The sequence below is a fragment of the Xenopus laevis genome, chromosome 9_10S (assembly GCF_017654675.1).
Source record: "Xenopus laevis strain J_2021 chromosome 9_10S, Xenopus_laevis_v10.1, whole genome shotgun sequence".
Classification (NCBI taxonomy): domain Eukaryota; kingdom Metazoa; phylum Chordata; class Amphibia; order Anura; family Pipidae; genus Xenopus; species Xenopus laevis.
The window spans coordinates 116,743,022-116,887,200 of record NC_054388.1 but is presented as its reverse complement, the minus strand read 5'-3'; the positions used below and the strand labels follow the sequence as shown (position 1 = coordinate 116,887,200).

The 144,179-nt window shown below is 42.5% G+C and overlaps 2 protein-coding genes across 4 annotated transcripts; both read right to left on the bottom strand.

Annotated features, from left to right (window-relative positions):
- Positions 1-5,579: 5,579 nt before the first annotated feature.
- On the bottom strand, positions 5,580-12,957 carry LOC108704180. Its single transcript, XM_041577976.1, has 8 exons — positions 12,855-12,957; positions 11,844-12,176; positions 11,025-11,324; positions 10,212-10,496; positions 9,823-9,909; positions 8,874-9,242; positions 8,346-8,678; positions 5,580-8,102 (listed from the first exon to the last, which is right to left on the bottom strand). Exons 1-8 carry the CDS (start codon positions 12,910-12,912, stop codon positions 8,020-8,022), a joined length of 1,848 nt encoding a protein of 615 aa, XP_041433910.1. The 5' UTR covers positions 12,913-12,957; the 3' UTR covers positions 5,580-8,019.
- Positions 12,958-47,659: 34,702 nt separating this feature from the next.
- On the bottom strand, positions 47,660-106,682 carry LOC108704217. 3 transcript variants are annotated; one of them, XM_041578914.1, is made up of 10 exons: positions 106,463-106,682; positions 81,491-81,820; positions 80,973-81,272; positions 62,239-62,523; positions 60,316-60,417; positions 58,245-58,559; positions 52,546-52,896; positions 50,825-51,115; positions 48,431-48,778; positions 47,660-48,160 (listed from the first exon to the last, which is right to left on the bottom strand). In XM_041578914.1, the coding sequence occupies exons 1-10, from the start codon at positions 106,515-106,517 to the stop codon at positions 48,120-48,122; spliced, it is 2,418 nt and encodes an 805-aa protein (XP_041434848.1). In that variant the 5' UTR covers positions 106,518-106,682; the 3' UTR covers positions 47,660-48,119. The 3 variants fall into 3 exon arrangements, with proteins under 3 accessions (XP_041434848.1, XP_041434847.1, XP_041434849.1); XM_041578913.1 differs by having other exon boundaries at positions 47,660-48,172; positions 106,463-106,681; XM_041578915.1 differs by lacking the exon at positions 60,316-60,417 and having other exon boundaries at positions 47,660-48,172.
- Between the last annotated feature and the right edge of the window lie 37,497 nt (positions 106,683-144,179).

Below are 144,179 nucleotides of genomic sequence, written 5' to 3'. Positions count from 1 at the left end.
ACTCAAAGTACAACTCCCAGCATCCCCTGACAGACACACTGAAACTCAGACTACAACTCCCAGCATCCCCTGACAGACACACTGAAACTCAGACTACAACTCCCAGCATCCCCTGACAGACACACTGAAACTCAGACTACAACTCCCAGCATCCCCTGACAGACACACTGAAACTTAAACTACAACTCCCAGCATCCCCTGACAGACACACTGAAACTCAGACTACAACTCCCAGCATCCCCTGACAGACACACTGAAACTCAGACTACAACTCCCAGCATCCCCTGACAGACACACTGAAACTCAAAGTACAACTCCCAGCATCCCCTGACAGACACACTGAAACTCAGACTACAACTCCCAGCATCCCCTGACAGACACACTGAAACTTAAACTACAACTCCCAGCATCCCCTGACAGACACACTGAAACTCAGACTACAACTCCCAGCATCCCCTGACAGACACACTGAAACTCAGACTACAACTCCCAGCATCCCGACAGACACACTGAAACTTAAACTACAACTCCCAGCATCCCCTGACAGACACACTGAAACTCAGACTACAACTCCCAGCATCCCCTGACAGACACACTGAAACTCAAAGTACAACTCCCAGCATCCCCTGACAGACACACTGAAACTCAAAGTACAACTCCCAGCATCCCCAGACAGACACACTGAAACTCAGACTACAACTCCCAGCATCCCCTGACAGACACACTGAAACTCAGACTACAACTCCCAGCATCCCCTGACAGACACACTGAAACTCAGACTACAACTCCCAGCATCCCCTGACAGACATACTGAAACTCAAAGTACAACTCCCAGCATCCCCTGACAGACACACTGAAACTCAAAGTACAACTCCCAGCATCCCCTGACAGACACACTGAAACTTAGACTACAACTCCCAAGATCCCCTGACAGACACACTGAAAATCAGACTACAACTCCCAGCATCCCCTGACAGATACACTGAAACTTAAACTACAACTCCCAGCATCCCCTGACAGACACATTGAAACTCAGACTACAACTCCCAGAATCCCGACAGACACACTGAAACTCAGACTACAACTCCCAGAATCCCCTGACAGACACACTGAAACTCAGACTACAACTCCCAGCATCCCCTGACAGACACACTGAAACTCAGACTACAACTCCCAGCATCCCCTGACAGACACACTGAAACTCAGACTACAACTCCCAGCATCCCCTGACAGACACATTGAAACTCAGACTACAACTCCCAGAATCCCGACAGACACACTGAAACTCAGACTACAACTCCCAGAATCCCCTGACAGACACACTGTAACTCAGACTACAACTCCCAGAATCCCATGACAGACACACTGAAACTCAGACTACAACTCCCAGCATCCCCTGACAGACACACTGAAACTCAGACTACAACTCCCAGCATCCCCTGACAGACACACTGAAACTCAGACTACAACTCCCAGCATCCCCTGACAGACACACTGAAACTCAGACTACAACTCCCAGCATCCCCTGACAGACACACTGAAACTCAGACTACAACTCCCAGCATCCCCTGACAGACACACTGAAACTCAGACTACAACTCCCAGCATCCCCTGACAGACACACTGTAACTCAGACTACAACTCCCAGAATCCCATGACAGACACACTGAAACTCAGACTACAACTCCCAGCATCCCCTGACAGACACACTGAAACTCAGACTACAACTCCCAGCATCCCCTGACAGACACACTGAAACTCAGACTACAACTCCCAGCATCCCCTGACAGACACACTGAAACTCAGACTACAACTCCCAGCATCCCCTGACAGACACACTGAAACTCAAAGTACAACTCCCAGCATCCCCTGACAGACACAATGAAACTCAGACTACAACTCCCAGCATCCCCTGACAGACTGAAAGTAAAACATGGGACCTCTCACACACACAATTATAGACACAGAGCTTCTCATTGACAGACGGGAGTTGTTGGGAGTTAATACGGGAGCCGTTGGCAATTTGCTGGGGGCATTAGGAAAGGTGTCGGCTAATAGTTTGGCTTCAGCAGCAGCTCCATCATGGGACCCGGGGGCCACAGCTATACAAATACACTGCCGGCACCCCCACTCTACTGACCCTGTCTCTATATATAAATATAGTGTTGCTCTTTATCTTCACTGAACGTTTTGTATTGAATTGAGTATCACTAAGCATCATGGGAGTTGTACCTCATTGTGGAAGGCGGGGCTTGATTAGCACTTCCTCCTAACACATACATTTAGTGAGTGGCGTTACACAGGAACACAGGCTTGATGAAGGGCGCTAGCAGAAACGTTGTCTAGTTTGTTGGCACAATAAACTACTATCACAGAGAGATGCAGCGAGTGTTCTTAGGAGTTATATGTGGGTCAGCAGCTCACACCCCATGCTACAACAAGCGGATAGCTATAGTTCAGCATCACACGCGTTCCTAGTTATTGAATGGGTTGTTCACTTTCAAACAACTAGTTGATTTCAGATAAATCACCAGAAATAACGACTTTTTCTAATAACTTTCTAATTATCTATTTTCTATGTGTGAAAATTTTTCTAATATTGAAGTGTAAAGTGTAATTTTTCACCTTCTAAAGCAGCTCTAGGAGGGGGGTCGCCGACCCTTTAAACTGTTCTGAATTGATACATTTCATTGATACATTTCTTATCTTTGTCCCTGCTGAGTAAAATCCCAGAATTTCATTACAGGCAGCTGTTAGATGCTGCTGAGCAATGTATCAACTAATTGTAACACCTAATTGTATCAACTAAAAGTATCAACTAAATGTGTCAACTAAATTTATCAACTAATTATATCAACTAAATGTGTGAACTAAATGTATCAACTAAATGTGTGAACTAAATGTATCAATAAACATATCAACTAACTGATCAATTAAATGTATCAACTAAATGTATCAACTAATTGTATCAACTAAATGTATCAACTAAATGTGTCAACTAAATGTGTCAACTAAATGTGTCAACTAAATGTGTCAACTAATTGTATCAACTAATTGTATCAACCAAATATATCAACTAAATGTGTGAACTAAACGTATCAACTAAACATATCAACTAATTGTATCAACTAAATGTGTCAACTAAATGTATCAACTAAATGTGTAAACTAATTGTATCAACTAAATGTGTCAACTAATTGTATTAACTAAATGTGTCAACTAAATGTGTCAACTAATTGTATTAACTAAATGTATCAACTAATTGTATCAACTAAATGTGTCAACTAAATGTGTCAACTAAATGTATTAACTAAATGTGTGAACTAAACTTATCAACTAAATGTATCAACTAATTGTATCAACTAAATGTGTCAACTAAATGTGTCAACTAAATGTATTAATTAAATGTGTGAACTAAACTTATCAACTAAACGTATCAACTAAATGTATCAACTAAATGTGTCAACTAAATGTGTCAACTAAATGTATCAACTAAATGTATCAACTAAATGTATCAACTAATTGTATCAACTAAATGTGTCAACTAAATGTATCAACTAATTGTATCAACCAAATATATCAACTAAATGTGTGAACTAAACGTATCAACTAAATGTATCAACTAATTGTATCAACTAAATGTGTCAACTAAATGTATCAACTAAATGTGTCAACTAATTGTATCAACTAAATGTGTCAACTAATTGTATCAACTAAATGTGTCAACTAAATGTGTCAACTAATTGTATCAACTAAATGTATCAACTAATTGTATCAACTAAATGTGTCAACTAATTGTATTAACTAAATGTGTCAACTAAATGTGTCAACTAATTGTATCAACTAAATGTATCAACTAATTGTATCAACTAAATGTGTCAACTAAATGTGTCAACTAAATGTGTGAACTAAACTTATCAACTAAACGTATCAACTAATTGTATCAACTAAATGTGTCAACTAAATGTATCAACTAAATGTATCAACTAAATGTGTGAACTAAATGTATCAACTAAACGTATCAACTAATTGTATCAACTAAATGTGTCAACTAAATGTGTCAACTAATTGTATCAACCAAATATATCAACTAAATGTGTGAACTAAACGTATCAACTAAACGTATCAACTAATTGTATTAACTAAATGTGTCAACTAAATGTGTCAACTAATTGTATCAACTAATTGTATCAATCGAATGTATCAACTAAATGTGTCAACTAAATGTGTCAACTAAATGTGTCAACTAATTGTATCAACTAATTGTATCAACTAATTGTATCAACTAAATGTGTCAACTAAATGTGTCAACTAAATGTATCAACTAAATGTGTGAACTAAACTTATCAACTAAACGTATCAACTAAACGTATCAACTAAATGTATCAACTAAATGTGTCAACTAAATGTATCAACTAAACGTGTCAACTAAATGTGTCAACTAAATGTATCAACTAATTGTATCAACTAAATGTGTCAACTAAATGTATAAACTAAATGTGTCAACTAAATGTGTCAACTAAATGTATCAATTAATGTGTCAACTAATTTTATCAACTAATTGTGTCAACTAAATATATCAACTGAACGTATCAACTACATGTGTCAACTAAATGTGTCAACTAAATGTAGCAAAATTGTAACAGATCAGATTTTGCACCTGAATTACTGAGCTGTCAGACTCAAACACCAGCGACATTCAACTTTACACTTAGATTTTGTAAAAACAGAAAATAAATAAATAATGGAAAGTAATTATAGTAAAAGTATATACCACTATATAGATGAGCTGTCTTTCATCTGGCAGGAGATCAGTATCATAAACGTTTGTAAATCGTCTAAATAGTAATCCCTACAATTGTGGTGAGAAAAAGGTGGAGATTTGAGCAAATGTCCAACCTGAGGGATCACTAGGGAACAAACCAGCTGCCTGACCTGAAGGGAATAAGAATGAATATTAAAATATTATTGTGATTGGCCAATGAGAGAGAAGATATAGAGCATACCAGGGGGGAACGCAGAGACAAAGCTGTAGATTTGGAAGGCGCGAGTGGCCTTGTGTTTTGTTTCAGTTAAACTTACTGTGTTATTATTTTGCTAACGTCACAGCTACTAATTGCCCTGGGTCTTCCACTGGGAACCAACATCATGGCTGCAAGTGCCCTAGATGGTACCAACCAATCAATTCTGCCCAGCTCTATAGACTGTTGCTCAAGAATTATTTGTGCTAAAGGAATCCGTGGGAATGAGAAGTAGAACCAACTGGTTCTGGTTATTGTTCTTCCTCCTCAACATGAGCCTCACACCAGACCTTACAGTAAATACAGTCATGTATATTCCTGGTTCCCCACTTCCCCCTAGGGGCCAAATGGAGAGGTACAACTTGAATGGGAGAGAAAAGAGAGAAAAGGGAGATGTGTTGGCACCTGCACCCAACAGAAAACTCTCATTATATGACCAAGACCAGTCTGTAGCAATGGGAATGTGCCAAGATAAGGCCTGAGCTGATACTGTAGGGATCTGGGCATAATGGCTTCAGCACCAGCTCAAAGGGGCAACAAAATAGTGCAGAAATTTCATTTTTTATCATCATATTCACGTTTATTTCTGCAGTCAGAGGAACTTGATAATGAGAGTCACTGGCTAATTCTTTGCTGATATGGAGAGTGAGACCCACGGGCACAGGGTACCCAGTCAGGATGGCACATTCACCAATAGAAAAGGTGTCGTGGCTGGTGGCCTTCTTGGGAAAATATTGTATATCAGTACCAAGTACAACTGTATGAGGATATGCTCTGTATTGGGAGTGATTATGATGTGTTCTATAACAGCATTAAATATGGTACCAAAGTGTTACGGCAACAGAGAAGCATATAGGGGTATGGAGTATGACCCGGCTCAGCTTAATGACAGCAACGTGCAGGGAAAGAGATGAGTTTCTGTTAATCCAGTCATGAAACCAACATATCTGGGGCAAATCATGGCTGCATAGAAGCAATTAGGCAACTACCATAGGCATGGTTATGTTCTGCCCACCACTTTGTCTCATCCCTGGCCCAAAGTCACATGCTGCCACTGATATCACAAATAATGTGGCCCAAGGGCAGATCCTCAGATAAGATGCCTTACATCTTACATATAGTAATTAAAGGCCAACTACTGCCCAGAATGGAAAGCCATTCACTTTAAAAATACCCAATACCCAATACCCTACCAGTGTAGATGTCTAGTAGCTTCCAATACATATTGCTGTAGAATTCATATTGAGTAGCTGCTAAGGGTGTAGATCCCCTTAGCTCTACTGAGTGCCATGTTTAGAGTTAGAGACAGACAGAGAGTTTTAGGGATGTAATGACTATGACGACAGAGTTCTAGATCAGTGATGTGTAAAATAATGGATAAAAACAACATAACCTGAGATAGCTGAAGAATATGGCACTATGTTATGTGGGGCAAAGAAAAGTATGGTCATGTAGAGTAGTAGTACAGATAAGAGTATGACCTGAGTATGACTCTGATAGTTGTAAGACAGGAAAGATTATGGTCATACAAAGAGTAATATGGGGCAGGGAAGAGTATGGCCATGTAGAGTAGTAGTATAGATAAGAGTATGACACTGATAGTTGTAGGAAAGGGTATGACCATACAAAGAGTAATGTGGGGCAGGGAAGAGTATGGCCATGTAGAGTAGTAGTACAGATAAGAATATGACCTGAGTATGACTCTGATAGTTGTAGGAAAGGGTATGACCATACAAAGAGTAATGTGGGTCAGGTAAGAGTATGGCAATTGAGTAGTAGAATAGATAAGAGCAGGCCCCCCCCCAACCTTTCCTACTTGTGAGCCACAGTCAAATGTAAAATGAGTTGGGGAGCAACACACTGACCATAACATTTCTTGGGGTGCCAAATAAGAATTGTGATTGGTTATTTGCCAGCCTCTGATTGGACTGGCAACCTATAGGTGGCTCTGTTTGGAGTACATCTTGCCAGGAATCTAATAAAAAGCACTTGGGCTGGAGCCACTGGGAGCAACATCCAAGGGGTTGGTGAGCAACATGTTACACACGAGCCACTGTTTGGGGACAACTGGATATGGTGTATATGGAGTATGACCAGAGTATGACATTGAGTATAACGTGAGAAGCTGAAGATGAGTGCAGACAGTGTAGTAGAGAAGTACAGTGATGATGTCTATAGCATGACCATTGGCTTAGAGGTTAAGTTTACAGCTTCTGATGTGGAATTTTGTTGAATTTTATTCCACTGGTTTCCATCACACATGGAACCCAAAAATATTCTCACAGTCAGTATTTTCCACTGCTCAGATACAGGAGATAGAGAAATGCCCAACTTGGATCTTCATATGCCCTGCACTGACATTTTCTTAGTCTGTTTTCATTGCTAAGGAAAGTATTGGTGTCTTGGAGGCTTATCATCCATGCTTCTAGCTGTTGTTTTGTAGCCCACAGTGAATTAAAAACAAATGACTCTGGGACATTTGTATTTTTGTTGACCAACTGGTCCTGTTTCCTATGAGTTCCCTTGAGCTTTTATTGGGAATATGAATGACTCTGAGTCCCAGAAAGGCTGATGCCACTTATCAGGCACGAGTTGGCACTTTTGTGGGATGTGTGACTATCTCTCTTACAGCAAGGCTAATTTCCACATGCCAGCCAGTTCTTCTGAGCTTTGGTGATGTACTGTATGGTGAATGTGTTACTGGCCCACTTTTGAGGAAAGGCCAATGATGAGTTGCAACATTGCAGTTCACACGGTGTGGGTTTGGTTCCCAGAGGCACCACATTTGCAGCACATGGAATTATGATGTTGGGGCCACACTGAATCAAACACACAATCCATTCCTATTGGCCCCACATGCTGACATTATCTTCTTTGATGCAGATGGACTATAGATCCTCACAAACATCTTGTTGTATCTCCAGCAGGATGAAAGGTGAATCATAGATGGAACCAGGTAATGAGGAACGGGACCCGCACAACCTTGTAGCGGTGTCTTTCATATTTCAGTGATGCCAGTTTCATCAAATGCCCGGAAACCCCAGTCCTGGTAAGTTTTTGACCAGGTGTTCTCCTTTGGTTCTGTGGAGAGAGAGAGAGAATGCAAGGGAGTAGCTGATAGTCTGATTAACCACAATGACCAAGCTGTTTGGCCAAAACATACCATAGATGGGCAGCATCACATGACACTACTGAAGCCACCACTAGTAGACTCTACCAATGAGTTGTTGCTGCAACTTGTAAACTGTATCTGCCTTCATAGCTTAAACTGTTCCTTTTTTTCCTATGTTTCCTTGTACAAACACACAAGAAAAACAATCTTACCTGTCACTTTCAAGGACATGGAACTGCGTTCTGCCAGGATCCTGCCCTCGTTCTCTGAGAAGGAACAGGAGAAAGATGCCCCAGAATCCATGTTTGAGAGGTTGAATGTGAGGAAGGTTGAGAACATCCCTGCTGATTTATTCTCTGTGATATGGTAGGTCCCATCTTGTTCCTTGGAGATGGGTGTCCTCTCCTCACCCTGGCACCTCTCCCACATTACTCTGATTTCTTGTGGGACATTCCCTTGCATGCAGCAAGTCAGTGTCAGCTTCTCGCCCACATTACATTCCTCGGGGATGCAGATCTCAGATACAGAGTAGAACCCATAATTATCTAATGGGAAAAGAATGGGAGAAATAAAGCAAAAAAGGGCCATTTTACAAATGGGAAAATGAGCCCCTACCACTGCTAATGGCACCCATCATGCACCCCTTAGTGGCACAGCAATGCATTCTCATATGATGGAACTACATTTTTATAATGAGATATGCTTTGGTGATTGGTGTGCCACTGAGGCATATGACTTACCCAGGACATTACCAAAGTAGTGCTTCTCCCCCAGGATATTATTTCTCCTCATGAACCTGCAGATGAATTCAGCCTGGTTGTGCCTGTCCTTTTGCACCTGGAAGCAGAGGACGGAGGAGAGGGACTGGCGCAGGTTGCACACCCAGGTGCTTTTCACTATGTTCCAACAGGTGTAGGAATCCTGTTCTTGTAGCTCCCTGTAATCTCCAACAGGGTGTTGGGATCCTCTCTCCTTTATCTCAAGTTCCTTCTCCCCCTGCCGGACCAGCCATACTGCTGTTATGGACATTGGGTAGAGCCCAGAGATGCTGCACTTTAGCATGGCCGTGCTTCCTTCTGTCCAGTCCTTGCAAACGGCTATGTCAGTCACTGGAGAGAGAGAGAGGAGAAGGGAATAAAGCACCAAAGGTAGGAGAGAATGTAGTGGAAGGAGTGGGAAAGCCATATTAGATGCTGGAGGCCCTTAGTGTGGTGTTGTTCTTTTGTTCTGCCTTATTCCCCTTCTTTTGGGTTATTCTCAACCCCATCATATAATCTTTATTTGGGGTTATTGCCAAAGCTCACTTTTCCTCTAAATTTGAGGACTTTTCGCATATCTCCTTTGCCAGAAGCATTGGCATCTACAATATTGCTCCCCTTATTGCTGTACTACCAATGGCATCACCAAAGCTTGTGCGTCTGCTTGTCCTAAATCAATAATAGCACAATGCTGGGCAGTGACTTACAAAACCCTATACATAATGGTAGGCTTCAACACAACATTTGGGATGTTCCAATAATCTATGGAATACTGGAAATGTGAACTGGGAATGGATACAATGAGCAAAAGTACAATGTAAATGGGACTGGACCATCCAGAATCTCAGAATTAGGGTGAAGGAGATAGGGATCTGACCTTCAACCTTCTTTTTCTACACCAACTAACATGTTAGGGGGGTACAGATCTTACCATGCTTGCACAGGGAGGGCAGTACAAATGCCAACAGGAGCCCTGCAGAAAGAATCATCCAGAATACTTTGGGCACATATTGATCAACTGTAATGAGATAAAGACCTCTGTTAGGATCAACATGTTTGAGGACCTCATGGGAACACAGACCAGTACAAAGGCCATGTGAGATTTATTCTCTTGTTCTATTTTATAAAATGAATATGGAATTCATCCAGTAGGGAATTGTTTTAATGTGACCCCTTGAATGAAACAAGACAGACAACAGAAACCTGCTACAGTGGAAATCTCATACAAGTAACGTTTTCATGACCTCCCTCCACCACCCTTGGATTCTCGTTGGACTCGTTTATCACAATGTCTTTTTTTCCCACCTACTTAGAACTTACCCAAAAAGCATAGTCTTTCTGTGGTCCCTCTGGGAATGGTTGGGTGAGTGACGGTGCATGTGAATTCAATGTTATCATCCTGCATGGTCACATTGAATGGGTAAATAACCGCCAGTGAGAATGTGCCATTTGGATTCACCCACTTTCGGGCATTGTCAGTAAGAACCTGCCCATCTTTCTTCAACGTGACACTGAGTTCATCGGGATAAAAGCCGGACACCAGGCAAACCAGAGAGGAATTCTTCTGCCCTTTGCCCCATAAGAGAAAGAATATGTCCGGGCGAGCTGGAAGACATCAAGGCAAGACGAGTCATGGAGGAGTTACTGCTGGAGAACATTATGCTTCAGATATACAACAAGTCCTCCTTTATCTGTTTGTTACTTAGAAAAAGAAATGAGGTAGGGCCCAAATCTAAGCAAAGGTCACTGATACCATTGGGATTAAGTCCAGCTAATTCATATAACACAGGTGCTTCTACTGGTACCTTGCCTGATCCAATGACCATCTACAATCTAAACCCCAGTCTAATTCTCATTTATGCTGTGGGAGGATTCTTACAATTCTTGCCAATCATGTGGGTATAGGGTTCCCTGGGTGGAACAGTGACCAGTACTAGACAGTTACTAGAATTGGAGCATCTTTTGGTATGTTTTATCCCCATGTTTAGCTGTCAAATCCTCTTCCAAAGTATAGAACGTCATGCTTAGACTTCACTGAAACACTGGCCCTGGTGGCCTTGGACATTGCAGAACCCCCCCCCCCCTCCATATGATGGCAAGAGCATGGCTTGTAGAACAGATAGAGAGACTCACCTCCCAATGTCAGCTGGAAAGTCTTCTTTAGCAGGTGAGGAAAGTTCTTCTGCAGGACCTGGCAGGAGTAATGGGCCCAGGTATCATTAATGGTGGGGGTGAGACAATAGGAACTTTGCACCATAAAGCCTTGATCATCCGTGTTTTCCACAATGTGAGGAGCAGAGGTGCTCAGGACTTGCCCATTTCTCACCCACTCAATCACCACATCAGAGGAGGACAAGTTGCTGGCCCCACACTGGAGCTCATTGGACTGCTCTGCAACAACCATGGTTCCTTCCACCCAAATCTGACGGGTATCTGGAGGGGAACACAGGACCCCAAAACTCTTCTAGTGACATATCAATGTATTCTAATATGTATATAATATTCTGTCTAAATAAGTACAAATATGTCATGAGACATTCTCATGTCTGCTTAATCAGGAACCAGCTCAGCAGGTGAAAATGAAAAGCTATTCAGATTCTGGTGAAGATAATAATAATAATTATAATAATAATAAAATATGTATATGAGTGCAGGAGTGAGAAGCAGCAGTCCAGGGGATGAGTATGTATATGCGAGTAGGAGTGAGAAGCAGCGGTGCAGGGGATGAGTATGTATGTGGGTGCAGGAGTGAGAAGCAGCAGTGCAGGGGATGAGTATGTATGTGGGTGCAGGAGTGAGAAGCAGCAGTGCAGGGGATGAGTATGTATGTGGGTGCAGGAGTGAGAAGCAGCAGTGCAGGGGATGAGTATGTATGTGGGTGCAGGAGTGAGAAGCAGCAGTGCAGGGGATGAGTATGTATGTGGAGAGGGTGCCATTCAGGGTGCCACTTACCCGTGACCAGCAATGTGACAGTTTGTGTGTCCTGCTCAGATGACAGTCGGATGTTGCAGGAGTATCGGCCGGTGTCGGAGTCAGTGACATTGGGGAGGGTGAGGGTGGCATCGCCCTGTGCCAGACGTTCCTCAGAGAGTTGGGCTCCAGGTCTCGGGGTGCTCAGCTCCCCCACATAGGCCAGAACCTTAGTGCCCTCCTTCTTCCACACCACATGCACCTGGGCGGGATCTACTGGCTCCACCCCCAGAGTGAAGGTGCAGGGCAGGGAGGCGGAGCTTCCAAGCTGAGCAACAATGGGGGAGGGGGGAGTGGAAACCTGCAGCTGGGCATCTGGGGCAGAATAATGACAGGGGCAATTATATGCAAATTGCTTCAGCTCTTCAGCACAATGTGTGTGTGTGTGTGTGAGTCACAGTTGTAAACACTGGGGCAGATTAGTAACTGGGCAGTAACCCATGGCAACCAATCCAACGTATTCTCCCATTATTCTACCTACTGTGTGTGTGTGTTATATACAGTATATATATATGTGTGTATTATATGTGTTATATGTGTGTGTGTGTGTGTGTGTGTTATATACAGTATATATATGTGTGTTATATGTGTGTGAGTGTTATATATGTGTGTGTGTGTGTGTGTGTTATATACAGTATATATATGTATGTGTTATATGTGTGTTATTTGTGTCAATGACAGTGTGACGGGTTGTGAGTGATGCAGTGTAACGAGTGTCTGGCACAGACTGATATATATATATACACATTCACTGATACACACACACATATATACACACATACACATATATATACACACACACACATATATATACACACACAGACACACACAGTGTTACACAGGGACAGTCAGAGACACAGACAGGAGGGGGGGTACGACACTGACTATATTCACTGTTTCCCATTCATTAGACTGACAGGATCTGTGCCCCCCCTGTGTGTGTGATGTACCCGCCCCTCCCCCCGCACAATTCCCCCCTCTCCCCCCACTCACAGACAAAGGTCCCCGGCAGCAGCAGCATCAGCACCAACATCATCTGCACCGACTCCATTGTCTCCCCAGCACCCACTGACTCCTCCCCCAATATGCACCAGTCTGAGCCCACCCAACCCTGCTGCACTCTCACTGACTCCTCCCACGGACCCATCCCTCTCTCACCAACTCCTCCCACTGACCCATCCCTCTCTTACAGACCCCTCCCACTATCATTGACTCCTCCATCTCCCACTGACTCCTCCCACTAACTCCTCCCATTGACTTCCCCCTGATATATCTCCTTCATCTACCCCCTACTGTAAATGATAAGGATATTAGAAGTCACTGAGGGGTTGTTCTGTGACCATATAAAGGCACAAGGCTGCAGGCTGAGTTATACAGGGAACTCTGAGTATCACTCATGTATTATAAGGGATAATGTACCCCCTACTGTAAATGATAAGGATATTAGAAGTCACTGAGGGGTTGTTCTGTGACCATATAAAGGCACAAGGCTACAGGCTGAGTTATACAGGGAACTCTGAGTATCACTCATGTATTATAAGGGATAATGTACCCCCTACTGTAAATGATAAGGATATTAGAAGTCACTGAGGGGTTGTTCTGTGACCATATAAAGACACAAGGCTGCAGGCTGAGTTATACAGGGAACTCTGAGTATCACTCATGTATTATAAGGGATAATGTACCCCCTACTGTAAATGATAAGGATATTAGAAGTCACTGAGGGGTTGTTCTGTGACCATATAAAGGCACAAGGCTGCAGGCTGAGTTATACAGGGAACTCTGAGTATCACTCATGTATTATAAGGGATAATGTACCCCCTACTGTAAATGATAAGGATATTAGAAGTCACGGAGGGGTTGTTCTGTGACCATATAAAGGCACAAGGCTGCAGGCTGAGTTATACAGGGAACTCTGAGTATCACTCATGTATTATAAGGGATAATGTACCCCCTACTGTAAATGATAAGGATATTAGAAGTCACTGAGGGGTTGTTCTGTGACCATATAAAGACACAAGGCTGCAGGCTGAGTTATACAGGGAACTCTATCACTCGTGTATTATAAGGGATAATGTACCCCCTACTGTAAATGATAAGGATATTAGAAGTCACTGAGGGGTTGTTCTGTGACCATATAAAGGCACAAGGCTGCAGGCTGAGTTATACAGGGAACTTTGAGTATCACTCATGTATTATAAGGGATAATGTACCCCCTACTGTAAATGATAAGGATATTAGAAGTCACTGAGGGGTTGTTCTGTGACCATATAAAGGCACAAGGCTGCAGGCTGAGTTATACAGGGAACTCTGAGTATCACTCATGTATTATAAGGGATAATGTACCCCCTACTGTAAATGATAAGGATATTAGAAGTCACTGAGGGGTTGTTCTGTGACCATATAAAGGCACAAGGCTGCAGGCTGAGTTATACAGGGAACTTTGAGTATCACTCATGTATTATAAGGGATAATGTACCCCCTACTGTAAATGATAAGGATATTAGCAGTCACTTTGCTTGTTAGTGACCCTAATAATGACAACTATCAGAGTCAATGTCTGTAGTCAGATTCAGTGACCTGCATATAACAGGTCTGTCTATACAAGTCTGTCCTGTGTGACAAAGGTGCCAAATCTGCACAGCGACACATGAAGTCAGTTCGATCTGCAATGGCTAAAGCTGATCATAGGTGTAAAGATTTTTAAAGATCCGATCGTCCTCGTGAGACCACGATTATCTCAAAATGATCCATTTCAAGTGATATTGGCAGGAAAACAAAGGGGAGCTGCCTGGCCCTACAGACACACATACATTGTACTGGGACCAATAAAGATTTTATTACCTGGCCCATCAATTTTCTGACAGATGTCGGCTGAAAAATCGTAAGATGTACGATCATTTGATTCCCACTAACCTCATGTTAATTTCGAAGGATGGGTCGGACTTCACTAAAATCAGTCTAAGGGGACGTCCCTAAGAAAAATGACTTCTCTTTAAACTCATGGGACCGTTATGGGGGCTAATATGGCTGCAGCACCAGGGCTGCCATCAGGGGGCCACAGGGGGGACAGTTGTCCAGGGCCCACAGGGTTTTGTCTCTAAGGGGGGGCGATGCTTCACTTTCAGCCTGCTGCACAGCAGCTCTCTGCACGGAAGCTTTTCGCCTATTAAGATTTCCTGTAACCTCATTGGTCCTTTAAGAATAAGTCCTGGTAAATCTCCATTGGGATTGAATCCCCTCATCCAATCTCTGTACAGCTTTACCGGGACTTATTCTTAAAGGACCACAAGGGTACAGGAAATCTTAATAGGCGAAAAGCTTCCGTGCAGAGAGCTGCTGTGCAGCACACTGAAAGCAGGGGGGTGGGTCCGGCTAATTAAGTAAGTGAAGCACACCCGGGCCCCCCTTAGACACAAAGCCCTGGTGTCACGGCCGGCACCCAATACCAGAACAAGTGCCAAGCACCCTGGTCTCGGCTTCACCAGTAGTGTGACCACCGTTGGGCTTCGGGAGGAGCCCTCAGCTTACTTGGGTGCCACCTGGACCTAACGAGGGGTACAAGGCGAGATGTTCTGGCTGGCGAAGGGGCACGGCTATTAGCAGAGTCTTTAGGCGGAAGGTCACGGTACAAGAGGATTAGGCAGAAGGATGGTCAGACAGGCTGGGCCGAGGCAGGCGGATATCAGAATCAGGCAGGCAAGGGTCAAACCGGGTAGTCAATCAAGGGGTTAAGCAGGAGAGTTGTCGTAGGCAGGCAAGGGTCAGGATACAGATTGTCGGATTGTCAGGAACAGGCTGGAGTCAAACACGGGTAATCAGATCAGAATACAGACGCTCAAGGCTCAGGAAACCACAAGAACAAAGTTCTATCACGGGCAAAGTCTGGAAGCCCTTTCACTCGCGCCTTTAAGAAACAGGGAGGCGCACGCGCCCTTAGAACAGAACCATGTGGCGGGCGTCCCCACCGCACAGGTATTTTTATTACACCTGGAAAGCAATTTTTAAAAAAAATTTGGGGGGGATCTGGCCAATTTTTTTTTACTTGCAGGGGGGCCCTTGATCACCAATGGCTTTTTATAACTTGTGTAGGCCATCAATTTTTTTTTACTTGTAAGGGGGGCCCTGCCACCAATGTTTTTTTTTTAAAAAAAAAACTTTTATGGGGGCCCTGGCGCTAATGGTTTTTTTTTAACTTATAGGGGGGCCCTGACCACCAATTATTTTTTTAACTTGTAGGGGGGCCCTGACCACCAATTTCTATAAAAAAAAATTATGGGGGGCCCTTGCACCACAGTTTATATAGTTTATAAGGGGGCCTGACTATCAATAGCTTTTTATAACTTGTGTGGGGGGGTTAACTTTTTTAGCACTGATGTCTATGTGGTCTTTTAACTGTACTGTGGAGTGGGCGGGATCTGGGGTGGGGCTTGGGGCGGGGGCCCGGTTGGCCCTGAAAATTTTGTTGTACGGGGGCCCGTGATTTCTAATGGCGGCCCTGTGCAGCACTAATCACTTTTATGTTCATTAAAGGCTGAATTAACCAATAAATTCTTTACAGAAACCTGCGGGATGTTAATAAGGAAAAGACTCCGGGAAACTGTTTATGGAACAAGTGTAGTTAATGGGATGACTAGATCCTACTTTACTGACAGAAAGAGTTAAAAATAAGACCGCAGGGTTAGGACTCCAAGAGCTTACAATCTAAAGGGCAATGGCAACAATAAATAGAAGGTGGATTGCAAAAACCAATATATTTAAAAATACAATTTATTATACAATCACTAAAACACTGGCCGGCCAGGAAACACAATATATCATTTATGAATAAATAGTAGTAAAATCAGTAATAAATACAATCCAGGTGGGCAATCACTTTTCCTGTAAGGAAACAATTCAGTTAACTAGTGAGATAGACCACACATTTACACTGACAGTTAAACTGCTTTTTTATTCCACATTTTCTAACTGAAAGAGGCTCCTTTTTAACCCATCAATGTCCACCTGGGAACATCCCTTTTATATCATGTTGGAGAAAATGATTGGGATTATATTGTGGGATTAAATTGTGGGATTATATTGTGGGTTCCCATTTCCATTGAGATCGTTATTCTTTCCTTAAACAACTAGGGGAAATGAGATCTTTAATATACAGATGGAGCCAGAATGGACGGTACATCTGAGCTGTAACATTAGATTAACAGCAGCAAGTGGGTTTGTGCTACATTTCCTCATCACATTCATCCTGTTTACCAGCATGTATTAGCAGTATGTGGCCACTAGATGTCACCAATCATTAGCTAATGCAATCAGTACCTGTACACAGTATATGTGGTGGTTTAGTGGATTAAGTCCCTGCCTGTCATCTCTCTTCTTCCTTTGACTCTCTTCACTCTAATATCTCAGCCATCTCATGTCCTAATGTGGCTACTACTATAGTCCTCTCACCACTGCCCTAAATGAGCTGCTCCTATAAAAACTAAACGTTCTCGACCCAAACCACTTCAACCGTGACATACTGCTCATACAAATGCTCCAAAGACATTCACGTGCACTTGAGCGTCGCTGGTGCAAATCCCGCTCAGAATGAGACTTTTGGAGCTACAAATCTGCCCTGCGCTCCTTTAACACCAGCCTCTTCCAAGCCAAACAAACTTACTTTACTTCACTCATTAACTTCCTTTCTAAAAAACCTGCACAACTTTTCTCCACCTTTAACCCTCTCCTTTCCCCTTCTCCACCCCCTCCATGCACATCTGCTCAACCCCCCTAGACTTCCACCACCCTCCCTCCACACTCCCCAGTCTCTCCTGTGCTCCTTCACCCCTGTCACTGATGAGGAATCTCAAAGCTTCTGGCCTCTTCTCACCTTACCACCTGCCGCTTGATCCAATTCCCTCAAAACTTCTCCGCAATACCAATCCTTGTCTAATCAAAGCCTTAACTCACCTATTTAATCTTTCCCTCTCAACTGGACTGTTTCCTTCTCAACTAAAACATGCTCTTGTCACCCCCATTCTGAAAAAACCCTCTCTTGATCCCTCCAATCTTGACAACCTCCGACCTATCTCTCTGCTACCTTTCGTCTCTAAACTACTTGAGCGCCTAGTCTACAACCGACTTACCTCATTCCTCTCTGACAATAACCTGCTGGACCCCCTACAATCTGGTTTTAAGCCACAACACTCCACGGAAACTGCCCTGACTCGACTAACTAATAACCTTTTAACTGCTAAAGCCAACAATCATTTCTCACTACTAATACTGCTTGATCCTCCTCCTCCTCTACCTCGCCATTCTGTCAATCCCTGCACTGGCTTCCGTTACCTTTCAGAATCAAATTCAAATTAATGAAACTGACTTTCAAAGCACTTCATAACTCTGCCCCACCCTACATCTCTGAACTCATCTCTATATCATACCTCCCAACATTCCAGAACAAGAAAGAGGGACAAAACTGTTCGCCGCGCAAAGCGCGGCAATTTTTTTGGCCACGCCCACTTGGTGGCCACACCCCCTAAAGGCACGCCCATTTATAAAAACAGACACCGAGTTCTCTTAGTTGGCATAGCAGACAAGATTCATTGATCTCATGATAAAAAAAAGATACTTCCCCTTTTATGGAAGGATTTAAAGGGATAGACAGTGCATGTGTGTGTGTGTCTTGTAGCTGTTGTTGTGCGGCCCATACAATAACAGAATGCTATTTACAACACTTTGCTATTTACAGTGGTAACTGCTGTCTAATTCAGCCTTTGCTGGATGAGCCTGAAGTTTTATATTAAAAAAAAAAGTTCTCTGCCCACTGACTATCCTTTCTGCAGCACGCAAGAACTGCTGCTGGACCGGGTCCTACCACAATGGCTGGCCACACACCTCACACACACTCACACACACTAAACACACACACTAAGACTAAACAAACACACACTAAACACACATGCAGCAACTTTAAAGTGTGTTCTGTGCAATTATGTGTAATGGGAATCAATGGCTGGTAGTTACTAGTCGCGTTTGTTTGGGGGCTGGAGCTGGATCCCACTACTTTCTTATCTCACCTCAAATTCCAGTGCAGCTTCCAAAACAGCAGAAGAGGGAGGGGCTGCAACTTGCAGGCAGTATCTTTCTTTCCTCCCAGACGAGACAAGTCACGTGATGGTGTCGAGTAGCCGTGACGTCTCCAACAACACTCAATAGAAATCAATCAGCACACGCACAGTGCAGCCAAGCCAGCCCTGCGACGCCACAGGGAAGGGGGGCGTGCCACCTGAACTTGCCTAAATTGTCTCCCCCAGTCCCAGACAGCAAGGGTGGGGGGAGGACTTGACTTGGCGCATCCACACGTAAGGACACGTGTGCGCATTTGCGCGTAAAGGAGGATGCGCATGCGGAGAAAACCCGGAAGTCGGAAAAAGCTGAAGATCCGAACCGCGGGACATCTTATGTCACTATCCGGGACGGCGGCACAGGCAGGCAAAATCGGGACTGTCCCGCGTAATGCGGGAAAGTTGGGAGGTATGCTATATACTCACCCACTCGCTTACTACTCTCCTCTACTGACCTGCTCCTCCACTCTTCTCTCATTACCTCCTCACATGCTCACATTCAAGACTTTGCAAGGGCTGCACCCCTCCTCTGGAACTCTCTCCCACGCTCTGTCCCACTTTCTCCCAACCTTTCTGCTTTCAAGAAATCTCTGAAAACGCACTTCTTTCGAGAAGCCTACCCTCACTCTGCTTAACTACCAAACGCAACACCACATACAGTACCACATTTCTCACCCACTTAATTCGATCTTGCCCACTCCCACACCTTGTGTATTACTCCCTTCCCTTTAGAGTGTAAGCTCTTTTGCATAGGGCCTTCCTCACCTTTTGTACCTGTATTGATTCTGATGTTATGTAACTCCATATGTTCTATGTATAGAATTCATGTGATTTAGTTGTATAATCACATTTACTTTCCAGTGCTTCGCAATATATTGGCGCTATATAAATACATGTTAATAATAATAATAATCACATACACTGTGCTGGCTGACAATGCAGTCTGGTGATTGGCAAAGGCGGTGGAAATATCAAAACCATAAAGCAGCCGTCAGGGGCTCACGTGGAGCTGCAGAGAAACCCCCCTCTTAACACAGACCCAGGTGTCAGGAGATTTATCATGCAGGGTGTCCCAGGTCCAACAATAGGGGGTCCAGCAGCTTTGGTCAGAGAGCTTTCAGTCAGGCACATGTTACACCTCATCATAATGCTCCTCAAGCTTTTGGAACACAGAGTTGGGACCAGGCTCGGCAGCAAATCCATGTTAACAATCCCTGTTCCCTGTTTCATATGAATATTTGAAACTATTTCTTGAGACAAGTATTGTGTCAGGTGGGGGGGGGGATAAAAAAATGGGACGGGGAGCAGGGAGATGTTTTGGAGGCATTGTAAAATACCTAGGGGTTTGAAGGGTTAATATAAAAACAATGATTGTTAACCCTTTACTCGACTGCATCGTCTCTCTCTCTCTGGCAGGACATCGGGTGCATTTTCTAAAGTGATGTTTATCAGTTATTCTATTGCCTCTGTATATCCCACATCTAATCTATAATAACAGGAAAATATATTTATTTTTGCGCTGTCAGAAATATAAATATTATTATTTTTAATATGAATAAATTAACTGTTAGAATCTTTAATGCAAACACTGTGGAACATTTAACAGTAGGAAGTTTAAAAAATATAAAAAAAACTGCAGGATTTGAACCCAAGCCCTTGTCCTTCATAGGCCATTGACCTAATCACAATGATATGAAGCTTTTTGGATTTGGATCTGCTGAAAACTTTTCTTTAAGGCTAATAGTGAAATAAAATAAAAAATCATTGCCATATTTAGGCTGTTGCCAGGGGTTCTATAAAACCTTATATAGATGTATGCATTTATTTTATGGGGGAAAGTAGTCAAGCCAGTATTTTAATGCAGTACTTTGCAGATTACCAAATCCTAGAACAATGATCACAAGGCCCATTCATTTATTTCCACTGATTTGTCTGTGTCCCCCACTCAATACATTTTTGTACTAAAATAAAAGGTTTGGGGCTGACACCGTTTTTGACACGGAGGATTTTGGCAGCAGTAATGGAGCTGAAATATGAAAACTAGTCCAGGCGCCACCTGGTGTCTGTTACTGGTATTGCCTCTATAGTCATTTAGAATCTAGAATTTCTTAACGTCAGGACATGGCGGTTCCCTGCAGTCAATGCGACGAGTGCATTTAGCTTGATCTGTTACAGCGGCTCCGACGGACAATCCATTCTGGCTGCATCTGTATGGAGCTCTCTTATATTCGGCTTCTTATCTGGAATCTTTCCCAGTACTTTGTCCTCCATGAGGATGTGCCAATGTTTTTGGACAATATTAAAAATCTTCCAACTGTCATTATTATATTTCGTTACTATACATGGGCCTCTTTTCTTCCCTTTTGCTGTCTGTTCTTTTTTCCTTTTAGGGACCAGTAGATGCTTCCTCTCTATTAATCTCACTCTCTCTATATCCTCCAATGATACATTTTCCTTATAACTATAGCACTATAGTAAATTGAGTGCACCTTACTCTACTATAAGCTTCACTCCTAGTACATATGCTCCGGATGAGACCTTAAAACCTTAGAGAGTGAGCCTTCGCATCGAGGTGGAAGCAGGGTGTAGTGCAACTGTAACTGTATTCAGGGTGCAAAGAATTGGGCGCCAGTGGTTCTTATAACTTAACCATAGAACAGATTTATTAAGCACAGTATACACTTCTCATGGGAGTTTACATAGATCAGAACATTGCAGGTTCATACAATACATTGAATAGGCAGTACTCACAACACCTTTGGTCAGTATGATTCTCCTCAGAGATAGGAACAATACAGGCAGCTTTGAGGAGGTACAACCAGCTTTCAGCCTTTTCCCTAAGTGGAACCTGAGGGGAATACTCTACCCTGGGTCTGTACACTTAGTCCCTACTTCTGGGCAATGAGTACCCTGGGATCTTAATCCCACTACAATCCTCGGAGGAGCCTCAATCTGCTCAGATAAATAATCTTACTCCCAGAGTGACCTATAAAGGTGAGTAGCCATTGTCCATCTCCCTCATAGACCTCCAATGAGAAATATTTGGTGGGGTTGTACTTCCCACAGCTTTTGGCAGCATTCTTTAGAATGGTACGGCCGTACCACCACTCTCTTTCAATAGAACGCAGGTACCTCCAATCCTGCTTGCGCCGCACTTCATTTGGGTTGGTGAGACAACTGTGGTGCATTTTCTCTTTCCTCAGGATTTACTCGATGAGCCAATCCTCATAGGAAGCAGCCACTCTCTCATACACCCACACAGGAGCATAAGGCATAAAATATCCCCATTTTCGGTAAACTCAAAAGTTTATCACCCGTTGCACTCAGGAAACAGACCTGAAAACATTGGGATCTGCTCGTCCAGGCAGGACCCAGAAATCTTTCTCTTCCTCTGGACTTATCTTGGGAGGTGCAATGAAGCTGTGAGACATAAACTCTTTGTGAGCAGGTTGATCATCCAACTCTTGGCTCTCCTCCTCGTATTCCTCCTATCCTGGGGCAGTCACCATGGTGGGATCCACTTTAGGTTTAGGGATATTTGCCACCCAGTCCTTTTCACCGGCCAAGGATATCTTTTCGCACTTTCCCCAAGGTGATAAAGTTCAGACACATGGGTGCTTTCCCTGGCTCACTAGGGGTTACTTGCACCATCACTTTGGGGTTGGAAGACTTTACAGGTTCACTAACCACTGATCTCTGACACTCGCACTGAATTTGTGCAGCGTTCTCTGTCTTCCAGTCTTCATCCTCATCCTGGAGGGAATTCAGCTCTTTCTCTACTTGACTCTCAGACAGTGGGGGATCTCTGAACGTTGGGGTCACTGGCAACACAGACCCAATCTGCCCAAATGTGAATTTTTGCCAATCAATATCATGAGTTACAACTGGAGCACAAGTCGGTGTGATAAGGGCAGTGTACGTGGTAAGGGTTAAGTCCACCCAAGGTCCCGAATTCCTCAAACGCATCTCACTGGTTGAGGGGCTCTCTTTGGGGCCTAGCATGGAGGTATCTTCCCGGTCATCATCGGGGCTTTTCTCCTCTGGGACATTAAGTACGACATCTGCAGCATTCACCTCCTGTGAGGTATCCAACTCCACAAGCTCCAACATCACTTCAGGCTGCAGGGTTTCTACATCGGGAAATACAGCAACAGCTTCAAGCCTGAAATCTGCAATAGGCTCTGACACAATTTCACTGTCTGCATCTCCCCCTGGTGCAACCAGCACTGTTGCCATTGAGGGTAAGGGTGTTAATGACGCCATAATGTCACCCCCACTCTCGGGCTTTTCTGGGACAGGGGCAGTGCCTGCATCAACTGTCCAGCCTGACGGGGTCACTTCACTGACCGCATCCTCGGTCTCTAGGGTCTCAACTTCATTCAAAACAACTTGGAGGGGAATGCACATTCCTCGTTCCAGCAGGCCTCACTGTGGGGAATAACTAGATGGGATTCCGGTGCTGGAGTCGCAGCCGCTGACCCCCCCCCCGGGGCCTCCTCTATCTGTTTGTAGATTAGTATAGAGTTACCGATCACCTCATCCTCGGTCTTTCCCACCATTGGAAGCTGGTCAGCCCGATGAAAAGGTCCCATCCATAGTTGAGAGCCGCATTGCAGACTGGCTCCACCGGGATCCTCTAGGGCGTTGGGTGCTTCCAGGTCACATAGGCCGCATACTGGAACCATCATTCCCTGGGCACTGGGTGAGAAAGTCCCTTGATAAACATACTGCTGCTCATGCTCCACAAGGGTAGGAGCGCACGGCACTCGGTTTTCTTCAGGCGCTCGAACCTCCGGTTCAGCAACAGGCTCCGCCATCTGCTTTTTCGCATCCGATAACTCCAGCAGGGTTGAAGCAAGATACAAAATGGCTGCGGTATTATCTTCTAAACTGGGGCACCTCGCCATGACTCTGGAGACTCCTCCTCTGTTTGGTCTGACACGCCTCCTTTGTCTTTTTCGCATGCTCACCAATTTAACCCCTACTGAGTAGGGTAGTGACGGTGAGCATAGCGCAGTACAAAATTCAACACCAGCAACTTCTTCAGAAACTCCCCCTGGTGGATCAGTCTCAGCAGAGGCACATTAGGGCTTTATATTAACACAGGCCACTTCTATGGCAGGAGAGTTTTCCATATTCACTGCACACAACTCTGTCGTTAATAAAGTAGTACTCGAATCCACTTCCAAACTTGGGGACACATTAGCACTGGGCCCAGACTCTTCCTGGGGCAAGGCCACTACATCACTCGCATCTCCCTTGTCAACTGAGGAGAGGGGAATTACAGTTATAGGTGGGCTTTCTTCTTGCAACAGAACTACTGGGCTCTCAGACTCACACGGCCGCTCAGTAGCAAAGGCCTCCTCTGTCGAACAATCCCCTCTATCAGTGGATTCAATTAGTCCTGTACTCTCCCACCCTCCTCCCTCCAGGCAATCCACTCTGTCAACGGACCCAGTAACCCCTACACTCTCTTCATATTCATAAGGCGGGTTACAAAGTTCCACTGCATGGGCATCACTAAGGTTCTGCGGTGTTAAATAGTCCTGATAGACACACGGACAACCTTCTGCAGGGGATCCTATGGGAAACACCCTGGAGGGCCAACTTTCCTTGCGCGGCTCATCAGGGACCCAATATAAGAACCTAACCTTTCCCTTTTCCATTGAGGGTCCCTGGGTGACATATTCAAGCCCGTCGAATAACGGGTTATCCATAAGAGCTTGATGCACACTATCTGGAGGGCAGCACTTGGGTATTTCATTTTTATTTGTTGATAAAGGTCACGGCAATATATGCCAATATTTATATGGCTCAGTTTGAACCAAAACGAAACAAAATATATATATATAGTAACACTCTCCATGCATTTCTATGGGATTTTTAAAAGACTATTTATCAATGGGTGAAAGTGAACGTTCATCCAGGACTGTGTGATCTCTAACTTCACTCTTTGATAAATAAGCCCCATATATGTGTGCGGGGGGTACTTGTGGCACCTTCCTCTGCTCTACATAAAATATTTCTATAGACTGAACAGAAGACTATGCAAAATAAATAATGTATCTAATATAGTTAGTGAGGCAAAAATGTAATGTATAAAGGCTGGAGTGAGTGGATGTGTAACATAATAGCCAGAACACTACTTCCTGCTTTTCAGCTCTCTAACTCTGAGTTAGTCAGTGACTATAAGGGGGGCCACATGGGACATAACTGTTCAGTGAGTTTGTAATTGATCCTCAGCATTCAGCTCAGATTCAAAAGCAACACTTATGTCCCATGTGCCCCCCCTCAAGTCTCCAGCAAATAGATTGGCATATAAATCAACTTGGCCTAAAGGAAAGATACATTTGTGTATATTTTTATAAAATGAAGATTTCATGGGGTTCAGAATAAGAATTACTATTTTTGTGGGGGGCGTGGCGCGCCATGACTGAGTGAGGACGTGTAGCACAGGAGCTCCGTGGCAGAGATAGATTAAATCCTCCTGAAAATTAGCTTCCAAGGCTAGATAATCCTCAACTCAGAATGGTGTGGCGACTTTGACATGGGTAAACGCAAGCCGAAAGACCAGCGGATCACCATGTCTCCGTTCCTGAAGATAGCGCCAAAGGAAAATCAACTGCGTAGCCAAGATGGCGGCGGGACGGCGGTTGCAGTAATGTCCCCAGCTTCTTCACAAGATGAGAGTACTGCTTCATTACAGCGAGAGGCAAGTCAAACTTTTGATATAGCAACACTTCATACAGAAGCCGACTCTGCAGACACCTCAGCAGTCACTGCACAGATATTAGCACTTCAGCTCTCTCACCTTAAGGACGGCCTAACTAATACTCTGATCAGTATCGGACACGGTGGCCGTGGCACTAAAAGATGTGCAGCGGTATCTCAATGATCTAGGTGAGAGGACCGACAAGTTGGAGTATATTACCGATGATTTAACACAACGGTACACTAATATTGAGGAGGACAACACAATGTTAAAGGGAATCTGTCGTAATTTTAAACTTTTTCTTTTTTTTTTGCATTTTTATAAAAAACACACATCCATAAACACTGTGTGGCAAATAAAATGTTAATGCACAAATCCATGCATAAGTTATTTTAGTTTGTATTTAGTCATGGGGGCTTCCATTTGTGCTCATTACACATTCATGCTGTGTCTAACAGCAGGCCCAGCATTACCTGTGTGCTTGGAGGCAGCCACTCTCTAATGAAAAGCCACGTCCCTGCACTACCACATGACAATCTAGCCCCTCCCCTCTCTGCCCATGCCTGTGATGTTTGGAGGAGAGAGGTCACATGGTTTGCAGGGAACCAATTACTTTCACTTTCCAAGGTTCTGCTCTACAGCTGCACTAGCTCCTCCCACAGACACTATCAAAGCTCCTCCCCTTCTGTAAGTTTGTTCTCTCCTTGTTGCCTTCCTAGTTAGTTGTACTGGTTACTAGATGAGCTAAAGGAGCTGTGAGTTCCCTCTGCTCCACCTCACACACACTGCGCTCCTCTCCTGCCTGCAATACTTATCTCTTCATTAACTACTTACTGACTCCTTTCTCCTCAGCTATTTAACCCTTCCTAGACTTCCTCCTAAGTTTTCCTGGTTTTCCTCCTTATTTTATCCTTTTTTCTATTCCCTGTCATCAGTCCTGGGAGTGGACTCCTGTGTTTCTGCCATTCATTTTTGTGTAAACAAATATAATAAACTATCTATAGAAAATGAATTGTGTATATATATATATATATTTATGATCACAGGACTATGTTATTTGAGTCCTTCTGAAGTGGTGTCAGTGGGAGCTTATCTTGATTCCTATTGTACAATTGACAGGCTCAGCAGACAAGGCTCTATTTACATTACAGCAGCTGTAGGAGGGAGGGGCAATGACATCACTCCAACTTGCAGCGCAGCAGTAAAGTGTGACTGAAGTTTATCAGAGCACAAGTCACATGACCTGAGGGCAGCTGGGAAATGTCAAAATGTCTAGCCCCATAGCAAATTTTAAAATTAGATATAAAAAAATCCATTTCTTGTTTTGAAAAACGGATTTCAATGCAGGATTCTGCTGTAGTAGCACTATTAACTGATACATTTTGTAAAAAACATTTTTTTCCATGACAGTATCCCTTTAAGGGAAGAATTGCACCAACTGAAAAGTATGTGTGAAGACCTCGAAAATAGATCCCGGAGGCAAAATCTCCGTATACGGGGAGTCCCTGAGGAAATTGGGACACAAAAAGTTCCACAATATTTACAGGGACTTTTTACAAATTATTGCCCAGGACAAATGGGAATTTGAGCGAGCGCACCGCTCTTTGGGGCCTAAACCCCCTTACCCAAACCTCCAAGAGACATTGTTGTGTGTTTCCACCGTTTTGTACAAAAAGTAGCAGTGCTTACTCGAGCGAGATCACTTACATCGCTTGAATATTTAAACCATAAAATCCAAGTGTTTGCAGACATTTCTCCGATTACTTTGGCTAAAAGGAGAGAATTTCGGCCGATTACCCAGCTTTTATGGGATAAAAAAATCTTATATCGCTGGGGCTACCCATTCCGGCTTATCGTGCAGCATCATAGACAGACCTACTATTTGCAAACCCTGGAGAGACAACAGTTTTTACAAGTGTAGGGATGTGAAAATCTTAGACACCCTTACACTTTACAGACAGGCACATCCCTAGTAATATGGACACCTCAGTGGGTCCTTAAGGTTTAGGAACCATGTGTTCTGGGTCCATTGCTTTAGCCCAACCAAGCAGGCTGGAAGGGAATGGGTCGACCCTAGGCGCCTTGGCCCTAGTAATTAGACAGCTATACTCATTTATAGATCACTCTAGGAGTGATAGAGAGGCTATTTAGTTGAGCAGCTCAAGGCTCCGCCGAGGAGATTAGAGGGATTAAGATCCCAGGGTATTACTGACCCAGAGTAATGAACCAAGTGTTGAGATAGGGATGTCAGGAGTTCCCCTAGTCTGCCACTGGAAGATATCCTGAAAACTGGCCAATACCCATCACATGCTGTCAACTTACTCTCTGCTGTATATTCCCTAGCCTGTGGGGATTCAGCCTATACGTGCTGTGAGTATATGCTTCCTTTATGCTGCTGTGTATGTTCTATACTCCATTGTGGATCAATGTGCTAAATGATCTATGTGCTATTGTTCAATAAATACTGTTTTTTGTTCAACCGTTAAAGAACTACTGGCGCCCATCATTGTGCTATTGCACCTGGTTACAGTTACACTACACCCTGCCTCCACCCTGCTGCGAGGGCTTACCCCTGAGAAAGAGAGCTCGTCTGTGGTCTTAGCCCACAAAGGAAAGTAGCTAAAACTGCCCTGGCACAAGTCAGTTTACTATAGCGCTACACAAGCATTGGGCCTTAAAAATGGGTCACAGCTTGAATCACCCAGGCAACCTCCACCACAACCTGGCGTCAGTCCCCAATGGTGAATGGCAACAGGATCATCTTCTTCTCCAAGATTGGCTTTGAGATCCTCTTCGACATCAGGTTCCCCAATGCAGCCCCCCTGAGCTAATTATCAGTAAGATTTTGGTTATCTCTTTTATTACCTTCTGAACATTGCTACACCTTTGGAATAACTTTTGTTACTCTGCTGTCACAGAAGTCCATTGCCACGTTAGCCAGTCTCCAATTTTTTTCTCTTTTCTCTTTATTTTGCTCTTGTCCACAATTTATTTGTTATCCGGTTTGTTATTTATGGATCTGAGCGAAGACCCCCCTGGGAAAGTGGAAATTTCCCATCAAGTTCAATGGCCTGAGTGCTGGACTTGTTTCTACTTTGACTGTGAATTGGTATTATTCACTTTTTGGTTACACAGTTTTCTTGGTTATACTTATAGTTATTTTTGATGCATCTGTTTTTTTTTTATTGGTCGTAACCGTACAAGAATCCTTTCCATGTTTACTGATATTTGCAATGTTCTTGTCTTATTCTTAAGTGGGTTCTCTTATAATGGAATAATGCCTACATTAGCTGACTTTGATTTGACAACATGGTAAATATCATATCTTTAAATTGTAATGGCTTAAACTCAATCACTAAGAGATATTTAGCTATTAAGGAGTTTAGGAATTTAAGGGCAGATATTGCGTTCCTGCAAGAGACCCACTTCTCAAGACTTACCCCTGGCAAATTGTATTCGAAGTATTTCCCGACTGCATATTATACATCCACTGATTCCAAAAAAGCTGGGGTTGCCATTTTAGTTCATAAAGATTGTTCCTTACAAGTAACTAATATGATCTGTGATCACAAAGGTCATTATCTTTTGTTAGAAGGTATGTTAGGAGGTAGATCGATAATAGTTTTCAATAATTTTTATTGGAATTTTTCAAAGACATTACAGTCATATAAATGACATAACTTACATTAATAACATAAATTTACATAATAAAGAACAGTTACATAAGGACCTGTTTAAACATCCTACAGAATAGGTCCACAATATTATGGTACTATAACATTATCCACACTTCTAAAATTATATAACGACAGGTAGTCACATTACATCTACTTGTAGATCTTGTAAAGTAAAATCTTCCAATAGGAGTCTTCTTTCCATAAAACAACAAAACTTAACAAAAGAAAAGGGTCCAACGGGACATGCTGTCATTAACATGGTTATGATATCTGAAGATGGTTCTGTCATTTTCCAGCAGAGTCAGCAAGTCAAACATTATTAGTGAGAGGTGAGAATACAATATATTTAAACATCTGATAGCTTAGACTCCGGATAAATTGAAGGCCATAGACTTGCGCTTTTTTGAAAAGCCTGAAGATCACCACATCTAATAGCCCAAGATCTTTCAGCTTTAAGATCAAAATCCACTTTTTTAAGAATTTCTTCAATTGTTGGTATAACAGAAGATTTCCAATTTTCAACAATAAGCCTTCTAGTAACAATGAATATGTGGTTATAAATGAGTCTCTCCCTAGGGGACAAGTCCATAGTCTTTAGATGCAACAAAGCCATACCTGGGGGTATCTGAGTAAGTGACACGGGTAATTGTCCAAGGAATTTTTTCAATTCTTCCCAAATTTTTTGTATCCTTGGGCAGAGCCAGAAAATGTGCATCAAAGAACCCACTTGATTACAGTTCCTCCAACATAATGGGGATGTTTTATTATCAAATTTGGCTATTTTTTCAGGTGTCATGTACCATTGCCAGGTCATTTTAATGAAATTTTCATGGTGGGAAACACAATGTGTTGTTTTCTTTAATGATTTGAGTGCTAATTCCCAGTCTTCCTGATCAATATCAACCTGCAAGAACTCCTGCCATCTCCTGAGCTGCCATTTAGGGGGTTCATCTTTCAGATTTAACAATGCTCTATAAAATATTGTGGTTCCTTTAGTTTTACTGTACTGGGGATTGAGTAATCTATTTATTTGGGGTGTAAGAGATATAGGGTTAGAAGGATGTTTTGTTAAAAATTTGTGTATTCTGAGATATTTAGGTTTATCAGATTCAGGAATGTTAAATAAAGATACAAGTTCTTCAAAAGGTTTTATTTCTAATCCTACTAATAAGTCATCAATTGTTTTTATACCCTGATCTATCCAATTGTCTAGTGATACATTTTTGAAAGCATTAGATAAGTTAATCAAAGGAATGGGGTTAGAGATTGCTAGTGGATCACCGCTACAAAGTTTAATCATTTCTTTCCAGATTCCTAAGGTATTAGCTGTAATGGGATTTGAGATATTTTGTTGTATTTTCCAGTTCAATCTGGATTCTAAAAATGATCCATAGGCTTTGACAGGGAGTTGTTCTTGTTCAATGCTTACCCACTGCTTTGAAAAATCATGAATCCAGATTGCTCTAGATTGCTCAAGTATTGAGGCCTTATAATACTTTTCTATATCTGGAACTCCCAAACCCAAATCAGATGTATGAGTGGTTAAAATTTTGTTTGAGAATCTTGAAAACTTGTTCATCAAGACAAATTTATTGATCATTCTCTGTATGGTAGTAAAGGACTTTTTGGGGACTTTTATTGGTAGGTTTCTAAACAAATATAGTAATTGGGGTAGTATCATCATTTTGAATGCAGCTGATCTGCCTAACCAGAAAAATTCTAATTTTGATAGGGCTTCTAAGTGAGTTTTAAGTTTAATTATCCAGGGTTCAAAATTTTCTTTGTATAATTGGGATATGGATGGGGTGAGATATATACCCAAATATTTTTTTTTTTTAAAGTTTTATTTGTTACCAGCACACAGTCCAAAACACAGAGTGATACAAACTTGTTGCATAATAATAAAAGGAAAGGTTAAGGACACATTGCGCCAGTGATTTTTCAATAACACCCCGGGGAAACAATAAAGAGACGGGAAGCACGAAGCAAGAGAGAAAGAGAAAGAAGGAAGAAAGTGTAGGCATGGAGGAGGGAGGCCCAAAGTATCACACACATACAACACCTTAGGAATCATATCTAGTCATATGCGGACACAGCAATTACAGAATCTGCCTTTTTGCCCTCAAAGTCCATCAGACATGCCCTGACGAGATCCAGAAACTCAGTCAGAGTTTGGGTCCAGTAACCACTCAAGTGTAAGTTGAGAGGAGTCCGGTTCCCTAGCCGAGTAAGACTCATTTTGGAGTATCCACAATGTCCAGATAGTGTTAAATTTAGCAGGACATCCCCTCGAGTAGTATACTTGTTCCAGAATCGGGAGCGCTTGCTCCACTAGGGTAATCCAGAAAGCAATGGTAGGTGGATGATCATCTTTCCACTTAATAGCAATAGCCTTTTTGGCATAAAAAAGGAGGAAGGTAAGGAGCGTTTTTTCTGTACGGGAGGTAACTGTATCCTCAAGGTAATTGAGTAACAGCACTGTTGGGTGCACTTCTATTGGTAGAGCCATAAGGTGGGAAATGTAGGAAGCAATTTCCGTCCAGAATCCCTCGATTAAGGGGCACTTCCAGGTCAGGTGGAAAAAGTCAGCTTGAGAACCCTTGCAGCGGTTGCAAACATCAGGGAATGCGGGGTTCATCCTGTGAAGCACGGCTGGAGAATAATAGGCTCTGTGTAAGTATTTAAATTGAATCAATCTATCGCGGGCCCGTATCAACGGGGAGAGAGAGTTGGCCAGAATGTCAGTCCATTGCTCCTGAGTTAAATCAGGTATATTTGTAATCCATTTTTGATAGAGCCCAGGCATAGGCAGACTTCCAGATGGGCGAAGAGAAACATAAATGGTAGATAGAGGCTTCAGAAGACTGTCCTTACGGAGAACATCCTCAAGTGAAGAGGTTTTGAATGCGAGGGATGATTGTGCGGAATTGTTGCGTCAGGGCATGACGTAATTGAAAAAACCTAAACAGCATATTGTTGGGAAGAGCAAAAGTGTCCTTGAGCTGTTGGAAAGAGAGCAAGGAGTTATCATCATCAAAGACATCCCCCAGGCATTTTACCCCACAGTGTACCCACAGTTGTGGGTCAGGGACTGAAACCAACTCCTGTAGAGCAGGGTTAAACCATAACGGAGTGTGTGGGGACATAGACCCAGGGCCCTGATGTAATCTAGCCAAACCCCTCTGCCATGCCCTTACTGTGTTATGTATCATAGGGGTAAGGAAAGGAACGCTCGGGGGTTTCCTGTAGACCAGATTTCTTAGCCCTTCCAGTGAACCCACCAACTGTGCCTCAAGTAACGTCACTGGATCCTCCGGATCAGTACCAAGCCAGCGCTTAACTGATGTCAAGTGGGCAGCCAGGAAATATCCTAGCATGTCCGGCGCTGCCAAACCCCCTTCCATAAGTGGAGAGGTCAATACTTTATATTGCACCCTGGGAGCCCCTGGCGACCAATAAAGTCTAGTTAGTTGGCTTTGGAGATCCCTAAAGAACCCGGACGGCATCCATATGGGGGACTGACGGAAGAGGTACAGAAATTTAGGGAGAAATTTCATCTTAAACAAATTTATTCTGCCAATCAGAGATAAGGGGAGTCTGAGCCATTTATCAATCATTTGGACAAGTTGCGCCAGCAACGGATCCAGGTTGAGCTCTTTGAATTTGTCCAGTTGTGGATGAATAACTATGCCCAAATATTTTGACGTTTCCACTGGAACCAAGGGAAGGGACGGGTCCATATTAGTTAGAGCTAGAGGGTCTAATGCCATTATGGATGATTTTGCCCAATTAATTTTAAGGCCTGAAAAGTTGGTATGGGTATCAATTAAGGACAGGGCTGTGTTGAGCGAAGGACCTGAGTCATTCAGATAGAGGAGCGTGTCGTCAGCAAAAAGCGAAATCTTTTCTTTAAGATGTCCTATTTCAAGGCCTCGAATACTTGGCGAGTCTCTAATTAAGCACGCCAACGGTTCCATGGCAAGTGCAAAAAGGCTCGGTGACAACGGACATCCCTGGCGAGTACCCCTATATAATCTGAAAGGGGGAGAGAGCTCTAGGTTGGATAAAATTCTGGCAGTGGGTTGAGTATACAGAGCTTGAATCCAAGTGATAAAATTTTTTCGGCAGCCAAACTGTATCAAAATTTGCCACAGGTAAGCCCATTCGACTGAGTCAAACGCCTTCTCGTTGTCCAAGAAGGCGATGACTCGGGTACCCCTGTTCACGTGAGGTATCACCAAGTTAGTGTACAATCTCCTAATATTTAGCTCCGCAGCCTTATGTGGAATGAAACCAACTTGGTCAGGGGCTATGATTGAAGTTATGACATAGTTAAGCCGACGGGCGAGCACCTTGGCAAAAATTTTAGCGTCCGAGTTAATTAAGGAGATGGGCCTATAAGAAGAGTGCAATTGGGGGTTCTTTCCCGGCTTCAGGATTAGAACTATTGTGGCCTCTCGAAAAGACAACGGAAGGGCTGCCGAATGTGATGCCAGGTTAAAAATATCCGTAAGAAGTGGGGCTAGTTGTTTAACATACTGATGATACCATAAGTTAGGGATGCCGTCCGGGCCCGGGGTCTTCCCTTGAGGCAGTGAAGCTATTGCCTCCATTACTTCCTGCTCCTGAATAGGGGCATCAAGTAAGGTTCTGTGTTCTAGGGACAAGTTGGGGAGATCTAACTGTTGTAAGTAGGCAGCAATCTCAGGGGAGGACTTCTGTAATTTAGAAGTGTACAGGGACTGATAGAATTCCGCCAAGCTTCGGTTGATTTCTAAAGGGTCAGAGATCATCTCAGTATCATTCTTGACAAGAGAGTGAATAGCAGGCCTAGCACACTCCTCTCTAGCGAGGAGGGCTAACAACCTGCCATTCTTGTCCCCCTTCTCATATAAAGCAAATTTGCAATGCATAAGGCTTTTTCGAGCACATTTCCACTGCGCCTGGGCAAAGCGACGTTGCGCCAGAACATGCATGAGCCTAGTATGAGCAGAGGGGTCTTGGATGTATCTCGCCTCCGCCTCACTGAGATCAGCTTCAGTTTTGCCATGTCTTGATTAGCTTTTTTACGAACATGGGAAATTTTGGAAATATATTCGCCTCTAATATACGCCTTCATGGCGTCCCACACTATGGGCAATTCTGCTGTATTTAGGTTAGCCTGAACAAAATGGGTTATAGACTGCTCAATGTCCTTCTGGATGTCAGGATGGGTAATCCAGTACGGATTCAGTCTCCAAATTCTACTGGTCGGAGCAGAATGAGACTGCCAAGTAATTTTTAGAGGAGCATGATCTGAGATTCCTCTAGGAAGGAACTCTGCCTTGGTAATTTTGGAAGACATGGATGGCGAGGCAAAGGCAAGATCAATCCTCGACATCGCCCCTCTAGAGTAACAGGAGAATGCACGATCCTCCGGGTGACACACTCTCCAAACATCAACCAGACCCGCTACTTGTGCCCAGTCCCGCAACGCCCTAGTGCCCGCTCTATAAGTGGACGAAGTCGTTATCCTGTCTATGTCATTATCCATCACAGCATTGAAGTCCCCTAGGACAAGCAGGGGGTCAGGAGGTAAGGAAGTTATAAATGGCAGAAGGTCATAAAGTAAGGAGTCATTGAATGGGGGAGGTATATACACACAAATAATAACATAGGGGAAACCTGCCAATGAGGCATGCAAAAGGGTAAACCTGCCATCAGGGTCGTTCCTAATACTCAGCAAGTGAAAGGGCAAGGATTTACTTATCAAAACAGAAGTCCCTCTAGAGTAATTGGAATAAAGCGAATGGTAGGCATGAGCTATCCAGATTTTTTTAAGTGAAGGGGGATTCGAGGATTTACAGATATGCGTCTCCTGGAGACAAACAATGTGAGGGCGATATTTCCGTAGGAAATTGAATACCAGTGTTTTCTTCAAAGGAGAACTAAGCCCTCGCACGTTCCAGGAGATGGCTATAAGTTCAGCTGACATTTGTAATCCCGAGTTGTGAGTATAGACTCCCTCCTACACAGGCAGATAGAAACAGGAAGAGAGAAGATAGAAAGAGAAGAAAGAACAAGAAGGAAAAGCAAGGAAGAAAAGGAGCAGAAAGACATTCAATCCCAAAAACCCCCACCCTACATCCCCCGACATTGGAGGAATGCCAAACCCTAAACATAGAGTAGCCTAGAGGGGTGTGCCGAAACTGTACAGCACACGCAACCTAAAAAAAGAAAAGGAATACAGTTCACGTAGTAAATAACACTATGAGGGTATAGAGTCAAAACAAATAAACTTCTCAACATGGCTCCCTGGAACCGCTATGCAGGGCAGTAGTCCAAAGCGGGTAATCAAAATAGTCCAATGACAGAACCAAGAGCAAGGCACAAGTGGCAGACTTCTTGTTAAGATCCATATACGTGGGCCTGTAAGAGGGCCTCAAAATAGTAGAGAATATGTGCCATCCTATACTTACAAATAGTAAGAGTCGCATCCTGAGGGTGAAACAGCAATTAGCGTTGGTCTAACCAGTTGGAAGCCTCAGTCGGAGTGAGGAAAAAATGGGCTTTGCCATCTGCCGAGATCCGTAACTTTGCAGGGTACAGCATAGCATACTGTAGACCAACTTCCCTGAGGCGACGCTTGACACCCATAAATTGCTGGCGCTGCTTCCGAAGCTCATTCGAGAAATCTGGATATAAGGATACTTGCGAATTCTCATAGGTAAGCTCACCTTTCTGACGTGCTGCTGCCAAGGCCGCATCCCTGTCCCTGTAATTTAACAGGCGAGCAATGAGGGGCGAGCAGGAGCCCCAGGCGGCGGTGGCCGGGCAGGAATACGGTGTGCTCGCTCAATGACAAAGGCCGATGAGAAAGTATCAGAGCCAAGTTCTTGCTTGAGCCAGGATTCGAGGAATTTCGTGGCGTCCGGACCCTCAGATCTTTCTGGAAAGCCAACAAATCGGATGTTGTTCCTCCTTGACCGATTTTCTAAGTCGTCAGACTTGGCCTCTGCTGCTTCCAATCTGCGGGTGAGGTTAGCAATGCGCTCCGGCAGTGGAGTACACATGTCCTCTAAATCGCTCACCCGGCGTTCTACCTCACCAGTCCTCTCTCGGACCGTCTGGAGATCTTGCCGCAGGATAGCAAAGTCCACCTTGAGTTCCTCCACCTTCGCCATAGTAGCGGCGTGACAAGTCTGGATAGTGGAACGCAAAGTCGCCACCACCTCCGCAAGCGTGAGGTCATCTGTGCCAGGGGATTCCTCAGGAGTGCTGGCGACCGCTGGGTGCGATAAGGTAGGAGATAGTGGAGGAGCTGAGGTAGTCTCCTCCAAAGGTTCCGTCGCCTGAGGGAGCGCTGCAGCTACCCTCGACGGATGTGCGCGTTGCTCCTTAGGCAATTCAGGCCTGCGTGGCTCCGCCATCTTGGAAGGCCGCACCGAGTCACGAAGATGGGGCCGAATATCGGAGGTTTCTGCCACAGGCGGTTTTTTCTTTCCCATCAGGGTACCACTAGTAGTTATCGGCAGAGCTTAAGCAAGTTCAGCCGTAAAAATGTGCAGGATAAAGTCCGGATAAAGCGGTTAAAACCAGGGAGCTATAGGTGCGTGCGTCCGTTCACATAGCTAGTTGGCCACGCCCCTATACCCAAATATTTAATAGATTCGGCAGTCCAGGAGTATGAACAGGAACCCTTGAGATTTTGTACTATTTCTGGACGAACATTACAAGGCATAACCACCGTTTAGTTTTGCTTTCATTGAACTTATAATAGGAAATTTTTGAAAATTCTTTGAGTTCAATATTTAGACTAGGCAATGATACTGTGGGATTTTGCAAATACAATAGGATATCATCTGCGTAGAGACCCAATTTTGTTTCAGAGCTATCCAACTGTATTCCATGTATATTTCTATTGTCTCTAATTTTCTGTGCCAAGGGTTCTAAAGACAATATAAAAATTAATGGGGATAATGGACACCCTTGACGAGTGCCATTAGTGATATCAAAGGAAGAGGACAGTGTGCCTGAGGACAAAACTCTTGCTGAAGGTTGAGAGTCGAATGCCTTCTCCGTGTCTAAAGAGACAAAGAGGGTAGGCGTCCGACAGAGCCTAATCTTGTGCAGCAAGGCAAGTACCTTTCTTGTTACATCGTTTGTTACCCTACCCTTGACAAAACCAACTTGATCAGATTGTATTAATTGTGGAATCAAGGGGGCCAACCTGTTTGCTATTATTCGAGCATAAATTTTCAGATCAGTGTTTAGCAAGGAAATTGGCCTGTAGCTTCCAGGATCAGTTGGGTCTTTACCCTCTTTTGGAATAGTTGTTATAACTGCCGAGAGAGATTCCTTAGGAAAAACACTGAGAGTTGCTATTTCATTGAACATATCAACAAGAGGTTTAGATAAGATGTTAATATATTTCTTATAATAATCGTTTATGAAACCGTCAACTCCCGGTGCCCTATCCTTTTTGAGGGATTTTATTGCAATCTCAACTTCCTGCTGATAGAATGGAACATTAATCTGTTTCTGCTCGAATTCTGAGAGTTTAGGAAGGTTCACACTGTCAAGATAATGATTCGTCTCTTGTTGGGAGGGGATATGTGTTTTGGGGTCTTTACCTAAATTATAAAGATTTTCGTAGTATGATGCCAGAGCATTGACTATATCATTCGGATGGTGAACTATTGTACCTGAGGTGGGATGTTTAATTTTTATGATCCTCTGACTTATTCTCCGGCCTTTCATTTTCTGAGCCATTGCTTTGCCTGCCTTATTTCTATCAGAATACCAGTTCTCCTTTAATATAGTTTGCCATTTATCATACTGATAATATAAACTGTCTGCTAATTCCTGACGTATTTGTTCTAATTTGGGGATAAGATCTACTTTCTTATCAGTAAATACTGCCTGCTCCAGGGATTTTTTTTCCTTAAGCAAAAGATCTATTTTTCCTCTGAACTTCTTTTTTAAAATTGCACTATGCTTCATAAAAATGCCCCGCATGTATGCCTTATGGGCATTCCATAAAGTGGCTCTGGAGACATCTTTTGTATCATTCATTTTAAAGTACTCCTCTAGATTCTTTTTAATTAGGGGGGAAGATTGTTCAGATTGTAAAATTAACTTATTCATTCTCTAAATGTTATTAATAGGAGGGGAGCCCTGTATTTGGATCTTAGCTATTATTGGGGAATGGTCAGACCATATTCTAGTACCTATTGTGATATCTGATATAAGTGGCAGGAAAAATTTATCAGCTAAAATGTAATCTATTCTAGTAAAAGAACGGTGAATAGATGAATAAAAAGTATACTGTTTGTCTTTTGGGTGCAGGCACCTCCAAACATCATATAGTTCAAAGTTGGCTAAAGCAGATTGAATAGCGGCTGGGGTTTTTTTTACGTTTGGTGGTACAGTCATCAGACGGATCTGTCACTGCATTCAAATCCCCTGTTATAATTAGATAGCCTTTTGAAATAGTAGAAATTTTTCTCAATTTTTTATTTAAAAAACTTGTTTGGTGTTCATTAGGGGAGTAGATATTCGCTATCGTATATTCTTGGGAGTTGATTTTACCTGAGACAACCACCAATCTACCACCTTTACAACTAAATGTGTCAGTCACCTCAAAACCTAGTGAATCCCTTACAGCTATGCATACACCACATTTCTTTTTCTCTGGTAATGTAGAATGGAAAACATTAGAGAATTGCTCTAACTTAAATATAGAAGCTCCTCTATCATTCAGATGTGTCTCTTGGAGACATACTATATCCACCTTCTCATCTTTAACCAATTTTTGTAGGAGATAGCGTTTCCAATGCGAATTTAGCCCTCTCACATTTTTGGACAAGACCTTAAATTCTTGTGTCATCAGTCATATCAAACCTGCAATAAGTCATATATATAACAATCAAACCAACTCTGCTATAGTGAGATCCATCACTTACAGTCTCTATGTATATCAGATACCAAAGTCCATGTTTTTTAATCCTGTTATGGAAGAAAGATGTTAATAAAAATAAAATAAACAAAAACAGAAAGAACCTCAGTGAAAGCAGTGACATCAGGATTTTGATGCCATCACTGAAAGAAAAAAGAAAAAAAAAGTTCAGTCAAAGTTAGTTGTTACCGTAGGCCTGTTAGGTCAGGTCCACTGCAGTGGACTATGTATCAGGACAGTTCTCCTCAGGGAAAGGAATAGTGGTACCCTGAGCGGAAAAGTCTTACGGGGTAAAAGTTTGTGGAATGAAACACTGGATTTCACATTTTAACGTCCTCCTGACGCTTCAGAGGATTTTTCACTCTCAGGCCTATCATGAGACCAGTCCATCTGCTGCTGATGAGGAGTGGTCAGTGCAAGTCTCCCTTCTCTTGGGTTCACAATCTGCATGTTCCATTGGGACAATAGAACAAGTCCCTCCTTTACATTCTTTAAAGCAAAAAGTGTTCCTTGTTTGCTGATCAACAATTTGGTGGGAAAGCCCCATCTATAAGGGATTTTGTTGTTCCTCAGGGTTGCAGTAACTGGACCAAACTCTCTCCTAGCTTGTAAGGTCATCTGTGACAAATCCGAGTATAGTGTTAAATCTTGATAAGGATCAGGCAGTTTTTGGCCTCTTCTAGTTGCTGCCAGGAATGCCGGTAGAAGTGTAGCCTGATGATGACATCTCTAGGCACTCTCTCAGGAAGGAAGCTGGGTTTCGGCAGCCTGTGCGCCCGATCTATAACCAGCTCGTTGTCTGCCACACTGGGTAGTGTTGATTTAATAATGTCCCTCACATACAACTTCAGACCATCTGTTGAAACCGATTCTGGGATCCCTCTGATTTTTACATTATTACGTCGGTTGCGATCTTCCGCGTCAACTATTTTCTCCTTTAACCATTTAACATCATCCTGCAACTCCTCGTGTGCGTCTACCAGTTCGTTATGCGCAATTGTTACGTCAGCCATTTTTTGCTCAATTTTAGTAACTCTTGAATTTGTTTCAGTAGCGAACTGGGCCACATGATCTGATAGTAGTTTTATGTCACTGTGAAGAGAGCTTCTAAAGGAGAGCATAAACCCCTTGAAAAAGTTCTGGGAGATCGGCTGATCAGAAGTGGGAAACTGTGTTAGAGGGTCTGAATCAGCTGCAGCTGCTGCCAGTGTGTGTGAATCTTGTCCTACCTGGACTTCCCGGTGCTCTGTGCGCAGCTTCGATTTTGCAGGACTGCGTGATGTTGGTCAGGGCCGGATTTACATAAAGGGCACCCCTAGGCTCACTGCTGTTCATCGCCCCTCTCCCCTCCACTTTATTAGTGCAAATTTTCATAATCAATGGGAAAATTTAAAAAATGATCGTATCTCCAGCGCATCCCCAGTGTTTTTGAACCAATGTGGGTGTGTTTTGGCAACATGCCGCCCCCCTAAAATCCTGCTGCCCTAGGCCCGGGCCTAGGTGGCCTTTCCACAAATCTGGGCCTGATGTTGGTGTGTCTGGGGTGTCATCACTGCTGCCTCTGTGCTGCAAATCAGGAGAATTCAGGCTCTGTGAGGCATATAATGGTGAAAAAGGATTTCTTTGAGGCAAAGGAGCTTGGGATGCTGCATAGTGCTGGTCCTTCTCCTCAGAGCAGTCGCCATCTTGTGCTGGAGTGCTGAACCAGTCAGTCAGCTTCCTTGGTCTGGGGCTATCTTTCTTTGTCTTAGAAATGACTTTCCTGTATTCCATGTTGTTCTAAGAGTGTTCCCCTGCAATTTCGCCACTAAATAAAGCTTTAAACAGGTGCTGTGAGCTGCTTTTCCAGTGTCTCATGCAAAGCTATAGGATCAGACCTCCATACAGCTCCACAGCCAGGCCACGCCCCCAGGTAGATCGATAATACCAGGGAATGTTTACTCTCCAAATAGAGGGCAGGTTAAATTCCTTAAAAAAGTCTTTGCCAAATTGACTGCTTATAGTTCTCCGTATGCGGTCATTGGCGGAGATTTTAATGTCCCTTTTTCGCAACAAGAGGATAGATCACATCCATCCTCTGACTCTTCGGCCCACGTACTATCCAGGGAAGCACGCCAATTATTTAATCAGGTCCCCTTATATGATGTTTGGTGTATAGAACACCCAAGGGCAAGACGATTTAGCTTCTATTCCGCTGTTCATAAGGTGCATGTACGTTTAGATTATTTTTTGGTCTCTCATGAGAGTGAGATAGTGATGTCCTGTATCATGAGCAGCCTGTGCTCCTACAAGGATTGTAATAAGGAGGAGCTCTCCCCAGGCAGGGCTGCCATTTGAAACAACATTTTTGGGGCCACCTGGGCCTTGCCCACCCCAGCCCCCAAGCATCACCCCAGATCCCCCCACACCACAGTTAAAAGACCACAAAGACATCAGCGCTAACGCAAATAAGGGCTGTGATTGGCTATTTGGTAGCCCCTGTGCGGACTGGCAGCCTACAGGAGACTCTACTTGGCAATATACTTAGTTTTTATCCAATTAAAACCTGCTATGAAGTCTGGAATTCGAAAATAATCTCCTGCTTTGAGGATCCTGAGAGCAACATCCAAGGGGTTGAAGAGCCACATGTTACTCACAAGCTACTGGTTGGGGATCGCGTTTGGCTCCATGACTTCAGGTCTTTTTGCGGCTTTGGGACTTCGGCAGTTCGGTTTTTCAGGACTTTCAAAGAGACGCCACCTTTTAGGCACTGCCAAGGTGGGCTATTTCAAATACTGCAGCACAGCCGAGCCCCCCCTTTGGGACCATTACAATTGTACCCCCTTTGTCCCCCTGATGGTGGCCCTGCCCCATGTCTCTGAGTTGCCCAAACTGAAGGGATGACAGTTGGAGAGTGTTGGTAATTTTATTACTCAGACCTCGTTTATAAAAGCAAAACTCAGAGAGAAGGCTATTCAAATAAGTGAGGTTATTTATTAGACAAAGACAAACAAGACAAGAGTTTTGCTTAGGAAGTTGTCACAATCACACCATAGTGTAGTACTAAAGTGTGACAGGAGAACTTCCCAAAGACACTCCTCTTACAATAACCTTTTATTCCTTATTACTGAGTATTTACCATAAGAGCAAAGGGTACAGGGAAATACCATACCTGGTCAAAAGTTCTCCTCCTATATTAGAGGCATGTGAGCTTATTATAGGAAATATTGCAGTATCTGTTACATCATTTTATGATTCCCTGATTCCAACATACACAAACCATAAAATCTATGTCTTCTAGTTTGATATGCTTTATCTGTTATAACATCTAAAACATCCTCCTAGCTATTATAGAGGAGTTTTAAAGCCCTTGTTAAGTGTAACAGCAGAAGGGATAAGTGGGACAGAAAACTGAATTTTCCTGCCCAGAAAACTATTAGTATTCTTCCCTTTAGAACTTGAAAGGCTGTTATAACAGATAAAGCATAAGTGTAAGGAGAAAAATATTTTACTATACACATTAAATACATTTTCAGTTCATGAGAGTGCAGCATATGTGCTTGTGCCGCTGCTGCAGTAGAGAAAGAAAAAATCATCTCTGCTAAATGTGTTACTAGAGGGGATTTGTTAAATGTATTTCCTAGTAATGATTGATCCATATTTGTTCTCTTATAAGAAGGAAACATCACAGGTTGTATTGGACAGTTTACACAATGAAGACACGGTATTCCCCAGTTCATTATCTTGGACAATGGAAGTCATAAAAAGAACCTATTAAACTCTGAGAGACATTTGCAAATGACAGTGATATTAAGTGGAGTTGTGTCTTTGTACCATCCCACTTCCAACAACACAATTAGTGGCAGCATTTGGTTGGATTTACTCCCAGCTGTCCTGTCAATTCTCTGTAACAATCCTATCAGCTGTTGTGGACTCTCTCCATTTGAATTAACCACAAGAAAACAAACGTCCTTCACTCATATCATAAATGTACAACCACTTCTCATTACTGACAGTTTGTACAGCTTCATTAGAACACACTTGGTTACTCAGGTCAGTATTTCGAGAGAGCACTCGATATTGTCACATTTTCTTTTTGTTTCCAGGTTGATGATCTGATTTACAAGCAAAACGACATCAGTAGCTGTTGAGATTATCCATTATATCTCAATCCTTTTTAAATAGAACAGCGATCATTGATCACAGCACACATTGATGGAAACTCTACATACATACAAAGAGCAGTTTGTCATTCATATCAGTGATATTGGATCCATGGACTGATTATGGACTCTTACAACTGTACAAGACTACTGTATTATTTCTTCATATGCCTATCCACAGCCATGATGAACTGATGGACTAATACTGAAGCGGGTTATTTTTAGTTTTAGTTTCATACAGTATTGAATGTGATATAGTTAAATTGTGTGATAATGAAGTGGTTTCTCTGTATGTTTAGTTATAGATCAGTCATAAAAACAACAAAGGTAAAATTGTGTTCATAGCTATGAATATAGAGGTTATCCAAATAAAGAGCCATATAGACAAGGTTTTAGAGATGCAACAATAAGTATAATATTTCTAAAGAAGGGTTTAGTTATTTCAGAGGATTAGATAATATTTACAGCTGGTTAAACAACTTCATTGAAGGTTTCTTTAGGTCTATCCTAATCATCCTAGTATTGGTACTTAGTCTATATTTACTTGTAAGTATTATGCTTTAGGTCATAAGTTACTGTATCTCCTCCCCAGTTTCTGAGCTCATTTGATTTCCATATATAACGTAAAGCTTATATTAGCTGGATATGGGGGAGGATTGAAGAAAAAAAGAAGAAAAAAAGTTTAAAGTTGCATTATGATCTATATTATGCATTATCATTAGAATCATTAGAATCATGTTTTGTTCATATACAAATATTTTAAAGTATCATATGCTTAGAATGATATATATATATATGTTATACATGTTGCACCTATATACTTACATATATATACCCATTATTGTTAGTTTTCCTTGTTACCAACATCACTTGACCAAGACATTTCCTGGAGCAGGAAGTGAAGGCCGACCCCTAGGTCACTGCTCTATTTCATTACCAGTTTTAGCTGCACTTCTGTACTTGTACTGCCAAAGTAAAGAACTATAGCTCACAGGCCACTGTCTTAATTATAACAAGCCTCCCTCGTTCTCAGGGGCCCCCTCTTACCCATATGCTAATATGAGGAGTACAGAGATGCATCGAGAGGGGAATGACAATAAAATAATGATATTAACAATAGAATAATGAGAACACTCTATTCCATGACGGGTAATGGCTGGTATTTAGGACTATTAATATAAATGAAAGATCAAGACCCCTCGTCCTGGTAGTTACAGAGGCCAGACCTAAGGCAGATAAGGGGGGAAGGGAAGGCTAATGATAGGGGTCTCAGGTAATAATCATACAATGACATCAAGAGCAAAGGTGAAGACTCTGCAGACAGAAGTGAAACAACAGTGAGATACACAAGTGTTGCTTCAGAACTGCAAACACCAATCCTGTCTCACACTAGCAGATATAGATTTTATGGTTTGTGTATATTGGAATCAGGGAAACATAAAATCTATGTCTTCTAGTTTGTTACACTACTATAGAGACGCTTAAACTCTAGGCTGGGTCAATAAAATAGAAACTAGAAATATGGCATAAATATAATATATAAAAAGCAATGTTTCATTTGATTCATTCCCATTAAACAGACGATTATTCTTGTGGCTGAAGCTGAAAGTTGTCAGAGCAGAGGCTGCTGGAAGTGTCAGTAAAACAAATGACAACAACGTGGCTGAACTGACAGTCAGAATGGAAAGTGACAATTGATGCAATGAGGAATAACAGGTTGAAATTATTAACCCCTTCTTTGTGTTACATACAAATTTGTATCCTTGAAATGCATGAAATGTGTAATCCTGTAATGCACTGGAATAATTACCATGGATTGGGCCCCCGCAAGGAAAAATTCATAGGCCTGAGTTTCCACTCACCCCACTATTGGCTGTGTGTTTGCCCACCTACTTGTTTGTTTCCAGCGGGGGCAGCAAAGGGCCGAGGGATCCAGGAGAAGGAGATTTCCATTCAGCAGACCCCATGCCTCATTCACGGGGTTACCTGCTCCCCGACTTGGTCACATGACTTCTTCTGGGCCTATTGCACTCAGTCCCCCTGAGCACATCCAGCTGGAATCACATCCAGAGGCAAAAGAGGAAGAGGCCACTCCCTGCACTCACTATATAGGAGTGAGTCAGAGCAGTGTCATCAAATCTCTCAGCCTATCACTGTAAAGGTTATTTTGTAACAGGGATTCTACCCAATAACCCAAGGAAATGGTGAAAAGATTTACTCTATAGGGCCTGTATCCCTATAGGGCCCTACACACACATTATTTTATTTATTTCATTATATGACACTGGAATGAGACATGGGGATAAAGGACAGACTTGTTCAGTGAAACTGGCCTTAATGTTTCCAACTCCAGTTGCAGAACAAACAACATGGAGCCAGAGTTACTCACATCAGCTGCGATTCTCATTGGAGGATTAGTTTGTATTTTACAGCAATATTTCTTAAAGAATACAACACTGATGTTGCTGGACTACAGCTCCCAGCATGCCTCAGCCTTGATAATATGTTACATTATTCTGGGATTTGTAGTCCAGCAACAACTAAAGTAAAGTGTAAAGTGTGAGCAGTGCAGTAGGGTTTACTGTCCCTTTAAATAATGGCTATTGCAAAACATAGCTCAGCAAAAGATAATGACTGGATTGCCACCTGGCTAGTATTTCTCCAGCTGAACCTCTAAAATAGTAGCCAGGGGACGGTGCTATTACAATGTAATGACCAGTGGTTCTGTCCCCAGTCCATCCGAATTCCTCCCCAACCTCACTCTCCTCTCTACCTGCCTACTCCCCCAATCTACCTGTCTATGCCTCAGCCCAGCCCCTTCCATGACACACCCCTCTCCTCCCAGCCCCACCCCTTACATCATTGTCCAGCCCCTTCCATGACACACCCCCTCTCCTCCCAGCCCCACCCCTTACATCATTGTCCAGCCCCTTCCATGACACACCCCTCTCCTCCCAGCCCCACCCCTTACATCATTGTCCAGCCCCTTCCATGACACACACCCTCTCCTCCCAGCCCCACCCCTCACATCATTGTCCAGCCCCTTCCATGACACACCCCTCTCCTCCCAGCCCCACCCCTTACATCATTGTCAAGCCCCTTCCATGACACACAGCCTCTCCTCCCAGCCCCACCCCTTACATCATTGTCCAGCCCCTTCCATGACACACCCCTCTCCTCCCAGCCCCACCCCTTACATCATTGTCCAGCCCCTTACATGACACACACCCTCTCCTCCCAGCTCCACCCCTTACATCATTGTCCAGCCCCTTCCATGACACACACCCTCTCCTCCCAGCCCCACCCCTTACATCATTGTCCAGCCCCTTCCATGACACACCCCCTCTCCTCCCAGCCCCACCCCTTACATCATTGTCCAGCCCCTTCCATGACACACACCCTCTCCTCCCAGCCCCACCCCTTACATCATTGTCCAGCCCCTTCCATGACACACCCCTCTCCTCCCAGCCCCACCCCTTACATCATTGTCCAGCCCCTTCCATGACACACCCCCTCTCCTCCCAGCCCCACCCCTTACATCATTGTCCAGCCCGTAGTTGCACTTATATTCCCCATAGATCCTACTGAGAAATGGACCAACTAATGGATCAGCCAATTGGAACAGTTCAGAATCTCCTCCCTACTGACACAGTTTCCACTTCCTCAGCAAATGTGGATCACTGCTTCTCCTCTACTTGATGATGTTTCCAACCAACTTTTAACTCCTTTAATGCCATGCCCCCCTGCCCCACCAATGAGTTCTCTACCCCATGCCACCCTCTCAGTTGTCCCAGCTGAATCATTTCAATCTTCATAGTGAAGGAGGCCCCCAGCTGAGCACTGAGTTTAATATGAAGAAGGGCAGGGTGTGCCTGAGCATTGTGTACTGAAAGTAAGAAAGTGCCAGTATTGTGCCTGTACTTTATAACTGCCATCTGCTGAGTCTGATTGTCATTCAATTGCCATATGGCTGGTGCCATGAAAATGATGAAACTAGGGGTGTAACTACAGAGAAGCAAGAGGTATAGGGCCCCAAGAGGTACTAACTTATATACAATTTCAATAACTATTAGTAAAACAGTTAAACTTCTTGACATTTTTGGGGCCTGAAAAAGAATTTGCTATGGGGCCTGGTAATATCTAGTTACACCACTGGATGAAACAAAAGAATACCTTGATGGACCCAAATTAATTATGTATATCTCTGAACAACTGGAGAGTAACCACATGACATTTTTCACTTTATTTTGTAAAGACCAAACACATTTTACTATGGAAGTAAGTGAATAAAAAGTCAGTTGTGAAGTGCCACAAAAGTCCATCCACAGTCCCAAGTAAATGATGGCGGAAGAGTAAGTGAAACAGTAGAACTGATGTGCCGGAGACTGGCCTCCGAGCCTCCCTTTGTGGCCCTTTTTATGCCCCTATTGGCCCCACCTCCCAGCAAGTTCCTATTGTTTCCATGAAGAGGCCGAGAAGCTTCACAGACACACATACTGGTGAGTGGAGACTTAGTGGAGCCTGAGTACTGGATTATCTGCCCTGATGCCTCTGACTATTGTTATTATGGAGGTGCAGACTTATTGGGGTATCAGTACTTATTGTCTATATATACCTTGGTGTTTTCCTCAGACCCATCAGAAGTGGCACTGACACAAACTGACCATTCCATTATCTCCTGCCCTCAGTCAATTTCCTCCCATTGTTCCACTGATGGGCTGAGACCTGTTGGATCACCTGGAAACACAGAAATATAAATCAGCCACATGTTATTTGTACTTTCCTCCTATTTCTCTGATAAATCAATTATTCTCTGTTTTGTTCTTTTATTCCTCTTATATTTACTTCCATTATTAATTAAGGGGAACAGGGGTTGTACCTCTCCGTCACCCATTTGTTTCCCAATCAATGATGTAACTCCTCTCTATCTCCTCCCCCAGGCTGGGGTGTGTCTGTAGGTCAGTGGGTGCCAGTGGGTTATTAGGTGCTACTCACCCCTCACATATAATGTCCCTGTTCTCCTCTCTATCTCCTCCCCCAGGCTGGGGTGTTTGACTCTGCAGATAAATTCTGCTCCAAGGTCCATGCCCAGTGATGGAGAGAAAGTCAAACTTGCTGTACAGGTGAGAGTCTGATCCGGTTGGTACTGGGACACAGTGTCAGGTCGGTACCTGATATACAGAGTAACGTCAGTTAATTCCTCACTCTCCTTGTTCTTTATAAACCAGGTGACAGTTAGAGCATCAGGGAAGTAGTTGGAGATGTTACATGTCAGTTGGGTTTCCTCAAGCTCAATCAGTTCTGGTACCAGTATCTCTCCCACCTGTGGGCGCCATGGGAAATCTGCAGAAGAAAGAGAATTTCTATCAGTTCTGATTAATACAGGAAACCTCATGGAAGAAATGAGTCAGTAAATGTAAAATATCTACAACTCTTGAATGGGAAAGTAACAGCCATGAATACAGTTAGTGAAGAACTATATGAATATATATTACAGGGGTGGTTCACCTCTAAGTTATCTTTAATTATGTTATAGAATGGCTAATTCTAACAACTTGTAAACTGGCCTACGTCTTTTTCTTTTTTAAAGGTTTTGAAGTATTTGGTTTCTTCTTCTGACTCCTTCCAGCTTTCAGACAGGGGTCACTGACCCCATCTAAACAAATGGCCTCCCCTATTCATATTCCAGCCTCTGCCCAACATTATTGATTACATTAATGATTCATCTTTCTATTACTGATAATATAAATGTTGCTATTCTACAGTTCCCAGTATGTTTTTGTAGTATGTTGGGGTATAAGTACTGTCCCACACAATGAGCAGGGGCAAATCCAGACAGTTATAAGGGCAGTTTCATTTTTTAAGAACATTATCACACAGCCTAATGATGAGACAAGTGGATTAAATGAGCCAGCACAATATAATAAAAAGTCACTCCTGATTGGCTGATGCCTAAGAAGCCCTTCTCTGTACCCATATACAGTATATATAGGAGCTAGGGGGTGAGCCTTTTGCTCAGGTTCACACACTATTCCATTAATGTATTTCTCTGTTCAAAGGTGCTGGGTGCCATCTTGGGTAGATGACCTTGCAGAGTTAGGGGTGCAGGAATGGGAGCTGTACTGGTCTGGACTGGGATTCACAATAGGCCCTGGCATTCCAAAACACAGAGGCCAAGCAGCCCCCCACCAGCCCAATAAATAGTGACTGCTATTACAACTTACAGCAGCCCCTCTGGCATTTGTCAGCATCCACAAATTGCCAGTTGTATTATAACAGGGTCCCTCCACCAACCCCCAAATAACTGGATCTGTCCTAGACCTGGAGCATGACCTTCTCATTCTGCAGATGTTCCACCAACCACTCTAATGTCTAGATCTCTGATACCAGCTACAACATCTGTCCCTCACCTCAAACCTTCTACATTGATCCACTTTTGAGGAAGAACTTTTTTTTGTTCTCCTTTGTCTTCAGCTGTTCTGTTCCCAACCCAACTGCCAGTATCTCCTGCAGTCCAGACATGTGGCATCACACACTCAACCTCTTCTCTCTCTGTGCCCACCTGGTACCATAACCTCCATGTCCTGCTATTCTACCACTCACCCCAGATTCTCTAACCTTGCAGGCGCCTCCCCAATCCCCTCTCCACTCATCTCTATATGTACATGTATCTTTATCTATACAGCACTGTACTGTTTTAGTGGTAGTTTTAGCTTGATATGATGGATCTTTGTCTAGGTCCTCCTATAACTTTACAGAACAGTTTCATTTTTGTCTCTGGTTGCCATTTTGTACAAGGCTCACCATGGCAGATGGTTGGATCCTTCTGTTTGGCCTGTTGGTGCCTTATCTCAATGCCTTGTAAGTTGGATCACCCTTCTGCTTGCCAGACAGAGACACTAGCATGTCTATCTCATCTGCTCACCATTGTGGCCTTCTGCAAGTTTCTGGGTGCCCTCCAGCACATCCTCTGTTTTGAAAGCTGCAGTTATGGCACAAATTAGTGTTGGTCATTGCTTCTTTCTGCCTGGTGCTACGTAACATGGCACCTAAACCAACTCTATATCTTAATTCTGAAACCCCTGTCAGGAAGGAAACTCCGAAGCCGCTCATCACACTAAATCTCCCTATGTCCATTTCTCTTCCCTTTTGTTGTCATGGCCCATATCCCTCAACTGGCATCTCATTCAGTCTTAAACTATAGCCAGAATTATAAATGACTTAACTTATGTCCTTACAGACTTGGGCTCCCAGAGCTTCATTGACATTATCATATATATATATTATATATACTTGGCCCTTACCTTGTGTTATATCCTTATACAGTGGTGCCCCAGAGTTCATGGACATTACCAGATATATATTATACTGTATATACTTTGTCCTTACCTTGTGTTATGTCCTTACAGGCTGGGGCCCCCAGAGTTTCATGTTGGACAGAGACCTTCAGAGTGTGCAGATAGTTCAGTTGATCCTTCAGGCAGTGACAGGTACTTGTGGCTTTATAGGTCCCATCAGTATTTTCACTAATGCTGAACTCACATGGGAGACTTGTAACTTCCCTTTTATTTCCCTGCGCAACTTCCCAGGAAAATTCAATGTCTCTAGGGAAAAACCCCTCCGCCTCCAAGGAGAGACCCCATTCTCCTGCCATTCTGAACTCACTCACCTTGGGACGAGCTGGAAACAAAGGGAAGAGCCAAAGATGAGCTTTTATGTGTCACTTACTGAAGAGTCACTTGTATACTGGGCCCTTCTGCCATAAAGTGAGGTTAAACCCAAGTCTCAGGTGGCAATAAGCAGCCAGTTACCAGCGACGGCAAAAAGTCTGAGATACTTAAATAAACTTCAACTGATTTGTCAGGTTATGGAGAGTTTGAAGACATTTCTAGGGGTCTTAGGGCTGTGCTTTATGTTTTATTCCAGTTAATAGTTACATTCGTTTTGCTAATAAAGGTGAAATTCCCCTGTAAGCTGTGAGTTTCAGTTTCCCAAGGGACATATTAGATACAATGAAATGTAAGAGCAGGGGCTCAGGGTTAGGGTGCAGGGGGTGACTATGCTCCTCCAAAAGTCTCATCTATCTCATTTAGTTCCAGAAACTTTGCAACTATATTCTGGCTATTCTGCCTGCAATGTGGGATGTTTGAAAATGTCCAAATACGGATTATTTCACAAAAAATAGACACACTTGAGCCTGTACTGGATCTGTAAATGATTTGATCTCTTGTAGCAATTGAGTTGAAAGAGTCCTGGACATAGTCAAGGTGTGACTGCATAGACAATAGCAATGGTGTAGCTTCTGATTCACCCAGTGGCTCCAACAAGTCTGCTCTGTCTGAATAGGAACAATAGACAGAACCAGCAGGGGAGGTCCAGGCACCCCAGTTCCAGTAAGACTTACAGAAGAGACAGAAAGACTGGAAAACAATTCTACAATTTTTTTTTTAATTCAATGTTATAGGTTCTGTAAGGTTATTATCCTGACATTTGGTGGCAGTGGTGGGATAGAAGATGTCTTAAAGGATAACTAAACCCTAAAAATAAATATGAGTATAAATGCTGAATTTTATATGACAGGCCAAAGTTGTGCACAGCAGGACCCCATTTTGTACTTGGAGTGTCAGTGACACTGCACATGCTCAGTGAGACGCTAAGCTTAGGGGTCATTGCTGATAATTCATATGTTATAATGTATATATACAGTTGATAAGTTGTATATATAAGTTGATGAGTGCCTGGGGTTTATTGGCTCAAAGCAAAGACATAAACCAAAATGGCAAAGTGTTGGGCCACACTGGACCATTAATCAAGGCTGATGTTATGTATATTGAACCTCATTGGAGTCACTAATGGAGAGTTTTATGGGCTGTAAGACCTGGGGTTTTGCTGGAAGACAAATACATGAGATAATCAGGGGATGGGAACTTCTATTGGAAGGTCCAATGAATGAAATGTTTCTTGGGATAAAAGCTCATCACAAACAGGGAGCAAAGAACCACCCCGGGGGCCACTAAGCCCATTGGTATAGTAAAGATTCTCACCTACTATTCATGATGTAGCAGCCCTATGCTCCTCTTAGTAACCACACTTCACTGGTGAGTACTCACCCCACACATGTATCAGCCCTGTGCGACTCTCTATCGCCTCCTCCAGGCCAGGATGTTCCACTCTGCAAATAAATTCTGCTCCTTCATCCTCACTCAGTGATGGAGTAAAAGACAAATTTGCCGTACAGGTGAGAGTCCCATCCTTCTCTTTTTGGGGTATAATCTTTGGGATCTCATACCTCCCACTTCTAGTTACTAGAACCAAATCTTCTTTCCCTGCCTCCTTCCTATACCAACTCACAGTCAGAGCATCAGGGAAATAATGAGAGATCTGGAACTGTATCATGGCCTTCTTGTTAGGATAGAAAATGGGTTTGGTTATTTCTCCAATCACTGGCCTCAACACAGCATCTGAAATAAATGTAGATCATTATAGTGCAGATTAAATATGTCTTTCTAAATCCATCATTAGGGCAATAGCTCATGGGGAACTTTGCTGCAAGATGCAAATTGTGCCCTCAAAGCAGCCCGTAAATACCTGTATATGTATGAGGGAAGAGGTTCCACATGAGCAGCACATCTTTATACTGGTCTCAGTTGGACATCTGATCAGTATCTGCCCTTACCGGCCTCTAAAGGGGATGTTCACCTTCCAAAAGCTTTTTGTAGTACCAGATTGTTCCCCAGAAATAATGACTTTTTTCAATTACTTTCCAAGTTTTATATTTGACCATTTACTACATAGTAACATAGTAACATAGTAAGTAAGGTTGAAAAAAGACACATGTCCATCGAGTTCAACCTTTTTTTTTTTTTTTATTAACTACCTATCTGCCAGTTGATCCAGAGGAAGGCAAAAAAACCCATCTGAAGTCTCTCCAATTTGCCTCAGAGGGGGAAAAATTCCTTCCTGATTCCAAAATGGCAATCGGACTAGTCCCTGGATCAACTTGGACTATGAGCTATTTCCCATAACCCTGTATTCCCTTACTTGCTAAAAAGCCATCCAACCCCTTCTTAAAGCTATCTAATGTATCAGCCTGTACAACTGATTCAGGGAGAGAATTCCACATCTTTACAGCTCTCACTGTAAAAAACCCCTTCCGAATATTTAGGCGGAACCTCTTTTCTTCTAATCGGAATGGGTGACCTTGTGTCAGTTGGAAAGACCTACTGGTAAATAAAGCATTAGAGAGATTATTATATGATCCCCTTATATATTTATACATAGTTATCATATCTCCCCTTAAGCGCCTCTTCTCCAGCGTGAACATCTCCAATTTGGCCAGTCTTTCCTCATAGCTAAGATTTTCCCTTTACCAGCTTAGTTGCCCTTCTCTGTCCCCTCTCTAATACAATAATATCCTGTTTGAGTGATGGAGACCAAAACTGTACGGCATATTCTAGATGGGGCCTTACAAGTGCTCTATACAGTGGGACCCCCTCCTCCCGTGACTCTCTGCCCCATTTAATACAAGTCAAGACCTTATTTGCCCTTGATGCTGCTGACTGGCATTACTTGCTACAGACAAGTTTATTATCTACAAGGACTCCAAGCTCCGTCTCCATTATGGATTTGCCTAGTGCAGTCCCATTAAGGGTATAAGTGGATATTGTTACATCCCAGGTGCAGGACTTTACATTTATCAACATTGAATCTCATTTGCCACTTAGCTGCCCAGATTGCCAGTTAGTCAAGATCCTGTTGCAAGTGCCACATCCTGGATGGAATTAATTGGGCTGATAATTTTGTCTCATCTGCAAACACTGATACATTACTTACAACACCCTCCCCTAAGTCATTGATGAACAAGTTAAATAAAAGTGGACCCAATACTGAGCCCTGGGGGACCCCACTAAGAACCTTACTCCAAGTAGAGAATGTCCCATTAACAACCCGATCCTGTAGCCAGTTTCCTATCCATGTGCAAACGACTTCATTAAGCCCAACAGACCTTAGTTTAGAAAGCAGTCGTTTGTGGGGCACAGTATCAAACGCTTTGGCAAAATCCAAATAGATCTACTGCCTCCCCACTGTCCAGCATCTTACTTACCACATCATAAAATGCAATCAAATTCGTCTGACATGACCTATCCTTTATAAAGCCATGCTGATTGTTGCTCATAATGCCATTCATTAGGACAAAATTTTGAATATGATCCCTTAACAAGCCTTCAAATAATTTGCCCACCACAGATGTCAAGCTTACTGGCCTATAATTGCCAGGCTGAGATTGTAATCCCTTTTTAAATATTGGAATAACATCAGCTTTTCTCCAATCCATAGGCACCATACCAGATGACAGTGAATCTGAGAAAATCAGAAATAGGGGCTGGTCTAAAACTGAACTAAGCTCTCTTAGAACCCGGGGGTGTATGCCATCAGGCCCTGGAGCCTTGTTTACATAAATTTTTATTAAAGCTTTTTGAATCATATCCTGAGTCAGCCACTGACTAGATTGAGCTGAACCATTCGTGCAGTTATTAAGCGACCCTGTGAACCCAGACTCCTCTATTGTATACACTGATGAAAAGAACTGATTTAACACATTTGCCCTTTCTGTATCTGTTACAACCATACTGGTACCATTATTTAAAGGAGCAACACTCTCAACCTGCATCTTTTTACTATTAATATATTTAAAAAACTTTTTAGGGTTAGTTTTCACCTCCACCGCAATTAACTCTTCATTTCTTTTCTTAGCCTTCCGGATTGCTGATTTACAACATTTATTACAGTGTTTATATTCATTAAATGCAGCTTCTGTCCCTACAGATTTGTAGTTTTTAAATGCCTTTCTCTTCTTTCCCATTAACTTCTTTACCTCTGTATTAAGCCACACAGGATGATTCTTAGAGCTTCTACGTTTAGTCCTTAAGGGAATAAATTGAGAACAGTAATGATTTAATATCATTTTAAAGGACAACCATTTCTGTTATGTGTTTTTAGCTGAAAACCTAATGCCCCAATCAATACTCTGTAGGGCAGCCCTCAAGGCACTAAAATTAGCTTTTGCAAAATTCCTGGTTTTTGTTGCCCCAGTATATTTTTGTTTTTTGCACCAGACATTAAATGATATAACATTATGGTCACTATTACCCAGGGGTTCAATGACTTGCACATTTGCTATAAGTTCTGGGTCATTTGAGATCACTAAATCCACAATAGCATTTTTTCTGGTTGGCTCCTCAACAACCTGTGCTAGAAAACTGTCGTGCAATAAGTTTATAAACTTGTTCCCATTAACTGATCTAGCAGTACCGTTGCTCCAGTCAATATCTGGGTAATTAAAATCCCCCATTATCATGACTTTACCTAAACTAGCAGCCTTTTCTATTTGCATTAGGAGCTTTGTCTCTTCCTCCTCACTTACATTAGGGGGTCTATAGCATACGCCTACAATTAATTTGCTGGATTCTTTACAATTGGTGAAGAACTCCACCCATACGACTTCTGCCCCCTCATTTTCTAACATAACCTCCTCCTTTATATGAGCTTTTAAATCCTGCCTAACATACAGACATACCCCTCCTCCTTTTCTATTGCCTCTGTCCCTCCGAAACAAAGTATAGCCACTGATATTAACTGCCCAGTCATGTGACTCATTCAGCCATGTTTCGGCCACACCAATCACATCATATTTTCCTTCCATCACCAGCAGCTCCAGTTCTCCCATTTTACCAGTCAGACTTCTTGCATTTGTAAACATACATTTAATACTGGCACCATATTGAACATATGACATGTGCTCCTCCCTGTCCTTAACCCCCAGCCAAATCTCCTCCCCCATTTTCCCTTTCTTTGCCCACTATCTCATCTAACCTGTCTTCCACTGAATCTTTTACTGAACCCTCCCCCCCACACCTAGTTTATAATCTCCTCCAACCCTCTAGCCATCTTCTCTCCCAAAACAGCTGCCCCATCATCATTGAGGTGCAGCCCATCCCTAGCAAAGAGCCTGTAGCCGACTGAAAAATCAGCCCACTTCTCCAAAAACCCAAAACCCTCCTCCCTACACCAATCTTTCAGCCACGCATTAATCTCCCTACGCTCCCGCTGTCTCCTTAGCATTGCTCGTGGCTCAGGTAATATCTCTGAGAAAATTACCTTGGAAGTCCTCGCCCTCAGCTTTGAACCTAGTTTTTTAAAATCATTTTTGAGGACTTCACCACCTCCTCTAACTTTGTCATTGGTACCTATGTGTACCAAGACCGCTGGGTCTTCCCCAGCCCCTCCCAATAATCTGTCCACTCGTTCCACCACATGCAGAACCCTAGCACCAGATAAGCAGCAGACTGTTCGGCATGTAGGGGCCTTGCGACAGATAACCCTATCCACCTTTCTAATAATTGAATCCCCTATAACTAGAACCTGCCTTTCCTTCCTTGCACTCCCCCCACCACCTGTATTAGAGCCACTGCCTCCCGGGGTGCTCCGAGAGTCAGCCTGCTCCATACACGCCAGTTCGGAGTTTTCCTCCCCAGCATCTTCAGCCAAAACGGCGAATTTGCTGTTTTGGACAAACTGTGGACCAGCCCCCCTACTCTTCTGTCCCCTACTTCCCCTCTTGACTGTCACAAACCTTCCTCCCTCATTAGCCTCCACTGCCCCTTCTCCTCCCCCCACTCCACTAGCCCCTGCCAGTGGTTGCTCTGCGAGCCTCCTTTCCTCCCCCTCATTTGCCGATGCTCTCAGTGCTGCAAGTTCACCCCTTAGAGTCTGCAGCTCAGATTCCAAGATGAAAACCCACCGACATCTCTCACATGTAAATACTGCATGGAACTGCTGCTCCAACACCACATACATGTGACAAGACACACACTGAGTAATACCAGCAAACCCACTCATATTTACACTGGATACTTACAGTCTCCCAAATGTAATTCCTCACCAACACCTTTTCAGTTTTAAACGCCTTAAGGTTTTTAACGCTGCTTAACACTTAATTCACATGCAACACTTCGATCACATGCAACACTCGCTAAGCAGCTCCCACACTCGCTTTGCCTTCACAAGTGTAAGGTTTCAACCAGAGCACACAAAGCCTGTTCAGGCTTTGTGTACTATAATTAGAGTTTAAAGCTGAATGTTGGTGTGAGTGTGAGTGGGGCAGCTCAGTGATCCCAGGGCAGATTCTGTTCCAATTGGCTGATCATTAGTTGGTCCATTTCTCAGTAGGATCTATGGGGAATATAAGTGTAACTATTGTATCAAGTCTAACAGTTGCCTTTAATGTCACTCAGGGATTCTGCTCAGCAGGGACAAACACATGTATCAACTCATGGATCAGTTACAGGGTCGCTGACCCCCCTCCCACAGCTGCTTCACAAACACATAAGAAGGGGAAACATGAAACTTTACTCTTTCATTTTAGAGAAATGGTGACAAATAGAAAATAGAAAGTAATTCGCAAAATTCGATATTTCTGGGGAAATGTCTGAAACGAACTGAACTGAAACAAGTGTTTAAAGGTGAACTACCCTTTTAAAGCTCAGTGGCTGAGCATCAATGCAAACCTAGAACATTATTTTTTATTTCTTATATTGTGCTCTTTTCCTATGAAATTGATGTGTAGAAATGATTATTACAGTCAAATAAGATATGTGATTGGGCACTGATTGTACAAACAACTCTATAAAGGACAAATCAATATATTTCTATGGATTTGTTCCCTCTATAAATAAGCACTAATGTTCCACTTGTTTTTACACCACCCCCACTCACAGCTAGAGACAAATTCCACAATAGTTTCACTTACATTTCATATATTCTGTTCCATTCCATTCCTTACAAACTGACTGTTTCAGTTGCAAGTGTGCTACGGTGGCCCGGAGAGAAAATGACTCCTTGGGGTTGATCTGGTCCATCAGGTGCTCACAGGTGCTGGTGACATGGAAGGTGCCATCCTGTTTTTTACTCATGAGAAGAGAAGACTGTAGAGGTTTATAGTCTGGACTCATTGCTGGTTGGGTAACATCCCAAGTGATATTGATAGGTTCAGGGAAGACATTGTCCACTTCCAAGCTGAATTCCCCTTTTTCTGAGCAGATAATGTCTCTCACCTTGGGTTTATCTGCAGGAACAGAAGGAGATGACTACACAGCTCCACCCATATCAGAGTTTGGGTCAACATTGTACTAATGTCTATAGCCAGAGAAATGTAAGAAAAGGTCCAATGTTGCTACTTGAAATACAATAAAGGGGAGGATCTAGCCCTCAGACTGAAACCAAGGTTCAGGAGACACAAGTAATGTTACTATTCAGAGAAGTAAAATAATTTTTATTCTATGACTGCAGGTAAACAATTGAGGGACCACCATATGGGGTTTACCTTGACGTGGTATGGTGACTTATCAACTTTATGATCATAACTTTGTAACTAAAAAAGACCCTGTTTTTGTAAACACATGCACTTGTATATATACTGAATTACTTATGAGACAGGGGACCAGGGAATGTGCATTGATTAATTGGCCAAATCAGTAGCACTTCCATTGTATTTAAACTCATTTTAACTTAGCCTTGGAGTGCACCCACAAACCCCACTTTTTGTATTTTGCAATGTTGCTACTTGTCTAATTACATAAAACAGCCAATCAGCAAGTGGCATTTACCGGTCAATGGTTTAAAGACAAATATATGATTGGTTGTTATGGGTTACTGCACCTGGGCAAACTCTTTGCCTTTCATGTACATGATTGTGTGATTTATAGGTAAACTGGTCCATATCAAACTAATCATATAGACTGGTGTCCCCTCAGCATTCATATTGTTGGCTGACTAGTTGGCACTGATAATGTTTCATGCACTGGAAATATGAGTATTTCATTAGTCCTACTGCTCAAATGAGAAGCTAGACAGTAGCATTGCTTATAGAACCACTGGGAGGGGTGACATATTACATTGGGATTTTTATCAAACGTAAAAAAAACAACACAACCTTCTTGTGTTAAGGTGGCATGAAGTACATGGGAGAAAACTCATTTCACCATCATTACACCTGAAAACTTGTCTCATTGTCATTTCTGTCCAAACTTTAAAAGCTATAAGGAGAACAAAAATGGGATGGGATGTTACCAAGACTCTTGGATCTCGTTTCTTTAAAGGGGAAATATAGAGAGATTTGGAAATATTTATGCAATGTGAGGTTCTACCAGTAGATGGCAGCAACTTTTAGGGTGGGATGTGTCTGTAGAGACAAACCAAGAGATATATGGGGAGTTACTTCTTCCTAACCCATAAAAAGAGGTTGAACTAGAAACATATGCTTTTTTGTTAAGCAAGACCTGGTGACAGCACAGGACCCATAGTAGTAGGTTCTTTCTGTGCATAGGCTGAGTGGGACAAGGCTGGTTAGGTTTGGGCTCTGTAGGGTCGGGTTAGACCTATAATAGGTCACCTCAGAGGTGGGAGGCTGCTAAGTTAAATAAAAAGAGGAGCTACTGGCCCAACAAGTTGGTTAGTGGGAGGGGTAGAACTGCAAGGCAATGGAGCACCAGTTAGAATCATTAGCGATTAGTTTAGTGGGAACCTACAGTAGTTGGGCACAGGAGAAGGACTGAAGAGAAGTAGCACCTCTTTGAGGCATGTGAGTACCTGTGGGTCATGGGAGAGAGAACTAAGGAGAAACACTAGTGAGGGAGGTCAATGCTGGGAGGCTCTTCTATTTACTAAACACTGTGAAGGTTTAACAATTAATGTTCTGTGTTGAGTTCAGTGCGTCTGTGGGAGCAACATGTAAAGTCCGACTGCTGCCACTTTGTAGTGAGTAGAGCAAAGATTGTAACAGGACTAAATGAGATTGAAAAGCTACTTAATTAAGTTCTTACGTTTCTGCTGCTCCATGTGATACAATGTGGCAAAGAGTAAGAGGACATAAACAACGGCTGAAATGACCATCATCATCTTCACCATCATGTTCATTTTCAGAACTGCAGAGACACAAGGACAGAAAGCTCAGTAATGGTGCAGCCTGTGTGTGTGGCTTCATTTCTTCTATAGTCCCAACATTATCTACTTCCACCCTAATCCTATTAATACTTGATACAAATGTAAAATAAACGTACTGTCTAACGGACCCTTAGAAAGTCATGTTATTCCCCAAAAAAGTAAGATTGTCTTGTGTGAATCAGTACAATGAATGTCCTGGAGAGGTGGAGAAGGTGATTCACAAAAAATGGGATCAATAGTGAGTAGAGTAGATTTCCATGTGGTGTGAACGTTACACAATCCCTCATTGATCTCATATAAAAAGCCTTTGGTCTGGGGGTTCTCTTGATTCCAATCTCTCCTTCTCTGACTCCTCCCTCTCCTTCTGTGATTATATTAACTCCTCCCTCTTCTTCTCTCACCATATTAACTCCTCCCTCTTCTTCTCTCACCATATTAACTCCTCCCTCTTCTTCTCTCACCATATTAACTCCTCCCTCTTCTTCTCTCACCATATTGACTCCTCCCTCTTCTTCTCTCACCATATTAACTCCTCCCTCTTCTTCTCTCACCATATTAACTCCTCCATCTTCTTCCCTGATCATATTAACTCCTCCCTCTCCTTCTCTGATCACATTAACTCCTCCCTCTTCTTCCCTGATCACATTAACTCCTCCCTCTTCTTCCCTGATCATATTAACTCCTCCCTCTTCTTCCCTGATCATATTAACTCCTCCCTCTCCTTCTCTGATCACATTAACTCCTCCCTCTCTTTTTCTCACCATATTAACTCCTCCTCTTTCTCTCATCATATTAATGCCTCCCTCTCCTTCTTTGACCATATTAACTCCTTCTTCTTCTTGTCTCACCACATTAAACTCCTCCCTCTTCCCTGATCATATTAACTCCAACCTCTCCTTCTCTGATCATATTAACTCCTCCCTCTCCTTCTCTGATCATATTAACTCCTCCCTCTCTTTCTCTCATCATATTAACTCCTTCCTCTGCTGCTATGATCATATTAACTATTTTAACTACATTTAAAAAATAGGTTTATCTTTACATTAAAGGAGAAGGAAAGCTACAGAGGCATTTTATTGCCAATAGATTAGCTGCAATAGTGCAAGCTAGAATGCTATATTTATTCTGTAGAATGTTTTACCATACCTGAGTAAAAAGCTCTAGAAACTCTCTGTTTGTTTAGGATAGGAGCTGCAGTATTAACATGGTGTGACATCACTTCCTGCCTGAGTCTCTCCCTGCTCTGGGCTCAGATTACAATAGAGAAGGGAGGGGGAGGGGGAAGAGAAGCAAACTGAGCATGCTCAAGCCCAGGGCAATGAGGTTTAAGCTGAAGGGAGGAAGTCTGATACAGAAGCCCATGAGTACACAATTGTTATTAATGATGTATTGATAATACTTGTTTTTTCTTTCCCATTTTCCCAGTGATCTTATTACATGTCCCTCCCTTGTTGTGCCATTGGCTTATTGATTACTAGCCCTAACCACACTCACTGATACAGTCTGGGTATATATTGTAATCAACCTATGAGTAAGAGCTTTGTCAGGAAACACGTAGGGCTATTGTGTATTTTACATATGTTTGAATAAAGGATTACAGTTATATTGTGTATTTGTGTAATTCTGTGAGTGGCAGAAAATGTTGTTGGTCTCCTCCTGAAGCGTCAGCTCTGGGGCATGTGCATTAAGACTGGTGAGTGTTGCTCAATGAGTACACAGTATAAGATTTATTATATTAAGTCTGCAGTATCTGTTGATGTTTCTCCCTCACCCAGTAGAATATTGAATAACACACTTCTCACCTGGGAACTCCACCAGCAGCCTGAGGCTACTCGGTTCCTTTAGGGTTCCATGTTCCACCACACAGAGCAGCTCCATCCCTGTGTCCTTCACCATCGGAGTAAACTGAAAGCTTGACTCCACCTCAGAGCCACTAATTCTGTGAGTCTTAGACTTCTGCACAAATCTTCCGTTCATGAACCAACTGACAACAATGGATTCTGGGTAATACCCCCAGGCTCGGCAGGTCAGTGTCTGCTCCATGTCCTGGTGGAAGGGTTTGTTGGAGATGGACACAGACGGAGCAGCTGGTACAGGAGACAGAATAGTATTTACTCAATTAATCATTTAGAAATACAGTTATAGGAGCTCTTTGCTGCAAAGATTAAAGGCAATGCACCCTAAAATCACCCAATGCCACATCCTAGTGAGTACAGTGTAGCACCAGCCCTTCAGCAATACAGCGAGACTTTCAGATAAATAAGTGGTGTTAATGCTCCGACTCTCAGGGACCCACAGACCACATACAGGTATGGGATCAGTTATCCAGAAACCCATTATCCAGAAATCTCCAAATTACGGAAAGACCAACTCCATTTTATCCAAATAATCAACATTTTAAAAAACGAATTTCCTTTTTCTGTGTAATAATAAAACAGTCGCTTGTAATTGATCCCAACTAAGATATAATTAATCCTTATTGGAAGCAAAACTAGCCTATTGGCTTTATGTCATGTTTATATGATTTTCTAGTAGACTTAAGGTGTGAAGATCCAAATTACAGAAAGATCCGTTATCCAGAAAATGTCAGGTGCCAAGCATTCTGGATAACAGGTCCAATATGCTTTGTGTCCTATTCACTTTTGTTCAGCCGGAGATGTGAGGTTATTCTCTTTATTCCTCAAGCAAATAACTGGATTATGATTTCCTGGATCACTCTTGCAATATATATATATATATCAATACTGGTGGTGTCTGCACTCAATTCCTTATGAGGCTGAGGTACATGATCAATATGGTGAATGCAGAATAATGAAGGATCAGCACACTCATTTGTATCTTGTGAATGAAGTGTTTATTTGTAGCACATCATTGTATCCGATGTTTCGGTCCCACCTGGGGAACTTTATCAAGGATATCCAAATAAACACATTGTATCCAAATAAAACACTTTGTTCACAAGATACAAATGAGTGTGCAGATCCTTCATTATTCTATACATATATATCTACTCAAAGTTCCATCAGTACTCACCAGTCCAAAAGGTTTAGCCGAGTGCTAACCATAAGTATTAATAGTAGTCATCCACAAAAACAATCACGGCAACAGTAGACAAATGTGTTTCAGTGCATCTTTAATATTGCATGGTGCATTGAATATATATATATATATAGAAATGTTAATAATAATCAGAAAAGCGGACAAAAGGGGAGGTATAGTTGTACTAGACTATAAATACTATAAGGAAGAGCTTATGTCCCAATTGAGTGATATCACCAATTATGAAAAATGAACGTATGACCCCACTAATGGCTTTCATGATGAGTTAAAGGAAATACTGAAAGCTGGATTGAATGAAGGCTGGATTTCTAAAACGATGTTTGAATACTTTTTACCCAAATGTCTGTTTGGACCGGTTATTTACACTCTGCCCAAAATACACAAAAACATGCAATTCCCTCCAGGCAGACCGATCATCTCAGCTAATGGTTCCCTTAATGAGAGATTGCTGAATTTGTTGACTATCATCTCCAGCCGTGTGTACAGCAAATAGGCAGCTACTTAAAGGACACTAATGATTTTTTAAAAGTGATAAGAAGTATTGATATACCCGTTACATATTAAAGAGCTGGAGGGTTTAGTGGAACATTTAAACAGTATGGCTAGCCCAGTCAAACTGACAATAAACTATAATGTACATAGCATCGAGTTTGTGGATGTCAAAGTGTATAAGGAAAATGACACTTTGCAGACATGTATATATGTAAAACCCACAGATAGGGATGTAGCGAACGTCGGAAAAAAAGTTCGCGAACATATTCGCGAACTTGCGCAAAAATGCAAGCGGTTCGCGAACGGTTCGCGAACCCCATAGACTTCAATGGGAAGGCGAACTTTAACATCTAAAAAAGACATTTCTGGCCAGAAAAATGATTTTAAAGTTGTTTAAAGGGTGCAACGACCTGGACAGTGGCATGCCAGAGGGGGATCAAGGGCAAAAATGTATCTGAAAAATCTGCCTGTGTGTGCTTGGAAGAGATAGTGTAGGGGGAGAGCTGTTAGTGATTTCAGGGACAGATGATAGTAAGTTTGCTGGCTAGTAATCTGCTTGATACTGCTCTGTATTGGAGGGACAGAAGTCTGCAGGGATTTGAGGGACATTTTAGCTTAGGTAGCTTTGCTGGCTAGTAATCTACTGTTCTCTTTAAACAACTGCCATACGTTGACCTTGTAGGCATTGTTTGCCCAGTTTTTTTGGACGCAGCCACTGAAGCACAGTTGCCAGAAAAAATATGCCATATAAATGCTGAAAATAGTCATTTTTCGCCATACGTTGACCTTGTAGACATTGTTTGCCCAGTTTTTTTGGTTGCAGCCACTGAAGCACAGTTGCCAGAAAAAATATGCCATATAAATGCTGAAAATAGTCATTTTTTGCCATACGTTGACCTTGCAGGCATTGTTTGCCCAGTTTTTTTGGTCGCAGCCACTGAAGCACAGTTGCCAGAAAAAATATGTCATATAAATGCTGAAAATAGTAATTTTTTGCCATATACGTTGAGTCAACGTATGGCAAAAAATGACTATTTTCAGCATTTATATGGCATATTTTTTCTGGCCTCTGTGCTTCAGTGGCTGCGGCCAAAAAAACTGGGCAAACAATGCCTACAAGGTCAACGACGTTGACCTTGTAGGCATTGTTTGCCCAGTTTTTTTGGCCGCAGCCACTGAAGCACAGAGGCCAGAAAAAATATGCCATATAAATGCTGAAAATAGTCATTTTTTGCCATACGTTGACCTTGTAGGCATTGTTTGCCCAGTTTTTTTGGCCGCAGCCACTGAAGCACAGAGGCCAGAAAAAATATGCCATATAAATGCTGAAAATAGTCATTTTTTTGGTCGCAGCCACTGAAGCACAGTTGCCAGAAAAATTATGCCATATAAATGCTGAAAATATAAATTTTTTTGGTTGCAGCCACTGAAGCACAGAGGCCAGAAAAATTATGCCATATAAATGCTGAAAATATAAATTTTTTTGGTTGCAGCCACTGAAGCACAGAGGCCAGAAAAATTATGCCATATAAATGCTGAAAATATAAATTTTTTGGTTGCAGCCACTGAAGCACAGAGGCCAGAAAAATTATGCCATATAAATGCAGAAAATATGCATTTTTTTGGACGCAGCCACTGAAGCACAGTTGCCAGAAAAAATATGCCATATAAATGCTGAAAATAGTCATTTTTTGCCATACGTTGACCTTGTAGACATTGTTTGCCCAGTTTTTTTGGTTGCAGCCACTGAAGCACAGAGGCCAGAAAAAATTAAACCAGTAGGGTTTGCACCCTAGTTTGTAACGGTGGCGGAGGGAGGAGGACGCTAAAGGACAGCTGTGTGTGGAGTCATGAGGCTTGAAGAGAAGGACAGCTGCATAGAAGTCAGAACAAGTCTTCCGGCGTGCAGTAACCCTCCGAGATCCACCCCTCATTCATTTTAATAAAGGTCAGGTAATCGACACTTTTGTGACCTAGGCGAGTTCTCTTCTCAGTTACAATCCCTCCTGCTGCACTGAAGGTCCTTTCTGAGAGCACACTTGAGGCTGGGCAAGACAAGAGGTTCATGGCAAATTGTGACAGCTCTGGCCACAGATCAAGCCTGCACACCCAGTAGTCCAGGGGTTCATCGCTCCTCAGAGTGTCGATATCTGCAGTTAATGCCAGGTAGTCCGCTACCTGCCGGTCGAGGCGTTCTTTGAGGGTGGATCCAGAAGGGTTGTGGCGCTGCCTTGGACAGAAAAACATTTGCATGTCTGACGTTACAGACTGGCCAAAGGGCTTTGTCCTTGCAGGTGTGCTCGTGGCAGGATTACTGGCACCTCTGCCCCTGGAATGTTGATGAGTTCCTGAAGTGACATCACCCTTAAAAGCATTGTACAACATGTTTTGCAGGCTGGTTTGTAAATGCCGCATCTTTTCGGATTTGTGGTATGTTGGTAACATTTCTGACACTTTATGCTTGTACCGAGGGTCTAGTAGCGTTGCGACCCAGTACAGGTCCTTCTCCTTAAGCCTCTTGATACGGGGGTCCTTCAACAGGCATGACAGCATGAAAGACCCCATTCTCACAAGGTTGGATGCAGAGCTATCCATCTCCGCTTCCTCATTATCAAGGACTGCATCATCCACGGTCTCCTCCCCCCAGCCACGTACAAGACCAGGGGTCCCCAAAAGGTCACCACTAGCCCCCTGGGAAGCCTGCTCCTGTTGGTCCTCCTCCTCCTCCTCCACAAAGCCACCTTCCTCCTCTGACTCCACTTCTGGCACCTCTCCCTGCGTTGCAGCAGGTGCCTGGGTTCGTTCTGGTGATTCCGACCAGAAATCGCGCGCTTCCAGCTCCTCGTCACGCTGGTCTACAGCCTCATCTGTCACTCGTCGCACGGCACGCTCCAGGAAGAAAGCGAAGGGTATTAGGTCGCTGATGGTGCCTTCGGTGCGACTGACCATATTTGTCACCTCTTCAAAAGGTCGCATGAGCCTGCAGGCATCGCGCATAAGCACCCAGTAACGGGGGAAAAAAATCCCCAGCTCTGCAGATCCAGTCCTACCACCCAGTTCAAAAAGGTACTCGTTGACGGCCCTTTGTTGTTGCAGCAGACGTTCCAACATAAGGAGCGTTGAATTCCAGCGAGTCTGGCTGTCAGAAATCAAACGCCTGACTGGCATGTTGTAGCGCTGCTGAATGTCAGCAAGGCGTGCCATGGCTGTGTAGGAACGTCTGAAATGGGCCGACACCTTTCTGGACTGGGTGAGAACGTCCTGGAATCCTGGGTACTTGGAGACAAAACGTTGGACTATTAAATTTAACACATGTGCCATGCAGGGCACATGTGTTAAATTGCCCAGTCTCAACGCTGCCAACAGATTGCTTCCATTGTCACACACCACTTTTCCGATCTGCAGTTGGTGTGGGGTCAGCCACCGATCGGCCTGTGACTGCAGAGATGACAGGAGTACAGATCCGGTATGGTTTTTGCTTTCCAGGCACGTCATCCCCAAGACAGCGTGACAACGGCGTACCTGGCACGTCGAATAGCCTAGGGGGAGCTGGGGGTGCACAGGTGTGGAGGAGGAGAAGGAGGACCCAGCAGCAGAGTAAGAAGAAGAAGAGGAAGAAGACGAGGTAGAGAGCGATGGAGGAGTAGAGGTGGTGGCAGAACCGCGTGCAATCCGTGGCGGTGACACCAACTCCACTGTTGTTGTTGAGCTACCCATTCCCTGCTTCCCAGCCATTACCAAGTTCACCCAGTGGGCAGTGTAGGTGACATACCTGCCCTGACCATGCTTGGAGGACCATGCCTCAGTAGTCATATGGACCTTTGGCCCAACACTAAGTGACAGAGATGCGGTAACTTGGCTCTGCACATGTTGGTACAGGTGTGGTATTCCCTTTTTAGAAAAAAAATTGCGGCTGGGTACCTTCCACTGCGGTGTCCCAATTGCTACAAATTTGCGGAAGGCCTCAGAGTCCACCAGCTGGTATGGTAAAAGCTGGCGGGCTAAGAGTGCAGACAAGCCAGCTGTCAGACGCCGGGCAAGGGGGTGACAGTCAGACATTGGCTTCTTACGCTCAAACATGGCCTTCACAGAAACTTGGCTGGTGGCAGATGACTGGGAATGGGAACAGGTGGTCAAGGTGGAAGGCGGAGTGGAGGGTGGTTCAGACGGGTCAAGGAGAGCAGAGGTAGAGCAGTAAGATGCTGGACCAGAAGGAGTGTGGCTTTTAGTTTGCCTGTTGCCTTTGAGGTGTTGCTCCCAAAGTGCTTTGTGCTTGCCGCTCATGTGCCTTCGCATAGAAGTTGTACCTATGTGGCTGTTGGGCTTACCAAGGCTCAGTTTCTGACTGCACTCAATTCAAATTACAATGCTTTTGTCAGAGGCACACACATTAAAAAAATCCCACACTGCTGACTTTTTGGAAGTGTGCGATCTGGCGGTAACAGTAGAAGTTGGCGGCATTGGCGGCAATGGCGGGTGCGTTGGCCGGCTGAACACAGGTGCCGATACATGTTGTTGCCCTACTGATCCCTGCGGGCTGTCCTCCCTGCTTCTTCTAAGTCTTATTCTCCTACTGCCTCTCCGTCTCTCCATCTGAACTACCCTCCTCTTGCTCTCTTCTACTAGGCACCCACAAAACATCAATCTCCTCATCATCATTCTCCTCAGATGCATCAATTTCTTCTGACACATCACAGAAGGAAGCAGCAGCGGGGACCTCCTCCTCATCACTCATTATGTCCATCTCTATCGTGTTCTCTGCCAGAATTAAATCTGGTGTAACGTCCTCATCTCCTTCATCTTCTTCTGGCAATAATGGTTGCGCATTACTCAGTTCAAGAAACTCATGGGAAAATAACTCCTCTGACTCCAGTGAAGAAGGGGCACCGGTGGTGGAGGAAGTGTTACGTGGGGTGGCCATAGCAGTGGAGGATGAGGAGGATGTTGTGGTAAAGTTAGAAACGGTAGAGGATGGGGTGTGCTGTGTAAGCCAGTCAACTACCTCTTCAGCATTTTGGGAGTTCAGGGTCATTGGCTTTTTAAAACTGGGCAATTTGCTAGGGCCACAGGATTGCATAGCAGCACGGCCCCTAGCACGGCCTCTGCGTGGCGGCCTGCCTTTGCCTGGCATTATTTTTAAAAAAACAACAACAACAAAAACTCAGTTGGTTTTTCTGGAAACGATAATACACACAGCTAGATGGCAGTTTGAAGAAAACAGTGTGCAAATAATGCCTACAAGATCAACGTATACACTACTACAGCGGTGGATACGGATTACGTAAAATATATGAATGCTGCTTGAAAAAAAGTAACTCAAGTGGTTTTTCTAGAGACGATAATATTATCAATATTTAGACAAAATGTGAACAAGCTCACACAGCTAGATGGCGGTTTGAAGAAAACACTGTGCAAATACTGCCCACAAGATCAACGTATACACTACTACAGCGGTGGATACGGATTACGTAAAATATATGAATGCTGCTTGAAAAAAGTCACTCCGGTGTTTTTTCTGGAGACGGTAATATTATGGATATTTAGACAGAATGTGAACAAGGTCACACAGCTAGATGGCAGTTGGTTGAATAACACACTGGGCAAAAAATGCCTACAGGGCAAATAATGCCTAAAAGGTCAATTTATACACTAATACAGCGATGGATACGGATTACGTAAAATATATTATGGCTGCTTGAAAAAAGTCACTCCGGTGTTTTTTCTGGAGACGGTAATATTATGGATATTTAGACAGAATGTGAACAAGGTCACACAGCTAGATGGCAGTTGGTTGAATAACACACTGGGCAAAAAATGCCTACAGGGCAAATAATGCCTAAAAGGTCAATTTATACACTAATACAGCGATGGATACGGATTACGTAAAATATATTATGGCTGCTTGAAAAAAGTCACTCCGGTGTTTTTTCTGGAGACGGTAATATTATGGATATTTAGACAGAATGTGAACAAGGTCACACAGCTAGATGGCAGTTGGTTGAATAACACACTGGGCAAAAAATGCCTACAGGGCAAATAATGCCTAAAAGGTCAACTTATACACTACTACAGCGATGGATACCGATTACGTAAAATATATTATGGCTGCTTGAAAAAAGTCACTCCGGTGTTTTTTTCTGGAGACGGTAATATTATGGATATTTAGACAGAATGTGAACAAGGTCACACAGCTAGATGGCAGTTGGTTGAATAACACACTGGGCAAAAAATGCCTACAGGGCAAATAATGCCTAAAAGGTCAACTTATACACTACTACAGCGATGGATACGGATTACGTAAAATATATTATGGCTGCTTGAAAAAAGTCACTCCGGTGTTTTTCTGGAGACGGTAATATTATGGATATTTAGACAGAATGTGAACAAGGTCACACAGCTAGATGGCGGGTTGAAGAAAACACTGTGCAAATAATGCCTACAAGGTCAACGTATACACTACTACAGCGGTGGATACGGATTACGTAAAATATATGAATGCTGCTTGAAAAAAAGTAACTCAAGTGGTTTTTCTAGAGACGATAATATTATCAATATTTAGACAAAATGTGAACAAGCTCACACAGCTAGATGGCGGGTTGAAGAAAACAGTGTGCAAATAATGCCTACAAGGTCAACGTATACACTACTACAGCGGTGGATACGGATTACGTAAAATATATTATGGCTGCTTGAAAAAAGTCACTCCGGTGTTTTTTCTGGAGACGGTAATATTATGGATATTTAGACAGAATGTGAACAAGGTCACACAGCTAGATGGCGGGTTGAAGAAAACAGTGTGCAAATAATGCCTACAGGGCAAATAATGCCTAAAAGGTCAACTTATACACTACTACAGCGGTAGTAAAATAAAAAAAAGTAAAATAAAAAAAAATGAATATTAAAAAAAAAAAATTAAAGTTGGTGCTGCTGAACTACTAGGAGCAGCAGATTAGCACACCAGTCCCACTCCCCAACACTGCTAGACTAATAGCACTGGGCTCTTATAGTAGTAGTAGTAGTAGTAGTAAAACAACAAAAAAATAAATAAAAGCAGTCCTTACAAGGACTACTGTTATTGCAGCAGTCAGCAGATGAGATCAGAAGCAGGACAGCTGCCCACTGCAGCTACATACAGAGCACTGCAGTAGAAGGTAGATTACTAGCCAGCAAAGCTACCTTAGCTAAAATGTCCCTCAAACCCCTGCAGACTTCTGTCCCTCCAATAACAGAGCAGTATCAAAACGATTACTAGCCAGCAAACTTTCAACTGTCCCTGAAATCACTAACAGGCAGCAGCTCTCTCCCTACACTATCTCTTCAGCACACACAGGCAGAGTGAAAAAACGCTGCAGGGCTTCGGTTTTTATAGGGAAGGGGAGTGGTCCAGGGGAGAGCTTCCTGATTGGCTGCCATGTACCTGCTGGTCTGGGGTGAGAGGGCAAAAAAAAGCGCCAACAATGGCGAACCCAAAATGGCGAACGTCGCGCGACGTTCGCGAACTTCCGGCGAGCGCGAACACCCGATGTTCGCGCGAACAAGTTCGCCGGCGAACAGTTCGCGCCATCTCTACCCACAGACAGAACACGTTAGTACATTATCAGAGCAATCACACTAGACTCCTATTAGACTCACTGTTGAGATCACAGTTGTTAAGAGTAATTAGCATTAACAGTGAGGAGAGAACAAGAGTGTTGGATATAGACACTATGTGTGAATAATTCCTGCTTAGGGCTTATCCTTATACTTTAATCAATGATGGTAAAGAATGGGCACTAAGCCTCAATCGAGAAGAAATCCTACTGGAGGAAAACACGGCCTATAAAAAGACGGATGAAAAACATATATATTATGTAAGTCAGTACAGTGAATGCTCAAGCCATATGTGAGAGTGTGTGTTGAAACATTGGGCATTAGTTAAAAGCGATGAGAATATGGCAAAAAAATGACCACACAGGCCCAAGTTTAGTTATCGAAGGGGGAGCTCACTGAAAGGAATTCTAAGCCCCTCAGATCCTATTGATAAATACTCCGATCCACAGGCACAGCATTTGCTATCACCACGACCGGGAGTCTACAGATGCGCAGGTTGCATAATGTGTAGCAGCCTTATATTGGGCACTTCTTACATCCAAACACGGGCAAACTATACGATATGAACCATAGGACGACATGCACAACCACTTTACTTGTATGTATCATTAAATGCCCATGTGGGGTAATCTATTGTGGTAAAACAATTAGGGTGCTGAAAGAACGTGTAGGTTTGCACAGAGCGAGCATTAGGGCTGCCCTAGATCCTCAGAGAGAAGATAAAACAAAGGGTAAGAAACAAGACGTTGCCCAACAATTAGTGGGCAGACATTGGGCGGAAGCTAAACACAGTCCGGCAGCATTCAGGTGCATGCCAATAGAGCACGTGCCGGCCAAAACAAGAGGAGGTCACTGTGATAATGCCCTGTTGTAAAGAGAGACCTTTTGGATCCATGAGCTGGACTGTGTGGCACCTAAAGGACTTAATGGGCAACTAGCACTAAGTTGTTTTCTGACTTAAGAGACGTTTTCACCTTCAACACCGTCCCATGACAGATTTGAAATTATATTAAAGGATAAGTAAACATTTAAACTAAGTGAACACTGGTTTTTATTCCAAGATATTAAGGGATACATGTACTGTTAATATGAATGAATTTTGTTACAACAGCGCCACCTGCTGGTCAGTTTCCCACCAGTCTGACCAGCAAGTAGTCAAGGAAGTTGTCAGGAGAAAGAAAGAGGCTGATGTTCTTCTGCTTAGGAAAAAAAGTAAAAAACATTCTCAAACCTTTCCTAAGCAGAAGAACATCAGCCTCTTTCTTTCTCCTGACAACTTCCTTGACTACTTGCTGGTCAGACTGGTGGGAAACTGACCAGCAGGTGGCGCTGTTGTAACAAAATGTATACATATTAACAGTACATGTATCCTTTAATATCTTGGAATAAAAAATAAATAAATAATGAATGTACATTGCAACATTTCTTAGAACAGCCCCCTCATCAATTTTACATTCACTTATTTTAAAGGTTTACTTATCCTTTAACTAAATTTGATTGAATGTATGTAAGCTGCATTGCTTTAAGCAAGCTATTGATACTGATATATATTGCTCTTTGTAAGCCATTGATGTATATAGCATTTTTATATCTGTCATTACAGCAACAATGTAACGCGTTTGTATAAATTCACAGATTTTAAGGACTTTCCTTGAATGGATACTTGTACATGGACACTTTTATTTCCCTTTATTTGGGCACATCTCCTGCTGACACAACAGTTATTTATATCTATACGAATGTTTGAATTGTTTGCAATGAGGTTATTTTCTTGGCACCAATTCTGAAACGGATTTAAACACTTTATCTGTAGAAATTTCATTTATCCTTGATAAAGGCCCCAGTATGGTTGGAAATGCATTGTGAATAAAGCATGTCAATTTTGTTCACGATAAACAAGGAGTGCGGGTCCATTTGCTATGCTGTATTACAAGATTTGACCTATGCACCCATCTATATATTTCAACTCTGAAAAGAGTGCGTTCACTATATGGACATTATATATATATATATATATCTTGTACAGGACTCCAGGGGTGGGTCCTGGACAGCAGGTATATTTCCCCTTTATTCAGGTACCTGGAGGGGGCACAGCAGGGCTAATTACTGCAGCAGTGCAGGGGTTAAGTGAGCCCTGAGAGTTCAGGAAGGGGGTCGGTAGACACACGTGAGGTCGGCCCCAGAGAAGTCTGTTTGGAAACTGAATGTTTTGCAAGACTACGTGAGCCTGATCCCTGAATGGGAAAATGAACTGTTTCATTTGTCAGTTTTGCTGAGCATGAAATCCAATGTTACTTTATGCTGAAAACTGTGTTCAAACTGCCATTTGTACCTGCTGAAGATCCAGCCTGTTTAAGTTTGACTATGAAATAAAAGGACATTTATACTACTATTGTGTTGTGGCCATAGTACATGGGCGACCCCTCTCCCCCTGAACTTTACAAGTGGTGCTCGGATGTGGGCATTTGCACTACAGAATAGGCCAAAAAGGAAAATTTGCCATTTAAAAATTTAAAGGGCCAGGCTCCTGTTTATCATGGAGGAGTTGCTACGGCAATTGGCCATGGCAACAGTGCAGTTGCAGCAAAGCATGGCAGCTCAGCAGAAAGCCACAGAAGTGCAACTGGCTCAGGGAAGCTACTACAGCTCAAGCCACTGCCCTGCGGGATTCTACAGAGGCACAGTCCAAAATGCTGGCTGAGGCAGTACAACAGTTAGCTCTTGGGCGAGAAACAGCAGTGGTTAACTCTAACAGCCAGACAATAATAAGGACAAGCCATTTCCTGCAAAAGATGATGCCCACAGATGATGTGGAAGCCTTTCTGATGACCTTTGAAAGGACTGCAGAGCGGGAAGGATGGCCCCGAGACAAATGGGCTGGTCTCCTTGCCCCATTCCTGACTGGGGATCCGCAGAAAGCTTACTATGACCTGACCCCTGCAGACGCCATCCACTATGACTGGCTCAAGGCAGAGATCCTTGCCCGTCTGGGAGTGACCACAGCAGTCAGGGCACAGAGGGTGTACAGCTGGAAGTATCGGAAAAATATTCCACCGAGGTCACAAATGTATGATTAAATACAGCTGGCAACAAAGTGGCTGCAGCCTGAGATACTCACCGGTCCACAGATGGTGGAACGCTTCATGCTAGACCGGTTTCTGAGGTCACTGCCAGTTGAACTACAGCGCTGGGTCAGTCATGGAGACCCTAAAACAGCGGACCGGCTGGTGGAGATGGTGGAGAGATACACCACAGTGGAGGAGCTACTACCCCCGACAAGTCATCTAGATCCCGCTCCAAACCGGGCTGCAAAGTTCACCTCCGCGGGAAAACGTTCTTCGCGGAACCCTGGAACCAGCATAAAGGACAGCGACAAGATATTATCCACTGTCCCTCCTGCAGTACAGCCAGGCCCCCCAACACAACAGAAGTCTGGGGGTGTGCAGTGTTGGCGGTGCCAGGCATGGGGCCACATGTGGGCTCAGTGTCCCCTACAGGTGGAACCAATGCAGTGTGATGTCCTACGGAGAGTATCCTTTTATGCTCAGCCAGTTTGCATTGCAGGTCCTGATTTGCCAGAAGGATGTTTTGAATGTAAAGTGTATGTGAACGGTGTTTCTGGAAAAGCCCTGCTTGATTCAGGGAGTTTGGTTACACTTGTACAAGGGAACGTGTCCAAGAAGATGCGTCAGGAAGCAAAAACTCTCAGTGTCATTTGCATACACGGGGACACTCGGACATATCCACTACTGCCACTGCTTGTGGCACCATTACTCATCAGGTTGGGGTGGTAAAAAAATTGTTGCACCAGGTAATTCTTGGGCGAGACTTTCCATTGTTCTGGAAACTGTGGGGTAATGTAAAAAACTAAAGTGTCTGAACCAATACAGGTTATGAGTGAAAGTGACACTTCCACAGAACCCTTAAAAGAAGGGGATTGTGTGGAACTGCCAGAACAAAAGGTTGTAAATCATGAAATTGCAAAAAGTGTTCCTGAGGGAAAGGTTGGGTCTGAGGACTGAAGTCTGGAGACTAAGGTAACCTCCGAGGAGGGAGGGAATTTTCCCCGTTACAGGTCATGCTTGGGGAGGATGATGAGGAAACATCCTCCCATCCTGTACTTCCAGACTTAGATGTTTCTAGGGGAGCATTTAATACTGCCCAGATGCGAGATCCTACTTTGGTACATGCCAGAGAACAAGTAGTGGTGGTAAATGGGGTTGTCAGGACTTACCCTGGTGGCCTAGTGGGCAGCGGGGTCCACCGCCGCTCCTTCGGCATGGATGCCCGCTGCGCAGCTCCCTCTTCCTCCTATGCTGCTTCCTCTAGGGTGCGCGCGCCGCGCGCATTATTTAAAGGCGCAGTCGCGCTGGCGTGATGACGCCAGCTTGCAATTGGCGCGAATTTCAAATGTATAAAGGGGAATTTGGCTTTCAGGTAATTGCCCGTTGTTAGGTTCAATTTGCCTTGTTCCTGGGTGTTGTATGCTACCTCTTCTGACTGATCTATTGTGTTTTGACCCTTGCCTGCCTGAATTTCTACTCTGAACTCTCCAATCCTGATCCTGCCTGTCTGTGACTATTCTGACCTCTCCAACCTGACCTTTGCCTGGCCATTGACTATTCTTCGCTCTCAATCCTGAGTCTGATCTGTTTGACTATTCTACTGCTTGGGCTGGCCCGGCCTGCCTGTTCCTGTGGCTTCCTATCTTCCAGCATCCTTGTAAAACAGTCGTGCCCCATTGCCTGCCAGAACTTATGCCTTGCACCTCTCGTTAAGTCCAGGTGGCATCTGAGTACGCCGAGGGCTCCTCCCGAGGCCAAAGGCGGTCACTTAACTGGTGAAGTCGAGCCGAGACCAGGGTGCTTGGCATCTGTTCTGGTGTTTTATCCTGGCCTGGGGTTCAGTTACAGTTTCGGCCTTAGTGGATTCGGGGGCTGGGGGAAATTTTTTAGATGCTGCCAGAAACGTATAATATTCCCCTTAATCCCCTCACAACTCCTATGAGAATTTCTGCTATTGATAAAAGCCCACTGGGGTCAGGTTTTTAACCCAAAAATCCAAGGCATTATCTATGTGTGTGAACAATATGCATTGTGAAAAATTAGCTTTTCACGTTCTCGATGGTTCCTCGTCTCCGTTAATTCTGGGGTTACCATGGCTACAGGTACACAACCCCCACATTGATTGGGTAACTGGGGAGGTTATTCAGTGGGGTTCCAAATGCCAAGATTCATGTTTAGCTTCCACTCTAATGGTAGCAGTTACTTCCTTAGAGAAACTCCCTTCTGTTGAGCATAGCTCTAAGTTTCGTTCTGGGATACGTAGTTCCCTATCGGCACTTTCATCCGCTCAAAGAAGAGCAGTAGTTAAGTCCCATAGGAAGGTACCCAAATTTCAGGTTGGGGACTTGGTTTGGTTATCCACAGGAAATATTAAGCTTAAAATTCCAGCACTTAAGTAGGGGCCCAAAGTTATAGGTCCATACCCTATTGTGGAGATCGTGAACCCAACCTCTGTCCGCCTTGAGTTACCTGAGCTATTTCTGTTATCTAACCTGTTTCATGTTTCTGTGTTAAAACCAGCCATTCAGGTCCACCAACAATCATGTCCTACTCCAGTGTTGGTGAAAAGTCTGGTCAAGTCTGATGCCAAGCTAGACCACCTTAGGAGACAGATCCATCCCAGGTCTCCTGGTAAGCTTGAGGGTCCAGTGGCCCCTCCTAGAGGGGGGGTAATGTCAGGACTTACCCTGGTGGTCTAGTGGGCAGCGGGGTCCACCGCCGCTCCTTCAGCGTGGACGCCCGCTGCGCAGCTCCCTCTTCCTCCTATGCCGGTTCCTCTAGGGTGCGCGCATCACAGTCGCACTGGCGTGATGACGCCAGCGCGCAATTGGCGCGAATTTCAAATGTATAAAGGGGAATTTGGCTTTCAGGTAATTGCCCGTTGTTAGGTTCAATTTGCCTTGTTCCTGGGTGTTGTATGCTACCTCTTCTGACTGATCTATTGTGTTTTGACCCTTGCCTGCCTGAATTTCTACTCTGAACTCTCCAATCCTGATCCTGCCTGTCTGTGACTATTCTGACCTCTCCAACCTGACCTTTGCCTGGCCATCGACTATTCTTCGCTCAATCCTGAGTCTGATCTGTTTGACTATTCTACTGCTTGGGCTGGCCCGGCCTGCCTGTTCCTGTGGCTTCCTATCTTCCAGCATCCTTGTAAAACAGTCGTGCCCCATTGCCTGCCAGAACTTATGCCTTGCACCTCTCGTTAAGTCCAGGTGGCATCTGAGTACGCCGAGGGCTCCTCCCGAGGCCAAAGCGGTCACTTAACTGGTGAATTCGAGCCGAGACCAGGGTGCTTGGCATCTGTTCTGGTGTAGGGTGCCGACCGTGACAAGGGGCCCACGAGAGCCTGAGCTTGATAAGCAATTTCCACATTTTGCAGTTAATGGTGACCTCCTGTACCGTGTCACTCAGGTCTGAAATGAGGTGGTTGAGCAGTTACTAGTCCCATTCAGAAGGATGGTACTGGACTTAGCCCATAATGATGTACTAGGGGGGCATTTGGGGGCTGAGAAAACAGAGGCACGTATAGCTGATCAGTTCTTCTGGCCTGGGTTGAAGGCAGAGATAAAAAGATATTGTGCTTCCTGCCCCACATGCCAGTTGACTGCCCCTGGCCCCCACTTTCGAAGTCCTTTAGTACCACTCCCCATTATTGAAGTGCCATTTGAGCGAATTGCTATGGACCTGGTAGGTCCTTTGGTGAAGTCCGCTCGAGGACACCAATACATTTTGGTTATACTTGATTATGCTACCCGGTACCCTGAGGCTATTCCTTTATGGAATTCCTCATCCAAAACCATTGCTCACAAACTATTTCTTATGTTTACAAGGACAAGTTTTCCCAAAGAGGTCCTTACTGACCAAGGAACACCCTTTATGACGAAGGTCATGGCCGACTTATGTAAGCTATTTCAAATTATACAGCTAAGGACCTCTGTCTATCACCCACAAACAGATGGCCTGGTTGAGAGGTTTAATAAAACCCTGAAAACAATGCTAAAGAGGGTAGTACATAAGGATGGGAAGGACTGGGATTGCCTGCTTCCAGCTTTGCTTTTTGCCATTCGAGAAGTACCCCTATCTTCTACGGGATTCTCGCCCATTGAATTGGTGTATGGGCGTTGTCCTCGGGGGTTACTTGATTTGGTAAAAGAAACATGGGAGAGTGAGACCACCCCATATAGAAGTGTTGTAGAGCACATTGCCCAAATGCAGGAGAGAATTGCTAATGTAATGCCAATGGTGAAAGAGCATCTCCAGAAGGCCCAAGAAACCCAAAGTAGGGTGTATAATCGGTCAGCCAAAATAAGACATTTCCAGGTAGGGGACAGAGTGGCTGTACTCATCCCAACAGTAGAGAGTAAGTTCCTAGCTAAGTGGCAAGGACCTTTTGAAGTTGTTGCAAAGGTAGGGGAGGTAGATTACAGGGTGCACCAACCAGGGAAAAGAAAACCCTACCAGATCTACCATGTTAATTTGCTAAAGCCCTGGAGAGATAGGGAAGCAGTGTCTGCTGGGGCTACTGCGAGCTTTGAAAGACAAAATAAGGTAAATACTATAAAAGTAGCTTCTTCCCTGTCAAGGTTTCAGACTCAACAAGTTAAGGAGTTTTTGCAGAGGAACAAAGATGTTTTTCTGAGTTACCTGGGCTTACCAATGTCATAGAGCATGATATAATCACTGAACCCAATGTGAAGGTGTGTGTAAAACCTTATCGCATTCCTGAAGCTCGCAGACAGGCAGTTTCAGAGGAAGTAATGAAAATGTTACAACTTGGTGTCATAGAGGAGTCACAGAGTGAGTGGTCAAGTCCAATTGTCCTAGTCCCCAAGCCCAATGTGGTTTTGTAATGATTACAGGAAGTTGAATGAGGTATCCAAATTCGATGCCTACCCTATGCCTTGGGTTGACAAACTCATTGAGAGGTTAGGACCAGCCATGTATATCACCACCCTTGATCTTACTAAAGGGTTTTGGCAAATAACTCTAACCCAAGAGGCAAGGGAGAAAACTGCCTTCTCTACCCCAGAGGGGCATTTTTAGTACAAAAGAATGCCTTTTGGGCTACAGACTGCCCCAGCTACTTTTCAAAGGGCAATGGACAAATTATTGCGCCCTCATTTTAAGTACACCTCAGTCTACTTAGATGTACTTGTAATTTTCAGCACTGACTGGGAATCCCATCTGTCAAAAGTCCAGGCAGTGCTAGACTCTTTAAAAAAAGGTGGATTCACAGTAAATCCAGAGAAATGTGCCCTAGGGATGGAGGAAGCCCGATACTTAGGGTACATTGTAGGCAGGGGAATTGTAAAACCCCAATTCAATAAAGTAGAGGCAATTCTGAATTGGCCACGGCCACTGACTAAGAGACAAGTAAGAGCCTTCTTGGGCATAGTGGGCTACTACAGACGGTTTGTGCCCAATTTTGCTACCTTGGCTGCCCCTACCAAGAGAGGGGGAATGAGTGATTCATTGGTGGGGAGGAAAGGAGATTTCACCATCAGCATAGGAAGGGGTTCTTTACTGTAAGGACAGTCAGGTTATGGGATTCCCTACCAAGAGAGGGGAATGAGTGATTCATTGGTGGGGAGGAAAGGAGATTTCACCATCAGCATAGGAAGGGGTTCTTTACTGTAAGGACAGTCAGGTTATGGGATTCCCTACCAAGAGAGGGGGAATGAGTGATTCATTGGTGGAGAGGAAACGAGATTTCACCATCAGCATAGAAGGGGTTCTTTACTGTAAGGACAGTCAGGTTATGGGATTCCCTACCAAGAGAGGGGGAATGAGTGATTCATTGGTGGGGAGGAAAGGAGATTTCACCATCAGCATAGGAAGGGGTTCTTTACTGTAAGGACAGTCAGGTTATGGGATTCCCTACCAAGAGAGGGGAATGAGTGATTCATTGGTGGGGAGGAAAGGAGATTTCACCATCAGCATAGGAAGGGGTTCTTTACTGTAAGGACAGTCAGGTTATGGGATTCCCTACCAAGAGAGGGGGAATGAGTGATTCATTGGTGGAGAGGAAACGAGATTTCACCATCAGCATAGAAGGGGTTCTTTACTGTAAGGACAGTCAGGTTATGGGATTCCCTACCAAGAGAGGGGGAATGAGTGATTCATTGGTGGGGAGGAAAGGAGATCTTACCATCAGCATAGGAAGGGGTTCTTTACTGTAAGGACAGTCAGGTTATGGGATTCCCTAACAAAAGAGGGGGAATGAGTGATTCAAGGATGGGGGGGTCTCACCATCAGTATAAGTTACTTTATTGTAATAATAATAGATGCTATTAATGGTACTTTTTGTATAACTAGGCCATCATTACCTCCATATACCAACTTGAATCCTTCCTGGAGAGGGACAGAGAGAGACCCATGTTGGACCCACCAGTAGAAGGTCTGGTTCCGGTTCTCTTTGGTGGGTACAATGGTGAGTGTGCTGTTGACTCGGTATGTACCATCTGCATTTCTCTGGGGGGTGATCACAGTTCCGCCAGGGAGTATCTCCCCCTCTCGGAGCCACTTAACATCAATGTCCACGGGGTAGAAGCCGGTGATGAAGACACTCAGGACGCTCTCCTTATCCTCAATTACAACATTGTCAGTTATATTGATACTGGGGGGCGCTGTAGGGAAAGACAAAGGAAAGATTTCTATCAATGTAACAAATGAATATGTATCATCTGATGTGATTGGAGCAGGAGCAGCAGGAAGTTTTATCATATTAGAAGTTGTTTGTTACAATATATTTAGTTCCTACATCACTTACAGCAAATTTATATAATAAATATATAATTCTCTATAAAATGTGACCAAAGATTTCATAGTAAAACTAAATTCTCACCTTGAATATCGAGTCGGACTTCCTTCTCTTTCCTTTCAGAACCGTAACCCACAGAACATTTGTACAGCCCCCCGTCTGATATCTGCACATTAGTGAGAGACAGGGAGGCGACCCCATCCTTTGTCCTGTCTTTGTTTAGGGACAACCTGGAGTTTGGGGTCCCCTCTGTACCCGGGTACCTGAGAATCTCCTTATCCCGAAAGTACCACAATATTGTGAGAAGTTTGGGGTCCACTGATCGTCTGTCCACAAGGAAAGTGCAGGGGATGGAGGTGTCTGTTCCCACTGTGGCTCTATGGGAGGGAGCGACTGTCAGTTCCAGAGCAGATTCTGTAATAAAGAGAACAGAACCATCAGGGGAGAGGGATCAGACAGTTCACCCGAAATAAAGACTTTTCCCAATGACTTTCTTTTTTTTTGTAAATTCTCTGTTTATTGATTTTCAAACAAAGGGGAGGAAGGTAGGGGTACAGAAAGAAGAGGGGAGGGGAGGAGGGAAATGCAAGCATATATGGTCATGTCACATACAGAATCATCAAGCAAGCAAAGAAAACGAGTCATATCTAGAACAATAATACCCTATACGTGAGTTGTCTTTGGACCAGGAATAAAGGCATGGTCATTCCTTCATCATGGATGTGAGAGTTCGTAAACCGTGAACCGTGAACCAGGATCAGGAGCATTGCCTAGTAGAGTTTAGCAATAGAAAGGGAACCAAACTGTAAATGCAAGGTTACAGAGGAAAGGGAAAGTGGAACTAACTTGATTTGACTAGTTGGTTGAGATCTATTATCCAGGGTGACCAGACTTTCCAATATCTAGAGCTATTATTCTGTATAAGATATGTCAGTTCCTCTAACTTCCTAATCTCCTCAACCCTAGAGACCCATTCTTTAAAAGTGGGGGGAGTGACGTCCTTCCATTTCACTGGTATGAGGGCTTTCGCCGCTTGAAGAAGGTGCAATATTAGAGGGCTGAGAGGTTTAGCCGCCTGATTCTCTGGTAGATTCAGGAGGATCATTGAGCGATTTTCCAGTAAAATTTCCTCTCCTGTTACTCTATTAACAGCTTCCAATATAGCCTTCCAGAACCTTTTCAAAATAGGGCAAGTTAGCCAAATGTGAGAGTGTGACCCTACTTCGGAGTTACATCTCCAGCACAAATCTGAGCTTGATGGAAACATTTTTTTAAGGCGTACTGGTGTATAATGCCACCGAGTTGTCAATTTGTACAAAGCTTCGGGGGCTTTTGAGGCTCTTGACGAATTATGTACAGTTTTAAAAATTTGAGTCCATTGGTGTTCTGAAATTTTCACCTGTAATTCTTTTTCCCAGCCAGAGTGGAAGGCTTGGGCAGTTCTAGGGAATGCATTAAGTAGAAGCTTATAAGTTAAGGAGATCATTCTAGGTTTATCCAAATTGGTTGTAAGTACCTTTTCCCAGGGAGTAAACTGTCTAGTCCAGTCCCCCGAGAGTAAAGGTTTCATGAACCCATACAGTTGATTATAGTTCCATAGATCCCTAGGGTGAGATCCCCAGCACTTTTGTATGTCAGCCAGCGAAATTAATTTATTCCTTTTGATGAAGTCACTTAACCTTGTTTCCCTGCCATCTTTATGACCCCACCTGCTAAAAGCGCCTTTTTCCATCCCAGGAGTAAACATAGGGTTGTTTTGTAGAGGGGCCAACAGATAGGGAGATGCAGTTAAGCAGTATTTCTCTCTATTCCGGTGCCACGTTTTGAGAGTGGCTGAAATCAAGGGATGATTGAGGACATCTCTAGGAACTTCCCTATCAGCTAACCAGAGGAGATTTACTAGGGGGATAGGGGTCGTGGATTGTTCCAAAGTGCACCAGGCCTTCTTGTTCTTATCCCTGGTCCAAGAATATATACGAGTTAGGTGTGTTGCTAAGTAATAAAGATAAGGGTCTGGTAAATTCAGTCCACCTTTATCTTTGGGTAAGATAAGTAGATCATATTTGAGCCTTGGATTTTTCCCTTTCCATACAAATTTTATGATCAATGATTTGAGTGAGGTGAAGAAGGATCTAGGGAGGTATATAGGGAGTACCTGGAATAGGTAAAGAAGTTTAGGGAGGAAAATCATTTTTACGGCCTGTATCCTTCCCAACATTGAAAGTTGAAGCTTACCCCAATTATCCAGCAAAGTTTTGAGAGATCTCATCAAAGGTAAATAGTTATCCTCATATGCTTTGCCTAAATTGGCTTGAATATTCACACCGAGGTATTTAATAAAAGGATTGGCCCACTTGAAAGGAAAACTGTCCTTTAGTCCTTTGATTAAGGGGGTTCTAATATTTATGTTAAGAATCTCCGACTTATTAAGGTTAACTTTAAAGTTTGAAAGTTCACCAAAATTGTTCATTAGACTAACGATGTTAGGGAGAGATATGGTAGGTTTAGTCACACATAGAAGCAAATCGTCAGCGAATGCCACACATTTATATTCAGTCCCAGAAATCAACGGGCCTGATATATCTGGGCATAGTCTTATGTGTGCCAAAAGAGTCTCCATAACCAATACAAACAGAATCGGGGAAAGTGGGCAGCCCTGTCGTGTACCATTAAGAATTTGTACCTTAGGAGAGAGGGTTCCATTAATCTTTATTCTGGCAGAAGGACAATTGTAAAGTGCCATGATTCTATACCTTATTTTTTCTCCGAATCCAAACCCCTCCAAGGTCTTATCTAAGAAGTTCCAAGACACTCTATCGAAGGCTTTCTCAGCGTCTGTAGTGAGTAGTAACCTAGGAATGCCTTTATCTTGTACATGTTTAACTATGGAAACAATTTTGGCCGTATTGTCCTTCCCCTCTCTCCCAGGCACAAACCCTGCTTGGTCTGGATGTATCAAGTTTGGTAAATACTTTTTAATTCTATTACCAAGTATTTTAGCATATATTTTCATATCAATGTTGATCAATGAGATGGGTCTGTAACTAGAACATTGTTGGGGGTCCTTCCCTGGTTTTTGGATTACAGTAATGTGTGCTTCTTGTGCCTGAGGGTAAAACAAATTCTCATTAGAAATGTAATTATAATATTCTAAGAGTAGAGGGGCTAGGTCCTCTTTAAAGGCTTTATTATAGAGGGCGGTGAAGCCATCCGGCCCCGGGCTCTTCCCATTCTTTAAGGACATAATGCCATCTTCAATTTCTTTAATAGTGAACGGGCCGTCTAGGGAGGTGGCCTGCTCTTGTGATAAAGTTGGCAGTTTTGCTTGTGATATAAATTGATCCATTTTCTCCATAAGAGCCTCAGATGGGGGAAGGTTCTTTAATTTGTAAAGGGATTGGTAATAATGTTGGAACGCTTCCGCTATACTCTCTGTGCTGTGCAGAATAGTATTATTCTTGTCTTTTATCGAAAAAATATGGGACTGAGGTTGTAATTTTTTAAGTATTCCTGCAAAGTGCTTATTGCATTTATCATTAAACTCGTGAAACTTTTGTTTACAGCATAAGTAGGCCTTATTCACTCTCGAATCCAGGAAAGTTTTTAGTTGCAACCTTTTTCTGTCCAAGTTATCTAGGGTTTCTATCTCTACTGTAGCTTTATGCTGCTGTTCTAGATCCGTTATTTCTTTAATTAGGCTATTAATCTCCCTATTTCTTTCTTTTTTTTAGTTTACTCCCGAAGGAAATAAGCCTACCCCGGAGAACGCACTTCAAGGTTTCCCAGACTAAGGATGGATTTGACTCAGAGGATTTGTTCAGACCGGTTATCTCTTTGATCCAACCGCTAATAACTTCCTTCCTATCCGCGTTGTGAATGATCGAGTCATTAAATTTCCAATTAAACTCTTGTTTTACGGTGTGTGGAATAAAGAATTTTGTGATAACTGGTGCATGATCGGATAATAAAGCTGTACTAATATATGCATGAGTAAAAAAACTGAATCCAATGATGTGAAATAAAAATATAGTCTATTCTTGAATAAACATTATGTGTTTTAGAGAAATGAGTGAAGTCTCTTTTTGAAGGGTTCAATACTTTCCAAATATCAATGAGGGACATATCTCTTAGTTGTTGCTTCACTTCTTTAAGGCTTACATGTGAAGTATTACTCTTTTTAGAGGATGAGTCAGTGTGAGGATTGAGAGTCAGATTGAAATCACCTCCCAAGATAATCATGCCATCACTGAAATCCTCTAATACCTTCAAAAAACTTCTAATGTACTGGGCCTGACCCGAATTGGGAACATATACGTTGGCTAGGGTACAGGTCTGACTAGCTAGTTTGCATTTTAGGATAATATATCTACCTTCATTATCCACCACAGAGTCTTTGTGGATTAGAGTAATCACTCCAAGTGCTTTTTTGATTGGATTATTACTAAGATATATATGAGGGTATAAACTAAGGTTTAATTTAGGAAGATGGCCTTCCTTAAAGTGAGATTCTTGCAACATAACAATTCTGGCATTGCTTCGTTTACATTCCCTAAGAACTTGTGCCCTCTTCACCGGTTCGTTCATACCGTTAACATTAAATGATAATACAGTACATTCTATATTTGAACTATCTTGCATAGACATTTTGTAGTTCAGATAGTAAGTCCAGTAATAAAATGCTTACACTCGTTGTCAGCTTGCATGGGAAAACAACAGGGGGGTCAGGGCCAAAGTGGGGGGGGTAGTTGTAGGTAGAACTGGGGAAGTACAAATATTTGTGTGGGGAAGAATAAGCCGCAGCAGACTTAAAGGGGTAAAGGCCCCGATGCTGGGTTGGAATCAGAGCGGCTAGGGTGTAAAACACCTGTAACTGGGGGGTAGTTGGCCTGGGGTGGAGAACCATAACGGCAAAAGGTAGTACCCTATAGGTGACCGACTCCGTTTTTGCCGATCCAGCTAAAAGAAAAGGTAAGTTATAAGATATGGTGGAACAGGTTTGAACCTTAATCTTTTACAATAAAAATATCTGATGAGTGAAGAGAGTGGGGAGAGGAGGAAAATGTAGACAAAAGGAGATATATAATTCACACAAACATAAGTTGAACATAGTAAACCTAGAACATTTGGGCCTTTATACAGATCAGGAAATCTATATCCTTGAGCAATAAATAGGGTACTTAGTGGTAACCCAAATTTGAAAAAAGTGTTTTATACTTAGCAAAAGGTAATTCAGTCCAGGAAATAGTCCAGGAATGAGTCCAAAAAGGAGAGCTGTGTAGTGCCCTGCTGTTAGTGCAGAACTTAGCTGTGTTCTTCGGCCATTGCCTGAACGGAAGTGCAGCTCTCAGTCCTGAGTAAATCTTCTTCTCTCTTTAGGGGTTCTCGGTGTTCTTGGTGTTCTCTTAGGATTCGCAGTTTCCGACCATTCCCCTTGTAAGTTGAAGTCTAGTTCGGGGATGTGAATAGGATCAGGAAACCATCCAGGTAAATCCACCGTAGGCAAATGGAACTTTTTGAAAAACAGGTCGATATCAACTGGGTATCGAATGGAGGCCGTATTCCCATCTTTGTTAGCGGTGAGTGAGAAGGGGTAACCCCATCTGTAAGGGATATTTCTCTCTCGGAGCATGTCAGTGAGGGGTTTAAGTGATTTCCGCTTAAACAGGGTTGTTCTGGAGAGGTCTTGAAACAATTTAATGCTTTTGTCCTCATAGGTGAGATTGTTACTCTCCCTTGCCTTTGCCAAAATTTCTTCTTTAATATAGAAGCTATGGAGGCAGCAGAGAATGTCTCTCGGAGCATTAAGCGGGGCGGCCTTGGGTTTTTGAACTCTGTGGGCTCGCTGAATTTTTGTGTCAGTGACGGCGTCTCTGTCTAAGATGCCATTGAAAATCTGTATTAAAGCATGGCGAATTCCCTCTGACTGCACTTCCTCAGGGATCCCTCTCACTCTAATATTATTCCTCCTGCTCCTATTTTCTTGATCTTCAAGTTGTCGCTGGAGCTCACAGATAACTGTATCTTGTTTTTTAATGTGTGAGAAAATTGCTTTCTGATTAGAGGATTGTTTACATACATTAGCTTCAATATCCTCCGTTCGTGAGGCTAAGGCAGATATATCTATTTTAATGTCCTGCAACTCCTCTTTAATAGTAGATGTAACCTCCCTTAACATCTGTTTAATATCGTTTTTGGAGGGTAAATGTGCAATATAAGAGCGTAGGTCTGCCTCACCTTCAATATCGCTGCCTTGCTCTGAAGGTTCAGCATAAGAGTCAGCTTCTTCCTCACAGTCTGCAGCTGCGGGCGCCATCTTGGAATGGGAGCGCTCCGTTTTCCTTTTCAAAAAAAGTGGTGCAATATCGCTAGAACCGGCGGAGGACTTTTTGGCTGGTGTCCTCTCCCTATCCGCTTTCATTTTTTGTAATTTGCCCATGATCCGACCGTGCAAACGTCTGGAACGGTGAGTCTGATCGCAGAGCTCTGCTCTCAAGCAGCCATGCGTCTCCCCGGCAAGCCACGCCCCCCTTCCCAATTACTTTCTATTTATGACGGTTTTTCAAAGAAGTTTTCTCCATCTTATGTTGAAACCTGCAAATTCAAAGTGAGTGTGGGAGCTGCTAAGTGAGTGTCACATGTGAATTAAGTGTTAAGCAGCGTTAAAACCTTAAGGCGTTGGTGTTGCTGTGCATGCTGGGAGTGCTGGGTGCAAGGAGGGAGTAAGTGCAAATAACTGACTGCTGTGTGTTCTGTGAGTATCTGACTGAGACAAACAACTTTTTCTTTTCTCTGTTTGGGGTAAACTCATAGATACATTGAGTTCAATTATTTTCTTTTTGTGTTTTAGCTTTACAGTTTCTAAGGGGGACATTTTTAAAAAATAGTTAATAAGGGGTTGTTATTTTACTGCTGGTAGCAAACAGCATTTTTTTCCAACCCCTTCCTTGTACCTATCTAATGTATCAGCCTGTACCACTGATTCACTTCCCAGCTCTCCCTGTAACACCCCTTTCCCTCCTCTAATCTCATTGGCTCCCTCCTGTCTGCTGGGAGGAGCTACTGGTGAATAAAGCATCCGACCCTTCCTTGTATCTATCTAATGTATCAGCCTGTACCCCTGATTCACTTCCCAGCTCTCCCTGTATCACCCCTTTCCCTCCTCTAATCTCATTGGCTCCCTCCTGTCTGCTGGGAGGAGCTACTGGTGAATAAAGCATCCGACCCTTCCTTGTACCTATCTAATGTATCAGCCTGTACCACTGATTCACTTCCCAGCTCTCCCTGTAACACCCTTTCCCTCCTCTAATCTCATTGGCTCCCTCCTGTCTGCTGGGAGGAGCTACTGGTGAATAAAGCATCCGACCCTTCCTTGTACCTATCTAATGTATCAGCCTGTACCCCTGATTCACTTCCCAGCTCTCCCTGTAACACCCCTTTCCCTCCTCTAATCTCATTGGCTCCCTCCTGTCTGCTGGAGGAGCTACTGGTGAATAAAGCATCCGACCCTTCCTTGTACCTATCTAATGTATCAGCCTGTACCACTGATTCACTTCCCAGCTCTCCCTGTAACACCCCTTTCCCTCCTCTAATCTCATTGGCTCCCTCCTGTCTGCTGGGAGGAGCTACTGGTGAATAAAGCATCCGACCCTTCCTTGTACCTATCTAATGTATCAGCCTGTACCACTGATTCACTTCCCAGCTCTCCCTGTAACACCCCTTTCCCTCCTCTAATCTCATTGGCTCCCTCCTGTCTGCTGGGAGGAGCTACTGGTGAATAAAGCATCCGACCCTTCCTTGTACCTATCTAATGTATCAGCCTGTACCACTGATTCACTTCCCAGCTCTCCCTGTAACACCCCTTTCCCTCCTCTAATCTCATTGGCTCCCTCCTGTCTGCTGGGAGGAGCTACTGGTGAATAAAGCATCCGACTCTTCCTTGTACCTATCTAATGTATCAGCCTGTACCACTGATTCACTTCCCAGCTCTCCCTGTAACACCCCTTTCCCTCCTCTAATCTCATTGGCTCCCTCCTGTCTGCTGGGAGGAGCTACTGGTGAATAAAGCATCCGACCCTTCCTTGTACCTATCTAATGTATCAGCCTGTACCACTGATTCACTTCCCAGCTCTCCCTGTAACACCCCTTTCCCTCCTCTAATCTCATTGGCTCCCTCCTGTCTGCTGGGAGGAGCTACTGGTGAATAAAGCATCTGACCCTTCCTTGTACCTATATAATGCATCAGCCTGTACCACTTATTCACTTCCCATCTCTCCCTGTAACACCCATTTCCCTCTTCTAATCTCATTGGCTCCCTCCTGTCTGCTGGGAGGAGCTACTGGTGAATAAAGCATCCGACCCTTCCTTGTACCTATCTAATGTATCAGCCTGTACCACTGATTCAGGGAGACAATTCCACATCTTCACAGCTCTCACTGTAACAAACCCCTTCCCAATATTTAGCTGGAACTTCTTTTCTTCTAATCAGAATGGGTGACCTTGTGTCAGCTGGAAAGACCTACTGGTAAATAAATCATTAGAGAGATTATTATATGATCCCCTTATATATTTATACATATTTATCATATAGTGCTCTATACAGTGGAAGAATGACCCCCTCCTCCTGTGACTCTCTGCCCCATTTAATACAAGTCAAGACCTTATTTGCCCTTGATGCTGCTGACTGGCATTACTTGCTACAGACAAGTTTATTATCTACAAGGACTCCAAGCTCCGTCTCCATTATGGATTTGCCTAGTGCAGTCCCATTAAGGGTATAAGTGGATATTGTTACATCCCAGGTGCAGGACTTTACATTTATCAACATTGAATCTCATTTGCCACTTAGCTGCCCAGATTGCCAGTTAGTCAAGATCCTGTTGCAAGTGCCACATCCTGGATGGAATTAATTGGGCTGATAGTTTTGTCTCATCTGCAAACACTGATACATTACTTACAACACCCTCCCCTAAGTCATTAATGAACAAGTTAAATAAAAGTGGACCCAATACTGAGCCCTGGGGGACCCCACTAAGAACCTTACTCCAAGTAGAGAATGTCCCATTAACAACCACCCTCTGTACCCGATCCTGTAGCCAGTTTCCTATCCATGTGCAAACGACTTCATTAAGCCCAACAGACCTTAGTTTAAAAAGCAGTCGTTTGTGGGGCACAGTATCAAAATCCAAATAGATCACATCTACTGCCCCCCCCACTGTCCAGCATCTTACTTACCACATCATAAAAAGCAATCAAATTAGTCTGACATGACCTATCCTTCATAAAGCCATGCTGATTGCTGCTCATAATGACATTCATTAGGACAACATTTTGAATGTGATCCCTTAACAAGCCTTCAAATAATTTGCCCACCACAGATGTCAGATTTACTGGCCTATAATTGTCAGGCTGAGATCGTAATCCCTTTTTAAATATTGGAATAACTTCAGCTTTTCTCCAATCCATAGGCACCATACCAGATGAAAGTGAATCTGAGAAAATCAGAAATAAGGGCTGGTCTAAAACTGAACTAAGCTCTCTTTGAACCCTGGGGTGTATGCCATCAGGCCCTGGAGCCTTGTTTAATTTTTATTAAAGGGGACATACTGCATAAATTTTCACAATGCTTCAAACCATTTCAAATAATGTAAAATAGAATAAATCATATTTATTTTAATACCTTTTGCATCAAAAACCGTCTGTATTAGCTTGAAAACTGTTCTCAGCCCCTCCCCTTTGCAACTCCCTGCACCTGAACAATAATTATCCTAGAACAACTGCATTTATTCCCTTGCAACTCCCTGCACCTCCCTATAAATTGTTCCACAACAGCTGCATTTCCCTTTGCAACTCCCTGCACCTGGTCATAAATTGTTCCATAACAGCTGCATTTCCCCTTGCAACTCCCTGCACCTCCCTATAAATTGTCCCATAACAGCTGCATTTCCCCTTGTAACTCCCTGCAGCTCTCTATAAATTGTTCCACAATAGCTGCATTTCCCCTTGCAACTCCCTGCACCTGATCATAAATTGTTACACAACAGCTGCATTTTATCTTGCAACTCCCTGCACCTGATCATAAACTGCTCCACAACCACTGCATTTTACCTTGCAACTCCCTCCACTTGATTATAAATTGTTCCATAACAGCTGCATTTCCCCTTGCAACTCTCTGCACCTGATCATAAATTACCCCAGAACAGATGCATTTATTCCCTTGCAACTCCCTGCACTTCCCTATAAATTGTTCCAGAACAGCTGCATTTCCCCTTGCAACTCCCTGCACCTGATCATAAATTATTGCACAACAGCTGCATTTCCCCTTGCAACTCCCTGCACCTGATCATATATCAATATGAAGGAAAACAAAGCTACAGCTGCTGTTCTGCAATATCATAGCAGTAAATACTAATGGACACTGTTTGTATAAGTGTTATAATGTAATAGAGGCAGGGAGTTGCACAGTGTATAACAATATATTATGGACTATAGATTATGTCCAGTTGGGCAGGTACATTAGTGTTTGATGCCTATTTACTATGGAACACAGGAGCATACTGTAGTACTTTAAATACAAGAAAATATTACTATTAGATTACCATTACAGTTTGTATTAACCTTCACATATATTGCTTTATGTTGAGCATTTAAGGTATATTGATACAAGTGAATGATCAGGCAGCAGCATAAGACAGTTATGTACAGGCTGGAAACACACAGGACAGAGGGTGAGAGGGGAGGGGAGGAGTTTGGCTGCTACAGCTCAGGAGTTCAGCCTGTCAGTCAGTGCTGTGACCACTTCCTGTGAGAGAATGAACAGACACGCCCACTCTTGATTTCAGCCTAGACACTGAACAGAGAGGTTCTCTATGCAGCTCTGTTATAATGAGAGTTCAAGGAGGTAAAATCCTTTCAAAACATTTTTCTTTCTGCATCATTACATGTTTTGAGGAAGGATGAGTAATATATCTGAATATGAAGGTTATATGAAATGTCCTCTTTAAAGCTTTATGAATCATATCCTGAGTCAGCCACTGACTAGATTGAGCTGAGCCATCAGTGTAGCTATGAAGTGAGCCTGGGAACTCACACTCCTCTATTGTATACACTGAAGAAAAGAACTGATTTAACACATTTGCCTTTTCTGTATCTGTTACAACCATACTGGTACCATTATTTAATGGAGCAACACACTCAACCTGCATCTTTTTACTATTAATATATTAAAACAACTTTTTGGGGTTAGCCTTAGCCTCAGCCACAATGTGCTCCTCGTTTCCTTTCTTTGCCTTCGGATTGCTGATTTACAACATTTATTACAGTGTTTATATTTATTAAATGCAGCTTCTGTCCCTACAGATTTGTAGTTTTTAAATGCCTTTCTCTTCTTTCCTATTAACTTCTTTACTTCTGTATTAAGCCACACAGGATGATTCTTAGAGCTTCTACGTTTAGTCCTTAAGGGAATAAATTGAGAACAGTAATGATTTAATATCAGGTTAGATGAGATAGTGGGCAAAGAAAGGGAAAATGGGGGAGGAGATTTGGCTGGGGGTTAAGGATAGGGAGGAGCACATGTCATATGTTCAATATGGTGCCAGTATTAAATGTATGTTTGCAAATGCAACGAGTCTGACTGGTAAAATGGGAGAACTGGAGGTGCTGGTGCTGGAGGGAAAATATGATGTGATTGGCTGAAACATGGCTGAATGAGTCACATGACTGGGCAGTTAATATCAGTGGCTATACTTTGTTTCGGAGGGACAGAGGCAATAGAAAAGGAGGAGGGGTATGTCTGTATGTTAGGCAGGATTTAAATCTAACATAAAGGAGGAGGTTATGTTAGAAAATGAGGGGGCAGAAGTCTTATGGGTGGAGTTCTTCACCAATTGTAAAGAGTCCAGCAAATTAATTGTAGGTGTCGCTATAGACCCCCTAATGTAAGTGACGAGGAGAAGGCAAATGCAAATAGAAAAGGCTGCTAGTTTGGGTAAAGTAATGATAATGGGGGATTTTAATTAGCCAGATATTGACTGGAGCAACAGTACTGCCAGATCAGTTAATGGGAACAAGTTTATAAACTTATTGCACGACAATTTTTTAGCACAGGTTGTTGAGGAGCCAACCAGAAAAAATGCTATTCTGGATCTAGTGATCTCTAATGAGCCAGAACTTATAGCAAATGTGCAAGTCATTGAACCCCTGGGTAATAGTGACCATAATGTTATATCATTTAATGTCTGGTGCAAAAAACTAATATATACTGGGGCAACAAAAACCAGGAATTTTGGAAAAGCTAATTTTAGTGCCTTGAGGGCTGCCCTACAGAGTATTGATTGGGGCATTAGGTTTTCAGCTAAAAACACAGAACAGAAATGGTTGTTAAATCATTACTCTTCTCAATTTATTCCTTTAAGGAGTAAATGTAGAAGTTCTAAGCATCATCCTGTGTGGCTTAATATAAAAGTAAAAAAGTTAATATGAAAGAAGAGAAAGGCATTTAAAAACTACAAATCTGTTGGGACAGAAGCTGCATATTCTGACTCCAATTGCTGTGATAATGGCTGAATCCCTGTGAGACCTCCCTGCTGGGCCTGTATGGAGCTGGAACAACCACTGAGGACAATCTTTAGCAGATACTCACTGAACTCACCAGGGACTTGTAGTCCACAAAGCTGCTTTATTTCTTTCCTAACCCTTAGAGTAGCTCCTCACTCATGGAAGGCAGGAACACAAGAGGATGATGGGAGGAAGTGACATCACACATAAGGAGAAGGGAATGGGAGTGTTTTGCAAACAAGGAACTTAACAGCTTGCAATACAGCCTTGGTCAGTAGGTGGCAGCATAACAATGGGTATGCATATAAACATAAGCAATTAAACATATATATATATTCTAACCCTGATAACTTTAACTGCTGGGGCAGCACACTGCATTTAATGAATATAAAGACTATACTAAATATCGAAATCAGCAATCGGGTAGGCTAAGAAAGGAAATGAAGAGTGCATTGCGGCAGAGGCTAAGACTAACCCCAAAAAGTTTTTTAAATATATTAATAGTAAAAAGATGCAGGTTCAGAGTGTTGATCCATTAAATAATTGCACCAGTATGGTTGTAACAGATACAGAAAAGGCAAATGTGTTAAATCAGTTCTTTTCTTCAGTGTATACAATAGAGGAGTGTGAGTTCCCAGGCTCACTTTATAACTGCACTAATGGCTCAGCTCAATCTAGTCAGTGGCTGACTCAGGATATGATCCATGAAGCTTTAATAACAATTAAACAAGGCTCCAGGGCCTGATGGCATACACCCTCGGGTTCTAAGAGAGCTTAGTTCAGTTTTAGACCAGCCCCTATTTCTGATTTTCTCAGATTCACTGTCATCTGGTATGGTGCCTATGGATTGGAGATAAAGCTGATGTTATTACAATATTTAAAAAGGGATTACGATCTCAGCCTGGCAATTATAGGCCAGTAAGCTTGAAATCTGTGGTGGGCAAGTTATTTGAAGGCTTGTTAAGGGATCACATTCAAAATGTTGTCCTAGTGAATGTCATTATGAGCAGCAATGAGCATGGCTTTATGAAGGATAGGTAAATGGAAGGCAAGATCCCAAGGTTCTGCAGTTCACTCCCTTTGCCGGTATATGACCTGTTCTCCCTCAGATCGACCAAAATGCAAACAACCTTTTCTTCAATTGAAGATATACCAGCGCTAAAAGCTCAGGGTAGACACAAGAAAGAAATGCAAACACAATATAGTGTAGTAGTTTTTAAATCGAATGAAATATATAACCACTTGTGCGGTAGTTAAACGATGTGGTTTTGGGGTCTTCCACCAAGGGGTTAAAAGGCCATTTTTCCGTGCTTTTGATAAATAGTGTGGCCACCTCCTGTGTAGGGCAGTGGGTACTTACAGACGTTTATAAATATCACCCGCATATAATAAAATCCTTTGTCCTATTCTTGGTGAGTATGTGGGGCAGTGGGTACTTACAGACGTTTAAAATTATCACCAGCATGTAATAAAATCCTTTATCCCAGTCTTGGTAAGCTCCAGGTTTCTAAAAAGCATATGCTAAAATCGTGTAAAAACTTCTTTAATAGATTAAAAAGATAAAAACATAAATTGCACTCACATGTGTGTGCTTAATATAAGCATAAAAAGCAGTTAGCATTGGGGTTTCTCAAGTCCTGCGGTCCATTTAGATGTTAAGTTTTGCCTGGCGTTTGTTGGTAAGACACGCTGATCCTGGTCCCCCTCTGATGACGTCACTGCTCAGCCGACGCGTTTCGTCTATTGCGACTTTCTCAAGGCTTGTAGTTTCTTAGTGCGCATATGCGCCTTTTTAAGACGGAGCTTAACCATGGACGCGCATGCGCACCTCTTCTTCATTTGGAACGCACGCGTCTCCATGGCAACCCGCCAATCTACATTACACGATAATGGCATAAGCTATTGGAAAAAGATTAAGATGAAGTTTCTTAGCGATCTAAAAGAATAAATTAGCCTGTCCTTTGGCATATCATTAATTTGGCTTATATGTGGTATAGCAGTCTATGGTTGCCATGGAGATGGTATCACACAGCGCCTTCAGTTGAGGTTAACATGAGCAACCATGGCCAAACTGGAATTCTTGTGTATACATATTTAAAACAGTATATTCATTATAAAAGGCAGTATATTCATTATTACAACATTCCACATCTTGCCTAATTTCATTAATTACATCCCTAATTATATATAAGAGGGCTACTGTTATTATATATATGTAATGTTTTTTTGTTTTTTTCTTTATAGGAATGCTCTTAGATTTATGTCAATATTTAGGCCTTTAGGTACAAACGTTTCCAACATGTGTATCCATTTGATTTTATTACATGCTGGTGATAATTTTAAACGTCTGTAAGTACCCACTGCCCCACATACTCACCAAGAATAGGACAAAGGATTTTATTATATGCGGGTGATATTTATAAACGTCTGTAAGTACCCACTGCCCTACACAGGAGGTGACCACACTATTTATCAAAAGCACGGAAAAATGGCCTTTTAACCCCTTGGTGGAAGACCCCAAAACCACATCGTTTAACTACCGCACAAGTGGTTATATATTTCATTCGATTTAAAAACTACTACACTATATTGTGTTTGCATTTCTTTCTTGTGTCTACCCTGAGCTTTTAGCGCTGGTATATCTTCAATTGAAGAAAAGGTTGTTTGCTTTATGAAGGATAGGTCATGTCAGACTAATTTGATTGCTTTTTATGATGAGGTTTTGCCAAAGCGTTTGATACTGTGCCCCACAAACGACTGCTTTCTAAACTAAGTCTGTTGGGCTTAATGAAGTCGTTTGCACATGGATAGGAAACTGGCTACAGGATCGGGTACAGAGGGTGGTTGTTAATGGGACATTCTCTACTTGGAGTAAGGTTCTTAGTGGGGTCCCTCAGGGCTCAGTATTGGGGCCACTTTTATTTAACTTGTTCATTAATGACTTAGGGGAGGGTGTTGTAAGTAATGTATCAGTGTTTGCAGATGAGACAAAACTATCAGCCCAATTAATTCCATCCAGGATGTGGCACTTGCAACAGGATCTTGACTAACTGGCAATCTGGGCAGCTAAGTGGCAAATGAGATTCAATGTTGATAAATGTAAAGTCCTGCACCTGGGATGTAACAATATCCACTTATACCCTTAATGGGACTGCACTAGGCAAATCCATAATGGAGACGGAGCTTGGAGTCCTTGTAGATAATAAACTTGTCTGTAGCAAGTAATGCCAGTCAGCAGCATCAAGGGCAAATAAGGTCTTGACTTGTATTAAATGGGGCAGAGAGTCACGGGAGGAGGGGGTCCCACTGTATAGAGCACTGGTAAGGCCCCATCTAGAATATGCCCTACAGTTTTGGTCTCCATCACTCAAACAGGACATTATTGTATTAGAGAGGGGACAGAGAAGGGCAACTAAGCTGGTAAAGGGAAAATCTTAGCTATGAGGAAAGACTGGCCAAATTGGGGATGTTCACTCTGGAGAAGAGGCGCTTAAGGGGTGATATGATAACTATGTATAAATATATAAGGGGATCATATAATAATCTCTCTAATGATTTATTTACCAGTAGGACTTTCCAGCTGACACAAGGTCACCCATTCCGATTAGAAGAAAAGAGGTTCCAGCTAAATATTGGGAAGGGGTTTGTTACAGTGAGAGCTGTGAAGATGTGGAATTGTCTCCCTGAATCAGTGGTACAGGCTGATACATTAGATAGGTACAAGGAAGGGTCGGATGCTTTATTCACCAGTAGCTCCTCCCAGCAGACAGGAGGGAGCCAATGAGATTAGAAGAGGGAAATGGGTGTTACAGGGAGAGATGGGAAGTGAATAAGTGGTACAGGCTGATGCATTATATAGGTACAAGGAAGGGTCAGATGCTTTATTCACCAGTAGCTCCTCCCAGCAGACAGGAGGGAGCCAATGAGATTAGAGGAGGGAAAGGGGTGTTACAGAGAGAGCTGGGAAGTGAATCAGTGGTACAGGCTGATACATTAGATAGGTACAAGGAAGGGTCGGATGCTTTATTCACCAGTAGCTCCTCCCAGCAGACAGGAGGGAGCCAATGAGAATAGAGGAGGGAAAGGGGTGTTACAGGGAGAGCTGGGAAGTGAATCAGTGGTACAGGCTGATACATTAGATAAGTATAAGGAAGGGTCAGATGCTTTATTCACCAGTAGCTCCTCCCAGCAGACAGGAGGGAGCCAATGAGATTAGAGGAGGGAAAGGGGTGTTACAGGGAGAGCTGGGAAGTGAATTAGGGGTACAGGCTGATACATTAGATAGGTACAAGGAAGGGTCAGAAGCTTTATTCACCAGTAGCTCCTCCCAGCAGACAGGAGGGAGCCAATTAGATTAGAGGAGGGAAAGGGGTGTTACAGGGAGAGCTGGGAAGTGAATTAGGGGTACAGGCTGATACATTAGATAGGTACAAGGAAGGGTCGGAAGCTTTATTCACCAGTAGCTCCTCCCAGCAGACAGGAGGGAGCCAATGAGATTAGAGGAGGGAAAGGGGTGTTACAGGGAGAGCTGGGAAGTGAATCAGGGGTAGAGGCTGATACATTAGATAAGTATAAGGAAGGGTCAGATGCTTTATTCACCAGTAGCTCCTCCCAGCAGACAGGAGGGAGCCAATGAGATTAGAGGAGGGAAAGGGGTGTTACAGGGAGAGCTGGGAAGTGAATCAGGAGTACAGGCTGATACATTAGATAGGTATAAGGAAGGGTCGGATGCTTTATTCACCAGTAGCTCCTCCCAGCAGACAGGAGGGAGCCAATGAGATTAGAGGAGGGAAAGGGGTGTTACAGGGAGAGCTGGGAAGTGAATCAGGGGTACAGGCTGATACATTAGATAGGTACAAGGAAGGGTCGGATGCTTTATTCACCAGTAGCTCCTCCCAGCAGACAGGAGGAAGCCAATGAGATTAGAGGAGGAAAAGGGGTGTTACAGAGAGAGCTGGGAAGTGAATCAGTGGTACAGGCTGATACATTAGATAGGTACAAGGAAGGGTCGGATGCTTTATTCACCAGTAGCTCCTCCCAGCAGACAGGAGGGAGCCAATGAGATTAGAGGAGGGAAAGGGGTGTTACAGGGAGAGCTGGGAAGTGAATTAGGGGTACAGGCTGATACATTAGATAGGTACAAGGAAGGGTCGGATGCTTTATTCACCAGTAGCTCCTCCCAGCAGACAGGAGGGAGCCAATGAGATTAGAAGTGGGAAAGGGGTGTTACAGGGAGAGCTGGGAAGTGAATCAGGGGTACAAGCTGATACATTAGATAGGTACAAGGAAGGGTCGGATGCTTTATTCACCAGTAGCTCCTCCCAGCAGACAGGAGGGAGCCAATGAGATTAGAGGAGGGAAAGGGGTGAGCTGGGAAGTGAATTAGGGGTACAGGCTGTTACATTAGATAGGTACAAGGAAGGGTCGGATGCTTTATTCACCAGTAGCTCCTCCCAGCAGACAGGAGGGAGCCAATGAGATTAGAGGAGGGAAAGCAGTGTTACAGGGAGAGCTGGGAAGTGAATCAGTGGTACAGGCTGATACATTAGATAGGTACAAGGAAGGGTCGGATGCTTTATTCACCAGTAGCTCCTCCCAGCAGACAGGAGGGAGCCAATGAGATCAGAGGAGGGAAAGGGGTGTTACAGGGAGAGCTGGGAAGTGAATCAGGGGTACAGGCTGATACATTAGATAGGTACAAGGAAGGGTCGGATGCTTTATTCACCAGTAGCTCCTCCCAGCAGACAGGAGGGAGCCAATGAGATTAGAGGAGGGAAAGGGGTGTTACAGGGAGAGCTGGGAAGTGAATCAGTGGTACAGGCTGATACATTAGATAGGTACAAGGAAGGGTCGGATGCTTTATTCACCAGTAGCTCCTCCCAGCAGACAGGAGGGAGCCAATGAGATCAGAGGAGGGAAAGGGGTGTTACAGGGAGAGCTGGGAAGTGAATCAGGAGTACAGGCTGATACATTAGATAGGTATAAGAAGGGTCGGATGCTTTATTCACCAGTAGCTCCTCCCAGCAGACAGGAGGGAGCCAATGAGATTAGAGGAGGGAAAGGGGTGTTACAGGGAGAGCTGGGAAGTGAATCAGGGGTACAGGCTGATACATTAGATAGGTACAAGGAAGGGTTGGATGCTTTATTCACCAGTAGCTCCTCCCAGCAGACAGGAGGGAGCCAATGAGATTAGAGGAGGGAAAGGGGTGTTACAGGGAGAGCTGGGAAGTGAATCAGGGGTACAGGCTGATACATTAGATAGGTACAAGGAAGGGTCGGATGCTTTATTTACCAGTAGCTCCTCCCAGCAGACAGGAGGGAGCCAATGAGATAAGAGGAGGGAAAGGGGTGTTACAGGGAGAGCTGGGAAGTGAATCAGGGGTACAGGCTGATACATTAGATAGGTACAAGGAAGGGTCGGATGCTTTATTCACCAGTAGCTCCTCCCAGCAGACAGGAGGGAGCCAATGAGATTAGAGGAGGGAAAGGGGTGTTACAGGGAGAGCTGGGAAGTGAATCAGGGGTACAGGCTGATACATTAGATAGGTACAAGGAAGGGTCGGATGCTTTATTCACCAGTAGCTCCTCCCAGCAGACAGGAGGGAGCCAATGAGATAAGAGGAGGGAAAGGGGTGTTACAGGGAGAGCTGGGAAGTGAATCAGGGGTACAGGCTGATACATTAGATAGGTACAAGGAAGGGTCGGATGCTTTATTCACCAGTAGCTCCTCCCAGCAGACAGGAGGGAGCCAATGAGATTAGAGGAGGGAAAGGGGTGTTACAGGGAGAGCTGGGAAGTGAATCAGGGGTACAGGCTGATACATTAGATAGGTACAAGGAAGGGTCGGATGCTTTATTCACCAGTAGCTCCTCCCAGCAGACAGGAGGGAGCCAATGAGATTAGAGGAGGGAAAGGGGTGTTACAGGGAGAGCTGGGAAGTGAATCAGGGGTACAGGCTGATACATTAGATAGGTATAAGAAGGGGTTGGATGGTGTTTAGCAAGTGAGGGAATACAGGGATATGGGAGAGAGCTCATAGTACAAGTTGATCCAGGGACTGGTCCCATTGCATTTTGGAGTCAGGAAGGAATTTTTCCCCCTCTGAGGCAAATTGGAGAGGCTTAGTATGGGGTTTTTTCCTTCCTCTGGATCAACTGGCAGTTAGGCAGGTTAAAAATAAAAGGTTGAACTTGATGGACTTGTGTCTTTTTTCAATCTAACTTACTATGTTACTATGAATGTGAAGCAGCTGTGGGAGGGGAAATGGATCAACTAATAGATCAGCCAATTGGAACCTGCCCCTGGATCACTCAGCTGCCTCACTCACACTCACACTCACACACCCAAGACAGGAACTGTAAATCTTAAACTTTAGTTTTATGGAAATTGTAGAAAATAAAAGATGGGAAGGAATTGAAAAAGGTTGTTATTTCTGTGAACAATCTGAAATCAACTCAACTGAAAAAAGTGTTTGGGAGGTGAATATCCCCTTTATTGGGGGAGGCAGTTTGGTCACTCCCAAAAAGACACAGAACCCCCCCCCCCATGTGACAGGGACTGGGGCAATTCAATTAATCTCAGTCTCAGGATATCATATAATTATCATTATTTATAGACCATCTTATTATGATCCATGTAATAAAACATGTCAGAACTGAGATTTAGAATAGTTACTGGTATTCTAAGTACTAATGGCCCAAATAGCTTCTGGTCTGTGGCAACTTACAGTAAACGGATTTCTAGTACTCGAATTGCTTCTACAGGTTATAGTAACCAGGCCCTTTGTGTCTATACAATCAGCCAAGCTGGGCCCAGTAGGACTCAAGGGCTCATATTACATGGGAAATAACAGTCCAGTTTATAATAAGAGTTTCCTACAGTAACAACAGCCCAGAGGTTGGACCGGCACATCCTTCTATTGTTTCCTTCTTGGAATGTGCCTGTTTGACACTGAGAGTCATTATGTGAATGAACAATTGGTTGCAATGAGGGGGATGGGTAGCAAATTAGTGGGGCCCACAGGGTAAGTGCACTTTTGCCCCTCAGTCTATATAAATAGATCCTGTATAAGTGAACAATAAACTGCCCCTCTGTCTCAGCAATAGAAGGGAACTGACATAAAGTGACCCAGCAGAATGAAATAGAGTCTGAACAAGTCCTGCACAGTTTACATACGTCCCAACATTTGAAGGATGTAAAGAGGGACAAAAACATCAGTTGCACGTTGCCCAGTGGATCTTTTTGACCCCGCCTATTTTATGGCCACACCCTCTAATTACCAAGTCCATTTTACTAAATTTGGCAGGTTATGAAAGTTTGAGCTCATTTCTGGGTGTTTTAGGGCCATGTTTTATGTATTATTTTGCTAATGAACAATTTTGCTAAATAAGCTGAAATTGCCCTTTAAGATGTGAGACTTGTTTATCCTAAATAGTTACAGTTGTATCTTTGTTTATCTTAAATAGTTCTGGGCTCTCTGCCAAAAAGCCACTTATTTGAATTAAAGGGATACTGTCATGGAAAATTTTTTTTTTCAAAATGAATCAGTTAATAGAGCTGCTCCAGCAGAATTCTGCACTGAAATCCATTTCTCAAAAGAGCAAACAGATTTTGTTATATTCAATTTTTAAATCTGTCATGGGGCTAGACATATTGTCAATTTCCCAGCTGCCCCAAGTCATGTGACTTGTGCTCTGATAAACTTCAATCACTCTTTACTGTGGAGGATGAGGACAGGGATCAGGATAAGGGCAGTATAAAGACTTACACGGACAATCCCATGTCCACAAGGCACTACAGTGAAATACAGTTAAACCCCCATTGTTTCAGTATATGAAGTATATGAAGTGCAATAGTGGTATTAGTGTAAGTGCAGTTTGTGTTTCAAGTGTTGCATTTTATTTCAGCTGCTGTTGCTTATTCCTTTATTACATGTATAACTTCTGATCATTATCACTTATCAAGTAAAACATGTCCCTGCTACAGTCGCTATTGTGGTATCACTATTATATCAAGTAAAACATGTCCCTGATACAGTCACTATTGTGGTATCACTATTATATCAAGTAAAACATGTCCCTGACACAGTCACTATTGTGGTATCACTATTATATCATGTAAAACATGTCCCTGATACAGTTGCTATTGTGGTATCACTATAATATCAAGTAAAACATGTCCCTGATACAGTCACTATTGGGGTATCACTATTATGTCAAGTAAAACATGTCCCTGATACAGTCACTATTGTGGTATCACTACTATATCAAGTAAAACATGTCCCTGGTACAGTCACTATTGTGGTATCACTATTATATCAAGTAAAACATGTCCCTGATACAGTCACTATTGTGGTATCACTATTATATCAAGTAAAACATGTCCCTGATACAGTCACTATTGTGGTATCACTATTATATCAAGTAAAACATGTCCCTGATACAGTCACTATTGTGGTATCACTATTATATCAAGTAAAACATGTCCCTGCTACAGTCGCTATTGTGGTATCATTATTATATCAAGTAAAACAAGTCCCTGACACAGTCACTATTGTGGTATCACTATTATATCAAGTAAAACATGTCCCTGATACAGTCACTATTGTGGTATTACTATTATATCAAGTAAAACATGTCCCTGATACAGTCACTATTGTGGTATCACTATTATATCAAGTAAAACATGTCCTTGATACAGTCACTATTGTGGTATCACTATTATATCAAGTAAAACATGTCCCTGATACAGTCACTATTGTGGTATCACTATTATATCAAGTAAAACATGTCCCTGCTACAGTCGCTATTGTGGTATCACTATTATATCAAGTAAAACATGTCCCTGATACAGTCACTATTGTGGTTTCATTATTATATCAAGTAAAACAAGTCCCTGACACAGTCACTATTGTGGTATCACTATTATATCAAGTAAAACATGTCCCTGATACAGTCACTATTGTGGTATTACTATTATATCAAGTAAAACATGTCCTTGATACAGTCACTATTATGGTATCACTACTATATCAAGTAAAACATGTCCTTGATACAGTTGCTATTGTGGTATCACTATTATATCAAGTAAAACATGTCCCTGATACAGTCGCTATTATGGTATCACTATTATATTAAGTAAAACATGTCCCTGCTACAGTCGCTATTGTGTTATCACTATTATATCAAGTAAAACATGTCCCTGATACAGTCACTACTGTGGTATCACTATTATATCAAGTAAAACATGTCCCTGATACAGTCACTATTGTGGTATCACTATTATATCAAGTAAAACATGTCCCTGATACAGTCACTATTGTGGTATCACTACTATATCAAGTAAAACATGTCCCTGATACAGTCGCTATTATGGTATCACTATTATATCAAGTAAAACATGTCCTTGATACAGTCGCTATTGTGGTATCACTATTATATCAAGTAAAACATGTCCCTGATACAGTCACTATTGTGGTATCACTATTATATCAAGTAAAACATGTCCCTGCTACAGTCGCTATTGTGGTATCACTATTATATCAAGTAAAACATGTCCCTGCTACAGTCGCTATTGTGGTATCACTATTATATCAAGTAAAACACGTCCCTGACACAGTCACTATTGTGGTATCACTATTATATCAAGTAAAACATGTCCCTGATACAGTCACTATTGTGGTATTACTATTATATCAAGTAAAACATGTCCTTGATACAGTCACTATTATGGTATCACTACTATATCAAGTAAAACATGTCCTTGATACAGTTGCTATTGTGGTATCACTATTATATCAAGTAAAACATGTCCCTGATACAGTCGCTATTATGGTATCACTATTATATTAAGTAAAACATGTCCCTGCTACAGTCGCTATTGTGTTATCACTATTATATCAAGTAAAACATGTCCCTGATACAGTCACTACTGTGGTATCACTATTATATCAAGTAAAACATGTCCCTGATACAGTCACTATTGTGGTATCACTACTATATCAAGTAAAACATGTCCCTGATACAGTCGCTATTATGGTATCACTATTATATCAAGTAAAACATGTCCTTGATACAGTCGCTATTGTGGTATCACTATTATATCAAGTAAAACATGTCCCTGATACAGTCACTATTGTGGTATCACTATTATATCAAGTAAAACATGTCCCTGCTACAGTCGCTATTGTGGTATCACTATTATATCAAGTAAAACATGTCCCTGCTACAGTCGCTATTGTGGTATCACTATTATATCAAGTAAAACACGTCCCTGACACAGTCACTATTGTGGTATCACTATTATATCAAGTAAAACATGTCCCTGATACAGTCACTATTGTGGTATTACTATTATATCAAGTAAAACATGTCCTTGATACAGTCACTATTATGGTATCACTACTATATCAAGTAAAACATGTCCTTGATACAGTTGCTATTGTGGTATCACTATTATATCAAGTAAAACATGTCCCTGATACAGTCGCTATTATGGTATCACTATTATATCAAGTAAAACATGTCCCTGCTACAGTCGCTATTGTGGTATCACTATTATATCAAGTAAAACATGTCCCTGATACAGTCACTATTGTGGTATCACTATTATATCAAGTAAAACATGTCCCTGATACAGTCACTATTGTGGTATCATTATTATATCAAGTAAAACATGTCCCTGCTTCAGTCACTATGGTGGTATCACTATTATATCAAGTAAAACATGTCCCTGATACAGTCACTATTGTGGTATCATTATTATATCAAGTAAAACATGTCCCTGCTTCAGTCACTATGGTGGTATTACTATTATATCAAGTAAAACATGTCCTTGATACAGTCACTATTGTGGTATCACTATTATATCAAGTAAAACATGTCCTTGATACAGTCACTATTGTGGTATCACTATTATATCAAGTAAAACATGTCCTTGATACAGTCACTATTGTGGTATTACTATTATATCAAGTAAAACATGTCCTTGATACAGTCACTATTGTGGTATCACTATTATATCAAGTAAAACATGTCCTTTATACAGTCACTATTGTGGTATCACTATTATATCAAGTAAAACATGTCCTTGATACAGTCACTATTGTGGTATCACCATGAGAGGCAGATGAGGTATTTGGTGCTGTCTGCCCCAGAAGCAGATATTGTGGATATTGTGGATATTGTTACATCATTTGATTGGATCACAGCAAACTCCTGATCCTAAACACTGATAATTGTTTCCCATACAGTTGTGAATATCAAGTCTGTGTAATGGGGGGGGGGAGAGAAACTCTGGGTCATTATGAGAAGTTGGGGAGGGGCAGCAAAAATCACCCCCAGCTCAGTTGTCACCTCTCCCCTTATTAACCCTGTACTGTCTGTGTCTGTCCATAGGATCTCATACAGTAATGGGGTCTGTGACCCTCCGGCAGCAAAATAAATCTATGCCCCCACCCTACATATTGTGCCCCCCAGCTGATAATAAAGAGACGAATGTTACCTGATTGGGGGAGGAATGAGAAGAGGAAAATGAGGAGAATGTGTTGTCGCTCCATGTCCTGCAGCTTCTGCTCAAATCACTTTCACTTTCTATTTCCACTTACTCACTGACATTCCCATAATGAGGGAACATCCCCCCATATAAGCAATAGATCTGTGTGTAATAAAGATCCTGTTTGTTATTAAAGGGTAAGTGATCCTCCTGTACTTACTCACCCCCTCCCCCCAACCTGCACCTCTGAGTAGTGTTAGACTGGGGTGTACAAGTACCATGGGGGACTGATACTTTAAGGACCCACCACCCCAGCCACTGAGACCCTCCAAACTATTATGACCCCCTGCTACCCCCTCCCAAATGCATACTGCCCCCCCTCACCACATGTGCTTCATCTTCCCCCACTGTCACCTCCATAATAAATTCTCTCACAGCACAAGGAGGAAAGAAGAGAATAATGCAACACAGATTTGAAGCTGCTTACCTGTCTATTATACTAACTACCTGCCTACTATACTAGCTACCTGCCTACAATACTAACTACCTGCCTATTATACTAACTACCTGTCTACTATACTAACTACCTGTCTATTATACTAAATACCTGTCTATTATACTAACTACCTGGATGAACCAACCTCACCTCAAACTCAACTTGGCCAAGACTGAGCTCATGCTCTTTCCACCCAAACCGAGCCCTTCTCTTCATTTCACTATTACTATTGATGGCATGACTGTTAACCCAGTTAACTCTACATGCTGCTTAGGGATCATCTATCCTTCTCTAATCATATGAATGATACTGCCAAAACCTGATGTTTCTTCCTCTGCAATATAGCCAAGATACGCCCATTTCTTTCACAAACAACAGCCATGCCCTTATCTTATCCCGTTTAGACTATTGCAATCTCCTCCTAACTGGTCTTCCTGACTCCCATCTCTCTCCCCTCCAATCAATCTTAAACTCTGCTACCAGGATCCTTCTGCTCTCTCCTAAAAGGGAACCTGCTCAACCCCAACTAAAATCCTTAGTGTGGCTGCCTGTTAAGCAAAGGATAACATATAAAACTATTCTACTGACACTCAAAGCCCTTCACTCTTCTGCTCCTCACTACATTTCTTCTCTTGTCTCACTATACGTTCCTGTTCATCTTCTCCGCTCTTCTCAGAGTCACCTTCTCTTCACACCATCCACATCCACTGCCACCTCTCATCTCAAACCCTTCTATCTTGCTGCTCCTTCCCTCTGGAATTCCATCCCTGAATTCCTCCGTAAGAAATCCTCTCTCAATCTCTTCAAGAAAAAACTAAGATCCTACCTTCTGGAGCACTAGAACATTAGCCCAGTCCTGTCCCTACTGACAATGCCTTACCTTGAGCACTTTTTCATCTCCAATTTGTACCTGTATGTTAGCCTCCCATCCACTTAGATTGTAAGATCTACACTGACTCTGCTGATTCCTGGGGGAGGAGCTCATTATCTCTTCCTACACTGACTCTGCTGATTCCTGGGGGAGGAGCTCATTATCTCTTCCTACAATGACTCTGTTGATTCCTGAGGGAGGGGCTCATTATCTCTTCCTACAATGACTCTGTTGATTCCTGAGGGAGGGGCTCATTATCTCTTCCTACACTGACTCTGTTGATTCCTGAGGGAGGAGCTCATTATCTCTTCCTACACTGACTCTGCTGATTCCTGAGGGAGGGGCTCATTATCTCTTCCTACACTGACTCTGCTGATTCCTGAGGGAGGAGCTCATTATCTCTTCCTACACTGACTCTGCTGATTCCTGAGGGAGGAGCTCATTATTCAGAACTCATAATCTCAGGAGAGTAATAGAATTACAAGATTTTTCAAGGTTTTATCAAAAAACAATTGGCCAAACTGCTTGGTGGGCGGGTAAGTTTATCAGATATGTCATATCCTGAACCAGTAGTAGGACTATAGGAAGTACTTCTGGCTGCACAAGTACAGATTATTGCTTAATATTATTGTTACTGCTTTACCAGTAAATGTAATAAGATTTTGGCTTTGGTGGGAGCTCAGGTGATGCCATTGTGTTTCCAAGCTCAGAACTGGGGCAATCGTTATCAGATGGGTCAGATGCTTTTCTCAGCCCAAACCATTATATGGAACCAGTGCATCTGTAATGCCACTTCTAGTTGTACAAGATGCAGCCTTTGGACTGAGAAAATCTAATGAGGAAACAATATGTGGGCCCAAGGGTTCTATGAACTCCAGCTCTGAACTCAATGCAGGTATAATAAACAACCATGTATTTGCAGCTTGTTGCTTTCCCAGTTTATTATACACTGCATTAGGTTCAGAGTTGGAAGGTGCACTTTGGATTCTTTCCAACCAATGGAGCGTTTGCCTCACTGTACTTCTTGGACCCTGATATTGCCGACACTATAATTAAAGGGGCCAGTGCAGCCAATCACATTGAACTTAGTTAATATACCAGCCCACAGTACAAAACCCCTCCAACAGGCTGACCTTATTTCAAGGGATAATGAACCTTACTATAAAATTAACCTTTTTCTATGCCACCCTCCCATGCCCAACCAAGGGGGTTATTTAACCCTGTTGGGTCATGAGTGCCTGAGACCAGTTTTCCAAATATTTATATGTAGCTCACCCGTGGGTGGACTTCAGAAGTAGTGTAGGAAGTGTGACTGGCTGCTAGCATTTCATGGATACTCTTGTGCTGTTGGCAACTCCCTGCAACTCCCAGCTGTGTGCATGTGCCCATTTAAACATATTCCCCTCAGGTGGATCATGTGTGCCTCGTGATGCACAGACAACCAGGGTGAAAGTGACAGCAGTCCAGAGGATTGCTTCAGACAAGTAACTTATTTATTGAAGAATGACAGTGGATCTGTCTCACAGCAGTCAGCCAATTACATCTTCAAAGTCATTCAGTGCAAATAGTGGAAATCCTTCACACATGGTATATTTAGTAGTAGTAACTCTCTCAGGGGTTCAGGGGTAGTACAGTATAGTCTTGGTGATGTTCCCCAGCACTAGGGGTGCCACGGGGTATCTTGTTCCTTGGCACTGCCCTGCACCTCAGCTCACCCACTCATGTCTCTGTTTGGTGGCTTGATCACCCCAAGTGTGCTAACCCCAACTACTCTCCTTGTTGGAGCTAAAAGCTGCTCACTAAATACACTGCCTCTAATGTTTGCTCCTAAAGTGACTATTACACAAACTGCTAAATAACTTTGTCCCTACTGGAGGGAGGTTGAGAGCTCAGTGTCCCTGGTACCAGTGTCATGATGTTCTGGATGGAGAGATGATACAGTACTTGGTGTTGGATATGGATGATATACGGAGAGAGCATAAGAGCTCAGGGTACCAATGTAACATAGTAAGTTAGGCTGAAAAAAGACACACACCCATCAAGTTCAACCTTTTAAGTCTATATATAACCTGCCTAACTGCCAGTTTATCCAGAGGAAGGTGAAAAACCCCATCTGAAGCCTCTCCAATTTGCCTCAGTGGGGGAAAAATTCCTTCCTGACTCCAAAATGCAATGGGATCAATCCCTGGATCAACTTGTACTATGAGCTCTCTCCCATATCCCTGTATTCCCTCACTTGCTAAACACCATCCAACCCCTTCTTATACCTATCTAATGTATCAGCCTGTACCCCTGATTCACTTCCCAGCTCTCCCTGTAACACCCCTTTCCCTCCTCTAATTTCATTGGCTCCCTCCTGTCTGCTGGGAGGAGCTACTGGTGAATAAAGCATCCGACCCTTCCTTGTACCTATCTAATGTATCAGCCTGTACCCCTGATTCACTTCCCAGCTCTCCCTGTAACACCCCTTTCCCTCCTCTAATCTCATTGGCTCCCTCCTGTCTGCTGGGAGGAGCTACTGGTGAATAAAGCATCCAACCCTTCCTTGTACCTATCTAATGTATCAGCCTGTACCCCTGATTCACTTCCCAGCTCTCCCTGTAACACGCCTTTCCCTCCTCTAATCTCATTGGTTCCCTCCTGTCTGCTGGGAGGAGCTACTTGTGAATAAAGCATCCGACCCTTCCTTGTACCTATCTAATGTATCAGCCTGTACCCCTGATTCACTTCCCAGCTCTCCCTGTAACACCCCTTTCTCTCCTCTAATCTCATTGGCTCCCTCCTGTCTGCTGGGAGGAGCTACTGGTGAATAAAGAATCCGACCCTTCCTTGTACCTATCTAATGTATTAGCCGGTACCCCTGATTCACTTCCCAGCTCTCCCTGTAACACCCCTTTCCCTCCTCTAATCTCATTGGCTCCCTCCTGTCTGCTGGGAGGAGCTACTGGTGAATAAAGCATCCGACCCTTCCTTGTACCTATCTAATGTATCAGCCTGTACCACTGATTCAGGGAGACAATTCCACATCTTCTCAGCTCTCACTGTAACAAACCCCTTCCCTCCTTAACATGAAACCTCCTTCCCTCTAATCACATTGGCTCCCTCCTGTCTGATGGGAGGAGCTACTGCTTAATAAATAATTGTATATTCCCATATATATATGTATATATAGTGATCATATCCTCCTTAACTGTCTCTTCTCCAGTGTAACCAATCCTTTCCCCATAACTGATCCCTTACATTCTCTATTTCATTACTGTCCCCCCTTATATATTTATATATAGTGATCATATCCCTCTTATATATTTATATATAGTGATCATATCCCCTTATATATTTATATATAGTGATCATATCCCCTTATATTTTTATATATATATGGTGATCATATTCCCCTTATATATTTATATATAGTGATCATATCCCCTTATATTTTTATATATATATGGTGATCATATTCCCCTTATATATTTATATATAGTGATCATATCCCCCTTATATATTTATATATAGTGATCATATCCCCTTATATATTTATATATAGTGATCATATTCCCCTTATATATTTATATATAGTGATCATATCCCCGTTATATATTTATATATAGTGATCATTCCTCCCCTTAAGCATCTCTCAGGATGGGAACATGATGAGAATAGAGAGTAGAATTAAAATGAGGAGTTGGAGTTCAGCACAAACTGAAGAGAAGGAAGTTGCGTTCCATAAATATCCCTTGAGATATGTTTTAATAATAATAATAATAATAATAATAATAATAATAATAATATTATAGGGTCTCAGCCTAATGACATTGCTATGCACATTCTGTAGCCCCAGTCCTGCAGGGAAGAGAAGAGCATGTGAGAGAGATCATGGAGGAGACATTGTGATTGGCTGAGTATCACTTCCCTCTATGAGCTGCAAATCTCACACAGTGACAGTAACCCTTTAATTGCCCTTCTACTGCTAGTTCTATGCTTCCGTCTCTGCTGAGCAAATAATAATAAAATCCAATCAGCCAATACTATCCCCCTCTATTAAATCAAATCTAATCTAATAACCCTTCTGTATCATCATCATCATTCTGTATGTCTCATAATCTGTAATCTGTAATTCGGGTCAGTGCATAACCTGCACTGACCCCAATCCTCCTCCTCCTCCTCCTCCTCCCCCCACTGTTACAGAGACACTGCTTATATTCTTTCTGGGAAATAGAAACAACTATTCCAGGAAAGACGTCAGAGACAACAGAATAACCAGCACTGCCATGTGATTTAAAGGGGAAATGTCCCTCCCCTGTGTGACATGAGCTTAGTCAGTTGGGGGGTATGTAGAAAAGGTGGGACAGATATAAATATACATGTATTATTGTTACACACACACAGCTGATTCCTCACATTGATAGGAACCATGAAACTCCAGTTCCCATCATCCCTTAGGCTCAAAGTGTCATACAACACCTCCCTCATCTTATTCCACTGTGAAGTGATGGATTCTGGGAGATCCTGTGCTTCCCAAAGAATCTATGTGCCACTTACTATACTGCTACAGAAATGTTGGTTTCTGGTGAGGGCAGCTGAGGAATTCTCATGTAGAACACATTGGTGTCTCTGTTAGAGATGTCGCGAACTGTTCGCCGGCGAACTTGTTCGCGCGAACATCGGGTGTTCGCGCTCGCCGGAAGTTCGCGAACGTCGCGCGACGTTCGCCATTTTGGGTTCGCCATTGTTGGCGCTTTTTTTTGCCCTCTCACCCCAGACCAGCAGGTACATGGCAGCCAATCAGGAAGCTCTCCCCTGGACCACTCCCCTTCCCTATAAAAACCGAAGCCCTGCAGCGTTTTTTCACTCTGCCTGTGTGTGCTGAAGAGATAGTGTAGGGAGAGAGCTGCTGCCTGTTAGTGATTTCAGGGACAGTTGAAAGTTTGCTGGCTAGTAATCGTTTTGATACTGCTCTGTTATTGGAGGGACAGAAGTCTGCAGGGGTTTGAGGGACATTTAAGCTTAGGTAGCTTTGCTGGCTAGTAATCTACCTTCTACTGCAGTGCTCTGTATGTAGCTGCAGTGGGCAGCTGTCCTGCTTCTGATCTCATCTGCTGACTGCTGCAATAACAGTAGTCCTTGTAAGGACTGCTTTTATTTATTTTTTTGTTGTTTTACTACTACTACTACTACTACTATAAGAGCCCAGTGCTATTAGTCTAGCAGTGTTGGGGAGTGGGACTGGTGTGCTAATCTGCTGCTCCTAGTAGTTCAGCAGCACCAACTTTAATTTTTTTTTTTTAATATTCATTTTTTTTTTTTTTACTTTTTTTTATTTTACTACCGCTGTAGTAGTGTATAAGTTGACCTTTTAGGCATTATTTGCCCTGTAGGCATTATTTGCACACTGTTTTCTTCAACCCGCCATCTAGCTGTGTGACCTTGTTCACATTCTGTCTAAATATCCATAATATTACCGTCTCCAGAAAAAACACCGGAGTGACTTTTTTCAAGCAGCCATAATATATTTTACGTAAACCGTATCCACCGCTGTAGTAGTGTATACGTTGACCTTGTAGGCATTATTTGCACAGTGTTTTCTTCAACCCGCCATCTAGCTGTGTGACCTTGTTCACATTCTGTCTAAATATCCATAATATTACCGTCTCCAGAAAAAACACCGGAGTGACTTTTTTCAAGCAGCCATAATATATTTTACGTAATCCGTATCCACCGCTGTAGTAGTGTATACGTTGACCTTGTAGGCATTATTTGCACACTGTTTTCTTCAACCCGCCATCTAGCTGTGTGAGCTTGTTCACATTTTGTCTAAATATTGATAATATTATCGTCTCTAGAAAAACCACTTGAGTTACTTTTTTTCAAGCAGCATTCATATATTTTACGTAATCCGTATCCACCGCTGTAGTAGTGTATACGTTGACCTTGTAGGCATTATTTGCACACTGTTTTCTTCAACCCGCCATCTAGCTGTGTGACCTTGTTCACATTCTGTCTAAATATCCATAATATTACCGTCTCCAGAAAAAACACCGGAGTGACTTTTTCAAGCAGCCATAATATATTTTACGTAATCCGTATCCACCGCTGTAGTAGTGTATACGTTGACCTTGTAGGCATTATTTGCACAGTGTTTTCTTCAACCCGCCATCTAGCTGTGTGACCTTGTTCACATTCTGTCTAAATATCCATAATATTACCGTCTCCAGAAAAAACACCGGAGTGACTTTTTTCAAGCAGCCATAATATATTTTACGTAATCCGTATCCACCGCTGTAGTAGTGTATACGTTGACCTTGTAGGCATTATTTGCACAGTGTTTTCTTCAACCCGCCATCTAGCTGTGTGACCTTGTTCACATTCTGTCTAAATATCCATAATATTACCGTCTCCAGAAAAAACACCGGAGTGACTTTTTTCAAGCAGCCATAATATATTTTACGTAATCCGTATCCACCGCTGTAGTAGTGTATACGTTGACCTTGTAGGCATTATTTGCACACTGTTTTCTTCAACCCGCCATCTAGCTGTGTGACCTTGTTCACATTTTGTCTAAATATTGATAATATTATCGTCTCTAGAAAAACCACTTGAGTTACTTTTTTTCAAGCAGCATTCATATATTTTACGTAATCCGTATCCACCGCTGTAGTAGTGTATACGTTGACCTTGTAGGCATTATTTGCACACTGTTTTCTTCAACCCGCCATCTAGCTGTGTGTATTATCGTTTCCAGAAAAACCAACTGAGTTTTTGTTGTTGTTGTTGTTTTTTTAAAAATAATGCCAGGCAAAGGCAGGCCGCCACGCAGAGGCCGTGCTAGGGGCCGTGCTGCTATGCAATCCTGTGGCCCTAGCAAATTGCCCAGTTTTAAAAAGCCAATGACCCTGAACTCCCAAAATGCTGAAGAGGTAGTTGACTGGCTTACACAGCACACCCCATCCTCTACCGTTTCTAACTTTACCACAACATCCTCCTCATCCTCCACTGCTATGGCCACCCCACGTAACACTTCCTCCACCACCGGTGCCCCTTCTTCACTGGGGTCAGAGGAGTTATTTTCCCATGAGTTTCTTGAACTGAGTAATGCGCAACCATTATTGCCAGAAGAAGATGAAGGAGATGAGGACCTTACACCAGATTTAATTCTGGCAGAGAACACGATAGAGATGGACATAATGAGTGATGAGGAGGAGGTCCCCGCTGCTGCTTCCTTCTGTGATGTGTCAGAAGAAATTGATGCATCTGAGGAGAATGATGATGAGGAGATTGATGTTTTGTGGGTGCCTAGTAGAAGAGAGCAAGAGGAGGGTAGTTCAGATGGAGAGACGGAGAGTCAGAGAGGCAGTAGGAGAATAAGACTTAGAAGAGAAGCAGGGAGGACAGCCCGCAGGGATCAGTAGGGCAACAACATGTATCGGCACCTGTGTTCAGCCGGCCAACGCACCCGCCATTGCCGCCAATGCCGCCAACTTCTACTGTTACCGCCAGATCGCACACTTCCAAAAAGTCAGCAGTGTGGGATTTTTTTAATGTGTGTGCCTCTGACAAAAGCATTGTAATTTGCAATGAGTGCAGTCAGAAACTGAGCCTTGGTAAGCCCAACAGCCACATAGGTACAACTTCTATGCGAAGGCACATGAGCGGCAAGCACAAAGCACTTTGGGAGCAACACCTCAAAGGCAACAGGCAAACTAAAAGCCACACTCCTTCTGGTCCAGCATCTTACTGCTCTACCTCTGCTCTCCTTGACCCGTCTGAACCACCCTCCACTCCGCCTTCCACCTTGACCACCTGTTCCCATTCCCAGTCATCTGCCACCAGCCAAGTTTCTGTGAAGGCCATGTTTGAGCGTAAGAAGCCAATGTCTGACTGTCACCCCCTTGCCCGGCGTCTGACAGCTGGCTTGTCTGCACTCTTAGCCCGCCAGCTTTTACCATACCAGCTGGTGGACTCTGAGGCCTTCCGCAAATTTGTTGCAATTGGGACACCGCAGTGGAAGGTACCCAGCCGCAATTTTTTTTCTAAAAAGGGAATACCACACCTGTACCAACATGTGCAGAGCCAAGTTACCGCATCTCTGTCACTTAGTGTTGGGCCAAAGGTCCATATGACTACTGACGCATGGTCCTCCAAGCATGGTCAGGGCAGGTATGTCACCTACACTGCCCACTGGGTGAACTTGGTAATGGCTGGGAAGCAGGGAATGGGTAGCTCAACAACAACAGTGGAGTTGGTGTCACCGCCACGGATTGCACGCGGTTCTGCCACCACCTCTACTCCTCCATCGCTCTCTACCTCGTCTTCTTCTTCTTCTTACTCTGCTGCTGGGTCCTCCTTCTCCTCCTCCACACCTGTGCACCCCCAGCTCCCCCTAGGCTATTCGACGTGCCAGGTACGCCGTTGTCACGCTGTCTTGGGGATGACGTGCCTGGAAAGCAAAAACCATACCGGATCTGTACTCCTGTCATCTCTGCAGTCACAGGCCGATCGGTGGCTGACCCCACACCAACTGCAGATCGGAAAAGTGGTGTGTGATAATGGAAGCAATCTGTTGGCAGCGTTGAGACTAGGCAATTTAACACATGTGCCCTGCATGGCACATGTGTTAAATTTAATAGTCCAACGTTTTGTCTCCAAGTACCCAGGATTCCAGGACGTTCTCACCCAGTCCAGAAAGGTGTCGGCCCATTTCAGACGTTCCTACACAGCCATGGCACGCCTTGCTGACATTCAGCAGCGCTACAACATGCCAGTCAGGCGTTTGATTTCTGACAGCCAGACTCGCTGGAATTCAACGCTCCTTATGTTGGAACGTCTGCTGCAACAACAAAGGGCCGTCAACGAGTACCTTTTTGAACTGGGTGGTAGGACTGGATCTGCACAGCTGGGGATTTTTTCCCCCCGTTACTGGGTGCTTATGCGCGATGCCTGCAGGCTCATGCGACCTTTTGAAGAGGTGACAAATATGGTCAGTCGCACCGAAGGCACCATCAGCGACCTAATACCCTTCGCTTTCTTCCTGGAGCGTGCCGTGCGACGAGTGACAGATGAGGCTGTAGACCAGCGTGACGAGGAGCTGGAAGCGCGCGATTTCTGGTCGGAATCACCAGAACGAACCCAGGCACCTGCTGCAACGCAGGGAGAGGTGCCAGAAGTGGAGTCAGAGGAGGAAGGTGGCTTTGTGGAGGAGGAGGAGGAGGACCAACAGGAGCAGGCTTCCCAGGGGGCTAGTGGTGACCTTTTGGGGACCCCTGGTCTTGTACGTGGCTGGGGGGAGGAGACCGTGGATGATGCAGTCCTTGATAATGAGGAAGCGGAGATGGATAGCTCTGCATCCAACCTTGTGAGAATGGGGTCTTTCATGCTGTCATGCCTGTTGAAGGACCCCCGTATCAAGAGGCTTAAGGAGAAGGACCTGTACTGGGTCGCAACGCTACTAGACCCTCGGTACAAGCATAAAGTGTCAGAAATGTTACCAACATACCACAAGTCCGAAAAGATGCGGCATTTACAAACCAGCCTGCAAAACATGTTGTACAATGCTTTTAAGGGTGATGTCACTTCAGGAACTCATCAACATTCCAGGGGCAGAGGTGCCAGTAATCCTGCCACGAGCACACCTGCAAGGACAAAGCCCTTTGGCCAGTCTGTAACGTCAGACATGCAAATGTTTTTCTGTCCAAGGCAGCGCCACAACCCTTCTGGATCCACCCTCAAAGAACGCCTCGACCGGCAGGTAGCGGACTACCTGGCATTAACTGCAGATATCGACACTCTGAGGAGCGATGAACCCCTGGACTACTGGGTGCGCAGGCTTGATCTGTGGCCAGAGCTGTCACAATTTGCCATGAACCTCTTGTCTTGCCCAGCCTCAAGTGTGCTCTCAGAAAGGACCTTCAGTGCAGCAGGAGGGATTGTAACTGAGAAGAGAACTCGCCTAGGTCACAAAAGTGTCGATTACCTGACCTTTATTAAAATGAATGAGGGGTGGATCTCGGAGGGTTACTGCACGCCGGAAGACTTGTTCTGACTTCTATGCAGCTGTCCTTCTCTTCAAGCCTCATGACTCCACACACAGCTGTCCTTTAGCGTCCTCCTCCTCCCTCCGCCACCGTTACAAACTAGGGTGCAAACCCTACTGGTTTAATTTTTTCTGGCCTCTGTGCTTCAGTGGCTGCAACCAAAAAAACTGGGCAAACAATGTCTACAAGGTCAACGTATGGCAAAAAATGACTATTTTCAGCATTTATATGGCATATTTTTTCTGGCAACTGTGCTTCAGTGGCTGCGTCCAAAAAAATGCATATTTTCTGCATTTATATGGCATAATTTTTCTGGCCTCTGTGCTTCAGTGGCTGCAACCAAAAAAATGCATATTTTCAGCATTTATATGGCATAATTTTTCTGGCCTCTGTGCTTCAGTGGCTGCAACCAAAAAATTTTATATTTTCAGCATTTATATGGCATAATTTTTCTGGCAACTGTGCTTCAGTGGCTGCGACCAAAAAAATGCATATTTTCAGCATTTATATGGCATAATTTTTCTGGCCTCTGTGCTTCAGTGGCTGCAACCAAAAAAATTTATATTTTCAGCATTTATATGGCATAATTTTTCTGGCCTCTGTGCTTCAGTGGCTGCAACCAAAAAAATGCATATTTTCAGCATTTATATGGCATAATTTTTCTGGCAACTGTGCTTCAGTGGCTGCGACCAAAAAAATGACTATTTTCAGCATTTATATGGCATATTTTTTCTGGCCTCTGTGCTTCAGTGGCTGCGGCCAAAAAAACTGGGCAAACAATGCCTACAAGGTCAACGTATGGCAGTTGTTTAAAGAGAACAGTAGATTACTAGCCAGCAAAGCTACCTAAGCTAAAATGTCCCTCAAATCCCTGCAGACTTCTGTCCCTCCAATACAGAGCAGTATCAAGCAGATTACTAGCCAGCAAACTTACTATCATCTGTCCCTGAAATCACTAACAGCTCTCCCCCTACACTATCTCTTCCAAGCACACACAGGCAGATTTTTCAGATACATTTTTGCCCTTGATCCCCCTCTGGCATGCCACTGTCCAGGTCGTTGCACCCTTTAAACAACTTTAAAATCATTTTTCTGGCCAGAAATGTCTTTTCTAGATGTTAAAGTTCGCCTTCCCATTGAAGTCTATGGGGTTCGCGAACCGTTCGCGAACCGCTCGCGTTTTTGCGCAAGTTCGCGAATATGTTCGCGAACTTTTTTTCCGACGTTCGCTACATCCCTAGTCTCTGTATCATAGGCAGCACTTCAGTGTAACATAAGGAACTTGCAAAGTGCAAGACAATGGGTAAATGGGAATATAATGTGAGCAGTTTCCAGTGAAATAATGCTGAAGTAAATCCATAAGTGCCTTAAATATCATTATGTCTGTATGTGATGCTAAGGGGAAACTGCTAAATTATTGCAGGGCCCTGACTGGTGCTAAATACAAAGATATAAAAAGCAATAAGATGGGCCAATATATGATGACTTATTCAAAGTCAGCAAAACATAGGAAAGTGTCCAGGTTCTGTAGTTCACTCCCCTCTGCCGGTTAAAGGATCCGTTCTCCTTCGGATAGGCAATAGAAAATATGTGTAGATAAACCAGCGCTAAAAGCTCGGGGTAAAAAAGAAATAGCAGTATATAGTGTAGTAAAAAAGAAATATACCTAATAAGGAAATACTACACTATATACTGCTATTTCTTTTTTACCCCGAGCTTTTAGCGCTGGTTTATCTACACATATTTTCAATAAAGTGAGAGCAGTGCAGTTGCTGAATAATGTCTCTGGTAGGTTGAGAGCAGGCCTGGACTGGCAATTGGCCTGTTCGGGCATTTTCCCGACGGGCCTCTCTTTATTTAGTGTAAGTGGGCTGCTACTGATTGATCCAGCGGGCTCTAGGACCGCTCCTCCATCCTTTTTCACACTGCTGCCTCTGCCGGCTGTTTGTATGTCCCAGCACGCTCAGCATGAGCATGGAAGCCGGATGAATAGGAGACACTGCAGCTGCTGCCCTGCCTGCCTGTGAACACACCACATCAGTAACATCAGGTTGCTGTGGATTTCTGTAGAGCAGGCTACAGGCAAAATCACTATGGGGTAGGAAGAGTCAACTGTGCTGAAAGTATCAGGTACTGACTAAATCTGTCTTTTTTAAAAATTTAACCTGGACTGTCTGTTTGTTTTCAACACTTTTTCACTTCAATTTTTTTTTTATAAGAACGAATAAAATAGTAAAACAAATTGTTTTGTTGTCCAATGTATCCGTGTTACTAGGGTGGGCCCTGCTGGCCCAGACCCAGTCCGTGCACTTCCCCCTTATCTCCCGGACCCTGGTCGCACCGGCAAAAGGTATGTACACCCGGGGGGCCCCTGCCAGCCCAGACCCACTCCCTGTACTTACTCCTAACCTCCCGGACCCCAGTCGCGCAGGGAAAAGGTATGCACACGCACGGAGGTGGTTTCCTGGCAGATTGGACTTTGCGGCTGTGGGGCCCCTCAGTCCAACGCTGCTTGGCCCAGTCATGGTTCTTGTGCCGTACAGTAGACAGCCCACTATATTTATCCAGGTATATAAAGGCACAATGCTGCAGAATCTTAAACATATTTTACTTTACGCACATATTTTTTTGCAGTTTTACCCCAATATATGAGTGGATGTGTACAAAAACCATTACATGTGGGCTTGCCTTGCAAAACCAATTTTGGAGTGAAGAGTAGGGTATGCTGTGCCTAAAACTGGCACACTAATGTATATCACACCCTTAATAATCTAAATTGTTGCTTTAATATAATTGGAAAGGACACAGTAGAATATATTGGGCCTATACAATTGTAAATCTGGGTCTGACTATGTTATGAGGGAACATTGCAAGTCAAGTAATGGAAAAGATGGGAACGTTTATGTTTGATGGTTATAGATTGACACATGGCAGTTTGTTGGACTGACAGCTCATGTGATGGAAGTGCTTGGGTGATCCTATACTTTTTCATGTAAGGGGGGAATCTCTAAATGTCATAGAGCCTAGACAAAGGGCTATGTGACTGACAGTTCTTGTGATAGAAGTGGTTGGGTCTTCCTATTCTTTTGTATGGAAGGGGATAATCTATAGTAGGCAAAGGGCTATGTTGTTTGACAGGCAGTCTTTAACATGGATTGGAAAGTCCTCTTGTGATTGGTCAATTTTGACCGATATGGAAATGAAGAAGACTTTGCCGTTTTTTTCTCTCCCTATGGTTATACGGGATAGGGAAGTTGAGGCTTACTAGGCACAGGTCAACACATGGCCATGTGTTGGAATGTTAGATTTTATCATGGGAGTGCTTAGGCAATGGCTAATTTGCCATAGAGCCTACGCAACGTGATATGGGACTGGCAGCTCTTGTCATATAAGGCTGTGGGTCTTCCTATTCTTTGTATGGCAAGGAGGAATCTATAGTAGGCAAAAGGCTATGTTGTTTGACAGGCAGTCTTTAACATGGATTGGAAAGTCCTCTTGTGATTGATCAATTTTGACTGATATGGAAATGAAGAAAACTTGGTGAGTTTTTCTCTCCCTATGGTTCACGGAATGGGAAAGTTGAGGCTTGCTGGGCACAGCTTAACATATGGCAATGTGTTGGAATGTCAGATCTTTTGATGGATCTGCCAGGTCTACCCTTATTCCAGTGGAGCCCTTAATGGTGAAGCTGGGAGTGTTTTTTTGCCAAGATGGATCTGCAAGAGTGTTTCATTCTTGGTTATGCTTGAGTCAGGCACTCTATTCAGATTATCATGCGGGAGGAGGTGAGTCTTGACAAGCGACTTCTTTATATCGCGGATGTGATTTTGGAGGAATTCGGTGGTGTTGGGCGGAAAGAGATTCTGGCAATTCAGGATTACCCAAGGAAAGGCATCTATGACATCATCTTTGATGGAGAGAAGGTCTACCTGAGGTTCCTGAGAAATTGGAAACAGAATCCGGAGGATATACGACTGTGGGGATTTAAGGTGATTCCTCATTTTCCATAGGAGGAAGTTACTTTGGTGGTGAAATTGTACTCGCCATTTATACCCCTAGGAGAAGCGGAGCTGGTTTTGCAGAATCATTTCAAAAAGGTACTTTTTGTTGGGAAAGTGTACAATGGTGTGTGGGCATCTAAGTTTAAGTTCAAGGTGACTTTTAAAGAGAACTCTTATCCACCTGCAAGGTTTCGTCTAGGAAACACAAACTTGGACGTTTTCTTTGCAGGTATGCCAGACTTTTGCAGGAAATGTTGGACATAAGGCGGATACCTTTAGGGTATGTACCAATTGTGGGAACTCTGACCATTTAATAAAAGACTGTGCTGAACTGAAAAGGTTTAACCTCTGTTTAGAGGTAGGACATTTATATGCGACATGTCCTCAGCGGAAAAGGAAATTTAAAAACACAAAAGAGACTGTTTTGGTGGAGGTTGGGGGAAGCTGTTTTGGTGGAAGTGGGAAAAACTGTCTCGGCTGGAACAGGTGATGTCTATCCCATCTGATGATGGTTTTGCTGGGGGGTTGGGGAGTGTGGAGGGCCCTTCCCAGAAATTGGAGGAAATGAATAAGGTGGTTGTTAAAAAGCAAATGGCTAGAAAGAAAAGTCAACCAATCAAGGAGAAGATCCCTACTAAAGGTGAAACTTTATATGATTATTGGAAAGATAAACCTGATGTGGAAATTAAAACTTTTTTTGACAGTTGGCCTGAAGATCAAAAAAGAGCTTTTAAAAAAAGAACTGAATTTCAGAAAAAGAGGTTAAAAAGAAAATACTTGAGTTTATGAAAAGATGGACATAAAGTTTAAATTTGTAATGTGATATGGCAAAATTGAGAGAAATGTATACTTCTTGAATTGTATTTTGTATCTTTTGAAAAGTGTTATTTTATCCTTTTACATATTGTGGTTCAATAAAGCTGGTTGATTCTATTGGACGATCCTTTTTAAAATTGGCTGGGGTGATCCTATACTTTTTCATGTAAGTGGGTAATCTCAAATAGGCAAAGGGTTATGTTGTTGACAGCCAGTCTTTGACATGGATTGGAAAGTCCTCTTGTGATTGGTCAACTTTGACTAATATAGAAATGAAGAAGGCTTGGTAGGTTTTTCTCTCCCTATGTTTCACAGGATGGGAAAGTTGAGACTTGCTGGGCACAGCTTAACACATGGCAATGTGCTGGACTGTCAGATCTTGTCATGAGACTATCAGTTCTAGCCTGGTCACTGCATAGCCTTTTGGCTAGGTGTGGAAGGTAGAAATACTGAAAACCTTGGCTGAATAGCTTTCTGAGACTCCTCTTCTCTGCCTTGGCAGGATCACCCACCATATGGTGGACTTCACCTGCATTCCACAATTCAGGAATGGGGCATTCCTCTGAGAAACAAGTGGCGATCCCCTGTATTCTGGTTATGCTAGACCAGAGTGCTTTGCTCGACACCAACGCTTAGCAAGTTTTTTCGGAGACCCCCTTCTTCTGCCTATGCAGGATTGTCTTTTAGGCTTCACCTGCTTGCCGCTATTGGAGAAGGGGCATTCCTCTGATTAAACAAGCTAATTTTCCCAGTGAATTCCACCTACCACTGGAAGTTTTGATTCCTGCCTGCCTTACATCATGGACGCAGATGCAGATGCTGCTCCAGTCTACGACAGGCTGAAGAACTCCGTGAGGGAAGTGCAGACAAGAGAGGTCTGAAATACATTGTGGAGGACATTCTTTATGGCTTGTTTTCCATTCAAAAAGCTGAGAGACTGTGCATACATACTACCGACGAGAGGAGTCTATGACATCACCTTCACCACCAATGGGATTTTCTGACACTTTGTTTTCAAAAAGAAATCTGATAAAGACGATCCTAAATTAACAGGTATCTCCATCGTTGAACAATGCATCGATGAAAGCATAATCCTTGTGGTCAAGATGTACTCCCCGTATGTTCCAGAACAGGTACTACTTTTTTTTGTCAAAATACTTCAAGAACATAAAACTGTTGGGGAACATAAACAATGAATTTGGTATCTGGACAATTAAATATAGATATCAAGTGACTGTTATTAGGGAACTAGATGGTTTTGCCGGCAAAAAAGATCCTCCTTCCTGGTTTAAAGTGGACCTGTCACCTACACATAAAAAGCTGCATAATGAAAGTCCTTTGCAAATTAAATATGAAACCCCCAAAAATTTTTTCATTAAAACATCCATACTTGTTATAAAGGCGTTTAAATATCTAAACTGTCAATCAAATATTACCTGCCCCGCCTCTATGCCCGTGGCATAGAGGAGGGGCAATCAATTACTTTCACTTTCCATTCAGCACTTCCTACATGTCACTGCTCTCCTCACATTCCCCCTTCCCTCCTCAAGCTCTATAATTGTGTAGGGCACTGCACATGGGCATTAGGTCCCCCATTCTGGTGCATACACAAGATTTTGGGGTGATACACAATTTCCCTTAATAACCGTGTCCACAAAATGGCTGCTGCCTGCTTGCTGTGATTGTATAATTCCAAGACAGAAGGAAGCAAAATTTAAATAATAAATACAGTGTAAGTAAAGTTTATTTTGCTCAACTAACATGATAGAAAAGAATTTGAAATTATTTCTTAGGGTGACAGGTCCCCTTTAAGCTCGGTACCATTAATGGAGACCTTTATTATGATGGGATGCCCATTTTTTGCAGGAAGTGTAAACAGCATGGGCATTTAAAAGACCAATGCAAAGCTAAATGCACAAACTGTGGGAGTAAAGACCATTTAGTGGCAGAATGTCGAGAGGCCAGACTGTGCAGACTGTGCCAAAAGGATGGACATACATTTTGGAATTGCCCCCTTATAGCCACTAAATACAACAAGCCTACTGTTTCTTCTGTTGTTTTTCCTGTTGTTATTTCAGAGCCATCTACATGAAAAGTTTCTGAGGAACCAGAGCCAGCTTTCCTGCCTCCAGCTGAACAAGCAATGGATGAGACACCACCTCAACCTGAACGCAAGTTGAATTCTAAACAACACATGACGACTTAAGCAGAAACAAATGGTGGCCAGCGGGCAGCTGACAGGAATACCCCCCTTTCAGGGGGTGCTGGGAAACTGAATAAAGCTGAACCAGCCACCACCACCACCCAAGTGAGTGAACCCCTAGTGAAGGAACCTGAAAGAAAGGCTGTTAAAAAGCAAAAAATTGAAGGTCAGCAACTGGAGGTTCCTCTATCTTCTGTTGAAAATCCAGATAAAACCATACATATACATATGGTCCTGGAGACACCGGAAGACCAGCAACCGGCCATTCCCAGCAATGTTCCAGATTGTCAGCCCAGTCCTAAAACCCCCTGGGAAGGGGGCCTGACGGAGGAAGTTGGGGAGAACGTAATGTGATTATAAAGCCTGTGGAAGAGGAGCCAGCTGTGTCTGTTTTCAACCTATCTGTTTTTGCTTTACATTCTTCTTATGAAGGGGGTGGCATGCTAAGTGAGGTTGATAGTTCTCCAACGTCTACACTTTTTACAGTAGACTCGGAGGAGGCAGAAAATTCAGTTTTGATGATGACCTGTAATTCTTCTTCTTTTTTTCATGAAAATGTCATCTATTCATGGAATTTCTTTTAATGTAAGAAGTATAAGGTCAAAAGTACAGAGAGTGGCTTTTTTGAACTTTTTATTTACATTTACAGCTACTGTTTTCTTTTTACAGGAATGCGGCATCCCTCATAGCCTGAATTATATATATTGTCAGGGTCCAATGAATCTTCCTCTGCTGGCGTTTTAGATTCATTTAAGGGAAATGTTTTAATTGATTATAAGCAAGAAATTTTACCAGGCAGGATTTTATTGGTTAAAGGTTTTTTTGATGGTTTTTAAATGCCAATTTTTGTAATTTTATGGGTCACCAGATAGAAATACAAGAGCTGAAATGTTAGAATTGTTACCTCTTTTTATCGACTCTTGTCCCTTGATTTAACTGGTGATTTTAATTGTATTCTTAGAGGTGAAAAACGGTTCTCTCAAGCAACAAGGCGAAACTATGATAAAACTTCCTTTATGCTTAAAAATATTGTTTAAGATTTTAATCTTTCAGATGTTTTTAAGTGTTGTAACAAAGATTTGTCAGAAGAGGAAGGGGTGACCTGGGGCAATTCATCCTGTAGCTCCAGGATCGATTTTATTTTCTCTTCTAAACATTTTGAACCATTTTCATGTGACCTGTTAACCAATGTTTTTTCTGATAATAAACTTTTATCCTTTTGTGTAAAAATTGATTTTAAGAAAACAAAAGGGAAAGGTGCCTGGAAATTGAATGTTTCCTTTTTAGATGACCCTCAAGTTTTAATAGATTTTATTGATTTCTACAGGAATTGTAGAAGGAAAAGGGACCCCAAATATGCTTTTTGTGTGTGGTGGGAGCAAATGAAGAAAAGGATAATAGATTTCTTCATAAGAATTGGGGTTAAGAAAGCCAAACAAAAATGTGATTTTTTTTCTTCTTTGAATTGTCGGTTACAAACCTTATATAAAATGAAAAGCTATGATATTGATGTTTGTAAAGAGATGGCTGAATATAAAAAAGAAATCTCAAAATGTCTTGTACAAAAAGGAAAATAATTAATTTTCAATTCTAGGGTAAAGCACATTGAAGAGAATGAAACATGCTCTAGATATTTCTTTAAAAAAAAGGTGGAAAAGAATCAAGGTTTTATTAACAATATTGATGGGGTTACTGACATTTAAATTATTCTAACAAAAATCCAAAGTTTTTGTGTTGAGCTTTTTAGTGAAATGAAAGTTGATGCTGATTTTATCTCTGATTCTGTAAAAGAAGTGAAAAATGTCAAGAGTTTTTATCAAGACCTTTAAATGAACAAGAAATTTGTGAAACTATTCAGAGTTTTAAAAATGGCAAAGTCCCTGGTTTAGATGGCATTCCTATTGAATTTTTATGATGTTTTAAAAGATGACCTATTTTTACTTTTTTCTGAGGTTTTTATTTCAAAACAGTTACCAGGATCTGGGAAAAAAGGAGTGGTTTCGCTTTTACATAAAAATGAAATATCGGATCTAAAAAATTGGAGACCGATTACTCTTCCAAACAGCGATTACAAAATTTGGGCCAAAATTTGTGCAAATCACTTAAAAAAGGTCATTGAAAAAGTAATTCTTTGTAACCAAGTTTGTGGGATCCCAGGCAGAAGTATCTGGGACAATTTGAATTTAATCAAAGATATTATTGAAAATGTAAATAATAGGAATTGTAAACTTGCTATTTTATCTGTGGACTTTGAAAAGGCCTTTGACAGAGTGTCACATTCTTTTCTTTACAACGTTTTAGAAACCATGGGTATACCCAGTTCACTTTTACTTTCTCTTAAAGCATTTTATGATAATTGTTCAAATAAGGTTTCAGTTTTATGAAAAAAGATGTCTTTTTAAAATCAGGGGTAAAACAAGGTTGTCAGCTTTCCCCTTTGCTTTTTATTTGTGCTCTGGAACCACTTCTGTGCGTTATCCATAAGGATAAACAGATACATGGTGTACCCCTCCTGGGAGGGGGTGGTAATCAGGCAAAGATATGCGCATACATGGATGATGTGGTTTTTTTCTGTAAGGATACATTGTCTATACAAAAAAGTTTAAAGCAAAATTAATTTTATAATTGTGCCTCTGGTTTTAAAGTCAACCTTGACAAGAGTTCTATTTTAAATCTTGGTCATATGAATTTGAAAGATGTTCCCGGTATAAATTCTGGGTGTAAATTTTAATCAAGCAAATGATGGAGTAGAAAACTGGAATATGGTGGCAAACAAAATCAATCAAAAAATTGGTATGTGGAATATGAGGAAACTATCAATGGAGGGGAAAATATTGATCATAAAGATGGTCCTTTTACTTATTTTACTGTATTTGAGTCTGGTGTTTCCTCCACCTGGTGATCTCTTAAGCAAAACTACAAAAACTTGCTTTACCTTCTTTTGGAGTTCCAAAGCTGAAAGACTCAAAAGAAAAATTGCTATGAAACCTAGAGAAAGAGGAGGGAAAGATTTTCCAGATTTTAAAGCTTTTATTTATATTAAGTTCTTTGTTTTATGTCTAAACTCCATTAAAAATCATGATTGGTCTTATTTTGTAAGTTTTAATACTGTTTTTTTTATGAGGAAAAATGGGTGGTTCAGAACTGTTTTGAATTCACCCTATGCTTTCAATTTGCCAGAAAACTACAAGATTTTGGAAAAAATTTCAATCTTACATGATTTTAAAGGGAAAGAAGTCAAAGATTTACTTGACAGTAAAAAGCTAACAAAGACTTATAAAAATAATTTGGAATTATGTCCTATTGTTTTTAAATTCAAATGAAGCCAAATGTAAAATTGTATGGAAAATGGTTAATTTGACAAAATGTTTAAATACACAAAAAGATCTTGCTTGGAGTTGTGTTCATCAATGCCTCCCATGTAAGGCTTTCCAACTTAGTGAGCTCACCAACGTGCCCCCGGGAAGGATGTGCCGGAGATGAAACAGTAATGCACATCCTATGGACTTGTAAATTTGTAATTTTAAGTAAAAGAGGTAAAATTTTAGTCCAGAGGCTTTGTGCAGACTTAAAGGACTTTAACTATTTTACTGTTTTATATGGTTTTATTGAATGCCCTGCAAAAGATCAAAAAGTAATTGGATGGAAAATAATTAACTGTTACAAAGAAGCACTATGGAAAGCAAGACATATTTTACTGTTTAAAAAAGATTTATTATTAGTTAATGATGTTATTCATTTGGCTTTTAATGAAATGTTTTTATATTACTTTCTGGACAAAAAAGAAAATGTGATAATGTCAAACAAATGGTTGTTAAAACAATGGTCATTTGTATTATGAATATGATTATTATTGTCACCATATTTCTTTGTGGTTTTAATGTAAATTATTGTCACCATATATCTTTGTTTTTTGTCAAAACTTGTAATTTACAATAAATAGTGAGTACCTGAAAAGGTATAGCCATTAAAAAAAAAAAAGTGTTGGGTCTTCCTATACTTTTTCATGTAAGAGGGGAATCTATAGTAGGCAAAGGGCTATGTTGTTGACAGACAGTCTTTGACATGGATTGGAAAGTCCTCTTGTGATTGGTCAACTTTGACTGATATGGAAATGAAGAGGATTTGGTAGGTTTTTCTCTCCCTATAGTATATGGGGAAATTTTAAATGTAAAGTAATGTAAGAGATGGGAAGGTTGAAGCTTGCTGGGTATAGATTGATAGATGGCAATGTGTGGGTAGTGTATACACACATACACAAAGCACCGGAGGGGAAGGCAGGGGAGAGCGCCTCATGTAAGAAGGAGGGGAATGTGGTGGAGAGAGAGTGGTGAGTGCAAGAGGGGAATGGAGAGGGAGGGGAAAGCAATGAAGTGGAGGAAAAAAAAGCCGGCGGGGAGGGAGAGCAACAAATATGGATTAGGGGTAGGCAGAAGACAAGAACCTGCCCAGCACCCTCTTTCAATGCACCCTAGGCAGGTGCCTCTTCTGCCTACCCCTAGTTCCAGACCTGTGCCATGCCCTTCCTTTTCCCATACAGAGACGGAAAAAAGAGTTGCAAGTGAAACATCCACAGTTTTATTTCATGCACACCATCACATCACTGGTACATCTGTCTGACATAAGCACAGTCCACACAGGTTAACCTGAGTTTGCTAAAAACTTTACCAAAGGGTCTCACCAAAAAAATTGGGTAGAGTAGTCACTTGTAGCACCAGTCCCCACCTGTCTTGATAATCCTGTGCTCTTTCAGCACCCCTTTACTATTCTGATCAGGTCTCCTCACTGGCAGCCCCCCAGCCCAAAGCCCATCACACCCTCTTTGCCTAAACCCTCTCTTCTTCTCCTTCTCCAGTAACGCTGACTGTTCCCTCCCATTGAAGACACCTAGCGTGGGTGTGACTGCCCTTTTATACCCTTGTGCCTCTAGTGGTTGGAGTAAAGTACTACAACTAACTTACTGTATTAACTATACTGCCGCCTGTTGGTTAAATAAGAAACTAACACCATATATCTATGGAAATAAGGACTTATATATATATGGAAATATGGACTTGCTGTGTTTTTGAAGACGTTTCATCAGTCATCCAACTGGCTTTTTCAATTCAGAATAACTTGTACATAGGATCTTGCTTTGCTTTATATCCTCTGGAATGTTGTTCCAATCAATGTCACTAATTTAGGTGTTGATTGTATTAGCAAGATTGGAGCTTTGATGTGTTATTCAACCTTCCAGGGAGATGTGCCAAAACAGCATCGTATGTAACAGACAATAGATCTCACACCCCATCTCTATTCAGCAAGGAAACCAGCAGCACAATGTGTTGAATTAAAAAAGTGCACCAAAAAATTAATAAGCCCACATCATACAAAAAGGCAATATTTTCGGCATACCCTTCCCTTCATTAAGCTTGATAAAGGGCCTTTTTGTATGATGTGGGCTTGATAAATTTTAGGTGCACTTTTGTAATTCAACACCGTGTGCTACTGCTTTCCTTTTTGCATATTGTTATGACCCGGCGACAGGAGTGGCTCTTCCAGTTCAGCACCTGACACTACAATAAGTGTGTATCTGTGAGCCCCCCCCCATTAATAAGTGTGTACAATTTCCCACCTCTATTCTTTAACACCTCTTTTAAAGCATTAGAGATCATCCAAAGACTTTTTTTTTGACTACTCAGTAAAAGTAGCCAGTTATGGATTTTTTTCAAACCCAGACCAGTACTTAAACCATAATTGTAGTTCATTTTTTAAAAATAATAAACAAACTTTATTAACAATTTATTCATTTCAAAGTCAAGAAATATTGCAAAACGTTCTTCTTTTCTTCATCACCTGTATATTTATCAAGATCAATAGCCTTATCCATCTTGTAAGATTCCTCATCAGACCACTCACAAATGAAATCCTGTAACTCGTCTGCAGTCTTGTCTTTCCATTCTTCAAATAACTTTTCCCCTCTTGTAAGGGATCTTTTCTTAGTGGTATCCTCTATTTTCCTGCTTTTACTTGCTTTTTCAACTTTCTTTTGAAGTTTCTTTTTCCTTTTGACAAAAATCAAGGGGGATTGGTGGAAGCACTCTTAAGGCTAAAATATATTTAAGTATAATGGAAGTGCTACTTACAATGCACATTCCCTGGGCCCCTGTCTCATACATAATTCAATATAAATGCAAATGCATATGTTTACAAAACAGGGGTTTTTAGTTACAAAGTTATGATCATAAAGTTGAAAAGCCACCATACCACGTCAAGGTAAACCCCATATGGCGGTCCCAAACTTACTTAACTCAGGTCACAATATAAAAAGATACTTCTCTGCATAATAGCATTACCTATACACAATGTGTGTTGTGCATTGGTTTCAATCTGAAGGCTAAATCCTCCCCTGCCAGCAAGGGCTTTTAAGAGAGAGAGATTGCTCAAACCAACGCCCATTTCTTCTTTCTTTTCTCTTCCAGAACTACTTTCCTGATCCTGAGAAACAATGAAAAGTTCACCAGTATTCACCACTTAAGTTTCCTCTAGAGTTTTTGTTGCTGGAATTTCCACTGGGAGTTGTGTCTCTAAAACTTCTGAAGGCTTACTTTTCTCTGGACATAAAGCATAAACATGACCAGGATTGAAACACAGGTTACATTTTTTGGATGGGGACAGTTCTTCACCTCATGATCCATATTTCCACAGTTTGGACAAAACTTACAAACATCTGCAGTGTGGCCATAACTCCTACAGTGCCTGCAGAAAATGGGCATTCCACTATTCTGGAATATTCCATATTCCATTGCATTCCATTATTCCGGAAAGTGAGGGATGACCTTGAACCCCTGAAGTCGCTCATCCTCTGGACTTTGTCTCCATGTTCTCAGGAACCACAAATAGACACCCTCTCTATTAAAGGTGACATCATATATTCCCCTCTTTGGGTAGTCCTGGATCACAAGGATCTCCTTCCTCTGGACACCTCTGAAATCCTCCAGAATCACATCTGCGATACATAGTAGCAGTTTCTCACAGCTCACTTCCTCTTGCACGATAATCCTTACCGAGTGCTTGACTCAAGAATAGCCCCGGATTAAACACTCTTCCAGATCCATCTTGGCAAAAACACTCCCAGCTTCACCATAAAGGACTCCACTGGAGAAAGGATAGACCCAACAGCTCCATAAATGAATCTGACATTCCAAACATCTCAATGTGTTGAGCTGTGCCCAGCAAGCCTCAACTTTCCCATCCTGTGAATAATAGGGACAGAAAAACCAAGCAAGTCTTCTTCATTTCCATATCAATCCATGTCAACAACAGTGCCATTTGTCTATCAGAGATTACCCTCTTTCATTAAATAGAATAGAAAGACCCATATACATCCATCAAAAGAGCTGTCAGTCACATAACCCTTTGACTTGACTCTATGACAATTAGAAATTACCCACTTACATGAAAAAGTATAGTATCACCCAAGTCAAAGTTGACCAATCACAAGAGGACTTTCCAATCCATGTCAAAGACTGCCTGTCAACAACATAGCCATTTGCCTAGACTCTATGACAATTTGACATTGCCGCTATGCCGTAATACCATAGGGAGAGAAAAACCTAGCAAGTCTTCTTCATTTCCATATCAGTCAAAATTGACCAATCACAAGACGACTTTCCAATCCATGTCAAAGACTTCATGTCAACAACATAGCCCTTTGCCTATTACAGATTACCGATTTATATAAAAACAATAGGAAGACCCACACCCATCTATCACAAGAGCTGTCAGTCACACAGCCCTTTGCCTAGCCTATATGGCAATTAGCCATTGCCCCACTTTTTTTTCTTTCTTTAACTTTATTTACATAAAAAACAAACAAAAGGAAAATTATTTCACAAAACCAACATATTCCAAGATGTAGGTCTCCATAGAAATTCAGCATTAGTCTTCCCTAAATGTTTTACATCTCTTAGAAAATACAAATACATTTTTGCTAGACATAATCCAATACATTGCTCTGGAGTTATGTTATCACGTTTAAGCAAAAGTATATTACGAACTTTCCACAGTGATTCCTTCATGCAGTTTACAGTATACCATGCACGTAGTTTTTTATCCTTATTATTGCATTCTAAGGTACCAAAAAATGCATCATTCATATCAAAGTTTTTTACATCAAAAACATTATACAATAAAACAAACAATTTTCCCCATACAAACTTAGCATAAACACAATCCCAAAAAACATGTTGAACAGTTTCTTCATATCTACACTTTTCTGTAGGACACACTTTGGTTGTATCCGAGCGCCTCATATACTGAAAAGACCTAGTGGGTAAACAATTCTGCACAATTGACCATGCTAAGTCTTTTTGATGATTTTCCATTTGCTTTTCTGACACATTTCTCCAAATCCTTTTGCTTTGTTCAACAGAAGAATTGTCCACAATAATAACATCCTCTTTAGATTGGATCCATTTCTTTTGGTCAGATAAAAAGTCCTTAGGGGCATCACTTAAAACATATTTTTTTAAAAAAAAATTTCCAATAAAATGTATTGGGAGGAAACATTCATTAAAACTGGAATTGTCAAAGGGAAAGTACATAATTTATATTTTCTAAAGAAAGCTCCAGCACAATAAGATATAAAACAAGATTGAATTTCAAATTTTTTAAGATTTCGATAAATAAAACAAAAGAATTTAACATACAGGAATCTTTCAAAATCAGGAAAACTTTTTCCACCATTTTCTTTTGCTCTAATAACCTTTATTCGACTTAACTTTTCCATCTTAGAATTCCATAGGAAAATGAAACATAATCTAATTATTCTCTTCATATTTAGAGTAGAAGGTGGAAAAATCATTGCAATATACAACATCATTGGCAACAATACTGACTTAACAATTAAGGTTTTCCCTTCCATTGTCAGCCCTCTAAGTGACCGATACTGTAATTTTTTCTGCATTTTTCCCAGTATTCTCAACAAGCATTGGCCTATTGTACTTGAGGACAGGACCTTACAATCAGTGTTACAGGACAAGGCATCAATTTGCTACAAAACAAGTCCCAATCTGAAGGATATTTTCATTTTCAAGATTATCAGATCAAAACTAAACACAAAGGTTGCTTTCCATGTGGCAACTATAACATCTGTGAAAAAGTAGTTAAAGTGGTCAAATTCAATGACAGATTCGTTCAAGAACATACTGTGAATGATTACATTAATTGGAGAAGTCAGGGGGTCATTTATTGCTTGGAGTGTCCCTGCTATAAGAAATACATAGGAATGACAACCCAGATGTTTAAAACTAGAATCCAATAGTATTGCAGCTCTATTAGAACTGCTGGGAATATAAATAAATTGAAAAAAACATTGTCAACGGTAGCACAACATTTCCAAAATACCACTCCATGGACCCCTCCAAGATAAAAGTATGGGCCTTAAGGTGGCCATACACGGATAGATCCGCTCGTTTGGCGATGTCGCCAAACGAGCGGATCTCCCTCCGATATGCCCACCTTGAGGTGGGCAATATCGGGCTGATCCGATCGTGGGCCCTAGGGCCCAACGATCGGATCCTAGCGTTCGCCAAACGGGCGGTCGGATCGCGGCACTGCATCAACGAACAGATGCGGCCGCGATCCGACGGGATTTTTAATCCCATCCGATCGAGATCTGGCCGACTTTCGGCCAGATCTCGATCGGGGAAGCCCGTCGGGGGCCCCCATACACGGGCCAATAAGCTGCCGACACGGTCTGTCGGCAGCTTTTATCGGCCCGTGTATGGCCACCTTTAGAGAAAGTGAATTTAGGTATCAGAAAGGGAGACCTGGAACAAACCCTGCTAAAAAGGGAAAGCTTTTGGATTTTTAAGTTGGATCCAGTTTCCCCTAGTGGGATCAATGAAAATAATCTATACACCACTTTTATTTGATCTATATATGGTGTAATAAGAGTTTTTAATTGTTTAATTGGTATAATAAAAGGTCATTTTTAACTATACACAAATCAGATCCCACATAAATACTAAGTATGCGATTGGCTTATGGCTTCAGAGTTATCAATCTCTAGGCGCTTGTCGGGACTAATAGATAGATGGTGTCTAAATAGGTTGATTGAAATTAGCACTAAGTCCGAAATCCCGCGATAGTAGAAAACACAATTTCAGATAAACGAGATTAGAGCCCTCCCCTGTGGTGTACGCTGCTTCTGGGGCTGAGCGAAATATCACAAGATCGCGTGACGTCATCACGTTACTATGAACGTGAAAGTCTATAAATAGTCGGCTTCCTCGAGACGATACATACTTGCTGCCTTGAAAAAGCTGATATAGCGAAACGCACGTCAGCACTAATATACTTTAAAAGCTATATTTTAAAACTTCTTTAAAACTCGTTTTCATCCTGGATCTTTTTACTATTTAGCACTTAACATTCTCCTCTCGTTTTTATTAATTAGTGACGGCTAGTCATTTGGTGGGGCTTCTGCTGAACTCCACATGGCATAGAATTCACCTCTCTCTTCTTGTCTAGAATTCTTAAAGGTTACCGGATTTGTGGTCTTATCACATAGATAGGTCTCCTTGAAGTTACTGGAAAATAGTATTGTGACCACAGTCCCGTTTACTTTCACTGCCTTTGCTTTGTGGTGTCCCAAAGTTACCAAAGAATTGAGTTTGTTTCTTTTGGGACAGCTCCACCGTCTACAATTTCTTTTTCCAACCTATTTTCCAATGAATTCAAGCCTTATTAATCTAAGTGTGATTCGCAATTCATTTTTGTAGTTTATTAATTGCTTTAATTGATTAGGTCTAGGTCATTTGAATTGAATCAACTTAAGAAGGAAATTGCATTTTTTCAACTTTATATGAATTTGTGGGGGTAGATCAAGTTTTTTCTATTTAACTTTGCACTATTTGGTCTTTTTATCATTCAATTAATTCCTGTCAGTTATTAATTTCTTCTAGATTTGAATCTATTAATAATCAAATATTACTTATAACGCACTAAGCACTTTATTCACCATTATTTAATAAGGAATATTAATACCTCTTTTTAGAATAATTATAATAATTAAATGTGGTGGATACTTATGTAATGACATTAGGGAAATGACTATGATTTAATGAATTGGTCTATCTGAAAATATTAATTGAAGTCTATATCTAAACCTCAATTAGGGAATATTTCTACAAATTTCTATACACTGACCTAGTCAGACCCCACTATAGGTTCCAAACCACAAACTATATCACAGGTTCCTCCTTTCTAATTTTTTCAATTAATTAAAACCAGGGATTAGTTAATTGAATTGTTTCCCTACAGGAAAAGTGATTGCCCACCTGGATTGTATTTATTACTGATTTTACTACTATTTATTCATAAATGATATATTGTGTTTCCTGGCCGGCCAGTGTTTTAGTGATTGTATAATAAATTGTATTTTTAAATATATTGGTTTTTGCAATCATAGTAACATAGTAAGTAAGGATGAAAAATCTTACTTAGTTTTATTAACTACCTATCTGCCAGTTGATCCAGAGGAAGGCAAAAAACCCATCTGAAGCCTCTCCAATTTGCCTCAGAGGGGGAAAAATTCCTTCCTGACTCCAAAATCGCAATGGGACCAGTCCCTGGATCAACTTGTACTATGAGCTATTTCCCATAACCCTGTATTCCCTCACTTGCTAAACACCATCCAACCCCTTCTTATACCTATCTAATGTATCAGCCTGTACCCCTGATTCACTTCCCAGCTCTCCCTGTAACACCCCTTTCCCTCCTCTAATCTCATTGGCTCCCTCCTGTCTGCTGGGAGGAGCTACTGGTGAATAAAGCATCCGACCCTTCCTTATACCTATCTAATGTATCAGCCTGTACCCCTGATTCACTTCCCAGCTCTCCCTGTAACACCCCTTTCCCTCCTCTAATCTCATTGGCTCCCTCCTGTCTGCTGGGAGGAGCTACTGGTGAATAAAGCATCCGACCCTTCCTTGTACCTATCTAATGTATCAGCCTGTACCCCTGATTCACTTCCCAGCTCTCCCTGTAACACCCCTTTCCCTCCTCTAATCTCATTGGCTCCCTCCTGTCTGATGGGAGGAGCTACTGGTGAATAAAGCATCCGACCCTTCCTTGTACCTATCTAATTTATCAGCCTGTACCCCTGATTCACTTCCCAGCTCTCCCTGTAACACCCCTTTCCCTCCTCTAATCTCATTGGCTCCCTCCTGTCTGCTGGGAGGAGCTACTGGTGAATAAAGCATCCGACCCTTCCTTGTACCTATCTAATGTATCAGCCTGTACCACTGATTCAGGGAGACAATTCCACATCTTCACAGCTCTCACTGTAACAAACCCCTTCCCAATATTTAGCTGGAACCTCTTTTCTTCTAATCGGAATGGGTGACCTTGTGTCAGCTGGAAAGACCTACTGGTAAATAAATCATTAGAGAGATTATTATATGATCCCCTTATATATTTATACATAGTTATCATATCTCCTCTTAAGCACCTCTTCTCCAGAGTGAACATCCCCAATTTGGCCAGTCTTTCCTCATAGCTAAGATTTTCCCTTTACCAGCTTAGTTGCCCTTCTCTGTCCCCTCTCTAATACAATAATGTCCTGTTTGAGTGATGGAGACCAAAACTGTAGGGCATATTCTAGATGGGGCCTTACCAGTGCTCTATACAGTGGGACCCCCTCCTCCCGTGACTCTCTGCCCCATTTAATACAAGTCAAGACCTTATTTGCCCTTGATGCTGCTGACTGGCATTACTTGCTACAGACAAGTTTATTATCTACAACAGGGAACCCGTGAGCAACATTCAGAAGTAAAAGGAGTTGGGGAGCAACACTAGCATGAAAAATGTTCTTGGGGTGCCATATAAGTGCTATGATTGGCTGTTTGGTAGCCCCTTTGTGGATTGTCAACCTACATTGAAGCTGTGTTTGGCAGTACACCTGGTTTTTATACAACCAAAACTTGCCTCCAAGCCTGGAGTTCAAAAATAATCACCTGCTTTGAGACCACTGGGAGCAACATCCAAGAGGTTGGAGAGCAACATGTTACTCACGAGCTACTGGTTGGGGGTCACTGATCTACAAGAACTCCAAGGTCCTTTTCCATAATGGATTTGCCTAGTGCAGTCCCATTAAGGGTATAAGTGGATATTGTTACATCCCAGGTGCAGGACTTTACATTTATCAACATTGAATCTCATTTGCCACTTAGCTGCCCAGATTGCCAGTTAGTCAAGATCCTGTTGCAAGTGCCACATCCTGGATGGAATTAATTGGGCTGATAGTTTTGTCTCATCTGCAAACACTGATACATTACTTACAATCCCCTCCCCTAAGTCATTAATGAACAAGTTAAATAAAAGTGGACCCAATACTGAGCCCTGGGGGACCCCACTAAGAACCTTACTCCAAGTAGAGAATGTCCCATTAACAACCACCCTCTGTACCCGATCCTGTAGCCAGTTTCCTATTCATGTGCAAACGACTTCATTAAGCCCAACAGACCTTAGTTTAGAAAGCAGTCGTTTGTGGGGCACAGTATCAAACGCTTTGGCAAAATCCAAATAGATCTACTGCCCCCCCACTATCCAGAATCTTACTTACCTCATCATAAAAAGCAATCAAATTAGTCTGACATGACCTATCCTTCATAAAGCCATGCTGATTGTTGCTCATAATGCCATTCATTAGGACAAAATTTTGAATATGATCCCTTAACAAGCCTTCAAATAATTTGCCCACCACAGATGTCAAGCTTACTGTCCCTACAGATTTGTAGTTATTAAATGCCTTTCTCTTCTTTCCCATTAACTTCTTTACTTCTGTATTAAGCCACACAGGATGATTCTTAGAGCTTCTACGTTTAGTCCTTAAGGGAATAAATTGAGAACAGTAACAATTTAATATCAGTTTAAAGGACAACCATTTCTGTTCTGTGTTTTTAGCTGAAAACCTAATGCCCCAATCAATACTCTGTAGGGCAGCCCTCAAGGCACTAAAATTAGCTTTTCCAAAATTCCTGGTTTTTGTTGCCCCAGTATATATTTGTTTTTTGCACCAGACATTAAATGATATAACATTATGGTCACTATTACCCAGGGGTTCAATGACTTGCACATTTGCTATAAGTTCTGGCTCATTAGAGATCACTAGATCCACAATAGCATTTTTTCTGGTTGGCTCCTCAACAACCTGTGCCATAAAATTGTCATGTAACAGTTTATAAACTTGTTCCCATTAACTGATCTGGCAGTACTGTTGCTCCAGTCAATATCTGGCTAATTACCCCATTATCATTACTTTACCCAAACTAGCAGCCTTTTCTATTTGCATCAGGAGCTTATCCTCGTCACTTACATTAGGGGGTCTATAGTGACACCTACAATTAATTTGCTGGACTCTTTACAATTGGTGAAGAACTCCACCCATAAGACTTCTGCCCCCTCATTTTCTAACATAACCTCCTCCTTTATATTAGATTTAAATCCTGCCTAACAAACAGACATACCCCTCCTCCTTTTCTATTGCCTCTGTCCCTCCGAAACAAAGTATAGCCACTGATATTAACTGCCCAGTCATGTGACTCATTCAGCCATGTTTCAGCCAATCACATCATATTTTCCCTCCAACACCAGCAGCTCCAGTTCTCCCATTTTACCAGTCAGACTTGTTGCATTTACAAACATACATTTAATACTGGTCCCATATTGAACATATGACATGTGCTCCTCCCTATCCTTAACCCCCAGCCAAATCTCCTCCCCCATTTTCCCTTTCTTTGCCCACTATCTCATCTAACCTGTCTTCCACTGAATCTTTTACTGATCCCCCCCCCACACCTAGTTTAAAATCTCCTCCAACCCTCTAGTCATCTTCTCTCCCAAAACAGCTGCCCCATCATCATTGAGGTGCCCCCATCCCTAGCAAAGAGCCTGTAGCCAACTGAGAAATCAGCCCAGTTCTCCAAAAACCCAAAACCCTCCTCCCTACACCAATCTCTCGGCCCCACATTAATCTCCCTACACTCCCGCTGTCTCCTTAGTGTTGCTCGTGGCTCAGGTAATATCTCTGAGAAAATTACCTTGGAAGTCCTCGCCCTCAACTTTATACCAAGTTTTTTAAAATCATTTTTGAGGCCTTCACCACCTCCTCCAACTTTGTCATTGGTACCTATGTGTACCAAGACCGCTGGGTCTTCCCCAGGGGGTCTTCCCCACCTTCTATTTATTGTTGTATTTGGGCATTTATCTCCAATAGGACCTTGGGGATTATGTGTCCAGTCTTGACCAGTATAATACCCTTCCCCCACCTGTCACAAGATTTCTAATTGTACTAAAGGGCAATGGTACGGAAGAGCACTGGGGCCAGAAAAAAAAAAATATGGTGAATTATGACTTTTAAAAGTCATAATTATGACTTTAAATCTCATAATTATGACTGTTAATCTCATAATTATGAATTTTATTCTCATAATTATGACTTTAAAAAGTCGAAATTATGATTTTTAATCTCATAATTATGACTTTTATTCTCATAATTATGAATTTAAAAAATCGAAATTATGACTTTTAATCTCATAATTATGACTTTTAAATCTCATAATTATGACTTTAAATCTCATAATTATGACTTTAAAAAGTCAAAATTATGAGATTTAATCTCATAATTATGACTTTAAAAGTCATAATTCACCATAATTTTTTTTTTGCTGGCCCCAGTGCTCTTCCGTAATTATGAGATTAAAAATCATAATTTCGACTTTTTAAAGTCATAATTATGAGAATAAAAGTCATAATTTCGACTTTTTAAAGTCATAATTATGAGAATAAAAGGCAAAATTATGAGATTAAAATCATAATTTCGACTTTTTAAAGTCATAATTATGAGAATAAAAGGCAAAATTATGAGATTAAAAATCATAATTTCGACTTTTTAAAGTCATAATTATGAGAATAAAAGGCAAAATTATGAGATTAAAATCATAATTTCGACTTTTTAAAGTCATAATTATGAGAATAAAAGGCAAAATTATGAGATTAAAAATCATAATTTCGACTTTTTAAAGTCATAATTATGAGAATAAAAGGCAAAATTATGAGATTAAAATCATAATTTCGACTTTTTAAAGTCATAATTATGAGAATAAAAGGCAAAATTATGAGATTAAAAATCATAATTTCAACTTTTTAAAGTCATAATTATGAGAATAAAAGGCAAAATTATGAGATTAAAATCATAATTTCGACTTTTTAAAGTCATAATTATGAGAATAAAAGGCAAAATTATGAGATTAAAATTCATAATTTCGACTTTTAAAAGTCATAATTCTCTATAATGTTTTTTTTTGCTGGTCCCAGTGCTCTTCCCACTGCCAAGGTGGGATATTTCAAATACTGCAGCACAGCCGCTTGCAGACTATTACACTTGTACCCCCTGTGTCCCCCTGATGGTGGCTCTGCCCCAAGTCTCTGAGTTGCCCAAAGTGAAGGGATGACAGTTGGAGAGGGAATGAGGATTAGATTTATTCTCCCTGATGATTCCACTGTATGAGATCCAGTCCTAGAGTTGTATCTTGAGTTACCCTATTACTCCACATGGAGTCTCAGTGTGTTACATCCATGGAACTATCCCGGCACTTTAATATCTCCATTAGTTTCCTCTGTGGATTCAGCGGCAGCAGTAAGTTACCAGGGAAGGATAAAAAGCCCTTTCTTTATTCATTAGCTGGACATTAACCTTTATTAGTCGATAACAGTCCAAACTAGTGTTACACTACTATAGAGACGCTTAAACTCTAGGCTGGTCAATAAAATAGAAACTAGAAATATGGCATAAATATAATATATAAAAAGCAATGTTTCATCTTATTTATTCATTCAGTAAAACAAATGACAACAACGTGGCTGAACTGACAGTCAGAATGGAAAGTGACAATTGATGCAATGAGGAATAACAGGATGAAATTATTAACCCCTTCTTTGTGTTACATACAAATTTGTATCCTTGAAATGCATGAAATGTGTAATCCTGTAATGCACTGGAATAATTACCATGGATTTGGCCCCCGCAAGGAAAAATTCATAGGCCTGAGTTTCCACTCACCCCACTATTGGCTGTGTGTTTGCCCTCCTACTTGTTTGTTTCCAGCGGGGGCAGCAAAGGGCCGAGGGATCCAGGAGAAGGAGATTTCCATTCAGCAGACCCCATGGCCCAGACTCCCCTGTTCTGTACGCAGGGTCGGACTGGGCCGCTGGGGCACCAGGAAAAAAACACAGTGGGGCCCCAGTGCTGTCCCTGCGCTAGTCTTCTTGCCCCAGGTCACGGCAAATACAAGGTCTGAGCAAATACATGTGTGGCTGGGGGGAGGGGCAACTCAGCAGGTGGACCCCCAGTCTGACCCTGGCTGTATGGTAGTAATGCCAGTGCTTCAATGAGTAGCCCCCCAGTATTTACACAGGAATCACCCACTACACCCCTTATACTTACAATCCTCTTAGGGCCCCAGACCTGCAGTGTCTGTAATATAAACCTATTGGAACCTCAGGGGCCATTCCTGCCTCCTGCTCCAGGGAATCTATTTCCAGCCAGGTCCATGTAGCCTCTCCCATACCTCCCAACTGTCCCGTTTTCAGTGAGACAGTCCCTCTTTTGACAGCTCTACCCACAGTCCCTCATTTGTATTGGAAAGTCACGATTTTCTCGGCACTGAACAGCCAGAAAAAGGGCAATTCACCTTCATTAGCAAAACTGTTATAACTGGGGGAAAAAACACAGAAATATGTTCAAACTTTCATAACCTGACAAATTCTGTAAAATGAACATGGAAATTAGGGGGTGTGGCCACAAAAATGTGCCTGGTCAAAAAAAACTTTTTATTTCCAAAATGTTGGGAGGTATAATCTCCTCTCACCTTCGCTATTTAAATGTCATTTTTGTGGCATAAGCTTTGCTATTTCTGCATGGCCTTTGGCTGCAAGTGGCAATTACACAATCCTTATTAATCTTTAAAGGGACACTAAACCCAACCATAAAGTTGTCCCACTGCTCCAACTAATTCTCTTAATAAGTTGAGAAAAAAACACAATTACATGTGGAAACCAATTCACCAATGAGAATTCTACTGACCAATAACTTAATTACAGATTACAGAGAAGTGACCAATGAGAATGCTGATTCCCAGCACTATGTCAGCCATCTTGCTCTTATCTTACATACACACATTATTTTATTTATTTCATTATATGTCACTGGAATGAGACATGGGGATAAAGGACAGACTTGTTCAGTGAAACTGGCCTTAATGTTTCCAACTCCAGTTGCAGAACAAACAACATGGAGTCACATTTACTCACATCAGCTGCGATTCTCATTGGAGGATTATTTTGTATTTTAGAGCAATATTTCTTAAAGAATACAACACTGATGTTGCCGGACTACAGCTCCCAGCATGCCTCAACCTTGATAATATGTTACATTATTCTGGGATTTGTAGTCCAGTAACAACTAAAGTAAAGTGTAAAGTGCAGTAGGGTTCACTATCCCTTTAAATAATGGCTATTGCAAAACATAGCTCAGCAAAAGATAATGACTGGATTGCCACCTGGCTAGTATTTCTCCAGCTGAACCTCTAAAATAGTAGCCAGGGGACAGTGCTATTACAATGTAATGACCAGTGGTTCTGTCCCCAGTCCATCCGAATTCCTCCCCAACCTCACTCTCCTCTCTCACCTGCCTACTCCCCCAATCTACCTGTCTATGTCTATGTCTAAGCCCAGCCCCTTCCATGACACACCCCCTCTCCTCCCAGCCCCACCCCTTACATCATTGTCCAGCCCCTTCCATGACACACCCCTATCCTCCCAGCCTCACCCCTTACATCATTGTCCAGCCCCTTCCATGACACACCCCTCTCCTCCCAGCCCCACCCCTTACATCATTGTCCAGCCCCTTCCATGACACACCCCTCTCCTCCCAGCCCCACCTCTTACATCATTGTCCAGCCCCTTCCATGACACACCCTCTCTCCTCCCAGCCCCACCCCTTACATCATTGTCCAGCCCGTAGTTGCACTTATATTCCCCATAGATCCTACTGAGAAATGGACCAACTAATGGATCAGGCAATTGGAACAGTTCAGAATCTCCAAATCTCAGCAAAGGGATCTCAGCAAATGTGGATCACTGCTTCTCCTCTACTTGATGATGTTTCCAACCAACTTTTAACTCCTTTAATGCCATGCCCCCCTGCCCCACCAATGAGTTCTCTACCCCATGCCACCCACTCAGTTGTCCCAGCTGAATCATTTC

Excerpts from the sequence above, each read along its gene's own strand:
- LOC108704217 (XM_041578913.1), bottom strand. The coding sequence starts at position 106,517 with ATGGAGCGACAACACATTCTCCTCATTTTCCTCTTCTCATTCCTCCCC. Across the intron at positions 51,116-52,545 it reads AGGGCTGATACATGTGTGGG|CTCGTCCCAAGGTGAGTGAG; the intron begins GTGAGTACTCAC and ends CTTTGTTTCCAG. Across the intron at positions 48,173-48,430 it reads AGGGACATTATATGTGAGGG|GTGATCCAACAGGTCTCAGC; the intron begins GTGAGTAGCACC and ends CTGTGTTTCCAG.
- LOC108704180 (XM_041577976.1), bottom strand. The coding sequence starts at position 12,912 with ATGGAGTCGGTGCAGATGATGTTGGTGCTGATGCTGCTGCTGCCGGGG. Across the intron at positions 11,325-11,843 it reads TGTCACATTGCTGGTCACGG|ATACCCGTCAGATTTGGGTG; the intron begins GTAAGTGGCACC and ends GTTCCCCTCCAG. Across the intron at positions 9,910-10,211 it reads AGAAAGACTATGCTTTTTGG|TTGATCAATATGTGCCCAAA; the intron begins GTAAGTTCTAAG and ends ATCTCATTACAG.